This window comes from Pteronotus mesoamericanus, unplaced genomic scaffold, assembly GCF_021234165.1.
Source record: "Pteronotus mesoamericanus isolate MK-2021 breed Mesoamerican mustached bat unplaced genomic scaffold, CSHL_Meso_final scaffold_651, whole genome shotgun sequence".
Lineage (NCBI taxonomy): Eukaryota > Metazoa > Chordata > Mammalia > Chiroptera > Mormoopidae > Pteronotus > Pteronotus mesoamericanus.
The window spans coordinates 1,094,886-1,239,064 of record NW_026555325.1 but is presented as its reverse complement, the minus strand read 5'-3'; the positions used below and the strand labels follow the sequence as shown (position 1 = coordinate 1,239,064).

At 44.4% G+C, this 144,179-nt stretch overlaps 1 non-coding gene and 1 pseudogene across 1 annotated transcript; both read left to right on the top strand.

The window, feature by feature from the left end:
• The first annotated feature begins 25,416 nt into the window (after window positions 1-25,416).
• Window positions 25,417-135,408, top strand: LOC129061762 (methionine-R-sulfoxide reductase B1-like; annotated as a pseudogene).
• On the top strand, window positions 54,369-54,535 carry LOC129061977 (U1 spliceosomal RNA). Its single transcript, XR_008528228.1, has one exon. It is a non-coding gene; the product is annotated as a U1 spliceosomal RNA (small nuclear RNA).
• Window positions 135,409-144,179: the final 8,771 nt, after the last annotated feature.

Here is a 144,179-nt window from a genome sequence, read left to right as displayed (position 1 = left end):
ATATTTAGAATTAAGGTCCTTTCCCCGGATAATTTATATACCAGTTATGATTACAGAAATTTGTTCTGATTACTATCAGCCAACACAGGAGCACTATCCTTCTTGACAGTGATAGCTTATGGTACTCTGGCTTTAGCCAATCGATATAGAGTATTCCCTTTGTTAACTGCTATTGGTTCAAGGTTGAACTAACAGCCTAAATGACCCAATCTGACTGAAGAGAAGTAATAGTTAGTCCATGATATTTCTTTCATTCATTTAACAGAAAAGTCACTTGTCCTGGCTGTTAAGGGCAGCTTTCTTGAAACTCTGAGGGCAGTTCTCTTTAGGACAGAACCTGCACATAGATAAGGATAAACAAGGGGAGCACAAAGACTTCCAGAAAAATGGAGCCATAGTCCCAAGGCTGAGGGTACTTTGCCTCAAGCCTGCCCTAACTCCTGTCCTTTGTTACAAGAAATAGTAAATTTCCTCTTTGTTTAAACTTCTTTAGGTGGGATTTCTGTTCCTTACAGTCAAAAATATTCTATCTTTTCATGGGCCAATATATTCCAAGCATGTTAGAGGGGCTTTTCCAGGTGAAGCTGGTGTCTTAACCCATCCCAATACAGATTTTTTAATCAGTGCAGGTGGAGCAGCTATTTGGAGGTACAAAGAAAGTTCAGCGTTTTTAATGTATCAACACAGTGCATCTACACACATGTGTGATTGGGTAAGGAAGGGAAATGAACAAAGTGGGAAACACATGGCTCTGGAATGAGATAGGCCTGAGTCTGCCTCAGCTCTGCCTCTTATGGACCCTGTGACCACAGAGAAGTGTCATTATCTGTAAATCGTGGTACTTACACTAATATCTTACAGCATTGTTCTGAGAATTCAATGAAGTACAGTGTACGAAGTATCTAGTACACATGATAGAACCTCAAAAAATAAAAGACATTTTTTTCTTTCTCCTTTCCTCATTCCATCTTTTAAGAAGCCTTCCCAGATACCCTCACCCAAAGTTTCTCCAAAGACATCTCAATTGCTCCAGCTTCTGTTGCACACCTTTTCTTTCTCCCCCTTCAACTCCACACTTGTTTAACTGTCTCTCTCTGATATGTTTTTCACAGTTGGTATATGTTTTTCTTCAATTCCATTTACTGGCACTTACTATGTGATAGGTACTGTTGTGGCATTTAATTCTCATGACCAGAATCAGTCAGTGAGAAACACAATATACTGGTTAGAGAGTTGATGAAATGAAGCTCAGAGAAATGATGTAAACTTGCCCATGATTGTTTTTTTTAAAGCACATTTTATTGATTATGCTATTACAGTTGTCCCATTTTTTTCTTCCCTTTATTACCCTCCCCCCTGTACCCCCTCTCCCACCAGCATTCCCCCCTCTTAGTTCATGTCCATGGGTTGTACATAAAAGTTACTTGGCTTCTCCATTTCCTATACTACTCTTAATCTCCCCCTGTCTATTTCGTGCCTCCCAACATGCTTCTTATTCCCTGTACCTTTTCCCCGCTTCTCTACCCTCCCCATTCCTGCTGATAAACCTCCATGTGATCTCCATTTCTGTTATTCTGTTCCTGTTCTAATTGTTTGCTTAGTTTGTTTGTGTTTTTGTTTTTTAGGTTCAATTGTTGATAGTTGTGAATTTGTTGTCATTTTACTGTTCATAATTTGTGATCTTCTTCTTTTTCTTAGATAAGTCTCTTTAACATTTCATATAATAAAGGTGTGGTGGTGATGAACTCCTTTAACTTTACTTTCTCTGGGAAGCACTTTATCTGCCCTTCCATTCGAAATGATACCTTTGCTGGATAGAGTCATCTTGGATGTAGGTCCTTGCCTTTCATGACTTTGAGTACTTCTTTCCAGCCTCTTCTTGACTGTAAGGTTTCTTTTGAGAAATCAGCTGATAGTCTTATGGGAACTCCTTTGTAGGTAACTCTCTCCTCTCTTGCTGCTTTTAAGTTTCTCTCCTTATCTTTAATATTGGGTAACTTAATTATGATGTGCCTTGGTGTGTTTCTTCTTGGATCCAATTTCCTTGGGACTCTCTGAGCTTCTTGGACTTCCTGGAAATCTATTTCCATTGCCAGGTTGGGGAAGTTTTCTTCATCATTTGTTTGTTCCAACAAGTTTTCAATTTCTTGCTCTTTCTCTTCTCCTTCTGACACCCCTATGATTAGGATGTTGGAAAGTTTAACATTGTCCCAGAGGTTCCTACGCCTCTCCTCAGGTTTTTGAATTCTTGTTTCTTCATTCTGTTCTGGTTGGGTGTTTATTTCTTCCTTTTATTTCAAATTATTTTCATTTGAGTCCCATTTTCCTTTGCTTCACTGTTGGTTCCCTGCATATTTTCCATTAATTCAGTTTGTATTGTCTTCACTTCATTTTGTACAGCCTTCATTTCTTCCTTCATTTTGCAGACAAACTCAATCAAGTCCCTGAGCATCTTGATTACCTGTATTTTGAACTCTGCATCTGATAGGTTGTCTATTTCCTCATTGTTTAGTTCTTTTTCTGGAGTTTTGATCTGTTCTTTCATTTGGGCCATATTTCTTTGTCTCAGCACACCTGTTATATTGTAAGGGGAAGAGCCTTAGGTATTCGCCCAGGTGGGGCAACCCTCTTTGCAGCCTTGTGGTGTTGTCTGTGGGGGAGTAGTCAGAGAGGGAACAATGTTGCTTGCCCATCTTTTGCCCCACTTTCAGTCACTTCCCTGGTTTCCCATCATCGGATTGTGCCTTTTCAGGTACTGATTCCCAGGTGGGTAGTATGTTCTAGGACCCCGTGGGCCTCTACAGAGGACTGTCCTATAAGACTGGGAGTTTTTCTTGCCTCCACAACCCGCACAGGTTTTTACAGCTAGAGGTTTTGAGGCTTTAGTTTCCCTCACTGAAACCCTGGGTTTCAAGGTCTGTCTCTCTTCCCAGTTGTTCATCCCAGCTTATCTGAGCATGAATGTGAGACCCCCCTGCCAGCCAGCCCCCACTTCACCCACATGGTCCACCACCTTGTTGTGCATCCTCTCTGCCCTGGCCACCTATCTCCATCCCTCCTACAGTCTGGATGAATATTTCTTTAACTCTTTGGTTGTTGGACTTCTATGCAGTTTGATTTTCTGGCAGTTTTGGTTGGGTTTTTTGTTTGTTTGTTTTTAAAGTGGTTGTTATCTTTCTTTTGGTTGTGCAAGGAAACAAAGCATTTCTACCTACACCTCCATCTTAGCTGGAGCTCTCCCACAATTGTTTTTAAAAGTGGAATTACAGATCAAGGAATTCTAGGCCAGTGTGATTCCAAAGGCTGTGCTCTTTGCTACTCCATTATGCCCAAGGACATGATAGAAAGATGATAGATAGATGATTGATAGATAGATAATTGATAGATAGATAGATAAACAGACAGCTCTTCTAGTAGACTGAAAGTTCTTAAAAAGCAGAACTATTACTTTCTAAGGGAAGATTCATAAGCTTGATAATGCAAGGACTGAACAGCCACCCATTCTAAGCCATTGTTAGACAACACACACTTTTGATTACCCACAGTGCAAGCTTCCTTGAGGTCTGGATACACAATAAGGTATGAGACATTGTTTTTGCCCTCAAGGGGCCCAAAACCAGGTGCAGGAATAGAGTCTCTGCATAGAAAGCAATATATATATATAGCATTTCTTACTTTTCCAGGGAGAAGCACCAAATGCAAGAGCCATAGGAGGTCAAATCAAGGAAACTACCAAGGGCTAAAACTACAGAGCCATGGGTTTAAACAGGACCTTAGAGGGAAGATACCATGTGCATGGAGGGGGTGGGGATGATGGAAGGTGGGGGTGATGGGGGCCAGCACTGGAGGCAACACAGACAGAATACAGGACACCATGTTAAGTGCTAAAGAGAGATTTTAATCAAAAATAAACATTTGCAGTAGGGAAGAGTCCCGCATGAACTAAATTCAACTTTGGTTTGTACAGAGGTAATTGGGCATTTTAAACAGAGGATGTGGGAGTATGGGGAGGTCAGTGGGGGCTCAGTAGAGTCAGTAAAAAATTACAAAAAGTTGTAAGGAGGTTGTTCCATGTGAAACCCATGTGAGGTTTGCTAACTGGTGCTTACTGAGGTTTGGATCCTACCCTCCCGCAGACATAGGTAGACAAGGGTCCTATTTCCAGGCTTTGACAGAAACAAACAGTAAATTTTTTTATCAGTCTTGAGTTTTTTCAGGCAGGCACTTTAAGGAGGGCTAGCATAGTCCTAGGGGTATGTACTTGAATTGTTAAAAGCTATATTAGTGTTTATTCAAGTCCTTATAGGCCAATGTTGAGGCTTAATGGAGAAGGGGGCTCAGAGGAGCTTGGCTAGCCTGGTCAAGGATTGATGAGGACAGCTCTAACCAGCCGACCTGGCACTGACAGAGTTCTCTACATAGAAGAGCTATAGATAGGGTTGGTAATGAGAGGTAAAAACCCAGGTTGGTGATTCGGAACTCTTCCTTAGAGGTAGGGTAAGCAACATTCCTGATTTGCCCAAGGTTGATAGATTTACCAGGATGGAGACATTCAGAGCTAAGAAGGGGGAAATCCACTGATCGTCACCCTACTTGGAGGTGTTGGGCACCAGGGAAAAGTTATTGAGCAGGATGGCAGTATACATTAAGAATTCATGGTTTCAGGTGATTCCTCCAGCTGTAAAATGTCAAAGAGCCCAAACCTCACTGGCCATTTAGCAGGTATCACTGCCCCCTGTGTGGCATGTCACTGAGTCCTGTCATTGTAGGTGTGGACATGTTAGTCTTCCAAAGTTTCTAAGCTGAGATTGATATCCCTCCTTTGCTTTGGGAACTTCAAGCACACAGCACTGTGCATCATGACTTGTAGGAGAAGGTAAGACCACTCGCTGCTAGATCTGCATTTGAAGAACATTAAGGCAATTGACTCCAGAGGCAGAAGAACTGAGTTGGAATCCCCTCGAGACCATTACCTCGCCATATGACCCCATGCATGGTCCTTACTTTCTTAAGCCTCAGTCTCCTCACCTATAAGAGAGACAGTTAAAAAGCACCTAGCTCAAGGGGGAACTAGAAGAATTAATTGAGATTATGCATAAAAGGCCCTTAACAGGGTGCCTGGAATATACCAAACATCCAGTGAGTAGCAGCTATTGTTATAATTGTGGTAGTTGTTTTTGTTGTTAAGCATGGAAAAGAAGCATGATTTTTATCCATAGTGTTTAAAGGTCAACATCCTGAAACATTTCAGCTGGGTTAGATTTTCAGTTGAAATAAGCAAACATGAGCAATCTGTCACACAAATAGGAGTTGACCTTGGGTCCCTTAGACTTATGTAATGGCCACTCAGAGATTTCCGGAAAAACAGAGTAGACTAGTGAAAAATGCTTGTATTGCCCCTGGGTGCCATCCATCAGTGGGAGAAGACTAACCCCAGGTTTTATAGTCTATGTCAGGAGAAAGCCAAAAAAAGGGAACAAACTCCAATGAACAAAAACATAACTGATTTTAGAAATCCATTAACATAGACCATCATTCCAGCTCTCCAAGGAAAACCCTATCATCATCAAGTGTGTTTAAAAACACAGAGAGATCAGTTATTTAATTTTTTTAAAATATGTTCTTACTTTAAGTCCTTAGGAACAAAGCATAATCAAATAACTCTGTAAAATATTGACATTGGATTATTGCTGCAATAATAAGCAAAATCCAAAAGAGGAGCAAAACAAGGCATCTGTCGAGGGCCCCTTGGTCCAAGGAGGCCTCTGAAAGGTGGCAATGTGAGCAACTGACTCAAGACCCCTCAAAACACCAGAGTGTGTCCAGGCCAAGGTAGTCCAGGTACCTCCATCGGGGCCACCTGGTCTCCTGGACACATAGCCCTGAATGAATCCTGGTTTTGTCACTTGCAAATTTTAGTATAAGATTATTTAATAAACACATAGCATATGTGTGCCGATTTCAGATCTAAATCTTTGTGAACATTGATGGGTTAGGTCCTCATAAAAATCAGATAAGTTCATAAATATTATGACTCCTGTTTTACAGATGAGGGAACTGAGGTATAAAAAGATTCAACAACTTGCTAAGTTGGCAGCTTTGTCAACTGCTATGTGAACTCATTCAGGCTTGGTCCTCAGACCATGTTCTTAACCACTAGATCCCCGTGTTTTAGACTTATACATCCCACAACCTACCATGTAGAAGGCCCTTAACAAAGACCTGTTAGCAATAAGATGATTTAATCAATCAGTATTACTCAGCACATGAGGAGACTGGCCGGGGGGCGGCGGCGGGGGGGGCGAGCAGTGAGGTAACATAGCTTGTCCCAGGTCAGAAAGATAAATGGGAAGCAGATTATGGCCTCTGAGAAGTGTCAGATCCTTGATGGCTTGCTCTTGCCATCCCGATGGCCTTTTGAGGAAAGAGCCTTCTATTGATGGAAGGAGGAGAGGGGAAGGCATGCAAACAAGTCTTGTCCATTACCCTACACCTAGCCAGGTAAAGGCTGCGCTTCTCTCACCCTTTGACCCATTCCACCATGCCCCAAATAGGGTTTTCACACTTTGGGTCATCAGTAACTACTTACTGACTTTTATTTCTTTTTAGGACTGCTAAGGATTGGTCATGTCGAGGAAAGCAGTCTAGGCAGGGGAAGCAGACACCCACCAGTGCAGTGCCCCATAGGCTGCTGCATGGGGCCAGCCTTCACTACTTCAAGTACGGGAGGTATTCCAAAACAAATCCTGTTCCCGAGTGCTGCAGAATTTCCTTTCAGGCATCATTTCTATATTTTTTCACAATTCAGTACATTAGTTTGTAAAACCTCAAGAGAATAAATCCATAATTTTAACCCTTTGCAGCCTACCAATTTGTTACTTGGGCTACTAAGAACGCTCACCGCTGTGTGGACCTGGGCACAGCCTTAGGACCAGGGGCCCAGGTCCAAATTTCAGCTCCTGAACTTGGTAGCTGTGGGGCACTGGGTTTTGTATCTCAGTGTCCTCATATTTAAAAGGGTAACAATCACAATAACCACCTCATAGGCTTGTTGTGAGGATTAAATAAGTTTATGTGTCTGCATAAATATGTATATGATATATATACATATATACACATCAATATATACAGAAATACACATATATACATTATTTGTGGATATACTACCAATATATACATACATATAACTATGCATGTATATAATTATGGACTGAATTATGTTCCCCCCAAATTTATGTCTTAGTCCTAATCCCCAGTACCTCAGAATGTAGAGCAGTTAAGATATGTCCTAATCCAATATGACTGGTACCCTTACAAGAAGAGAGAATTTAGACGTGGACAAGTACACAGGGAAGTCAATGTGAAGACACAGGGAAAAGACAGCCATCTACAAGCCAAGGAGAGGAGCCTGAAACAGATTGTCCATCACAGCTCTCAGAAGGTACCAACCCCACCAAAAACGTGGTCTCAGACTTCTAGCCTCCAGAACTGAGAGACAATGAATTTCTGTTGCTTAAGGTACCCAATTTGTGGTACTTTGTTATAGCAGCCCTAGAAAATTAATGTGGGTGGGTGGGTGTTTGTGCGTGTGTGTGTGTGTGTGTGTGTGTGTGGAGAAATAAAGAGCCAAAGAGCTAGAGAGAAGCACCACCACTGAAAAAGGTACCCAGCATCTGTAAGTAGTAGTACTTAACACTTAGCTAATAATAATAGTAGTAAATATGTTATTGATCAGAAAGTGTGTAGTTTTGCACTGCACTTTAAAAATTCAGACCTGTGGATACAAAACCGCAGAAGAGGAAAATAGGACAACTGCTGTCCAACCAGGCTCATCTCTTCCGGTGTAGATGCCAGTATAAGAGTCTCTCTACAGCTTGTTCTAAGTCCTTAGTGCTTTTCTTCAACTTATAAGTCAAACATGAGTGATATCATCACTAATTTAACATTGAAACAAACATTTCCTACTGCTCCTCCTTCCAGCTTCCAAATGAGTTTAATAGAAATGTATTCTGTTATATCAAGGTAAGCTACCAAAAAAAAAAAAAGCTGCATTTTATAGCTACTTATCTGTGAATTCATCTCAGTATTGTGCCATCAAATCATAATGTAAAAGTTTGGGACCTGAGGCTGATGTAAAACTGCAGCTGCCATCCATAACCCCTTCTTGCATATTTTTGTGTTCACCAAAGCAGTCCCATTTCCCTCATTGACTATTTATTGTAAGTAAATTATAAGCTTGAACTCTTCATGTAATATAGATTTATACTAGCACAAAATCCTGATTCTTACCTGTGTAGTGAATTGGAATATTACATAATAATATTTGGTTAAACATTATTCTGGGTGTGTCCATGAGGGTGCTCTTGGGTGAGATTAACATTTGAATCAGTAGACTGAGTAAAGCAGATCAAACTCCCTGGATGGAAGAGCCACATCCAATCCTTTGGAGGCCTGAAAACAACAAAAATGCTGAGTAAGGAAGCATTCTCTCTCTCTCTCTCTCTCTCTCTCTCTCTCTCTCTCTCTCTCTCTCCTCCTGGTTTCCAGGCCTTCAATCTCAAACTAAAACTACACATTCAGATTTCCCAAGTCTCCAGATGGCTGATTGCAGATCTCGGGTCTTGTCAGCCTCAATGAGTCAATTCCTTATAACATATTTTGAGATAGAGATAGAGAAAGATAGAGGTGACAGAGAGAGAGATAGAAAGAGATAGAGATGATAGATATAGAGAGGGGGCTGGAGATAAAGCCTCCTATTGGTTCTGTTTCTCTGCAGAACTCTGGCTAATAAAGGGGTTGTTCTGCTTCCAGTTAATGTTGTCTATATCACACTCTTTGGGAGAAACTGCTTTTTTAATTTTATTCACATAAACTCTGCTTCTGCTAAGCATCATTGCTCTGTTTCTTCCATTTGAAGAACAAGAATGATGATCACAAAGTTCAGACACAAGTTTTTGCTCAACCGTAGCACAGTGTTGACCCTTAAAGCTGGCATCTTTGCTTTCCCTTCACCTCGCAGCTGCATGATAGCTTACTAAACTGGTTTACTTATCTCATTATACACATCAAATTCTATTTGGGAAAGTGGAAAACATAGTAAATAATTGCGGTTAACCTATCAGCCCAAATTTCATCTGCATTTACCTTCATATAATAATGGTTGGGGATTTTCCATAAAAGAAACAAGTATACAATTTTTGGCTTTTTGCCCTCACTCGTTTTTCTATTCTACCTACAAGCATTTCCCCCAGACAAGAACTGAATAATGTAAAAAAGTATGATTTGAAAAAGTCACATCACCTGATAGTTCCTGAAGCATCATCATGTTCCCTGTAATTATTTTTAACTGTAGGCTCAACAGGCAGATATACTGGCTTATCTTCTCCTGCCCAGTTTCCTGAAAGACAAAACATAGCAATTACTGTTAAAAGAAAGAATTACAAAAATCATGCATCTTTAATGAAAGACAGGAATAGATATATTATTATCTAGCTCAGCTGATTCCCAGTTTGAGCTTCTTGTGAGTCTGTCCTGCCAGCAGTTCTTCAGGGAGAGGAGATAAATTCAGACTGGGGAGTCAGGATCCCAGGGTTCAGGGTCCTGGGGTACCAGCCCTGGCTGCACATTTAGTCAGCTAAATGACCTTGGCAAAGTCAATTATTCTTTGTGGACTTCAGTCATCTGTAAAACTGGGGGTCAGGAATCCATCATAATTAAGGAAGTTTACCAAAATGATTAGGGTGTGGGTCTTGGGCCAGCCAAGGTAACCTTGGATAAGTTACTTAATTCCTTGCTTCTCTTTCTGTAATTATGAAATGAAAATCATAACAGATTTCCTTCAAAGACTCCTTGTGAGATTTAACTAAACTAACCCCTGTAAAGTGTTCTTCAGAATAATACCTAGCCCAGAGTAAAGCCTTCTTTAAATGCCAGCTATTATAATTTTCTCCAAAGTGCCTATCATTTTAAAAATTATTCAACTTTAGCCCTGGCTGAGTGGTTCATTTGGCTGGAGCATTGTCCCATACAACGAAAAGGTCACGAGTTCAATCCCCAGTCAGGGCACATACCTAGGCTGCAGGTTTGATCCCCAGTAAGAGCACATACGGGAGACAACTGATTGATGTTTCTCTCTCACATCAATTTCTCTCTCTCTCTCTCTCTCTCTCTTTCTCTCTCTCTCTCCCCTCCCTTCCCTTCCTTTCTCTAAAATCAATTTTAAAAAATCCTCAGATGAGAATTAAAAATAAAATAAAAATAAAATATTGTACAACTCTATAACTCTGATGTCTGCCTTCAAATTTTAAGCATTATGAGATTTCACCATTGGAATATAAAGTGAACACAGAAATAAAATATTGAATTAAAGATTCATATTTTTCTATCAATATATTAATAAAAAATTAAAAGTTGTAGAAACTGCTCAAGTATCAAATACAAATGAAGTAGGCAATTGGTAAAAAAATAAGTAATTTCACATGATAAAAGCCTTAAGAAGGAGAAGAAAATAGGAAAAAAATGTTCTGTCTTTCAAAAAAAGGAAACAACATTCATTGAGCACCCAGTATCTGTTGGGTACTCTACAACCTCATTTCATTAAGCCCCCTGATATCACTTCGACACAGTCATTATTACCTCCATTTTATAGGTAAGGAAATTGAGGCTTAAGGAGGCTTACCAAAGTTTCAAAGCCATATAGCTCTTCAAAGGAAGACTTAGATTCCACCCAGGTCTGACTGCAAACCTGTGCTGCTTCTACACCGGAAGCCTGGTTCCAAAAGACAGCCATTCCTCACTCAAAATGACAATGGTTAGGGAGAAATTGGGATCTTTTTTTGGTTGTTTAATTTATTCAGTTCATTGAGGTGACATTAGTTAATAACATTATATAAGTTTCAAGTGTACAATTGTATATCATCTGTACACTGCTTTGTGTGCTCACCACCAAAATCTAGTTTCATTTTGTCACCTAAGATTTGGCCCCTTTACCCTGCCCAACCTCCCTCCATCCCCCTTCCACTCTGATAACCACCCATCTATTGTCTGTATCTATGAGATTGTTTGTTTTGTTTGTTCATTCATTGCTTTCTTTTTTATATCCTATATATGAGTGAACTCATATGGTTCTCATCCTTTTCCATCTGATTTATTTCATTTAGCATGATACTCCATCCATTCTGTTGAAAACAGCAGTATTTCATCCTTTCTTATGGCCAAGTAGTATTTCACTGTATATATGTACCTCACTTTCTCAAAATCCCAATGGAACTTTTCAAAGAAATAGAACAAAAAAATCATCAAATGTATATGGAGCCACAAAAAGTCCTAAATAGCCAGAGCAATCCTGAAAAGGAAAACAAAAACAAAAACAAAAACAAAAACTAAACAAGGCTGGCCCTTGAGGGTGTGGCTCAGTTGAGGCTGTGGGTTTAATTCCTGGTCAGGGCACACTTAGCTTTCAGGTTTGATCCTTGTTTGGGGTGCATATGGGAGGTAACTAATCGATATTTCTCTCTTTTTCTCTGTCTCTCCCTGCCTCTCTCTCTCTAAAAGCAATAAACAATTTTTAATTTTTAAAAAAATTTAAAAAATAATTAGGCTGGAAGTATAACATTTCCTGGCTTCAAATTATACTACAAAGCTACAATAATCAAAACAGTATGGTATTGGCAGGAGGGTAAAACACACAGACCATTGACCGATGGACCAGAATTGACAAGCCAGAAATAAAGCCATATATGTAGATGGGCAACTAATTTTTGACAAAAGAGCCACAAACAAACAATGGGGGGAAAAAAGCTTCTTTAATAAAGGATGTTGAGAAAACTGGAAAGCCACAATCAAAAGAATAAAACCAGACTATTTGACACAATACATAAAAATGAACTCAAAATGGATGAAAGATCTAAATATAAGACCTGAAACATTAAAATACACAGAAGAAATTATAAGTATTAATTTTATGAACCTTGATCTCAGAGATTTTATGAACTTGACCCCAAAAACAAAGGAAGTAGAAGCAAAAATAAATGAATGCGACTACATCAAACTAAAAAGCAAAAGAAACCATCAACAAAACAAAAAGGCAACCAAACAAATGGGAGAAGATATTTGCAAACAATACCTCTGCTAAGAGGCTAAAGCCCAAAATGTATAAAGAACCCATACAAATCAACAACAAAAAGGAAACAATCCTATTTTTAAAATGGGCAGAGAATATAAACAGTCACTTTTCCTAAGAAAAGATACCAATTGCCAACAGAATGTGAAAGGGTGCTCAACTTCACTAGCTATAAGGGAAATGAAAATCAAAACCACAATGAGAAGCTGGTTTTTATAAAACAAATTATAACAAGTGCATTAGAAGAATTTCGTCTTTAAAAGGACATTTATATGTTTTACTATGAAGCAAAAAGTGAAATAAAATCTTCAGCAAAACACTATATCACTTCCTAGTTTCTTAATGTCAATAACAGGAAAGTAAGAAGAGTTGTTAAATTCAGGACTGAGGGATTGCAGTCCAGTAGAAAACTGGAATACAGTAAAATAGAATTTGAAATCAGATGACCTGGGTTGCAGTCCCATTTTTGACACTTCCAAGCAGAATATAGTCACCATCGCAGATCTGAATAAAGATGCTGCTCAGCATCCCTCATAATCTAGGAGGTTGGGGAGAAAAAAAGAGAAAACCTCTAATTTCTGCAATTCTAGTTCTATTTGGTTTCATCTTAACAAAGAGGATGTTTCCAAGTGTCTTATGAGTTTGAACACTCAAATACAATCTGAAATAGCACCTCTTCTTCAAATTCTTTCCTGACCCTCCCATCATCAGACATGAATGGAAGTTTACTCCCCCCTCCCCCGATTTGGGCTTTGAGGTTCCATAGACCCAGCATCTACAAAACTTGCCTGCAGATACATCTTCTGAAACCAAGACCCAGAAGCAGAGATCAGTTCCTTCCTTTTTTCTTTCTTTTTTTTTTTTTTTTGCATTTCCCACACCTCGTATACTGAGTAGATGTTCAGTAAATGATGCTTAGTGAGTAAATGGATCACTGAATTCCATTTGTCAGTGCCTGGGTACAGAGCCAGATACATAGTTTATGGGGCCTGATGCAAAGAGCAAATTCTGGGCCCTTTGTTCAAAAAGCAGAGAAAACAATGTGATGTTAGAGGTATTAAAATATAAAGCATATTCCTTTGTTCGGTGGTCTTTCCACTTATCATTGTGTCTTTTATTTGCCATTTAATGTCATTCTAATTAAAGAAATATTAATATGTAAATTATTAACAAGACTCTTGTTCATCTTTATATTGGATGATGCTAATTTTAAATGCAACTGTAACAGTGAGACTTCACAGGTCACAAGCCCAGAGAGTCAGTCCAGCCTGACACAGTAAAGAATAAATGAGAAAAGTAAATTATCTCCTGGTATGAATTTACAAAACAACAGCAAACAAAGTCAAAGAAATCTGCATATGAGAGAGGCCCACATGGTGGAGTAGCTTTCTCCAACTTGTCATAACATCAAAAAAATTCTTCCACTTAATTAATTGCAAACCAAATTTATTCTCATGGAGATGAAGTCCTTTGATAGTACCTAAAATGTTCAAGTAAATAAGTTTCTATCTTGTTTGAAAAAAAAGAGAGAGAGAACAGAGAAAATATGCTACTCATATAAAGAATTACGGATGGAGAAAATTGCAAGTTTTATTTACTCATATTCCATTCTACCTTCATGCATGCAAGGAGCTGGTGAGATATTATATCATAATTATGGACTCTCTAGTAGCTTGGGTCGGTATCAATGATTGCTATTGTTCCAAACCTTTTGCAAGCCCATGAGCTCCCAGACTGCATCACACAGAAAAAGAGCAGACACTAATTGCATTACATATTTATACTTCCCCTGTTCCCACCATTACCCACATAATTCCCCTTGGTTCTCATTAGCTCAATCAAGGGTGAGGGAAATAAAATTTTAAGTAATTTCTAATAATATGGGGTTTGCTACCACGACAAAATATAACAAAATACTAACCTTATTCAACTAAGGTTTAGCTCCCATTTCTGAAGAAACTGGATAGTTTTTGTTGTTGTTGTTGTTGTTGCTATTGTACTTTAATCAAGGCAAACAGCTTCTTAAATAATATCAACCTAGGTGGTTTGTACTTTAATGTTTTCCTGGAATTGGAGGGGGAAAATCCATTTTGAATATAATTTTTGTTGGGCTCTTAAGTGCTAGCTATGCAGATAGCATTCAATAACTCGTTTGTGCTCTGTTTCCTGTCCTGTTTTATAACATGCAATGTCCAATGTCCAGAATCCTTACCTTTTAATCCTGTGCAAACTATGATGAATGTTATTTAGGAAAAGGATATTCCTAATGGGTCATATTCTGGGAAAATGAACTTAATTACTCCTAGTGCTCATCAGCAATTTAAAGTTTTGAGAAATAACTTGTTGTTGTTAGTGAAAGCACCTAAAATTTCTCTTAACATAAACAAGAGCACTGTCTAAGTTACTCCTTTTCCCCATCACCTCATTATTAATTCATTTGGGTTCAAAATCTCAGTTCTAATCAGGGAGATGGCTCCTAAAGCTGCACTTACAATCAACTTGATGCCAAACTGGCCGCATGCAATCACATTCCTCAAATCTAAAGATGATTTCTAATGAGGAAAATCATTTTGGAAGGTAACTGGTATCTAAGACCCAGTTTGTAGTGTCTAATGGCTAGAGATTGGGGGCCCACACCAGCTTTCTTCTTCTTAGATATCCAGCCTTGTTCTCAGGGAAGGTTAGGAAAAGCAGAGGAAGGGAGACTTTCAGAGAGATCTGAGGAGACAACCTTGACCAGAGGCCAAGTCTGGCCACCTGAGAACTGAATGAGGTCTACAAAAACATTTTGTTTTTCCCCACCTTCCTCCCCCACCCCAATACATGGTATTTTATTAGAGGCTAACATTTACATTTTGGAAATATTTATATAAAACTTCAGGATGCCAGCTTCTTTTAAAAATTCATGTTTCTGTAAACAGAAGGCCTGAATTCTTACATGTTAAAAATTAGTAAGTGCTGAGTGGAGGCAGTCATCTTTCCACAGGACAAAGGCTCTTTGTTCTGTGTATGCTCCACCCAAAATTCGAGCTCATTTTTAAAAATTTTTTTTTATAGTTTTAAATCATGTTGTCTCAATTTTTCCCCCTTTACCTGTCCACCCATCCTGCCCCAATCCCCCTCCCAGAGTCAATTCCCACTCTGTTGTCCATGTCCATGGGTCACTCATATGTGTTCTATATCTAGGAGATTCCCATTTTTTCCACCATTGTCCTCTTTCCTCATCTCCTCTGGTCACTTTCAGTCTGCTGCATGTTTCCATGCCTGTGGTTTATTTTGTTCGTTAGTTTATTTTGTTAAACAGATTCCACTTATAGGTGAGATCACATGGTACTTGTCTTTCTCCAACTGGCTTATTTCACTTAGCATAATATTCTCCGGTTCCACCCATGTTGTCGCAAAAGGCAGCTCATTCATTCTTTCTTTCTTTCTTTCTTTCTTCCAAATGCAGATTGATTTTATTTTTTAATGTCAAAGTCAATTATAAAATATTAAAACATTTAAAACCATTATAAACTCTCAGAAAGTAAAAAAACATGACACCAGCACAGAAATAATCAAGTAGATCAATGAAATATAATGAGGATCAATCTAAAGACAAACATATATATCTGTCTGATGATATAATATGTGCTTAAGTTGATATTTCAAATCCATGGGGGAAAATAAGGCTTATTCAACAGATAAGGTGCATGGACCACTATTACTTGAAATAAAACAAATATAGAGCCCTGTTTCACACATTATACAAGAAACATTCAGGTGACTTAAAAATCAATATGTGGAATCTAAGGAGTTTTAGAAGAAAATAGAATTAATGTTTTTCATGACCTGAAGTAAAATATTCAAACCCAGAAGCTATAAGATAAATATTGACAGTAAGACTATATTAAACATTTAAGGTTCTATAGTAATATATGTATAAAAAAGTTAAAGGACAAAGAATAGAATAGGAAAGTATTTGCAACACATCTAAAACACGGTTAGTAGCTTTTTTCTTTGTTTTTTAGAGAAAAAAGTTCTACAAACCTTTAATCAATAAATGCATAAAGAATGCCAAAAAGTTATTTAAAGCTTTTTAAAAATAATAGAAATAGGCAAGAAATATAAAAAAACTGGTTTGCTTTCAACAAATAATAAAGGGACAATTAAAATAACACATCATTGTCACACTCAGATTAATAAGTATTAAAAATACTGGTAATATCAAGTATTGGCAACTCTGAAAAAAACTGGGTATTCATAGAAACATTTTCTCTGTCTTAAAGCAGTCCCTTTAGCATATTTTGCAATGCTGGTGTGGTGGAGATGAATTCTTTTCTTAGCCTTCTTTTGTCTGGGAAACTCCTTATTTCACCCTCCATTTTAATTGAGAGCCTTGTTGGATAGAGCAGTCTTGGTTGCAGACCTCTGCTTTTCATTACTTGGAGTATTTCTTGCCATTCCCTTCCGGCTTGCAGTGTTTCTGTTGAGAAGTCAACTTCAAGTCTTATCGGAGCTCCCTTGTATATTGCTTCCTGTTTATCCCTTGCTGCCTTTCGGATTCTCTCTTTGTCTTTGAATTTTGCCATTTCAGCTATGACACATATTGGAGTGGGCCTCTGGGTTCCTCTTGATTGGGACCCTCTGTGCTTCCTGCACTTGTGTGACTTTTTCTCCCCTCAAATGAGGGAAGTTTTCCATCATTATTTTCTCCAACAGGCTTCCTATCCCTTGTTCCCCTTCTTCTCCTTCTGGTATTCCTCTCATACGGAGATTACTATGTTTCATGTTTTCTTGCAGTTCCTTAACCTCTGTTTTATCCCTTTGAGTCTTTTTTTCCTTTTCTTGCTTTTCCTGGGAATTTTCTTCAGCCTTGTCCTCCAGCTGGCTGGCCACATCCCCTGCTTCATTTAGCCTGATTTTGTTTCTTTCACTGTGTTTTTCAATTCAGAAGTTGTGTTCTTCATTTCCTCTTTGTTGATAGTTTCTGTGCTGAAAGAGCAGAGTCAACGAGAGTCTATGCAGACTCTTGTTGATAGCGTCTATGTCTTTTTTCATGCGGATGTAGTTTGCAGTGAGTTCCTTGTAGCTTCCCTCTAGTTTTTTGTAATGCTCACAGAGCTCATTGTGCTTCCTTATGACCATTGTTTTGAACTCATTGTCTGGGAAGCCCCTTTCTGGGGCTTCCTCCTTTCCTTTTGATTGTGGGTTCTTTCTTTGTCCCCCTCATTTTTGGGGAGACTCTTCTTGTTTGCTTCTGCTTCTTAAATTGCTCTATTTTGACTCCCTCCCTGTCTCTGTGGTGTGAACTTCTATGGTAGGAGACCTGTGTGATCCAGTGGCACAGCCTCCTTGATCTCCTGAACTTGATGCTCTTGGGATGCCCTTCATGTATGCCCCTCATGTTGGCTCTCTGGATGTAATTGGGTGGTGATTGTTGGTGGGTCGTTCTTTGGTGAGAGGCAGTGCAGCCACCATGTCTAGTTGCTGCCATGCTGGAGCCACCAGGAGAAAAGCGCAAAGGCCAGGAAACAAACCCACACCGGCAAAAATAAGTCCGACCCACTATGCCACTATCGACAGCAAATGGACCAGTATGAATAAGGGTGTAAAGAGACTACTATAAGAAGGGAGAGCAAATATGGGATGACCTACTGAAAGAAAAATGATTTAGAGAGGGTAGATGGGAGAACACCACTAAGAGTGGGGAATCGGAGCAATGGGAAGAGAGAGAGCAAAATTTACATCATAAAAAACAGGGAATGAAGAAGGCGAAATGGAGTGAGGGAAGGGAAGCCCGTTGTATTAGGTTTCAACAGAAATTTAAAAAATAAAATAAGATCAACTGAGAGAGAGAGAGAGAGAAAAGGGGAAAAAAGTACATAAATAATAACAAAATAGGAACCGAGTTGGAGAGAAAGATCCACCACAGGAATACCAACAAGTGAACTAAAATCAATGAAGGGGGCATGGGAATAAGAGGGAAAAGAGAAAGGAAGAAAAGCTTAAGAGAAGTCTAGAGGAAACAGATGTGATTGTGAGATGATGGAGGGAGAGGGAACACCAAGAGTGAGGAACGAAAACCAGCCCACGACAGGGCAAAGTTAAAATTTGAGATGAAAGAAAAGGAAAAAAAGGGCAGGATGAAAGGCGGGGGGGAAAGCAGTCTATGACAGGGCAAAACTAAAATTTGAGATGTAAAAAGGAGTCAGAGAGGGGAACGGTAAAATTTGAGATTTGAAATACAAAACTTGTGAGGGTCTAGATGTAAAATTGAAAAACTGCAACAACAACTACCCTATCCACAACCATCGAGCAAAGATTGCTAAAGGTGAGGAGAGGACACAATATTTTAAGAGCAGGAAAATGAAAGTGAGATGGCCATTGAGCAGAAAATTGGTTTTGAGAGGCCAGACGGGGCAGAAATAGTAAGAGGGTGGAATGGAAACAAGTCGTAGCAAGAGAGAAGAGAAAATTTAAAATGAAAGTAATAAAAGGAAAGAAGAAGGAAAAAGGGGATAAGGGAAGGGGTAAATTATGTGAATTGAAATGAACTACAGCATAAAATCTAGTGACTCAATATGCACAAACTTGGAGGACCAGAAATGAATGTTAAAAAGCTGCGCAGGAAAGGAAATATCAGAAATCATGGAGAAGACCACAGTGCATTTCGTCTGGGTAGCATCTAGTATTTAACATTGTTTTTATTTGCTGGACCTGCCTCTGGGGATGTCAGACGGTGAGCCCGTGTGACCTGAAGCAGCCAGTTTGAGACTGCGAGGGATCTACTGTCTGTGGCTGACTCCTTCCGTTGTTAATCTAGTCACTCTGCACTCAGCAGTCCGGCTTAAGCACCAGAGTACGGGGCAGGGCCTCTCCTGGGGTTGGGGCAATGGTTCCCCCCATGCTGCTGCCACTCAGGGGAGTGGTCTGCCTGAGCACAATGGCTGCTGAAGTATGGGGGATGACTCAGCCCCGGGATCCCGGCAACTACCCTCTCAGTTCTCTCCCCAGACCCTCCGTCCCCAGTCTCTCCTCAAAGGTCTCTAGTCTTCGCTGCCCATCCCCACCCCCTGCCAGAGCCCAGGGTAAGTGGCTGCAAATGAAAATCTATGCCTTGGCCGTTAAAACGGCTCTTTGAGTCTCCAGCTGATTGTCTCTGGCAGAGAGAATCCCTGACGCTTTTCCCAGCTGGCTGTCATCTGTGTACTTTTTGGCCTCTGGTGCTCTAGGCTGGGGATCCTGGTGTAGGGTTTAGACACCACGCTTCTCAGGGGGATCCAGCTGGCTGCTTACATATCTCTTGGGCACTTCAGCTGCCGACCTGGGCTCCCAGGCAGCCCTCTTGTGTCTCCACCACACTCCTTGCCAGTCATGCCACGCTGAAGCAGATCCTTCTGCCTGTCTGAGGTTATAAGGCTTCTCTCTCACTGTTGCTCAGTTGTTTGTTCTGGGTGAGTTTGTTATTCCTCCACCACTTAGTTGTAATGCCAGATTTTTCCTGGGAGCAGGTTAGTGCCACTTCCGCTCGCTCCTCTCCCATCTTCGATCTCTCCCATTGGGAAGCTCTTAATAACTATTTTTGATGTATAAAATAAATGCCTTTCACACAATAATCATTAATTCCTGCAGCATTTTATTCCGGCTGTACCATTTTTCCCCAAAATACAGAATTCCCCAGTGAAAGCATCTGGGCCTGGAGATTTCTTTTATGTAGGGTTGTTAATTATTGATTCACTCTCTTTGTATATATAACTATCCAGAGTATCTATTTCACCTTGTGTGAGTTTTCGTACGCGGTTTTATTTTATTAAAAAATAAAATAAGATCAAGTGAGAGAGAGAGAGAAAAAGGGAAAAAAGTACATAAGTGCTGAGTGGACTTTAGTGAGGCAGGGGCCTGCGGTGGAGAGTACAGTGTGTTCAGTGGTGCCTCTGGAGGAACTGGCCCATTTCATCTTAATTAATAAAATTCATGGGTATAGACTTTTAAATAGTATGCCTTTGTTTTCCTTTTAATGGCTGTGGGATTAATAGCAACTGTCCCTCTTTCTCTTCTCACAGTAGTAACTTATGTCTTCGCTTCTTGGTTAATCTGGCTAGAGGTTTATCCATTTTCCTGATTTTTTTTTAAAGAACCAGCTTTTGGTTTTGTTGATTTTCTCTATTAATTTCCTGTTATCAATTTCACAGATTTCTGTTCCTTTTTTCTGCCCCCCCCCCCCGATTTCATATCTGCTGTTTGCTTTGGCTATACGCTGTAAACTAACTTATTCAGGTGGAGGCTTAGATTATTAATTTTAGATGTTTCTTCTTTGCTCACATGTGCATTCATTGCAATCACTTTTTTCAAAGCACTGCTTTTGTTGTGTACTACAAATTTTGATAATTTCCTTTTTCATCTAAAATATTGAAAATATTTTCAAAATATTATTTTTTTCTTTTAAGCTATAAGTCATTTTACAATGTGTTGTTTAATCTTCAAATATTTTGGGATTTTGCAGCTACCTTGTTAAGTTTCCAGTTTAATTCCATTGTGGTCTGAGAATATAATTTCTATGATTTCTGTCCTGTTCAACCTGTTAGGATCTCTTTTATGGCCCAGAATGTGGTCTATCTTGGTGAATATTCCGTGTGAGCTTGAGAAGAATGTATATTCTACTGATGTTGGCCGAGGTACTCTATAAATGCCAGTTAGCACCAGTTCATTGACGATACTGTTCATCTTCACAACATCCCCACTGATCTTCTGCCTGCTGAATCGGTCATCTGCTGATGGGAGAGCGTCTCTCCCTCTTCTTATGCCACCAGCCACCCACTTCAGCATGACCTCCTCTGAACTGTTCACATCTGCAGTGACCCTATATCCAAAGGAGGTCACGGTCTGAGGAAGTGGGGTGAAGACCTCAACACAGCCTTCTTTTGGAAAGGGGTTGAAGGTTACAATTGAAACCACCATGGCATCATTCACAAGCCATCCCTACCCGGTGGGTGGTGGGCCATGGAGCCTAGTGTGTGAGAGAGGGCCTAGCTCCAGAGACAGCACGTTCAAGCCCCATCCTTCTTACCAGCCATAAGACACTGGGCTGGTACCCAACGTCTTCCTCTGCCAAAACATAAGTGCCAGCCAGGTTAATACCAAAATGAAAGAACGTGTGAAGTGCCCGGCATGGCGCGTGCGTGGTGCAGGGTCCATCGGTGTTCAGATGAACTGTACTAAGTGGCTCAGTGGGGATGAGTGAGTGATCAGCTGTTGGACACAGACTCCGCCATAAGGTGATGACACAGCCAAAGAGCCAGCATCCGTAGCGACGACCAACCCAATGGCCCCGTAACGAGAAGGGTGACTTTGAAATCTACCATCTCATCACAGGAACTGATTTCTTTGATGCCTTTTTCCCTCCGTGGAGGTAGTTACACTTCAAGGCCGAGTGGACTTTGAAGGCAAGGGCCTGTGGTGGGAAGAGTGCAGTGTGTTCCAGACCAAGGGGCTTAGTGGCAGAGCCCCTCAGAGTCCATGTCAGAGTGGCCAGAGCGTGGAGCAAGGAGGCTGAGGAGCGAGGCTGCTGCAGAAGCAATAGGCAGGCCAAGAGCCTCGCCTGCCCATTGAGGAGTTTGGACCTTGCTGAGTGATTGCGCAGAAGCTCTGAAAGGACTTTGGCAGAGGAACAGAGGAGCAAGACTGGAGGCCGACCCACTAGGAGCTACTGTGGTCACTGCAGGGAACCCCGCAAGAGGGGGCAGTGGCTCTGACCCACGGTGGCGGCAGCGGGGTGCGATTCCGCAAGTGACGTTGGCAGGACTGGCCGAGCCCTGGACGCCCTGAGGGGCCAGCTGCTCTGTCGTGAGAGGGAAACACCAGGCCAGGGATCTGTGGCACGTAACCGGTCCCAGCACGGCCGCCTGCACCCCCAGCAGCCCCCAGCAAAAACGCGGCTCTGTCTGTGCCCCAGGGGACCCACACCCTTCCTGGTAGATGAGGCAGGGTGGGACAATGTCTCATGAGGAAATGTCCCTGACTTTTCTGGCTCGTGGCAGAAGGAAGGAGACTGCAGCAGCACAGTGGCAATTCTGCTTCTCAGGGGGAGGATATGGGGGCATTGCTATCTGTTTGGATTCTGCCTTTGTCACCAGGCAGCCAGAGCCTCTGGTTGAGATGATGTCTCCATTCTAGGCCGAGTGCGATGCGCACTTCAGTCCTTTATAGTTTTAGTTTTAGTTGTTTCTTTTTCTTTTTTTTTTTAAGATTTTATGTATTTATTTTTAGCTAGAGGGAAAGGAGGGAGAAAGTGAGGGAGAGGAACACGGCTCAGTTGCCCCTCATACACCCCCAGCTGGGGACCGGGCCCGCAACCCAGGCACGAGCCCTGGCTGAGAGTTGAACCTGTGACCTTCTGGGTTGCCGGCAAGTGCTCAGTCCACTGAGCCACACCAGCCAGGGCTCACATCTCAGTTGTTAAACTGAGCTGTGATGGGCCCATAGCGTCTTCATTTTCTTGAGGGTTTAATGTTTGCTTTCAGGGCACTTAGCGTAGGTTAACTCTCAGGAGTCTAGTCCCCTTTCCCTAGGATCACAGAAGTATGGTAGGTGGGGCTATGGAGGGAGGGGCCCAGGCCCAGGGCTGGTCCTCAGGGTCATCTTCAGTCAACCCGAGTCAACATGGGACAAAGGTGAGAAACCCCAGGCTGACCAGGCCTGGGCTGGCAGCCCCGTGGGCCGTGCCGACCCAGCCACAGCCCTCTCAGCTTGGACCCTGACCTGCTTCTTCCCCCCTCACAGGCTCAGGGACCTTTCCCTGTCTCCTGAGGCAGAACCCCGCGCCCTGTCCCCCGAGCCCCAGCACTGCCCGAATGAGGTCTCTCATGGTTCCCCAGCGCCGCCAGGTGTGCAAGGGTCAGCCCGGAGCGCCCCCACCAGGCTGGGCCAGTGGGCTCTCTGGGGAGCTCAGCGGAGGGCCCCACCTTGCAGCTGGCCAGGGGGAGGGAGCGGCCATTCTTGCTTTCCTGTCCCCATGTCCTGCACGGGGCTCTGTCACACTCTCCCCGCAACCCTGTCACCATGGGGCTGTGAGAGGCTGGCGCAGCGCCCCTTCCCCAGGACCCGCTGGCATCTTGGGATGTTGGCAAGGGAGCCTCCATAATAAGGGCGCGTGAGGCGGGGAGGGCAGGGCAGTGAAGAGCTGGCGGAGTCACAAATAGGGAAAGGGTGGAATGATCCCGAGAGTGGCTGGGATGGAGCCCTGGGGCACGTGGGGGCGGTGGCATCAGAAGAGACAGACAGGAGGGAGGAGGTGTGACAGGACAGCCGCTCTGGGTGGCTTGATGGGGTTCAGGCTTTCCGGGCCATTTGCTTGGGGACAATGCAGCCCATAGAGACGACAAGGGGTCGCTGGATTGGGGAGGTGAGTCCACTAGGACTCCAGACACCCATGTTCCTTAGACCCAGCTGTCAGGCTCATGGAAGTTCTAGAAAAATCATCAGTTACATGTGGGGGGTGGGGTGTGTGGTTTGGCTCCTTTCCGTGTCAGGTGCCCTGAGTCTGGGGTCCAGTGCTCGGTGATTTCCACCGTTTTCCCGGGAAGTCTCCTGGAGGACCTTCCCGAGGTCCTGAGAGCAAGGGACGTTACTGTGTGAGTGACAAGTGACTGCACCGAGGGTTTTCCTCCCTGACTCTGGTCACCGGTCCCTCTCCTGGACCGCGGGAGGCGACCAGGGAGGACAGGCCCCGCCCTGGAGCCTGTGCCTGGCTCGCTGTGTCCTGGCGCACGGCCCTGAGAGGACTCAGCGCTCCAGGCTCTGGCCTCTTGGGCTGCACTCATTGCTGCCCCTCTTGTCCTGGCCCGTTCGGCCAGGGATGCCCAGGAGCAAACATGTCTGTCCCTGTTCATTCCAGGGGATTCCTGGGCCCAGACCTCTCCCGGGCACCCAAGCTTAGGGACTGGCTGAGCCCCTTCACCCTGCCATGGACGGGCTGCTGGGAGAGGGGGGATGTGCCCAGGAAGGAGGGGACACTCCAGAGCAACAGCCACCCTGGCCCTGGGGCAGCCTGGGCAGGCAGGAAGAGAGCCGGGGTGCAGCCCTGCCCAGGCCACTCAGGCTGCGGAGAGGACATGCTCTGGCCCAGGCGCCACGTTGGGCAGCCTGCATGAGAGACCTCCGTTTTCTTGTCCCTGTAGTGCACAGGGTTGTGCTGCAGGTGGGCCCTCCAGGCCACTCTCTCTAGTGTTCTCTGCATCTGAGGTCACAGAGACAAACCCTAAAGGAACAGAGGCAGACAGCTCAGATTCTAGAACCCCACGTTGGGCCAGACTCTCATCCTCTGCGTTGGCAGCGAGTCTGGTTCTCTGCGTTGGCAGCGATGAAGAAGCGATTCTCTTTGGCTCCCCTCCCCAGACCACCCTTTCCCACCCCTCCTTCCTCTGCCTCTTCCCTCTCAACTGTCTCCCTGTCCCCAAGCCCTCCTCAGACCCCCGCAGCAATGAAGAAGCCAGTCTCTTTGGCTCCCCTCCCCAGACCACACTTTCCCACCCCTCCTTCCTCTGCCTCTTCCCTCTCAACTGTCTTCCTCTCCCCGAGCCCTCCACAGACCCCCGCAGTGATGAAGAAGCCAGTCTCTTTGGCTCCCCTCCCCAGACCACACTTTCCCACCCCTCCTTCCTCTGCCTCTTCCCTCTCAACTGTCTCCCTGTCCCCAAGCCCTCCTCAGACCCCCGCAGTGATGAAGAAGCCAGTCTCTTTGGCTCCCCTCCCCAGACCACACTTTCCCACCCCTCCTTCCTCTGCCTCTTCCCTCTCAACTGTCTCCCTGTCCCCAAGCCCTCCTCAGACCCCCGCAGCGATGAAGAAGCCAGTCTCTTTGGCTCCCCTCCCCAGACCAGCCTTTCCCACCCCTCCTTCCTCTGCCTCTTCCTTCTCACCTGTCTCCTTCTCCCCGAGCCCTCCTCAGACCCCCACAGTGATGAGTGAGAGCCCTCCACAGACCCCTCCACAGACCCCCGCAGTGATAAAGAAGCGAGTCTCTTTCGCTACTGCTACCCTCTGCAGACCACGCTCTCCCACCCCTCCTTCCTCTGCCTCTTCCCTCTCACCTGTCTCCCTGTCCCCGTGCCCTCCACAGACCCCCGCTTCGGGGCATCGGCCTGTCCCTCCCCCTGGCCCCCCACCTCGCCCATCCAGGTTCCCATGTGGCAGCCGCGGGCCTCGTCCTCTCCTGGCCGCCCGCAGGGCCAGCAGCGCCCGCAGGCCCTCTGCCTTCCCCCGCACCCCCTGCCCTGCCCATCCCCCCTTCCCCTCCTCCCCTCAGCATTGACGAAATGGTCCGCACTGCTTGTCAGTGTCCTCTCATCATAAAACCCCCTCCTGGTCTTTCTCTGACCGATGACCCCCTGGGCCCAGGCTTCATCTTCTGTCCCCGACCCCCTGCCGGGGCACCACTTCCCACCATCGCCACAGACAGCCCCAGGGGCCAGGAGCCCCCGCCGCAGGGCACCCCTCAAAGACTCCGGTGTCATACACCTCCTGTGCGCCGGGACCTGATTGTGATGGGAAGCGGCAACAGGTAATCCGGGTGGGTCCCCAGAAATCCAGAAGCCCCCCATCCGGTGCCCTCTCCACAGTGAGTTCTCAGACATTTCGGTGACATGCCAGCCCATGTCAGCAGGCGCATGTCCCTCCTGGGGACTGGTGGACCAGCGATGGTGCCCTGTGCCCGGCCCCTACCCCACGCCCCAAACCAGCCTCCCTGGGAGCCAGGGACCAGGGGCCCCTCTGCAGAGCAAAGGCTGTCTGGGCGGGAGGTGGGGCGGGGGCCCTGTGGCAGTGGGAAGAGAGGGGAAGCCCTGCCGCGCGGCCCCGGGGCCTGGAGGCTGGGGGAGGTCGGGAACCCGCCGGGGCCAAGCGCCGCGGTGGCTGCGGTCCTGGGCGCACACAGGGCAGTAGCTGAGCTCCGCAGCTGAGCGGGCCTGCAGCTGGCCCGCAGTGCCGCGGGGTCAGGGCCCTGTTCCTGCAGCCCCGCTGCGGGCAGCCGTGGGCCTCCGGGGCTGTGGGAGTCCTCGCCTGGAGGAGAGGGAGAGGGCTGTCTGGAGGGGCCTCGTGGAGGCGTTGGGGGACCCCCGCACCATCCTCCCCTCCCTTCCCTGCAGGGCCCAAGACAGCCAGGGCTCCTCCCGTTTCCCGCCCCTGAGAGCAGCAAGAAGAGGCCCGAGGGGCCAGACGACGGGGAACCCGCGACCCAACTCTTCTGTGGGCCCAGCTGGGCCACGCGCCTCCAGATCGGAGCGCCAAAATTCGGCAGCCCCTGGCCCTAGGGGGGTGAGTCTTGGGAGCGCCCACTGAGCCTGAGGGTGGGGAGGAGGGCCCCTGAGGACTCCCAAACCACTCAGGCTGCCTGCCCCTCCAAGGGGGCACGTCCCGGGCTGGCTTTCCGGACCCCGGGCTGCTGAGCTCAGGGTCCAGGATTATGCTTCTTTTGGCCCCTCTAGCGTTTTCAGTTTTGATCATGGCCTCCCGGGGGCGGCCGGAGGGCAGAAGTCTTGTGCTGAAGACAGACCCTGCGAATGATGCCCACCTCACCAGGAAGCACGGCCTTTGCGGGCCAGGGGACCCAGGCCCCGCCTGCCGGTGGCCCCGAGTTGCGAAAAAGTTCAAGGGAACGCAGCCTGCCCGGACCCCAGCCTCGAGCTCTGCTTCCTACTGCCAGGAGCAGATGGGGAGCCAGGCAGAGCTTGCGGACCCCCTGCATGAGGCCCTTCTGGAGCGGTCAGCCCCCTTGCTCACTCTGTGCACATGCTGGGCGGGGTGGGGGGGGAGAAGGGGCAGGTCCCACCCCGAGTGGAGCCTCAGTGTGGCCTGGGCCAGGCACTGGCCAAAATCCGGAGAATGACCTGCCCTGCCCTGCCCGCCTTGCCCAGCTCTTGCGCACAGTCCTTCGCCTGACTTCTGGCCCCCAAATTCCTCATGGCCAACTCTCTCTGAGCACACACATGGCAGGTCTCCAAATCAGATAAGGGTCGTCTGGGTCCCCTTCAGGCCACACACTGCTCTGCACCCGTGGTCCCTGCCTGCCCTTGATGGGGCAAATGGATACACTCGGGCCTGTGTTACTGCAAGACACCCACCTGTTTGGGGGGCGAGAAGCCCTGGCGTTTCCCGCTCAGTGACCTAAGAGACTGCGCGATGAATGCTCACGGAGCCTGCGGTGCCAGGCCCCAACTTCTGCAGCCCCGGGGGCGCCAGGCAGAGAGAAGGATGCAGCTGGTCCTTTGAGGACCACGGAGGTGGATGGCTTCTGCGAACACCTCCCTGGGCCGCACCCACCCTTTTGGGTTTGGAAACTTTTTCTGGGAATCTTCTGGGGCTCCAAAGAGTCCCACTGCTGAGGCCCCTGCCTTGTCTCCCCGAGCAGCCTCTCAGACAGGCCTGACCAAAGACAGAGCCGTGAAACGTCTACACAAGAAACCAATGGCCCAGCTCCTTGGACCCCTGGGCTAGGAGCCTTGTCCCCTAGAGGTCTTCCGCCCCCAGCCTAGGGCAGAGGACAGACTGGGTTCTTGGAGGCTCAGCCCAGGCCCCAGGGCTGCAGGGCAGCGGGGAAACCTGGGCAAGAAGCTTGCGGGCAGGGTTCTTGGTAGGCCAGTCCCCTCGCTCTGTGTCTTGCAGACTTGCCCTCTCAAGAGATGCATCCCACCTGCAAGTGGGGAGGGGGGGAGCCATGTCCTAGCCAACTTTGCTTCCCAAGTGCTACCTGGGGGTGACGTTTTATGAGCTGTCAAGGGAGACCAGGCCCTTCTGCCAACACTGAGAGTTGTTGCTTTGCTGACATCCGGAAGACATGCTGCTAGAGTCCTCGTTCCCGTGAACATGAGAAAGACTTGGTGACTTTATTTCTTCCAACCCAGAAGAACATGCTGCCATTTCCTGATGGGAGTGAAAAAGAGACAAGGTCGTGAGATGCCAAGGGGAGCTCCAGGCTGCCTCAGGGCCAGGAGGGAGGGTGACTGTGTGAGGGCTGCTGGGGGACCCAGAGAGGTCCCCTTTTCCCAGAACGGGTAGACTGAAGCCTCAAGAGTGAGGGCAATCTTTCGTGACTCTCCTCCTCACTCCGGGCTCCCAGCACGGGCACCAGTCGCCCACCCCACCCCTCACCTTTCCTCCTAGTAGAGAACATAGCTGTTAAAACCGACTCAGAGAAACGCGTGCGGAAGGCCAGGGTATGCCGGCCTGGCTCAATCATTTTTTTCGTAAGCTGCTTAGAGTAAGATAATTTTGATTGTTGTTCTGTGTTTTATAATGAATAAACTCTATTAAGTGTTCTTTTGTAGAGAACATTGATTCCGCCAGAAGCCCATCCTGACAGCTTCACCTCCTCAAGTGGCAGCTCAGGGGGCCCCCGGCCTGAGCTTTGACAGGACCCGCCCAACCGTCACTATGAGAGTCACTCCCCGAGCTTCCGAGCATTCAAACACCTTGCTCTGCTTGGTGCGTCTTCTCGCTTCTGTGTGGAGGTCCAACAGCATCTGTGCTGCACAGCGTAGATTTCGAGACACTCGCACTCACGTTCCCCTAGATGGGTCCTTTGCCACGTGATTGTTTTCTTCTGAATGAGCCAGGGCAATACTTTGTTCTCTCCTCCAATTAGGGATGTTTTCTGTCATGACTTTTTCAAACAGGTTCTCTATTTCTTCCTCATCCTCCTCTTCTTCTTGAGGCTGCTTTTGATTCCTTCTACTGTGTTCTTCAATTCAGAAATTCCATTCTTCATTTCCTCTTGTCTCTTATTGATAGTTTCTATGTCCTTTTTCATGCTGATATAGTTTCATTAAGTTCCTTGTAATTTCTCTGTAGTTTTTTGTAATTCTCTCTGAGCTCACTGAGCTCCTTGTGCTTCCTTATAGCCATTGTTTGGAACTCAATATCTGATAGTTTGCTTGCCTCTATTTCCTTTATTTCTCTTTGTGGGCATTCCTCCTTTCCCTTTGAGTGGGGTGTATTTCTTTGTCTTCCCATATTTGTGAGACTCCTCTTTTTTGCTTCTGCTTCTTAATTTGATCTGCCTTGATTTCCTGACTTTGTGGTGTGAACTTCTATGGTAGGAAACCGCTGTTTTTACTTTCTGGATCTTCCTCTGATGATGTCAGGTGTTGTCCCTGTCTGCCCTTAGGCAGTCTGTTCAAGACTTCCAGGAATGTACAGTCTGTGGCTGTCTCCTTCAGCTGTTACTCTAGTCACTCTGCACTCAGCAGGCCAGCTTAGACAGCTCAGGGCAGGGCGGAGTGCCTCCGGGGTTGGGGTTATTGTTTCTTCTCATCTTGGTGCCGCTCAGGGGTGTGGTCTCTGCCTGAGCAAGATGGCTACTGCTGCATAGGGGATGAGTCAGCACTGGGATCCCGCGGGCTACTCTTTCAGTTCTTTCCCCAAAGCGTACTTCCCCAGTCTCTTCTCAGGCATCTCTAGCCAACTCTGGCCCTGCCTTTGCTGGAAACCAGAGTAAGTGGCTGCAAATAAAAATTTATCCATTGGCCCTTTAAACGGCTCTTTGCTTCTCCGGCCACCTGTCTCTGACAGAGAGCAACCCTGATGCTTTTCACAGCTGGCTGTTTTCTGTGTACTTTTTGGGCTCAGTGCTGTAGGCTGGAGATCCCCACTTTTGGTTTAGACCCCATTCTTCTCAGGGGGATCCAACTGGCTGTTTCAATATCCTTCTAGTGCTACCACCGGTGAGCACCCCGCCTGCCTTCTTGAGTCTCTACTGCATTCCTTACCAGTTAGATTGTGCTAAAACTTATTCCTCTGTCTCTGAAGTTATAAGGCTCCTCTCTCGCTATTGTTCAGTTGTTTGTTCTAGGTGATTTCTCCACAATTTAGTTGTAATTCCAGGTTGGTCCTGGGAGGAGGTCAGTGTGACTTCCACTCACTCCTCCACCATCTTGATTCTCTGTGGCTCATTCTTTTACCTGCCTAGCTCGTACAGACATTTGAGTTTGTTCCCCTGAATCCCAAACCCAGGGTTCTCCAAATGGACCTTTTCTCCAAATTTCTCCCAGTGGTGGTTAGCCTGGTTCAAAATTCCAGAAGGTAATTAGCTCATAAAGTTAAAAAAAAAAAAAAAGCAAAATCTTTACTTAAAAAGTTATTTTTCAGAGCTTATGTGGACTCAGGATTAGGCATCATCATTCCCTCATGCAGTACTTAATTACTGAGCACCCGCCATGTGCCTGATACAGTTTGAGCAGCTAGAATTGCAACGGTAAGAATAGATCCCTGACCTCAGCAAGCTTCCCTATTCTTGCAAGACAGGCAATAACTTACAAAATAAATATGGTAAACGTAAGTGCTAAGAGACTAACTATACAAACAAATGATGTCCAAACTATAGATAAAAATACAATTCTGGCTCACAAGCTGCAACAACCTGCCCAGGAAACCAACCCAGGAAGCCAGCCTGCTTTAAGGCAGACTCATAGGAAGTCAGACACTCACTATCTCTAGGGATAGTTCACTAAGTCAAAAAATAATCCCATAACAATTAGTCCCAAATGGCCAGGACTTGATTAATAATTGGCAGTTTCCCTAACTTGCTTCTGCTTCTAACTTAGACCCAACCAGACAAATCCAAATATGCACCCTTAACTAATCATATAATAGGATACCCCACGTCTAGTTAGCCTGCCTACAGCATCCCTAGGACGCTAACCTCCAGTCAGGGCACATCTGAAGCCCTCCTTGTTCCCCACTACACAGCTTTCCGACGCCCCTGCCTGCCTTTGGGTCTCTTCCAAATGCAAGTGATGATGGCTGACCCCCCTCCTATAGTAAATTCTGAGAAGAAGACTTTGCTTGTTCTCATTTGAGTGGTCTTTATTTCCATAGGACTTTGAAGTAAAATAGAGTAGAGCCAAGGGGTAGAGTGATGGGTAGATGAGGAGGCTAGAAAGGAAGTGATATTGGAGCCAAGTCCTGAGAAGAGGGAGGGAAGAAGGGAGGGAGCCATATGACTCTGGTGGAGAAGCATCCTCAGCAGAAGGAACAGCAGCACGAAGACAAGTGGGGAAAATAAGCTGGTGTGTTCCAGAGTCGCTGAGCAGAAAAAAAGAGGGAAATACAGTGTAGAGCAAGAGCAGAGTAGACATTTTGGATAACTTTTGACAATTCAATATGGAGTCACTGTCAGCCATTACAGTCATGTCAAGTAGCATGAAGCTAAAGAGGAGAAAGTAACAGGAAGTTGGAACAGAGAAAGATGTAGCCACAAGCCAAGGAGTGTGAACAGCCACCAGAAACTAGAGGACACAAAGAACAGATTCTCTCCTAGAGCTTCCAAAAGGAATATAGTCTTGCTGACACCTTTTCAGACTTCTGGTCTCCAGAAGTATAAGGGGATAAAGTTATGTGTTTCCAGTCACCAAGTGTGTGGCAATTTGTTATAACAGGCACAGGAACTAATACACAGTAGAACTGTTCTTTCAAATGAAATCTTATGCACCCCTCCCCAATATGTAAAATTGATAAAAGGAGAACTATTGTGGTTGAATGGAAGTGGGGAGCAATAACCTCCCATCAGCAGTCATCTCTCCCCTCCTATTCTGTCATTGACCTGGGACCCTGGGACCCTGGGACCTGGAACACACTCCCACTGGCTTGGAGCACCGAAGTACCTTGATGCAATAGTTTGAAAACCACTCTTCTAAAACATTCATCATAGTATTCTAATGCTCTAATTCCCTAGACATGCATCCCAATCCATATGTCTGCTTTTCTCTCCTTGCTTTTTTATTTAACCAATCCTTGCTTTACACAAGTGTCTTTTGGAAAAGGTGACAAAAATAGGCATGTGGGTTGAGCAGCTGGCTCTCAATCTCTGAGCCACAGTGTTTAGAACATTCTCCTGTTGATGACAGTTTAGTCTGGTTCCTCTCTCCTGTTTCAAATGTGTTATTTGGTGTCTTCCTCTCTCCCTTAGCCTCCAGTTTTGATTCCACTTTAATCTCCAGGGTTTGCCTTTGGCCTGTTCTGGAATCTTCCTTTTGGTTTTATTTTGCTCACCCTCCGAAGCTCTCCGCTCCACCCTGAGTCATCTGTCCAGGCCACACATTACTCCCCCACAAAGTAAGCAAGGGTTCCTGCCATCCCTCCTAGGCATTCTGAAGCCAAGAGAATTATTCTTAAGAGCACCATCCACAGTTGATTCTCTATGTTACAACGCCATTCACAAACCATGATAAATACTCAAGATGTAAAGGCAAAACACGTGCCTTATAAAAACTCTGTGGGTAGGACATAGACTAGCCTAAGAACCAAAATGCCTTTAACTCACACTTTTTAAAAATGACTCCTGCCATCAATGATCCCCTTCTCAAGAAGCCTATAAGGATTCAAGTAAAACCTGGGGATAGGTGGGAATGGAAAGAAGGGGTTAAGAGAAGGATGAGGAGGAGAATTAGAACTTCACATCAAATAACCAAATTTGTAATGCAAGTAGGGTACACCTTAAGTCACAGTTTGAAGACTGCCAACACATGCTTCTCAGCATTTTTATCACTGAGTTTTAGATGGCCATGACCCAGTCGTTACCTAAGCAGCCTCTCCCAGCTTCTGACAAAATATAGAGGAGCCTCAACTTTTACGTCTGACTTCCAAACAGCCTGTACATTCACACATTATATATTATCACTCCAAACCTCTTCTCATATGCCAAATTCTGACTTTCATTCAACAGCTGAAGAACAATCAATTCAAGTGTTGGTGTCACCTGATAGTGAATTGTTCTGTTTCAGTAAAAAAATGTTTGTGCAATTATTTGGATGTTTGTTATATTTTTGTCTCATTATTTTATAAAAGTGAGTGAAAACAGAAAAATGAAAGTGCTGATACAAATGATAAGAAATGTAGGTTAGATAAACTTAATACAATTGAGACAAGGATGAAAATCATTAAGCAGCCTGAAGACAGAGAATCTTTCACTTTAATCAGATTCTCATTGGACTTAAGCAGGTCAATTGTGTGCTCAATTAATTGTGAAGGAAAAGTACACAATTTAAAAACACGTACCTAATGTTAGCAATAAATCATACATGACTGTATAATTAGGGATCTTATCACTTTTTTAGCTCTCTGGGAATGAACCCCCACCTCCTTTATCTCAAACAAGTCTATTGTTTGGCTTTCCCACATTCAATTCTGATACAAATTTTCAAGACTATGTTATGCCTGAAAGAAAAGAACTGCCTGTACTTATGACACAGGAAGAGAGGGAAAGAGAGAGACAGAGACAGAGAGAGAAATACTGAACTCTAGACTGAAAGCAAACTAATACCAGTATCTTAAAGGAATTTACTTGCACTATAAAGCACAAAAAAAAAAAAAAAAAAAAAAGCGCTGCATTGAGTAAACATAACCCTGGGATTCTTCCCAGGACAGGGACCACCTGAATAAAAATGCAATGACAAAGATCCAGAAGACAAACCTCCACAAATTTGAAACAACCTATGCACAAGGTTATTTATGGTCGAGGCATTTGTAATAGCAAAAGACTAGAAACCCACATGCTTCTAAGTAGGGGACTTGGTTGAATAGTCCTAAATGTACAATGGAGAACCATGTAAACTTATAGCAAAGTCTACATCTCTATGAATTTATATATTATCTATGACTTCTAGGAAATACTGATAAATTAAAAAATGAAAGTACAAAATATATAGTTTGACATCTTTTATGTAAGAAAGATGGAGAAATGAGTATATACACAGATAATTTGCTTATTTTTCAAAAAAACAAAAATTAGCTAATGGTTGTCTACAGAAGGTGATGATAACAGGGTGGAGAAAAATAGGGCTAGAAACTATTCTAACTATACTTTTGTGTATAATTTTGATTTTTGAAGTATATAAATATTCTATATACTTAAAAATTGAATTAAATAAAAAATAAGCCTTAAAATTATACACAATTAGAAATAAATGAATCTAAATGCATTTAAAATTGGTAATCATACAGAGAAAATCAGTCTTCAAAATTTCTTTTAATACAAATTTCTAACAGTGCCTCCTTAGGGTATATATCTAAAGGTAAAGAATAGCAAAGAAATATTAAACTTATTTAGTGAGTTTACTTGTTAGAAGTCTAATTTTTAAACTATGTTATGATCATTATTTTGAGGGGGGAGATTTTAACCAAGAACTTTATACCCAACCAAGTTCTCTATCACATATAAAGATGAAATATGCTAGCACATATTCTTCTGTGGAATAGAAGCCACTTAACACTATTCCAGAAACCAAAAGAAGAATCACGTTTAAGAAGTCAAAACTGTATCAGTTGTAGTATAAAATGATTTACCGGTCTTTCCTTACTCAGTTTGGTCCTCAAACAAGAATATCAGTTGGATTTTATTTTCCCAGACAGAGTCCACATCTCAGAATACAGGTTGGCCCTGCTATGCTACACTCAGCTGCTCTCTCTATCTTCCCAGCACAAGAAAGCATATTTCTTGTCTTGTTCTTTATCCCAGAATTCCGATAAAAGCTTTTGCCATGTTTGAGTACCACTTAGAATAACCTATATTATTCTGTTCCAGTATGTGCTCTAATAATAAAAAATTTACATGGTTAAGATGCTGCACTGGTTGAAATCACTAATCTAAAATATTTTTTCTTTCTTCTTCCATAAACGTATAGTTGTATAGAGCAACATAATAACTATTTTCATTGCCAAAAAACTCAAGCAATGATTCTCTGCAACTTTAAAATTCATATTGAATAACCTAAATCTCAGAGCTTTGTTTTGACTTTTAAATTGGTAAAGCTAGATTTTTTTAAAAATCTGGTCTATAGCAGGTATCTTCTTTAATCCCTCTTTTTATCATCTTCCACCTAATGGTTACAAATGTCCCTATGTTTGCTATATTTTAAACTTTGAAACAAATACATTTTAAAATGCATACAATAGAATGGAGCAGTGGCATTTATTTCTGGATGGTGAAATTCTGTGTATTTTTTTATTTATACTTTTGTAATTTTCAAGTTTTTTGCAAAGCACATATATCACTTTCACATCCACAAAAAATACTTGTTTAAATCAGTGCGTATGGTTTTGCACCTCCAACATGATCATAATTATGTTTTTTAATATGCACACACACAAAAATAACAAAGAAAATGAACATGGTTACCTTTTCTGATAAAACTACGACTGTTTTCTCCTTCCCTATGCTTTTCTGTATTTTCCAAGTTTTCTATAATGAATGCATGTTACTTTTATAATGTTTAGGGGATTTTTTTCTGTGCTTGTTTTCCAGGTAAGGGAAAGAAGTCAAAAATCTCTAATCAGTTGGAAACCACCAAGCTAATTGTTACTAATTTAAAAGGAGGATAGGGAATATGCCAGAAAGAGACAGGCACACCTAGGCTCAGCCCACTGAGCTCCGCGGTCCACTCCAAACACACTCACTGAGCAGCAGATCCCTATCACACTGACCTCGCCCACGCTCCAGAATCCAGTCCGCACCTTGTGTGTCACAGCAGGAGGGAGGTGGCCTTTACTACCACCTTTCTCTCCCTAAATTTCTGTTGTGCTATGAAGCCAGTGCTGCCCAACCACCACATCAAGGCTCTTCCCTCCAGGCACGAGAATTGCAGAGCTCTGAGTTTATCTGCAAAGAAAGACACAGTTGCCTTGTAAAGCCCAGAATTAAGTGCTCTAAACAGATTTTGGTTTACAGGACTCTTTTAAACTACATTACTTTTCCCATAATAAAGTTTTCCTCTTTGCTGCCACAGTGGAGAGAAACATTTTATGGCTCACCTTTAAAAATGATATGGCAGGAGGCTGATAGCACAATAAGAAATTTGATTCTCTTGCTGGAAAAACCAGCAACTAATAGCTTATAAATACAGATAGCTTTGTTTTTTAAGAAACATCCCAAGGTAAATGCCTGCGTGCATTTTGGAACAAATTGACAAGTTTTCTTTTGCTGTTGTGGTAGCCTGGGTGATCTAACAGGAAGAGAAGTGGCTGATCTACCACAAGCTTCAGAACTATTTTTAATAATCCGTGTTGCCCCTGCACTACACTGTGACAAGGAACACACCAGGGTGAGTGCTATTACAAGTCCTCACCCCTTGAGTGTTTATACCAGATTTGCTCATAATCATTCCTCTTCAAGCTTCGCTATGGGCAGAATGATATTTTCTTTTTTGTTTTATTTTTCTTAATACCCTTCTGTATGGTATCCAATATTTCTTTGGATCCTCTGGGGCACTTTGGACCAATGTTTTTCAGGAAATGTATCTATGTCACTTTATTAATTCCATTCTTGAGCTGTCATTTTATCTATCTGTGCCTCTACTCCATACTCCAAATGAAAGGGACAGCATTTCCCACTGTGGGGAAAAAAAATCCGGGCTTTGAAGCCAGACACACCTTGGTTCTAATCCTCATTCAGCCACTTACTGGGTTGACGAGTTACAGTGGGCAATTCATTCTCTCTAAGATTCAACTCGATCACTTAAAAGATGGATAAATAGCACTTACATCACAAAGTTGCTGCAACAAAAAAGAGATACCCTCAGAGAGAGTAAGTCCCTTGTCCAAGGTCACAAAGCCAGGAAGCGGCAAAGTTGAAAGTAAAACAAGTTTTCTGATTTTTAAGTTAATAAGTTATTCAGTGCCCTAAACTGACTGGTCACTGGTCCCTACTGTCCCCTGCTTTTGTTTTTATTTTTGCCCAAAACTGAGGGGTCATCTCTGATTCCTGCCTCTATTTACTTGATATTTATTTTGTCATCAAATGTTAATGGCACTGCTCCAAAACCCATCCTGAACCTGGCCCATTTCTCTCCTCCACTGTTCAAATTCTGATCCAAGCCACCACCACATCTGGCCTCGACCCCAGTGTGGCCTTCCAGCTGGTCTGTCTACTTCAATTCTTGCCTCCAAGTCCTATTTGTCCATGTGGAAACCAGAGAGATCTTCATAAAGCATGAGCTAGATCTTATTATTCTTCCTAGTAAACCTTCCGACGCATCCCACTGACTTTAGAATAAACTTCTAAGTTTGGCCACAGCACACAAGGCCTGTGCTAAGCAGACCTCTGTCTTTTACCTCATCTCCTCTTTCCCTCCTTCCTCCCCTCCTGTCCTTGTGCTCTCATCCACTGTCCACTGTACTCCTACCCACCTAACCACTGTCTCCCACCCCTTCCAAACATGCTGCTGCTACTTATCTGCCTAGAATATTCTTTGTTCAGGCCTTCTTTGCAGCATGAGGTTATCTCAGAGAAATATGTCCCATCCTTTCTAGCTAAAGTGCCAGCCCATACCCCCTGCCACCCTACCTAGTCACTCTCTATCCATGTTTTATTTTTTCCATCATACCTTTATCTAAACTGGTCATATCAGTTATCGGTAAGCTTCATGATGGCAGATACTGTATCTCCAGTGATTGAAACAGTACATAACCAGATGACCAGTGATTACTGGTTAAATTAATGTGAATGGCTCTCTCTGTATAACCTTCCCTCCCATCTCTACCTGACTCCTACTTGTCCCTCAAAACCAGTTCAGACATTACCTCTTCTGAAATGCCTTCCCAGCAGCCTCAGCAAATTGTCCTCCTCCCTGCATCATCTCTCTTTCATCAGAATATTTATCATACTCTACTGTAATTATCCATCTCCCACAATGCCTTATGACCTTCTCTGTCTTTTACTTCTGTACCCATCCCTACTCTCTAACACAACCTGGCTGCAAACAGGAGCTCAATATGCTTGATGAAACAATAAGTGAACAAATCATTTTTTAAATTTTTTTGGCAAAGGGAACTAATGTTCATGGGTGGGGGGGGTCTTTTTGGAGTGCCTTTAGAAGAAACTACACTTTAAAAAAACAAAAAAAATTTTTAAATCTGTGCTGAGTATGTTAAAGCGTACATTGAGAATAGCAGTCAAGATGAAGTGAAGGATGCTATGACCCTGGGTAATGATGCACGGGAAATGATCAGTAAATCCTGGTTGCATGACTGACAAGATGAGATAAATGAGGCTTCGCAGACACCTCAGGTGGCCGGGCACCACAGGAGTGCACTGTTTCCTTGCAGCACCCACCAGGCCATGGTGTGCCCCACAAAGCTTTTCCCACAACAAAGCAGGGGGCTTTTCCAAGGAGGCCAAATAGATAATGGCCCCTAGACACTCTGTCTTTATCCCCTGTACAGCAGGAGTAGACCAACCATATACTGAATCCTTGGATTCCCCTTAATTTAAACCTAGGACAACAGCTCCTTCTTGTAAGAGGAGCCTTTCTTTGGCCATGTTAATCCTTCCTTCCAGCTAACACCATGCCCAGCTCTTTGGGTTTGAGGCCTGTTTCGTAAGGTGCCTCTGCAGACCTCTCATCTCACCAATGTGTGGCTGATTTTCCTAGCTTATGTCATGGAGCTCCGGGGGACACCTCTCTGTTCACCCCTTGTCATCTACATGACAACACTCTGGAATTTTTATTTTGTCATTTATTAAATCCCAGTGTTCTCCAGCAAAGAAGGATTATTTCCCCTTGCGGTCTAATCTTTACCCTTTCCTGCATCTCAGAGTTGTTGATAGAATTTTTTTCCCCTTGATCAATTGTGATTTCACTGTGTGAACAATGGCATACAGTGAATAATTCTTGTCTCTAGAATTGTACTGGCTCTCCTCCTAAATTGCGTTCTCAGAAGAAACTGCCTCATTTCTCTGAGTTGAGTCTATTTAGTCAATATGAGGTCAAAAAGGCTGGGACACTGGGATTTATGGAAGTTCCTATCTACAATTCAGTAGGAAATTCCCCCAACACACTGCAAAGTTGGAGTTTGCTGGTTCTTCTTACTTCAGATGTTGACAAAACAAGTTATTTCCTGGCGGACACTGACCTCCATTACATCTCATATTTGCGTATTCAAAACATGGATTGCTGGGCGTTTTCTGGTTTTGGTTTATTTTCTTGTTCAATTGTTTTGGCTCAACTTTGCAGGTTTAATATTTGCTTTATGTTGAAAGAAAACAGTTTAAAAAAATCACCTTCTTATTGTTGGCTCTTTACAGTCTTATCCCCTTTGCTGAAAAAAACAGATCCTACCCTCAGCCTATCTCAATCCAGTCACTTGGAAATCACTCCTCATAATTTTGTCACCAACATGAGCTCATCCTCATCCTTGCAAAAACCTCTTTCTATTTTGCAAGGAAACCAACTAGAAAAAAGGTACTCAAGCAATCTTGACTCTCTCTCAGCATCAAGACTTGAGAATCTCACCACATAACTGGTAACAAGGGGACAGATCAGAAGATGAGCTTCTTCTGGACAGAACTTGATCTTCTGGGGTTTCTTTACTAAAAAGCCATAACGAGGACTGTGCCAACTTCATGGTCCTGAGGCTCTGCAATGTAATCTGAGGATAAGATAAATCCATATATTTGGTAGTTCTTCTGGAGGGTCTGAGAAAAAAATGATATCATCAATCTGAATAATATCTGGAACATTTTAAGTAGCATTTTCAACTAATGAAGAAGTAGTCTAGCCCCCCACCCACTAAAGGTTCCTTGTGTCATTTGATTCAAACTCAAGGCTTTAGCTTTGTTTGTATAGCATAGCAATAAACCTCCTTAACATCAGGCAAAAAGGAAGAATACTGAGATCACATTCTATGTAAGGGCCAGGGCTCAATTTAACTCAACAAACATTCATTGTGTGCCCACCATGATCAGGTTTGTGCAGGACGGCATAGACGTAGAGATGCATAAGACAGTCCTTGATCTTATGGAGTTCACAATCTATGAGGATAAAGAGATGCATACATAATTAAATAACATTTGGATATGAAGTAATAGAAGTACACAGACAATGATATGGAAACATGTGGAAGGGCATTCAGCTCCAGGAAAATGTCTTAGAACAGTGAAAATAAGAATCATTATTCAAATTCCCTTCCTGGGCAGTTTATAATTCTTAATCCAAAAGATCACAGAAGTATATGCCTAGTCAAAATATTAATAAAAATGATATTTGGAAGCCAGAAGGATAAAGATGTTGACAAAAATGTATAGCCTTTGAATCATTAAATCATGCATACTATGTGGTATGCATGTGTATCTGCATACACATACTTGGTAAATGTAGCTTAGATAATAGGTACTCTTAAAAAATAAGTTGAGAGGATTCATTAAATGAAAATTACAATCCATACATGTGTAATACATTAGTTTCTTCATAGATTAAGATATAATCAGTGACCTGCCCACATAGGTCAGAATCCATAGTAAAATCTACACACAAGAAAAGATAGCATACCCTAGTCACATTGAAAGTGAATGTTTGATTTGAGGTTTAGCTTCTCATTGTTTAATCTCAATTTTTAAGGGAAAGAAAAATAACACTAGTTAAGCATCTACTATGTGCAAAACATAGGCCTTTTGCCTGTATGGCACTTAATTAATCTTTACAGCAGTTTTTCACATTTAGGTATTGTTATTCCCCATCCCCTATACACATTTTATAGGTGAGAAAATGAAGATTTGGGGAAATTAGCCACATGCCAACAGTCCTAGAACTAGGTTTCATTTCGTCTAAACATATATATCCTATTCTCCCAGGGACATAAAAGATTCTCCAATACAAGGAGAATGCCTTCTTTTTCACCTGTACCTCCCTACAATGCATCACAGGAAAAAAAAAAAAATCTTAAGTCAATAATAGCTATGTTGGGTTTCCTCAAACCTAGCAGGTAGAGGCTGAATACAGGTTTACAGGTGTTTTCTTTAGGCAAGAGAACACCCTGAAAACTTTCCATATTTCATAGCCCTACACTCAAGATTTTTTTATGATATATTTCATACCCCTGTACCCTGGATTTGTCCAGGAATTATTTCAATGTCAAATATTATAGTATTGCTACCCTAAATCACCAAAATTATAACAAGAAATTGAGCTTCTAGCCCTGGCTGGTGTGGTTCAGTGGACTGAGTGCTGCCCTGAGAACCAAAGGGTTGCCGGTTTGATTCCTAATCTGGGCACATGCCTGTATTGTGGGCCAGGTCTCCAGTAGGGGGCACATGAGAGGTAACCACACACTGATGTCTCTTTCCCTCTCTTTCTCCGTCCTTTCCCCCTCTCTAAAAGTAAATAAAACCTTTTAAAAAATTGAGCTTCTAGTGAAAATGACATCTCTTGTATTTTCATGGAAACAACAGTGAAGACACATTTCAAGAAAAGATTCTCAACAGTGAAATCAAAACGAAGAATCAAAATATCAACACAAAAATGAAAAACCCATATTTTTTAAAATAGCTTACTTATATCAAATAAAGGAGTTGAGAAAGTTGGAAGGTCTCTTTCTCTCCCTCAGTTGCTCCCTGGTTTACCAGCACTCCATCTTTGGGAATCAGATCTTCGAGACATGGGTATCACTTTCTGAGGATGCACAGCACTTTCTCTGTAATCTAAATTAGTGACCCCTTTTTAAAATTGTGGTAAAATATACATTAAAAATGTTAAATGTTTAGTCTGGTGGCATTAAGTATATTCACAGTGTTGTACAACCACCACCACCATCCATTTCCAAGACTTTTTAACCTTCCCAAACAAATTCTATAGCTATTATAAATAATTCCCATTTCCCCCAATCCCAATCCCCTGGAAACCACCATTCTACTTTCTGTCTATGAATTTGACTACTCTAAGTGGCTCATGTAAGTGGAATCCTACAATATTTTTCCTTTAGTTACTGGGTTGTTTCACTTAGCACAATGTCTCTAAGGCTCAACCATGTTGTAGCATGTGTCAGAATTTCCTTTCTTTTTAAGGCTGAATGATACTTCATTGACTAGATATACCACATTTTGTTTAACCACTCATCCACTTTTCGGCTATTACAAGAATAATGCTTCTCTGAATGTAGGTGTACAAATTAAATGGTCATTTTATACACACAATTGAAGGCTATAACTCCTAAATAACACCTAGGGAGAAGATAGAGGAATTTGAAGTCGGGGAGATAGCATTAGTAATTTCTGAGAGATAAAAGTACCTCAAGTGAAACATCAAGGACATGATAGAGAAAAGAAGAAAACCCAATGGGAATGCACCCAGGTGCCTAGTGGGTCAGTCAGAGAAGGAAACAGAGAATTCAAACTCAGTCCAGAAGAAGTGCCATAGAAGAAACGCTGAACACCAGATCTGAGAGCAGGAACAGATCACATACAAGCACCCCTGAGAAAATGTAATCAACACTAAACTGGAATGTGGAGCTGAGGGTAAAAAAAAAAAGAGAAAACACTATGGAACAAGGGTAATTTATGCTAAAAACTTGGGGAGGAAATAGATACCTCTGAAAATTATTTACTACTAAAACCAGATAAAAATTATTAAAAATTGGCATCCTTGTTAGAATATCTAGATACATAGATCTGTGGAACAGGATAGAAGAAGAAAGACAGTGATGTAAGAACAATGAAGCAAAATGAAAATAAAAAGATTTCTATCTTTGAGGAAAAATGACAAGGAAACTAGAATGCAGTAGGAAATTTATACCCACAATGGGGGTAGCAAAATAGAAATGCATTTATCAAATCAAATCAGTGGCAAAAGGAATAAGCCAATAATTGTAACAGATATTGAGGGAAAAAAACAGAATAACTGAAAAATAAGGAATTAAAAAAATAATAAAAGAAAATATTCCTAAACTGAATAGAAAGTAAGACTTCAAATAGGAATGGCTTCTTCCTTAATTTACTTGCTATTAGTGAGTTTCCAATATGTTTCAAACTTATAGAGATGAACAAATTGCATTCCAGGAAAATAATTTAAAAAGAGATCCATACCTAATCTCAATGTGCTGAAATTTTTAAACAAGTAAGTGAGGTTAAAAATCTCACATGTATTATAGCAGAAACATGGTGGAGGGGTGTTACCTGAAAGGAAAAACATTTAGGCTGGCCTCAAACTCCCTCCTGAAATAAGATATGGAGCAAAGCATTTTGAATTTTGAGTCAAAAGTTTTATACCCAGCTAAGAACTGTTGTTTATGTAGAATCAATTAGAAGACATTCTAGGTACATAAGATTTTATCTAATATAACCTCCACATGCTGTAGAAAAATTTAAAGCAATACTCCACCAACTATGAAATTAAATGAATAAATCTTTTCTAGTTCAAAATGACAGGCTGAATGTTTCTCCTCCCGGTCTTAAAAGAGACTGTAGTGAGAATAAGAAAAGGAATATGCTCCTCGAAGTACTGAGAACTGTAGGGAAAAAAAATACTAGTAGACCAAAGTTCCTAATATATTTCCAAAAGATAAAAGAAGGCAAATAGGATGAACTACAACAGAAATGCACTGCTTACAGCATGTGCCAAAGGAAGGCTGCAGTGGAGATGGAAGCCTTTCTTCATGGAAGAACTCTTTGCAGTCAGCAGGAACACAGAATAGGGGTGATATGGGGGACAGAAATTGAGGCCATTAGTTGAAGAACTGTGCAGCGATGGCATTTACCCCAAGACTGAAGCCACAGATAGTCTATGAAAAAATGAGTCATCTAATGGAGACAGACAAGAGCTCTCTGAGGCACTGACACCCAAAAGGTAAGATGATCCCAGGTTAGGAGAGCTGCCTGCTTTCTGGTCCCTACCTGCACAACCTAAATTAAAAGTTTCTAGTAGACAAACCCTGCCTACATAAACAGGGCACAATCTCAGCCTTCATTCAGCTCTGTACTGACAGAGGAAACCTACCTAACTTCCCTTTAATCAACACAGTCATTCCATTGCAAATATAAATGGTCAACAAGGGATTACCAAGAACTTGAAAAAACCATGAGAAAGACAAATTAACAGAAAACTACCCGAAAGAACTATATAATTCAAGAAAAGTTTTAATAGCATTAAAAATGGCTTTGGACAGTGTGGCTCAGTTGGTTGGAGCATCAACTTAAACACCAAAAGGTTGGGGGTCTGATTCCTGGTCAGGGCATATGCCTGGGTTGCAGGTTTAATCCCCAGTTGGGGAGCTAATGGGAAGTAACCAATCGATGTTTCTCACTCACATTGATGTTTCTCTCTACTCTCTCCCTTCCTCTCTCTACAATAAGTAAACATATTTTTTAAAGCATTAAAAATGTATAATTAATGTCTTTAGAGAAGTACTGTTTCAGATGACAGGATTATAATTCTGAAAGAGGAATAAAGAACAGAATTAATGGAATTAAGAAATAGTATTGCAAAAATAAAATATTCAATAGAATCACTTCATGAAAACCCTTAAAAAATACCAGATTAAAAAGTGAAAAGTCAAAGCATAGATAAAGACAGGGAAGAGTGACATCAGCAAGATGACAGAATAAGAGGTCTGTCACTCATATCCCCTTCAGCAACAATAATTTGGCAGACATCCATGGACAAAAGTACATTAGTGGGAGCTTTGGGATCCAGTAGGAGGCTATAAAACCTGATGAGTCCAAGACCAAAGAGAGCCAATTTAAGAAAGCAGGCCTATGCCCAGGTGGCTGACTCCAATTGTCATCCCAGCCACAGACCTAAAACAGCTCCATACTCCTAAAGATTTGGCTACAGCCCTATTTTACTTAGACCTGCCATTAGCCTCATAAACCAGGAAGGAGTCATAACTACCTAAGGCTTAGGTAATGGGTCTGCAGACCTCAATCCCAGATGTGGATCCAGAAGTAATCTATGACCCAGCTCCAGCCTCTATGAGCCATAGTCTAGGTGCCCCTAAAGGCAAGTCTATCAAACTTAGTTCAAGTGCAGATTTTTGAAAAGGCCCTATATAAACTCCAGTACCTCCCCACCACAGTCCATGAGCAGTCTTGCCAACATAGGCACCCCCTGGGAAACAAGCGCCTACCAATGCCTCTAGGAGTAGACCAAATAACCTCAGTCTGACAGCAGATCCTGAAACACACCTGTTACTTGGCTCTAAACCCTCCCAGCCAAGGCCCACAAGCAGCCCACAGCAACTCCCACCCCTCAGAGACCTACCAGGAAACATTCCTGTTCGTGTCTCTGGAGTTCAGTCTATTGAGTAAGTTCCTGGAGGCTGGCATATCCACCCAGGGACCAGACAGGATCTACATCCATGTCTCCAAACTTACCCTCTTACTGCTATCTTAAAGCTCTAAAATAAAAGATTAGGAAACACATTTAATGAAAGAGCTGACATCTTTCTTAAATATCATCTGATACCATGTTACAGGGTTGGGCAAGAAAATAAAATCCAACCACTTTTCAATTCCATCCATACCTTTCAAAAAGATTTGCCAGCTTCTCCACCTATCAGTCTGTGGCTCTAGGCAACTTTCCTAACTTTTCTGTGCCTCCATTTCTCCATCTGTATGATGTGGATAACAGTGATATCTTTCCTTCATAGGTGTACTTATGAGGGTTAAATAAATTTAATGGACCTAAAATAAACCAGGCAGCCAGTAAGCCCTTCATAAATGTTATATGTTATTGCCATTTCATTTTAGCAACATAAAATATTCTCTGGATTTGATAACAGCCATACCAGCACCCACCACACTCCCCTTGATACAGGGAGATCTAGCCAGATGGCTGGGGATAAGGGAGGGACCCTGAGGGGCTTGGGAGAGCCCAGGCTCTGAAGAAGGGAGGGGTTGAGAAATGCCAGATGGTGGGAGTGAGGCTGCAGAGCAGCATGTGACAGATTTTCCAAGTCTCCAGGTGGCAGGGGAGAGGCTGCTTCCATGGGTAAAAGGTAAACAAACCAGCATGCCAGCATGCCAGCATCACATTGCCTTGGCAACGGAGCTAGTGTGGCATGTGATGCAGCAGGAGGAAGCTTGCACAGTGTTTGAGCAGGCTGGAGAGGTTGCAGAGGCCCATGTACCATGGAGGTTAACATGTCTGAAGGAGGAGGCCCCTGCACAAAGCATGCACCAGGTCAGTGAAATGTTTAGACAGAGGGAAAAAGTCCTCCAACACACTTCCAGAGCACATGGAATTTTGGGGCTGGATATATAAACAGAGGGTTGGCAGAGCGTTATCCCTTCTGCTTCCCCTCACTCACACAGTCTGGGACTGGCTTGTGCCAAGGCTGAGTCCCACTTACTGGGCCACACCTCCAAAGATGTATGCCCCAAAGTCGGCCCACAGGACGCCACTGGTGTCTTGTGTGCTGCATGAGGGTCCCAGATTGCGCCTTCACTTTCTCTGAGATCAGCGCACAGTCAGGCAGGCAGGAACACTCGTTGGATGCTGGGCCCCATGGCTGGATCCCCTTACACGATGGGCAGCAGTGATTGGCAGCAGCCCAGCTCTCTGACATGGGAAGCTGCAATGAGGCAATGGAGGCGCCGGCCCCACAAGTACACACTCCGGGGAGGGAGCCTAAACCCAGAGAGCAATCCACCTAGCAGCCTCGTGCTCCAGAAGGACAGATAAGAATGAAATGGGATCTCTGGGCATGGAGTTGGATTTCAATCTTTTGGGGCACAAGGGGATTTCTGTCTTTTGCAGAAGAGATTGGCCTGGAACCAGGGAATTCCCCACTTCCCCAAATTATGCAACATTTTAATAAAGACCTTTTCCCTTCCCCACCAATCCTTGTTTTATGCCTATATACAGCAGTGAGCAGCCAGATCCCACTTTGTTTCTGTAACACCCTTTACTACTTGATACACAAAGGTAGAAGGCTTCTGGGTAGAAATTAAACAAATTTGTGTAGAAATCAAGGAGTTTCCTGGGAGAGAAGATACCAAGATGCTGACCCGTGTTTCTCTTGAAGTTCAGTGTTTTTACACCATCTTTTGCGGTCCTTCTTGTTCCAACTCAGATCAGAGAGGCAGCAAACTGGGCTCCAAATTCTTAGAAGTTTAGGCTCCAAAAATAGACTCTGAGGTTTGAATCCTGGTTCCATCATTTACTGTATTACTTTTAGCAAGTTACTTAACCTCTAGAAACCTCAGTTTCCTTCTTTGCAAAATGGGAGAGATAGTAATAGTTATGTACCTCATAAAGTTCTTGGAAAGATAAAGGAGACAACTTACATCAAGCAGTTTTCACAAGTTTGACATATAATAATCACTCAGTAAAATTTCTGGGTGCAAGGTGTGGCCATGTGACTAGCTCTAGACAATAACATGATGCATGTCACTTCTGTAGAGACATAAAAATACTTTTCCTCTGCCCTCTTATGTTCAGTGACTGAGACTTGTGAATTAAACTGACCAAAGACAGATTAATAGAAGTAAAGGTTTATTTCGCATGCACCCACCCCCGCCCTCACCAAGAGCTTCACAGAAATGAAGTGAAAACCCAAAGAAGTAGTTAGGCTTGAGGGCTCATTTATCATTTTAACAAAGGGTGATAAATTGTGGAGAAGTGACAAAACAAAAGAAAAGGGGTTTGAGTTTCTAGAGGTGGTGAGTTGTAGGAAAGTAAATATATGCAGGAAATTAATGGTGGATAATAGTTTTTTTGATGAGGCTGTTTTACAAACTCAAGCCAAGCCATCTCTAATGACGCCGGCTCTAGTGATAACAGTTGTCCTTCTGGTGCGGGAAAGTGGAGGGAGCAGGAATGCCTCCCCAGAGAAAAATGTACACCATGCTTCTAGGCAGAAAGGAAGAGGGCAGACCGTTCCTTATCTTTCTGCTATTTCTCAATTACCTGCAGCTTCAAAATAATCCTTATGCCAAAGTAACGTATTTTGGGGTGACATATTCTGGTTCCTTTCACTTCTGTGAGTGAAAAATGGAGCTCTGTGGAAAGGAACCTCACAGAATGATCTGATCATTAATTCCAAACTCACCAAGTCATGGAGGGCAGACAGTAAATTCTTTACTTAAAGACTTACCTTTGCCTTAAGCAAGCCCTCTACATTGATTCTGTGCTTTTAGGTTAACACACCTTTGAAATGCCCCCTTTTAGGCCCCTCTTCTACTACCTAACCACTCTTTCAGACCTCTCCTTCTAAAGCACGAGAACACATGGTTTTAACTCTTCTATAATTAGATCCCATATTGCTTTCTCCTACCTTCATGTAATCTTCCTTAGGTTCTCTCCTTAATCCCAAATGCTTAAAGGAAACTGCAAACTGTTATTCTGAGAAGAATTTATCTCATTCTTTTGAGATCTTGACTCCAGGTATATCCTCTGTTTCACTCCAATAAATTTTTATAAAAATCCTCTACAGGTTTGGACATTTTATGTCAATGCTTCTCAGCTGAAACATTTAATTACCACTGCAAGACCCTATAGAACTCTTTCCCTCTGATATGGTGACAGAGACTTTCTAGATGGTGGCTGCTCAGTCACCTTGGGGCCCTGGTTACTTATAATATAAGCAGAACCATCTCTGTGATCTATGAAGAGCACGCAGCATGAACAAGTACAGAAATGAACCTTTGTCATTTGATGCCACTGAAATTTGAGTTGTTACCACAGCATAACCTACTCTATCCTAACTTATCAAGCACAACTACTACCTACTCCACTACCAAGGGGAGTCCACTTGAAGGAGAAGGGAACTTGGAATGTTGACTTGGGCAAGGACTAGGGGTAGGGGGTTTCTGTGTCTGAGCATACTGTGTGGCTGAGACTGAAAGCCCTCATTTTACTCAGCATCACAAGCATATATTCATGATATAGTCTTTCTTATAAGTCAGCTGGGCAACTGCTCGACGAGCTGACTGCTGAGCAGCCCTGCACCAAGGAATAGGCAAGAGTCACACACAGTAACTATGCTATTCACACAGCTTTTATTGAATTCAGGTTCACTCAAAGTAGAACATCAACATATATTAATATCCTACTCACATTCTAACAATATAAAAGAAATATAACACACACACAGAGCAATCAATGGGGGATAACGAATCCAAGTCCCAGAGTCTCAGTCTGCAGATCTGGGAGACAGCACAGTGAGCAAGGGTGTTGTCAGCATCTTGCAAGGAGGAATCTCTTGGAACAAGGTGGGCAGCAGGGCAGGCGAATCCCTTAGTCCAGCAAGGCAGACTTTCCAGTGGCCAATGCCAAGAGAGATCAGCTTGGCATGAAGCAGCACCCTGGTATACGGAGCTCAACTGTCTTAGCAGTGGTCTGCAGCCTGCCTCAGTTATGCCTTGAAAGTGCTGTACTCCACCCTTCTGGGCCTTCTAAATAAATGTCTTCACACCCCTGCTGGCAAGTGTGGAATTTGCCCAGGAGCCTGTCTATGGGTGGTCCCACTCTGCAGATATGGCTGTTCTGATCACATCTGCAGATATCTTGAGTGTGTCTTCTTGCTAGATGTGTCTAGCATGACATAGGTAGTTTCCTTCTTGCACCAAAGTGCCATGGCTGACTTGTAGCCATCTTGGTTGACATGATTGATTCCATTTTGCTCTATATACCTTATCCTATATTGATTGTGGCCAACACCATTTTATTGGTCTTGCTCTCCGTACTCAGTAGGCATTAGTTATCTATTGCTGCATAATAATCCCATGTGCAAAGACCACCACACCATACTATAAGTACTCAAAGCTGAATCTCCCACCTACTCCAGCTCCTGGGTCCTTCCTCTCTCTCCCCCATTAAATTTATACTCTCCAGCATGTGGGGATTACGCAAAATGTCAGATATAAGTCAAGTTGCTATGAAAGTAAAGAAAAAAATTTTACTGTCTCAATTCTTTGAAAAACACATGGATAAAAGACCACCTTGGAACACAGGTACCTGTAAAGGTGTGGGCAGAGAACATGAGGCAAGAGCAGGTTATGTCTGGATCCTTGGTTGGTGGGGGGAACTAGCACATAAAAGTGGTGTCCCCTGTAGGCAACCTTTTATGCTCATCTGACCATCTGTTCACTAATGTTCCAATTGCTTATTTTACTCTGCTTCCCAAAGGTGTTTTCAACGTTGTCTTAACAACCATCTTAAAAACAGTGATAAGGAAAAGAGGATGTTTTGCCTACTCCCTCCATCATCCCTCTTAGCTACCTCTGGGCCACCAACCACTGTCCCAGAAAATCCTAGCATGTAAATGGACAAGTCTAATAAGGGCCCTGATTTACTGTCCCAGAATTCAGGGAGTAGAAAGAGTTGCTGAAAACCAGAAAAGATCTTGCAAGAAGCTAGAGCAAGTGACTTAATATTAACAAGGCTGACAACCCTCCTTCCCAAGGAAAAAGATGGCTATTTCATAGGGTTCCTCCTCTCCCCAATTCCATGCACAATTAATTGCTTCAGGAAAAACAGAGCAGACATATTCTACTCCCAGATAGCCTGCCATCCCCCCTAGGCAGTGTTTCCAATCACAGTGTGAGAGAATGGAGATGACAGAGTTCTTCCCCGGAGACAAAGAGCTATCATTTGCAGAGAAATTGAATAGGGTGAGAAAGGGATGCTAAGAATCAGCTGACTATTCCCCAGCAGGGTTAACAAAATAAGTTAAAGCCGGGATTTCAAGGTTAAGGCAGGAGACAGACACAATGCTATAAATAGTGCCCCTTTAGGTACCAATGCTTTGATCATAAGAAGCCAAGACCTAAGTACGAGGCATAGTGGATGCCCATCAATGTCAGGCCTGGTGGATTGACAAGCAGACAAATATGAAATGCAAGCCTCGCAACCAGGCCCTGCCCTGGGTGAGATCTCATTAAAATGCACAGCAAAGATCATATGTCAGGGGCAAAAATTGAAAAACAGAGCAACAGCCAGCCTGGGGGTAAGAAAAGAGGAGAGGAGGGAAGTTAGCATTAGCCAGGAACTGTTGCCTGCTGTCCACTGCCTGCCAGGTCTTCAATAAGTTGGCAGGCTCCTCTCAAGGGCTATGGGATCTCAAAACCATCCTGCTTCACAACCCTGGGAGGAGCCATGACATAATATTATAGTACAACAAAAGCCACCTCACAATGTGCCAGGCACTGTGCTCTGTGCTCTGTATATTCTCGTATTTCACTCTCCTGAAGGTTGGAAATGGCAGGTTTCACCCATCCCACTTCACAGGCGCAGAAGCCAGAGGTTAGAATTTATTGACTGGTCCAAGGTCACACATGTGGTAAAGTTGGGGTTTGAACCCAGATATTTTCAACTCCAAAGCTTGTGTTTTAACTCAAGTGCTCCTGCCTTGTTTCTTAGTATCACAAGCCACCCGAGCCCTTGCCCTATCACCTCCTTCATGGCAGCTGGGCCAGGAACATGACACACCTTTCCCCACCCATTTGCCACTAGTGATCATGGGTCTTGCTGAGTCAGGACTCAACTACAGAACGCTGCTGAGAGAATGTTGCCAGCAGTTTCTGCCAATCCATCCGAGGGCTATGTGAGCAAATCAAGTGGATACCCTTGGTTAATTCGCTGTATCAAGTAAAGGTAAAGTCAAGAAACACCAGTTTTCTGTAAGTAGGAATAAGAGTCCCCAGTAAGAAGAGGATACTACTCACCCCCTTAGTCACATGTGTCCTCTTTCTCCATTCCCACAGCTAAATGGCCGGGGTCAGGTGCTCCTTATTGCCACTTGGCCACACCGTGGCCATGTTAGTCATGGCATACATCTGGGCATGACTCTGTTTAGCTCAGAGGAGTCCTTCACAGGGTCCCCTCTGCCTTAAACAATCAAGAGAATATTCCACAGCAAGAAACCTTTTCCAAAGGCCTTCATCCACCTTGGCCACCTGGAGAAGGCCTCTCTCAGCTTACAGGATTCAGCTCAAGGACATGGGTGGGCACACACTGAACTATTGACATTGGACTTCTGAAGTTGAGACTAGAAAGGGTAAGGAGGGACATTGCCAACTCTGTATTTATTTAGCTCTGATTGCTTTACTTACCATAAATATTTAACATGGTTTTAAAAGGTATGATAAAATAAAAAAGTAATAAACATGTAAACGTAGGGACAGTGATATCTAATTTCAGATACCTCCGCCCTCCTCTGCTCTTGTGGGTGAGACTCAGCATCCAGAATTCTTCACTGCACTGCTACTAGTCAGGTTAGATTTCAATCTCTCTCTCCTTGAAAACAGAAACTTTCTTTTATGTCAATGAATCTGTAGGGTGGTTGCCGCATATTTATACTATTTGTTGAAAAAATAAATGAATAAACAATAATATGAGTGTGAGTGAATAGAGTTGTCTCAGAAATTTTTTGTTCACCATGTGACCAACATCCTCACCCATGTTGACTGTGAGTCTATGCAAGGAGCTAACCAATTCCATAGAATAATTCTTCAGAAAAAAAAATAGTTAATAATATATATAAGATGTGATCAATGTTACTCAAAATGTGAGCCATAAAATTTTGCAGGACACATGACCCATATCATGAATAAATATATACAGCACTGTTTTTTTTTTAAATGTCTCAGGCTTAAAAAGTATAATAACCAAATACAGTGTGTCAGTCTTTTGTGGATCTTAACAAATCAACTCTAAAGAGGCAGTTTTGAGACAATTAGGGAAATTTGAACAATGATGAAGCACTAGAAGATGTTAAGGGTTATTGTTAATTTTGTTAGGTATGATAATGGTATTCTCTAGTCATATAAAAAAAGTTCATGTTGGATATCAGTGAAATAATGCCTGAAAATTACATTAAAATTGTTCATCCTAAAAATATTATACAGAGAGAGGCAGATAAAACAACATTAGGGGAATGTGTTGCTAATTGTTGGAGCCGATGAACATATATCAAACTCTTTATTCTGCTGTCTCTTCTTGATGTATTTTCAAAGCTATTCGTAATAAAATTTTTTAAATAAATTTAAATGGACTCCTAATAAAAACACATACACATAGTTCATGAATTTTCTGCATTAGATCTGTATCTGCTGTTAGTTAAAATGCAGATTCCCAGGCTCCTCTGACCTGTTGGGAGGAGGTTAGTGCCCTTTAAGTTGCACTTGAACAAGCACCAACCCCACTTACCACACGAGCTCTAAGATACCATGGTTCTGATAAGAAGAGTCCACTGAGAATAACCACACACGTGATTTACTAGGAGCAGACGCATTTAAACCCAGTGTCCTGTGTAACTATTAGCAGGTGTCTCTCCTTCACTCTCAAGTGTCCCAGTTTTAAAAGTGAATATAGTCACTCAAGTTAGAGAGAGCCATGCTCAGCCCTCTCATGCCACCCCTGCCTGCATGTGCTGACCCCACACTTGTCTGCCAAGGTTCAGGCACCTTCCTGGGGCCTTCTCCAACTACTACAGGTAACAGGATTTCTCCACTTTTAAACCATGGCCCCTCAGCCACAGAGAGCACATAATGGCTGGGTGGCTGTGATTTTGTAATGCAGTAAAAGTAATAATATATTTGGTTTCTGTCCCTGGTTCCTGGCACAAAACTCCTTAAACCCTTGGAATTTCCTGAGTGATAAGGGTGAGAGGACTGTCTTTGGTTATTCATAATAGGCCTCTGTCAACTATATCCAAGTTTAGGCTAATGAGTTGACTCTTGGAGAATGGGGGTTGGTTGCCAGAGGAAAACCCATGTCATTAGAGGTTTAGAACTTTCAGCCACACTCCCTGACTGCTGGGGAAGGCAGAGGGGGCTAAGGATTGAGTTAATCACCAGTGGCCAATGATTTGATCAATGGTGTCTATGTAATGGAACCTCAAAAAAAACCCTAACGACGGGGATCAGAGAGCTTCCGTGTTGGTGAACACATTGAGGAGCTGGGAAGGTGGCACCCCCGGAGAGGGCATGGAAGCACCCGTCCACATACCTTGCCCTACACATCTCTTTCATGTGGCTGTTCCTGAGTTGTACCCTCGATTATAAACTGGTAATCATAAGCAGTGTTTTTCCCTGAGTTCTGTGAGCCATTGTAGCAAATTATCAAAGCTGTGGAGGGCGTCGTGGGACCTTCAATTTATAGCAGGTTGGTCAGAGGTCCGTTCTTGCGATTGGAGTCCAAAGTGGGGTCAGTCTTGTGGCACTGAGCTGTTAACCTGTGTCAGAATTGAATTGTGGGAAACCCAGTGGGTGTCTGGAGACTTGGAAATGGGTTGGTGTTGAAAAACCTCCCATACATTTGAGGTCAGAAGTATTGTGAGTTAAAAAAAGTTTTTCTTTTAATGGCAATCCTCTGTTTACATGTCACTAGGCTAGAACCTCTTAAAGGCAAGGACTCTATCTTATTTACTTACTTCTGTCCAATGCTGGCACAGAGTGGATATTTGATAAGAGTTTGTTCAATAAATGAATAAATATACAAACGAAGTAATGAGAGTCACTGTGCTGAGCAGCTCATACACATGTCTGTGCTTACTTAGGGTCTGATGTATCTCACTCACCAGGCAGGGGAGACACCACGATCACAAATATGGTTTTCCCAGGGTGAGGCTTATCCATTGTACAACAGATGTGCTGACCCCTGCAATCTCCCCAAATGTAGAAAACTCAACTGCATAGTTTGTGGTAGTGGAGGACTGGGGTGGGGGGAAGGCCCGCTATGTCATCATCATGAAAAAGGTTAGGCAGACTTAATTTAGGATGACTAGTGTGAAATCTGGGTAAAACATTAAGAAAATGTGATATGATGTGGGGATAAAATAGAATCTCAAGAAGTATATATACACTAATATTAACTATAAAGAACAAATATGTATATTTTTATTTTGTGAGAATAAAAACAAAAGGTAATATGCAAAAAAAAGGTAAAATAGTGGGATTCTAGGTTATTGTATGTGTAATTCTATTTTCCAAATATTCTCTCCTCCCCCGCAAAGGAAGAAGAGGGAAAAACAGAACTTGAAGATTGTCTTAGTCTGGTGGTCACCTGCATAGTAGCAACTGCAGTAGCATGGGGCGCCTTCCAAGGCCCCCACCAACCCCAGCAGGGGAGAAAAAGCCCCCAGGGCTGAGCCTGAAATTGGGGGTAGTGGAGGCAGATGACGACAACTCATTTTTCCATGTAACCCATAGGCTTCCCCTGATCGAGTCCAGCAAGACCTCCAAGCCCTAAGACATTTACATGTTCTGCATGCTACACAGGTCTGTGTATACAGAGGTATTTAAAAGAACAAAGAACTTAAACAGTCACTTTGCTTTGTCTGTACTGAGAACATCCCAGTCCTTCAGAGGCTGCAAAGAGCCTGTTCAAGTGTTAACAGGTATCAATCTCATAAATTGTGCAGCAAGCACCATTATTTTCTTCTCAATCTATTTACCTGCCATGTCTCCCAGGGGCAGACTGGAAAATATGTGGTAATTACATATTGATAGAACGTGGGAGCAGGTTATATACGAACCCATGTACTTGGCTTCCTTATTAACCAGCTAAAATGTGCTCTGTGGGATCTTTCTTTGCTCTTTAAGGAATCTCCAGAGCTGAGCTATTATTTTGCTGTTTACAATTTACTCCTTGCTCACAAAAATTGCCAGAACTCACATATACAAAGCCAAGACAGGGCTTTAACGCGCAACCCCAGTGTCGTCCTCCTCAGCAAGGCTCCCACCTGAAACCTGTGATTTCTTCCACATACAGACACACAACAACTTCCCTGCGCTGGCTTCCTGGTATCCTGCACTGTCTAATTTGGAAGAGTGAATCAGCATGAAAAGTACTAAATAAACTACTTTTCTTTTTTAAGGAACATGGCAAGCTATGTGTTTAACAGTAGGTTTTTCTCACAAATGCTAATAATAACAGCTCCCAGTGAAGAAACCACAGGAAATTGGGAATGGGCACCTCTGGGAACTCTAATGGACTTCACTTGATTTGCCTAGAAGGTTTAAACAAAGGGAGTAGGGGGAGGAGGCCTTGTGTCAAAGACATTTGGGTGAAGGGCAGAGTGGAAAGCAAGTGCTGACCCACAGTGTTTTGGAGCTGCTGCTCGAGTAATCTAAATGGATGATCTAATGGATGATCTCTATGGGTGATCTAAATGGATATTAGGACTTAGAGAAATGTGAGGGGGCCACGTAATCCAGCATATTGAGGGTGTGGCCAGCCCGTCAAGGTGGTCCTTTCACTCAGCATTTCCTACGGGAATGATGGTGCCCATTTCCAGCTGGGACCCAACTCTTTCCCAGCTGCCCTGATGCCGCCTCCCCTCTGGGAATGTGGTGAGCAGCAGGCCACTGAGTGCAAGTCATGAAACCTGGGTTCTCCCACCAGCTCTGCAGCTGGACCAACAGGCTGGGCTTCTGCAGGATTTACCTCTCTGTACCCTTTCCAACCAGAAAATAAAGAGCAGGGAGACAATTGTGACATTTGACCACACACGTGAAAAGAAACCACCCAAACCAGCTGCCTTCCTCTTAACCTAGTCTCTTCTGTCCACATCACTCTTTTGATGAAAGGTATCCCAAGATGGCTAAGCTGAATGACCATACAAGGGAGCTGGCTTCCATCAGGTAGACCTGAAAAGGGCACGGGGAAACAGAACTCGCTCTTGAAGGTGAGACTCTGTTGATTAAAAATGCAAGTCTAGAAATCATCGTCTAACATTAAATACAACCTTCCCCTTACAAAAAGAAAAAAGAAAAAAAAACCCTCCACCAGTGTAACTGCAGCAATAAAGTAATTAAGAAGGCACACTCCTCTAAAATGAAACCACCAATACTGTAACACCCAGTTAAATTTAATTACTGCCTAATTTCCTTCACAATAAGTGACCTAGTTTTTGGACAATATTCTCAGAAAAGAGATTATGTGTGGGTGTAAAACCCTGCCCTATCTTGGAGAGGCAGAGAGACCATTCTCCTAATCCATCCAGATATGAATGTATGAAGGTGAATGGATAAGATACAGCCCCACAGAACATGCTCTGTTCTTACACAAAGGCCAAAGCCGCAAGCAGTCCAATGTTTCTGCCTCTAACAAAAAGCAATTCCATGGAGACCTGCGAGCTATTTGTCAGACCTGCTGACTGACTTCCAGAGGGCAGACTTGCAGACTTGGACATTTATATGAAGAGCCAGCCTGTGCATCTGCCCCATCACCTCCTGTGTATGCAGACCTGACCCACGCCCCCTGACCCCAGGACAAGGATGGGGTACTAGCACAGAGCAGTTTGAGAACAAGTGAGGGGATTTGTGGGTGGGACTTGGTGTGGGAGAGATGAGGAGCCATAGACAAGGCTGCTGGTGAGCCAAGGCGGGTAGGTGCTGACTGGGGTGTTGGCACCCACTCCTGTGGCTCTGGGGTGACACTGAAAAGTTTGAGGCAGGCCACTGACAAGGCCATGTGTGTGTTTTTAGAAATATTGCACTGAAATTATATGCTGTTTTTGGAATTACAAAATATAAAAATGTGCTACTCAAGCAAACTATAAAAACAAAAAGTGGGATTGCAGTTATTGATAATGGTTGAAGGCAGGTGATGGGTATATGGGAGTTCACTCTACTATTCATTCTACTTTCATCTGTAAGTGTGAAATTTTCCATAGTAGAAATATTTTTAATAACATAAATTATTTTTAAAATATCAGGAGCATTTATGTTAAATTCTGTATATAAATTCTTGAGAACTGTTATATATCCTAATTCATTAGCCAAAAATCAATGGGAGTATGTTTGGATACTTCATCTACATTTATAAAATAATCACTGCACTGCAGAGTGGAGAGTAAATTGGAAAGAAGGAGAAAGGAGACAGGAGGCCGTTAGGAGGCTGAGCAGAGCCCCGGGTGAGGGATGGCGGTAGACTGTACTGGCCGAGGATGGAGGGGATGAAGGGGTGGGTTTAAAATGTTCAGGAGGTGAAATGGCCAGGCCCCAGTGACTGACTGCACATAAGTGAATCATGCATTCAATCACTCCCTCCATAAAGATTCGGGGCCACCCTCTCTGCCCACAGGACCGCCAGGGCCCGTGGGAGGGTGAAAAGGCGGGTGCGAGGCCAGGCCTCAGCACCGCCAGCTCCGACAGTAATAAGATGAAATAAGCTAAAAGGGCAACACCAGTTTGGAAAAAGGAAAAAGGAAAAGCCGTAAGTAAACATTAGCTTAACGCATGCTGGAAAGAATACCAGTAAAATTTTAAAAATGCTGGAATATAAATGTGATGAGCGGAACAGTGCACAATTAAAATGTTAGAACTATAAAAGATAAACAGACTATATCATAAAACAGATAATACAATAAAAACTCCAGATAAAAAGGCAAAAGTAAATAATATTAGCTAATGGAACATATTAAAAAGATTAAATAGTAAAATGAAATTATTGAGGCTGCATAAATTTTGTTAAAATCACATCCTAACTAAAGGGTAATAGAGGATACACAGGCTGCCATACAGGCATCAACACACCACTGAGTCTCCCAGGCCCCCTGGCCAACCTCACTTCCTGTCCCCACTGTGAGGCACCCTGTGTCCAGCCATACCAAGCACTTGCCATCCCCCAAACCTGTCATGTTTTCTTTAAATGACTCAATTATTCAACAAGGATGAATTCAACAGCAGAGAATCCCAGCCCCATGGTGGCTTCTTGCGGCTTGCCTCTCATTAGAGGGCCCTGGGGCTCCTGTCTTTCACACGGACATTGTCAGCTCTTTCCAAAAGGCACATAAAGTAACGGCAGAGATTCTCTCCCACAGGGTCCACTGCAATAATACAAGGAAGGAGAAATGACTTCCATGCCAGTGATCAAGGAGGGCTTAACAAAGAAGGGTTCGAGCTTGGAAGATGGCTAGGCTGCATGGATGGAGGGAGAACAAGACAGGTTTCCTGGAAGGGAGTGGAGTAGGAGCTAACATGCAGAGAGGCCATTTCGGCCCTCCACCACAGAGGCAGCCCTTCACCCCAAGTCCCCAGCAGAAAGCAGTTTCTCCGGTGTGGAACACGTTCCCCAAATTCAACAGCGGGAACTTCGCAGGAGCTGCTGAAAAGCCATAAGACAGGGCCATGCACCCTGTAGCAAAATCACATCTTTCTTTACGATGCAGAGACAAACGTCTGTGCTTTCAGCACGCTCTTCAGCATGCTCTCCAGCACTCAGCTATCATGGGCAGTCCCTGCATGTGCATTTTGGACAGCCGTTAAGTGTGAGAAGCCCTCACACCCTATTCTCTGAAAGAACAAAGCAATTCCAGCTGCCTCTTCCATTAGGCACTCCCTGTGAAGTTTAAATAGACAGTGACAGTTTGTAGCATTACACTCCTCAGCAAGGATTTGCCTAACCTCTTATACCAGCCAGTTTCCAGGTCGCAGAGCCATTTGGATTACGTAAATCATTACATATACTTACTACTATCAGGACAATCTCTGGCCTTTTATTGTTTCAATTCCAGAGAGAGCAGGGACCTTCTCTGCCTAACTTCAGAGAAGCCTGGATGGGAGGTTCACTAGTTTGCATTCATCTGGAGGAAGATGCTGGAATGAAATTGCTCCTGTCTGCTCCAGCCGAGATGTTGTCATTAGCACAGATTCCAGATAGCAAAGTGAGTGTAGGACAGCCTTGCTATAAATTGGATGCTTGTGCCCCTCCCCAAATTCTTCAGCTGAAATGCCATCTCAGATGTGATGGTAATCTAAAACACTCCTGCGACCAGCGCCATAGAGGGGCCTCAGCTTCACTGAACTGTAAGAAAAAGCTTTTTATAAATGTTCATGAATCACGAGACACCCCAGTTTTTTCTGTGAGGTAGGACCAATTCAACTGAGGATTCCTATAGCTAAGACAAACACTTGTTTCAAATAATTTGCAAATCCTAAAATAATTTCGAACGACCATTCCTCTTGCCTTTATCCCATGGAGTAATCAGCAGAGGTTTAGGCGTATTTTCTTGTTAGACTTTTTGAAGTCACTTTATCAGGATGCAGTGTTTGGGCCCAGCTTCATCTGGGATGACACAGCATCATCAGTCAGCGCCATCCACTGAAAGAGCCCCAGAAGACCTAGATTGCTTGAAGCTGTTTAGCTCGTCTCTAACCATATTTTCCCCTTCACTATATGTGCATCCACTTAATTACGAGAGCTATGCTCAAGTGTTTCAATTTCACCAACATTTATGCTATATATTCTTTTATGCATCAAACATATATAGAATAATTTTTCTTGTGCAGGAAGACACAATGCTACACTGGGAAAGCTAAAATGAGTAAGATTGTGACATAGTAGCCAATGAGACTGGAAGAACTGCTGTATGGATACAGTGTCTTACATACTTTGAACCTTCAGTAAGTACCTAAACAATGTATTTCCTGCCTTTGAAAAAACTTGCAAATTAGTGCATAGGTATGATGGTTTGATCATAAGCTTTTATCACATTATTCAATTTAGTCTTTAGAAAAATAGATATTGAACACTTTAAATACCCTAAAAATGCATGTAAAAAAGATTATAGCAAGTCTGTGTTCAAGAACCTTTCATTCAGCTGGGGAGACAGTATCTACCATGGTTATAACCAATGTGTAGTGTGATTAAAGCATTAAATAACACAAGAAATAATATATGATTGTATCCAGTTGTCAGGAAATTAAAATGGACTTTAAGTGCAATATGCACAAATTCCTAGGAGAAAAAGATGACAATTGCTCAAAGTCCTTGTGTCCTTCATTCACTGACACAAATATTTTAATTCAAAATGAGGGAAATTACTCGTATTTCTTGAATACTTACTCCTTTCAGGCTTTCTACAGATATGCTTCTTTTACATTTGATCTCATTTCCCCTATGCAACTATAGGAATTCAATCCTATTGTATCCATTTTAAAGATGAGGAAATGGAAGCAAGATTTAGTCATTTACTTGCCCAGAGAGGAGATTGTAAGTGGTGAAGCTGCACTCAAATCCAAGTCTATTTGTCTCAAACCCTGCTCTTACATCAGAGCACAGCCCTCCCTGAAACTTGTGGTGAGCCACAGAAGATGACACTAAGCATATCATTATGAGAATAGTCAATAGGGTAGCAGGTTAGGCATGAACATAGATGCTACCTTATATCAAACTGAGTTGCTCTACTGCACGAGGTGCATCCTATTTCATCTTCTACAGTCCCTGCAGGGTTTTGATGCCATTTTTTTAATGTAAGGGACTCTGAGAACCGGTAGCTGGATGCAAAAATATGCTCATTTGTAGACCTTGTAAAGAGCTCCCTCTATACACCCCAAACCTATTTGCACTGTGCTCATATAAGTGACTGAAAAATGGGTATTTCCATTTGTTTAGATTCATTCTTTAAAATGTGCTTTCCCTTGAAGAGAAAGATGTGTTTTCTTAGCATGTATAGCATAACATGCTTTGCACTGAGTGTTTGCTCAATAAATATTTGATGTTGGCTCAGGAGGTGATGGTGATGATACCGTGAGTTGCTTTCTTTCAAGTCAAGACCATCGGGCTCCTTAGCAATCAAACAGGCATCCTGTCAAAAGCCAGAGAAAACCCTACAGTCATCAAAAAACACTTATTCTGAAATGCCAAACATTTTCTTTATAGTATCTTAGTCCCAGTTTAGGATGCCTTGCCCAGAGTAATTTAGGGATTCAACTGTTTTCTATTATGTTATAATAATGTTCAAGACTATATTGTCAAGGTGATGAATCTGAGAGACAGGAGTTTACAAATCAGTCCCTAGGGACTTTGTATTCCATCTTTCTAGCCCCCGTGAAGTGATAGACATCTCTTAAGATAACAAGTTCAAAAGCCCAGCATGCTGGGCCAGTTCCAGACATCAGGGCGCAGCAGGGGTGAAGCAGGCAGAGGTCCCCATTGTCACGCAGCTGATAGCCAGAATGCTCCATTATATCAGCAGGAATCATCTCTCCTAACCTCTGGCTTTGCTTACTTCACTCTGTGCTGGTGTCATTCTCAGGTGGGCTTTTAAAGTAATGGAGGAAGAGTGCTCCAGGCAGAGGAAACAGCAAAGGTCAAGAAAAGAGCTCAAGTGGAAAAGAACTTGGCATTTTTCAAGGTGGCAAAGCTCAGTGAGAACAGCAGGTGTGGCTGCAAAGGAGGGCAGAGCTCGCGGGCCACAGGGAGGAGTGTGGATTTCTTTCAGAGAACAGTGATCAACCCATGGGAGCGTTTTAAGCAGGGAATTAATATGATCTCATTTATGTTTTAAAACTAGTAAATTGTGGAGAATATTCTTTCTCTGCAAACATTTTTATCTATCGCTACATGTTACAAGATTCACCAGGCAGAGCAAGTTTTCTTATAACCATCGAAGAAAAGTGAGTTGGAAGCTGTATGTGTTTTTCCCACTTTAATCATTACCTCCCCAGTTCTTTGAACACATAAGAAAGCAAATTAAAACATTGTTTTAAAAGGGAAAGACCTACCTGCTTCTATGAAACTTATTCATTGGTTCTTACATTACTGATTAGCCCGTCTTCTTCCCCTTTTCACTGAGGAACCTGCAGCGTTCCTTCGATTCATCTGTCCTCCTTCCCTGTGATCCCCACAGCATATGGCATAGACCCATGTGTGACTCTCATTGCTTTATATTGTCAGTCAGTGGTTCCCCTCCTCTCCTTGTCCTGATCTTCCATTCCTAAATTCTTTCAGGGCTGGGAACTACCTTACTTACCTTTGTGTCTCCAGTCACTATCACAGAGCCAGGTCGAGAGTAGGTGCTCAGTAAATGATGGACAGATGAACAATCCACCTGCTGACTATATAGTGTATTGTCGTCCCAAATCAGGACACATTGGCGTACAAATAGGAATGTGACTAAGAATTCTTCCGGGACAAGAGTGTAAAGGTGAACTGGGATTGAACTGGGATATATGGTCACCTCGCTAATCATTGTAAAGAATTATGAACAGAATTGTGAACTCTGCAGTTCTAAAGATCTTTTGGAATGCACTAACCCTCCATTTGCCTGAGATGGTTTAGCCCAATAGTTCCCAAAGCTTGGGAGACATAATAGCATAGGAAGGGCATCAAGATTAAGTAATATAGGTTCACACTTTCATAATGTAATTCCTTTTTCAATTCTACTTTAGCATTTATAATTATTACAAAGAGAAACTCTAATTTGGTGGTAGGTTATTTTTAAACACCTCCTCAAACTCCTGCTAATCTTCCTTTTTAAACAAAAAGTGAATAAACTTCAGGATCAGAATCTTTGAATAAGAGATGGTATTTGGATAGAACTTAACATTATTATGTTAATTATATTTATTTTATAGTTCCTTTTTCTCATGGCAAATTATGGTTATTTTCCAGGTAGGATTGGAATATAGAATTTTATTTTCGATTAATCTTTTGAAGTAAAAATAAGATTTAAAATATGTATGATAAACATCATACACAGATTTTGGCAAATGAGCATAAAGTTGATGTACAAATGACTGAGGGGGAAACTTCCTTGCCCTCATCTTCCTTGTCTGTTTCTGAACCTACCTTTAAGTTCCACATTTAAATAAATATTTATATAAAATTAATGTAAATTAAATTTATGAAAATAAATATATCATGGGTATATATTATTACTTTTATTTATTTTTACAATCTTTTCCCCATTATAAAGATTATATGTGCCATGCTTCTTGTTGGAATATGACCCTGGAAAATACATAACAGCATAAGATATTTAAAACACAGAATAACACAATTCAGGGGAAAACATTTAATAAGTGAGTTTCTTTTTTAAGGTCTTACTTTTATTTTTAGAGAGAGGGGAACAGAGGGAGAAAGAGAGGGACAGAAACATCAGTTGGTTGCCTCTCACACAAGGGGCCCACAACCCAGGAGTACGCTCTGACCAGCAGTCCTACCAGCGACCTTATGCTGTGCAGGGTGGCATCTGACCTACCGAGCTACGCTAGCCAAGGCTGGGTTGGGTTTTTTTTCCTTATTTTGTATTTTTAGAAATATATGTTTAAATCTCAAAGTATTAATACATATGTAACTCTGAATTTACATAAAGAAATAAGATAGATATGGCTTTCTTAAAAACAACAGAAAGACTTTCAGTATCAAAACTTTCCATGTGTACTTAAAAGTTTAATTCACTCATAATTTATATACATATAATATTTAGTCCCATACTTATCCAGTAATTTTACATTAATCTTCACTGAGTAAAATTTTATGTAATCACAATCAGTTACAATGAGATAAGTGAAGCTTCTTTTTGGAAATTGTGCATTTAAACCCCTGCTTTTCTTAGTTGCCAGTAACATACACTTTCCAAACCTACCTTTTTACTGTGAAAGAATAAAAACATAACAGATTGAACTGTTTTAAGTTTCTGTGAGAGGAAACAGCTTTGGCTCTATTACACTACCAAGCCAATGGGTATAGAGAGATAATTGTCTATTTATAAAAATGGTACAGATGTGAAAAATATTTATTTACATTTTTTTCCAAAGCAGACCATCAGCATGGTATAACATTATTATCACAAACTTGGCAAGATGGTTAAAAAACAACAACTACAACAACAACAGCGACAATAATAACCATTTCACAGCAGGATAATAACCTGCTGTTCCACTGACAGCTTCATGTTCCTCTGTCTCCCACAGGATTTCTCTATTCAGGAGAATGACTAGGTGTACGACATCATTTAATTTTGATGTTACAATGTAAGAAACATTGAGATTATATGATCTTATTAGAGCACTTTGTCCGGAAACATAATGAAGCCCATGATCTTGAACCAATCTCCTGTCCACTTTCACTAGCTCCACTCAACCTGAATACAATAATTTAAAAAAATAGAATCTACACAAACACTAGGATTCCATGAAGTTTGCTGTTTTCTCTGTGCCTTAAACAGTGACTGGTTCTTAAAAGACTCTTTAATATTGTTGAATGAATGAGCCATCATCATAATAGCTACCATTTCTAAATACCCAGGATGTATGTGGTGCTGTGACTTACTATTCCAATTCCGGTAGTTAGTATTGCCTATATTGTCCAACTGAGGAAACAGGCTCAGAAATGTTAAGTAACGTGTCAGTTTCACACAGTGATGGGACTAGGATTCAAAGCCACATATGTCTGAGGCCAATGCTTCAGTATGTTTCTCCTACAGAATGAAGAGTTATACAACTTCAAAAAGTACTTCATATGTGAAAAAGGAAAACTCCAATAGTATAGATTCAGATTCCCTTTTTTAGAATGAATATCTTTCTTTTATTACAGTTTATATTGACTGTTATTTTATATTAGCTTCAGGTGTAACAGCACGGTGGTCAAACAATCACACACTTCACAAAGTGCCTCCTGTACCCACCTGACACCATACTGGTAGCCCCTGCCTTCTTTCTTGTTCGCAGCTGTCTCTGTCCATCTCAGCTTTGCCGGTTTCTGGGTAGGGTGAAACTGAAATGGGTCCTTTGTTCAGTGCCCTGGAAGCCTGAGGAAGCTGGTGGCTCACCCCTCTCTCCCTTTCCTGGCAAGAAGTATTCTGTTACTTGGAGAGTTCCCTCTTGACACAGAGCAGCATCAGACTGGGGGATGGGCAGGCAAAATGAAGCTGTCCTTCCTTCCCAGCTGCAGGGTTTCCAGAGCTTCCCAGAGTTGGTTTTGTTCATGGACAGCTGTCTCATTGTTGATCTTTGTGAAGTGACAGAGTCTGGGGCCTCCTACTCTGCCACCTTGGTGACATCACCTCCCTAACACAGGATTTTTGAAGGAAGGGATCATACATTACCCAAGCCCCTGGTACCTAATAGATGTTCAGTAAATTAACAAACCAGGAATGAGGGAATCAATCAATTAACACAGAAGTTCCTACAATGGTTTTTTTTTAAGCAAAAAAAAAAAAAGAAAAGCAAAGAAATCACAAAGAAAAATTTGTCTTGCCAAATTTGCCTCTACTGTTCATCGAGATCCTTTAGTTTTCAACTGGTTGCTCTGGCAAAACTCTGACACAGTTTGCACCTTCCTCATTGCTTCAACAGCTCAGTGGCTTGCAAAATTCTAGTCCCCTGGTGCCCATAAGAGAAGCCCCCGTGGTCTGACCGCGGCGAATGGATGGTTTCTCCAATTTGACAGTTAGATCAAGGCCACACACCACTGCTTGGACCAGGCATCTGCTGCATCAAAGGCCCCAGAGGACCTTCAGTCCTTCTCCTATGTACCTGACCACCTATTTTCAGCACCTTTACCTTATTTCAAAAGCCAGGCTGAGTCTTCCATAGCACAGAGTTCTAGATTTGGCGGATTTATGCTTAGCATGTCGGTATCTGGAAACGCATTATGACCCAGAAGGTTGTTTGTTCAGTAAAACCCCAAAAGCATAAATGAAAAGAGAAACCAATGAGCCACAGGGCAACAAAGTATATAAAGCAGCAGGAACCATATACACTCCAATCCCATTAGGAAAATAGGAGGTGATTAAAGGAGAAAAAAACAAATAGCTTTAATGTTCTCACATCGTAACAGCTGCAGCATTTCCCTGAATCTTTGTTCAGCAAAATAAATTCACTTATCTCCCGCAAGCTATGCTAAAAATACGTATATTAAAGTCCCGCGCCTCTTTCTCAGTTGTTTAGACTACTGTATTGATTAAGCGCAGGTCAGCAGTTCAGTTCTCATGCAGCCTGGGTAGTCTCGCCAAGGATGCCTCAATGCACGGCCCCAGATCACTCTGCTGCCCAAGGTCAGCCTTCCCTCCAAGCCAGCACTGGCCATAGGTGTCATCGGTGAACAAGTAACCTCTCCTCAGTCTGGAAAAGCAACACAAAACCTTTATTTTCTAAATATGGTGGTGTGCCACACATCAGCATCACTTTTGTATATATGCCCATGTTATGTACTGTCCCAAAATTCATATGTTGAAGCCCTACTACCCAGTACCTTGTAATGCAACTTCATTGGAAGCCAGGGTCTTCAAAGAGCTAAGTTAAAAATGGGGTTACTGGGGTGGGCCCTATTACAATATGGTTGGTGTCCCTTTGAAAAAAGAAAATTTGGACACAGAGAGGAAAGACCATGTGAGGACACAGGGAAAAGGTAGCCATTTATAAGCCAAGGAAAGAGGCCTCAGAAGGAACCAACCCTGCCCATAATGTCAGACTTCTCGGATATAGGACTGAACAATACTTTTCTATTGTCTAAGGCACCCAGTATGCATAAGATTTTGCTTTTGCAGCCCTAGCAAAGTAACACGTGTTGCACCCCTTTTAACTAACATGGCGACTCCAATAGAATGTAAGCCCCAAGAGAGCAGGGATTTTTGTAGGTTTGGATCACTGCTGTATTCCCAGTGTCTAAGATAATGCCTGGTACAAAATGGCATTTACAGAAGAAAAATACTTACAGAAGAAAAGAATAAAGACTTCCATGACATCAGTCTAAAATATTATTTTTTAACTCTTTTCCCCTTCCTCTTATACTCCACTCAAGTCAAATCCTGGTTATACAAGGGTTAGCAAAACTAGGTTCACTGTTGTTCATCTGGAAAACAATATAATAATGAATAAATAATAATACAAGAATAAATCTGTTTCACATACCCACAACTGGAAACTTACTTTTGCCCACCCCTGTATTTTTTTTTAAATGATTCAGAGAAACTAAACCACCAATACCTGCAACACACCGTACCCATGTTTGCCAGCAGATGGGTGCACAGCCCAATCAGATACGTGTGCCTTCATGAGCCTGCTTTCTCTTGCATATGCAACTGCTGGTGATGGGTTCTGGTCTGTCGGACACAGAGATGCCATTCTCCGTGTTCAGTTTTGCTGCAGCAAATCCATAGGATTTCTTCCACTTCCAACCTCAAAGATGAATGACTGCCCCAGAACTGATGGATTCTGTCTGAAACTCACCCAGCATGCCAGCCTGTCCATCACTCAAGGCAGCTTTCACCAATGATTTCCTCCATCGTGTCCTCAAACCTAGAGTAGCCTCCAATGTAATTTAACAAGTATTTATTGAGCACCTACTCAGCAACTAGCACTATACAAAGCAAAAGGAAGTGGAAGAAAAGGATGTAGAAAGCAACAACCCAGCCCTCCAGCTCAATGATATGGTGCAAAAAGAAATCAAGGAAGCACGTGGCCTGGGGACAGACAGGAACCTGGGTTAGAGACAGGAGACCGCTGACTATGGGCAAGTTCACTCCCTTCTGCAGCCCCAAGTCTCTCGTGCAGAAGTGAGAGGGTAAGCAAGGCTCTACCAGTCTGTCAGGTTCTAGTGACTGCTAAGACAGGCTGCCTTGTTCAGTCATGAGAACGAGAGACCCAAGCAAGTTACTTCCAGGGAAGGGGGTGGGTGAAGAAAGTTATTGTCCGATACACAGGGGGTGGACATGAGCCTGGAAACCCCAGGACCTAGCAGATCTGGGATCAGGCCTCTCTGTCTCTCCCCCACCCCTCCAGGGCACATCCCTGTGATCTGCACAGTTCTTTTCTCTCTGCCAACATACGCATATTTTCTCCTCCCTCATAATCTCGTTTGACTATGGCTTTGGCTGTGACTCGGTCCTGACTCTTGGCCTCAGCAGATTACTGGTAAATCACCTCCCATATTTCTGAGAACTAACATCTAATTTCTCTTGCTCATCTTTTTATACCAGACCATAATCATAATCCATGGAGGTCTGGTGATGCCAGTGCCAGGCCCCTCCCCCAGGCTACCCATGAGGGGCTGAGTCACAGGGTGTTCCTGGCACTACTCCCTGCAGCTGAGGCAGCAGACATGATGGCTGGGCAGCTTCCCATAGAAGAAGGCATGGGTGGGTGAGTACTTGGAGGTCAAAGGTCATAATAGATGGTACAATAAACAAAGGGCTAACAATACTATGTTATCCAGATTCAGGTTGGCTTGCCCCTTAAATGATGGCACTTTATCTCCTATGCCTTCCCTTCCTGCAAACATAATTAGACTGTACCAGGAGGTGTGTGGACCTTTACTCTCTGACTTAAACCTTCTGGGCAAACAAAAAGAAATAGTCCCATAGTCATAAATAATCCTAGCACTATTCTACTGATGGGTCATGTTTCTACATACAATGAGGACTGGGATCAGGCAAAAGACCCCTGGATCACAAATGAGAGTCTTGGGTCATTTGTGTGACCTTGAGAAAAATTACTTAGCCTTCTGGACCTTGATTTCTCACTTGTGAAATGAGAATATCTTCCCTACATCCTTTATAGAATTATAATGAGAAACAAAGGGAAAACATTAAAATTGCTCTTAAAAGCAAGAAGTCCTAAGTACACTTAAAGAAATAAATCATTGCTTTAATTAAATCAGAAAATACAGTCAGTCCATAGTTAGGCATAGAAAATAAAAAGACTAGAAGGAAATACACCAAAAAGTTCAAGTACCTCTGGTAGATAATGGCAATTATCTCTAGATGGCAAAATATAAGTGATTTTCATTTCTTCATTCCTTTATCCTATTGTTTTTCAAATTTTCAAGAATGCAAATGTGATAAGCAGAAAAATACACTTTTTTATAATTGTTTATTTATTGATTTGAGAGAGAAAGAAACATTGATTTGTTATTCCACTTATTTATGCATTATTGGTTGATTGTCATATGTGCCCTGACCAGAGCTTGAACTGGCAACTTTGGCCTATCAGGACAATACTCTATCCAGCTGAACTATTCAGCCAGGGCATCAGAAAAATATTCTTTAAAAAACATGTGTGTCAGTGAGATACTATTTTCTTCTGTGGCTATGTTAGTTGGGAACATTTTATTGTTCTGGTGCTAAGTGTTTCACTTAGAGGCTGGGCAGGCGGAGGAAATAAAAGAAGGTCAGCTTCAAACCAGTCGATTTCTGCTGCCTGTTAGCACTCCTTTGAAAGGATTTGATAGGAAGAGAAGGCTGAAGCCTTGTAGCTGAAATGGGGCTTAGACAGCATGTTTGTATTTCAATTATTGGGGCTGCCCTTGCTCTTTGCTACTGAGATTTAACTCTGCCATGCTCTTTCATCTCATTTGGGAAATCCAAATGATGCTCTAATGAAAACTACTTAAAAGAAAAAAAAATGTCCTCAGATCCTCAAATAAAGAGGTATGGTGTAAAAGGTTAGTACATATGCCATTTATAAAGGGGTATTGCATACCTAGACCCAATATATCTTCGATGGTTATGTGGCTATACTGGTGTCAAAACACACACACATTTGATCATTGAAATAAAGATTTTTGCAGTCCCTACCATGTGCCAGGCACTGGGCTAAAGAGAATATAATGGTGACAAAGACAAACCCAGTCCCCCAGTCCCTAAAGCAGTGCCTGGACATACAGGAGATCTCAACCAACAGGTATTGATTGAATATATGAGCATCTTCTGCCTCAAGGGCTGTCCTCTCACATGCAAAGGTGGGCAAGGCTGTTTCTGAAGAGATTCAGAACCCAGGGTCACACTGAGGAAACAGGGTGGGTAACCAGCGGTAAGCCAATGGTATGCTCCTTCCGCCAACTCTAGTACCTCAAAAATAGGTGGAGGGGGGACCTTATTTATCCCTCTGAAATTAAATTAAAGTCAAAAATAAAAGAGAGAAAGAAATGTCCAAAGGCTAAACTGAGCATCAAAGATAGTCAGGATATTAGATGACACTAAGGAATCATAGTTAAATTGGTTTTGGTATAATAATGTTATTGTGCTTACTTTTTTTAAGTTCTTGATGTACACTAGAGTGTTTAAGTATTTAAGTAACATAAGTATGGTATTCACTTTAAAATAATCGGTGGGAGGGGACAATGGAAAATTAGGGATCTAGGACACAAGAGCTATAGGATCAGCAAGATTGGCCCCCTGTTGATAATTGTAGAAGGCAGGTGACAGGCATGACAGGTGGTTCCCAGACTTGTCTGTCCATGGCAACAAGCCAGAGGGCTTCAAAAATACTGATGCTTGGGTTCCAACCCCAGAGGCTGAATTTAAATGGTCTTGGAGGTACCTCACCATTGGGATTTTTAAAATATCCCCAAGTGATTCTAATATGCAGGAACAACTGAGTTATACTGTTTTCTATACTTCTGAGTATGTTTGATGATTTTCAGAACAAAAATGGCTTTTTTTTTTTTAATTTTAGAGAGAAGAGGAGAGAGAAGAGGGAAATAAAATGTGGGAGAGATACGCCAATCAGTTGGTTGCAGTCCACACACCCTTACCAGGGCAATAAAAGGCAGGTAAGCCCACGAGGAGTGGCAGAAGCAGCTTTGCTCATCCTCATCTGAGGATGGAGGACTCACTAGTCAAGTCCCCCTCAGTCCTTTAGTCCCATGTCCCCTCTGCCAGCAGCTGTCTCCTTGTCTCTGAGTTCCTGAAGCAGGATGGGAACCGAACCTGTGTGAGATGGTGCAACCACATCAACCCACTGTCACCTATAAACGGCGCTGCCCTTGAGCCCCTAAAATGAACCTGAGTGTGGCTGTTTAAGTTTCGAAGTCTGGATCTCACAGTGCAGCCTCCTCTCGCTCCGCTCTTCTACTTTGCCATCCCCACAGCATTCTTCCTCACTCCTTCTTTTGTGACATGAATTATCCACTTTTGCCTCCTGCCAGGACAGGGAGGCCAGGGCTCCCTAACAGCTCCATGTTTGAGATTAATCACCCTCAGATAAACAGAGATTTTTACCTACACATTTCCACACATTTACCTACACAGGACCTGCGGAGCCCTCTCTCCTGGCTTCCCAAAGATCCTCCCCTGCCCCACACACAGATAGGCCCATCTTACAGGATAATGCTTTATTTCAACAAGAAGGTCTCAACAGTAAGTTTCATGTTCTCAGCTGTGCTCACAGTGAGGATGTGATTTTCCTTCGTGAAAATGCTATTATTATAGAACCCCAGGCTCATAGTCCTCCCAACAATAGCTCTCTGTTATTTGTGGGGAAATGGTACTTTGGAGAGGCATTTGCATGTGGTTCTCTAAAATAAGCCAAGCGTGACTGACAATTAAAGGCTTGCACATAAACCATAACTTCAGCCAGCCTGCCAGACATTCACCGAGCTGCTGGCTATGACCAGAACTTGAGTCTGAATGTGGGAGGACCCCCCCCACCAAATGAAACAGAAAATACAGCAGACTGAATACTGACTTTATATCTGTGGCTCCATCTAATGGGTGTTCTTTTCCCATCATTCTTCTTTAGTTAAGCCCTTCTCAGATGCCTGCCCCATGAGGGAAGCAGCCATCTCAGCTCTCAAGAAGGAAAAGAAATAGCTGGCATTAAGTGCCCACTGTGTGCGGCTGTTCTAGACACATTATAGCAAAGGTTGCACAGTCCTACGCACATAGGGTCTGGAACAGAAAGGGGACAAGGCAACCAAGCTGAGTTAGGCATGTAATAGGGTGTGGTGGGAACTCTGGTACACTCTCTGTCTATAAAAGGCAGCCACAACTTAGTTTCAGATCCTTGTTTCATATAGAAATATTGGCTTAGTGTAGTCAAGTCTATATTTTTCCAGGAGCTGGAACTTAGAATCCCAAGTGAAATCTCTCAATCTTTAAATGGTGGTAAAGAATTCAAGTTTTTAAAAATAAAAACAATGCCAAATACTGCACATTCCAAACTATAAGTGTGTTTTGTCTTGACCTCTACCCCCACCCCCTGGATTCAAATCTGCTGCCTCCACTTAACCTCCCTTTCCTCCTTCCTTGAACATCCTGAACTAGTCCCCTGGAAACTTCTGTTAGCGTGTTTCTCCCACTGCACTGAAAACATTCATGGACACATCAGTCTCTCCACCTGTCTGTGAGGAACCATGTTTTATTGTCTTGGCACCCTCAGAACCCAGCTTGTCACAGGCATCTTGAATGTATGTTTGCTGAATGAGTGAATGACTCACTCTACATTTCATTTACTCCTCACCACAACCCATGATGCTGGTATTCTTATACCCATTACACAGATGAGGAAACTGAGACAGGATGAGGGACTTGCCCATATCCCCAGTTCCCACCCACATCTGTCTAACCCCAGTCCTGAGCTCTCTGGGCTGTACCATAGTACCTCCTTGTATGTCACTGTACCTACTGAAAGCCTTGGTTCCTGGTTTGCGAAATAAACAAACAACACATTAAAATCATGTCAAAAGTCCTCCACTTTTCATAATATTAGTTTTGTGGTGATGAACTCTTCTAACTTTTTCTTGCCTAGGAAGCTCTTTATCTGTCCTTTGATTCTAAACTATAGCTTTGGTGGCAAAGTAATCATGGATGTAGGTCTCTACTTTTCAACACTTTAAATATTTCTTGCTAATCCCCTTTAGCCTGCCAAGTTTCTGTTGAGAAATCAGCTGACAGCCTTATGGGAGCTCCCTTGTAGAAAACTGACTGCTTTTCTCTTATTGCTTTAAGATTCTCTCTTTGTTTTTAACTTTTGGCATTTTAACTACAATGTGTCTTGGTGTGGCCCTTTTTGGATTATCTTCTTTGGGACTCTGAGCCTCCTGGACTTGTAGGTTCATATTTTTCACCAAGATATGGAAGTTTTCTATCATTTTTTTCAAACAGGTTTTCAATTTCTTGCTTTCTCTCTTTTCCTTCTGGCACCCCCATGATGTGAATGTTCGTACACTTGAAGTGGTCCCAGAGGCTCCTTACAATATCTGCATTTTTTTCTTTTTTTTTTTTCTGTTTTGATTGTGGGGTGTTTTTTGTTTTTTGTTTGGTTTTTTTTTTTTTGTTTTCTCATATTCCATATTACTGATTTGATTCTCAGCTTCATCTACTCTACTGTTGATTCCCTGTAAATCATCCTTCATTTCAGTTAGTGTGTCCTTTATTTCTGACAGTTTCTTTTTTATGGTTTCTCTGTTCTTTTTTATTCTGATAAGGTTCTCACTGAGTTCATTGAGCATCCTTACAACCAGTGTTTTGACCTCTTCATCTGGGAGATTGGATGTGTCTATTTTGTTTAGTTCTTTTTCTGGAGTTTAGTTCTGTTCTTTCATTTGGGACATGTTTCTTTGTCTCTTTATTTTGGCAGCCTTCCTGTGTTTGTTTCTATGTATTAGGTAGAGCTGCTTTGTCTCCTGGGTTTGGTAGAGTGGCCTTATGAAGTAGGAGTCCTGTAGGGCCCAGTGGCATAGCCTCCCTATTCACCCAAGCTGGGCACTCCAGGTGCTCCACACACACCCCGAACATGGGCTGTGTGCACCCTCCTGTTACATGAAATGTAACAGTTAAAAGGTCTTCTTGGAGGAGGAGGAGGAGGAGGAGGAGGAGGAGGAGGAGGAGGAGGAGGAGGGGAGGAGGAGGAGGAGGAGGAGGGGGAGGAGGAGGAGGAGGGGGAGGAGGGAAGATTAAAAATATGAATAACAAAAAGGCAATAAATACATATCTATCAACAAGTGAATCTGAAAAACAAAAGAAGCAGAACAGAAACAGACTCATAGATACACAGAACACTTTGATGGTTGCCAGATGGAAGGAGGCTCTGGGGGGATGGGTGAAAAAAGTGAAGGTATTAAAAAGCCCAAATTGGTTGCTACAGAATAGTCATGGGGATGTAAAGTACAGCAGAGGGAATATAGTCAATAATAGTCTAATAACTATGTATGGTGTCAGATGGGTATGCAATTTATTGAGACGATCACTTAGTAAATTATATAATGTCTAATCGCTGGAGTGTATACCTGAAACTAAAATAATATTGTATGCCAACTGTAATTGAAAAATAAAAAATGATTTAAATTTTTTTAAAAAAACCTCCACTTTTCATCACAATATGTCACCAAACCACTCACTGAGTTATTTACTGTTGTGGACTCTGTGACCATTTGCTGGGTCAAGGCCTGAAGAGGGTCAGCAAATCGATATTTTTAAGATGCCCATTAAATCTCCAACAGCTGGTGCATGGTAACTGAAGTCATCACCCTCCCCCCACCACTTAGGAGTTTTCAGAAACACAGAACATCTATTCTGCCTCGGATCTTTTAATTATTTGAAAAAAATATTACCAACACATTAGCTTTTCCTCTAAATTAAACAGAACGCCCTGTGAAGGTTATTCCTCAACTCACGGGCACATACTCAAAGTCCCGCCTTCCTTGGAGAGTTTCTCTTGAGCTCCCGGGTAAGGTGGCTGGGTCCAAGCCACTCATTGTCGCAGGGAGGGTTAGGTTGCTCACCTTGCCCTGAGAAAAAGTGCACGCCCGCTCTCGGGAAACCAGTTCTAGCCGCGGTATCCACAGGAACCACAGAGCCTCCTCCAGGTACCCCCAAACCATGCAAAGGCGCCAGGTCCCTCGCACCCCATTAGCGAAGTGCTTGGGAACTCCAGCCCCCGCCACCGAACGCGCAAGACCTTCGCTGTCCAAATCTAAGTACCTGGCCTGCCACCTTGTGGACACTACGAGGAAAGCACCCTGTGAGCTGGTTTCAAATGCCCTCTGCCCACACACCAATTCTCTCTGAGAGAGATGGCTGCGAGAGATGGGCATGCAAAGAGAAGCAGATTAATTCCAAAAAATTAAATACAATCTATGAGGAGGATTTGGGGATCATTTTCTTCTCCTTATAATTAAGGGTTTATATCAGGGATAATGCAAGTTTCAAATGCCATAAATTCAAACCACCGATGCATCCTTAAGAAAGGTGTGGCCCAGTGATTCTAAACTCGGTGAGTGTCAGATGTCTCTTGGGGATATTTTTAAGTGTAAATGCCACCACCATTTTTACTCAGAATTTAGGCCCAGCATCTTCATTAATTTTTTATTGTGATTTAAAAAACATACATTTTACCACCTTAACCATTTTTAACAGCACAGTTCAGTAGTATTAAGTCTATTCACCCTGCTATGAAACAGATCTCCAGAACTGTTCATCTTGTAAAACTGAAACTTTACTCTTTAAACATGTCCCTATTCCCCTCCCACCCCCAGCTCCTGGAACTACTATTCTTTCTTTCTTCTTTCTTTCTTTCTTCTTTCTTTCTTTCTTTCTTTCTTTCTTTCTTTCTTTCTTTCTTTCTTTTGAGATTTTATTTATTTATTTTAGATAGAGGGGAAGGGAGAGAGAAAGAGAGGGAGAGAAACATCGTGTAGGGTTGCCTCTTGCGCCACCCTCTACTGGGGACCTGACCTGACCCGCAACCCAGGCATGTGCCCTGACTGGGAATCAAACCAGTGACCTTTTGGTTCACAGGCCAGCACTCAGTCCACTAAGCCACACCAGCCAAAGCTATTCCACTTTCTTTCTCCAGGAATTTGATTACTGTAGATACTCCATATAAGTGGAATCATACAGTATGTGTCCTTTGTGACTGGCTTATTTCACTTAGCATATGTCTTAAGTTTCATCCATACTGTAGCATATGACAGGATTGCCTTCCATTTTCAGCCTGAATCCTAGTTCATTGTATGTCTATACCACATTTTGTTTATCCATTCATCTATCAGTGGACATTAGATAGCTTCTATCTCTTGGCTATTGAAAATAATACAGCTTGAATGGGAAAAATATCTCTTTTGAGACCCTGCTTTCAATTATTTTGGACATATACCCAGAAGTGTATATATCCAGACCATATAGTAATTCTATTTGGCTTCTTCAGATTTTCAGCCCCCTTGAATGATTCAGACATACAACAGAACCACTACTGTTGTCCTACCCTTCACCGTGTAGGGTGGAAAACTAGGGTGAGGGGGCAGCAGGGGAGGGCACAGGAGGGTGACACTGGTGAGGTTCTGCTCCATCCTCTCCTATATAAGGAATAAATGTTTAAGTTCTGTGTGGTTCCAATCACCCAACCTGCATATAGCCTGGGAGAAGTCAACAATAAACAGACAAACAAAGTAATTTCAAACAGTGCTTAGCATTATAAAGAGGAAAAACCAGGTTTTGTGACAGAGTGACTCAGAGTCAGGGCTCCTATAACACCAACACTAACACTTATTTGGCACTGACTCTGCCACCGACACTGTCCCAAGGACTTCACTTACATTAACTGACATAAACTGCGCAACAACCTTATGGTATAAGGATATCATGAGCCTCATTACAGCTCAGCAAAATGAGACACAGAGCAGTTAAGTGCTTGCTGAGTATTACAGAGCCAGCACACAATAGAGCCAAGAATGGAAGCCAGGCAGTGGGGTTCTGGAGTCCCTACTCAGGGAAAGCAGCACCTGAGCTGATATCTGAATGGCAAGGGGTCAGCAAAGCACAATTCTGGGACAGAGAATTCTCAGGCAGCAAATGCAAAGGAGCAAAAACCAGCTTCCAGTACTAAAAGAAGGCCTGAAAGCAATACTAAAAGTGGCTGGAGCAGCAGGTGGAGTCAGAGGGAAAAAAAAAAGAAAGTGCATAAGAAGGCAGGGTGAGATTATAAAAGATCTTAATGGCCATTAAGATGAGGTTAGATTTTATTCTACTGGCTGGAAATTCACTGGAGAGTTTTAAGATAGGTAGAGACTTCAGCATTTGCTTTTTCTTCCTGATATTCTTCCTCAATGATGTATATTAAATATGGTTGCAACAAGAAACCAAAGACTGGTGGGTACCCTGAGGGTCCAAGTCTCTGAATTTCTGTATTCTTGAACATGTTGCACTAATACTCCATTCATGGTTAGAATCTCTGAGTTTAGAGCATCACATCCATTTGTCCACTCACAGGTGTCTTCACACTGAAGCCAGCTCTCTCAGCAGCCATTACTTAGCTGGTCGCCTGTGTCTTAACTGCAGACTCTGTAATTTGCTCTTACATCACTGTACTGCCATCCCATCTCAGGGCCTCGGAAAAAGTATTTGATCGTTTTAGGAGTTCTGATTTCCCACCACAGGGGAACAGGCTTATTTGTCCCCACTTAGGGAGATCTGCAAAGAGTTATAATTGCTGCAGATGGATTAATGAGTGTGAATTAGAAACTGAGGCCCAGATAAGGAAAGAAGAGACAACAAGGAAATAGATCTTAGTATTTTTACCAAGAAATATCACTTACACCTACATAAAATGGAGAAGATTAAAAGAGCTCTTTTACATTAAGTATTTGCCCTCCTCAGAGGCATTGTCATTGTCATAAGCCTTTGCTCCCAAGGAGGGTGGACCTGTCAGGAAATACCCATCTCTGAAGCCTTCACAGCACAACAGTCTTTGCCTGTTATCTTGAGCCGTTCATCTCCTCACACCAGGAAAGTCTGAATCCTTTGTTACACTGAATTTTTTTTTAATTGGGGTGGGCACTCCATGCAGTGCCCATTCTCAAGAGCACTCTGGTTTCCTTCTATGGACTTGCCTCTACCCACCACTAGGTGCAGTCCTTGTGGGACAATAAATCCGGTGCCTGCTCTTTCGTAGTCATCTGGATGGCTCCCAGGAGGCTCCTTCTGCACTGTGCCTCTCTTACCAACTTGGCACGGGGTGGTCATGTGACCTTAAGGTAGAGCAGTCATTTGGCCTTGGCTCAGCCAATTGAATACCTGCTTCCCTGGAGTGTTGAATTTTGACTGAGTGACACAGGCCTGGCAAGAAATTAGAGTGCACTGATGAGATCAGTAAGCAGAGCCTTTTTCCAAGACCTTCTGGGGCAATCTGGCACCCATGTGCTCCACGCCTTGTTCTTCAGCCCACACTTCACTCTTGTGAGTGACCCCATTACCTTTTAAAGGATAATGAGTCTATTTATGCTAAAATTAGACAATGTTTCTGTTACTCAAATTTTAAAAACCCAACCAGATACAATGGACATTCAAAAATCAAAATTAGGTATCAATAAGCACTTAATATCTGTAAGGAGTTACATGTATCTGTCACCCAAATCTACAATGACAAAAAGGAAAAAGAAAAAAAGTTATTTTTCTCTCCTATTGATGGAGTCCAGAAGTAGGCACTCTAGGGCTGGTATGATGGCTTCATGATGTTCACAATGATCCAGGCTCTTGTTATGCTTCTGTTCCACCATCTTTAACTCATTCTTTCAGGTCTGCTATAATCACAGATTGACACTATTGCTCTTGTCATTCAGCCATGTTCCAGGCAGGAAGGAGAGACTGGGAAAAGGTATGAGTCTCCTCCAACCAAGTGATTCCCCTTGACAGAAGTATGCTAGAAGTGTCTCCTACCCATATCTTGTTCATGACCTCAACCTCAACCTCAAGGAAAACTAGCAAGTGAAGTTTGTTTGTTATTTTAACTGGACAAATTGTCATACTCAGATGTATTGGAGCCCTATCCTTTCAAAGGACAGAATGGATGTTGGGTTGGCAACTAGTAATCTCTTTCACATAGCGCCTTCTTGACAATTACTGAGGCTTCAAAATAATATTGTGAGGACCCTTATTCACCGTTCTTCAACTTTTCTTGGTCAATCCCAACTGAAAAGATACCCTAGTGTCTGATTGGGAGGAAAACTACAGGAAACTTTCCCTTTCCGAAGATCTGACTTGAAATCATGGTTCCACCATATCTTTACTAAATGATTTTGAATGAGGCACTTGATTCTTCAGAAATTTAGTTGCCTCAAATTAAAACCCATCTCAATCAAGGAAGACTGGCCTGGACCAATAAAAACTCACAGTCCCGTCCAGTTCAAAGGTGATGTGAAATTCCTATTTCCAATACTTGTAATGTCCAACTGCCCTGCAAAGAGCACCAAGGTAAAAGAGATACATATTGGACATAAAGTCAATAGGACTTCAAAAGTTCTCCTCAGACATTGTTGCCAGGAAGACTTGGAATTGTACCTGAAGCTCAGGTAGAAATTTGTCTGGATTGCCCTAGGAATTAGAGATTTAAATCTACTAGGATCTAAAGCCAGGGTGAACTCAACTGAGGCAGCTGGGAAGAAAGGGAGGAAGTTGCAACCTAAGGGCAAAAGTATGTCTTTGTCCTTGTTGGAAGACAATTCTCTATGTATCTTGTGGGTTTCTGCACATATTGCAAGCAAAGGCAGCACCTGTTTTTGTTTCAGGAGATCTGTAAACAGAACAGTCTTGGAAGACAGAGAGTGTCTCTCTCCAGAGCAAAAGACAAGTTTGTTTACTGCCCATAAAATATAGTGTCTTCCTTTGGAGATAAGGGCAGGCATGCTTACTGCCCATTATAAAAGATTCAGGTTCCCTAAGTTCAGGATACCTCTCCTGTAACACAATGCCCTGCATATGTAGGTGTCACCTGGTCATCTTCATATCACTGTGTAGGAAAAGAGTTCAAAGAATTGGCACAAATACTGATTCTCTGGCTACTGGTATTGTGGGAAGTAATAAAGTTTTTTGTCTCTGAGTCAGGAGTCTGCTGGCATTCAGGAAACTGTGGCTAACTAAGTGGTTGACTTGCTAGTTGCAAGTAGAGTAAAATCCCAGACTCTTCACAGTCTTAACATCTCTTCCCTCTTCATCACTTTCCTCCACTGCTTCCCTAACCTACCTCCTGCATATAAACACTGTGTCCTTAGCTCCCAATCATCTCCCAGAAAATAGAAGTATTTTTAACACTTTCTTATAATTTTTTTTAAATCTCAGAAAAATTCTATACATAGTATTAAGACCTCTCTAGTTGAATAACCAATTCCTCCAGGCACTTAGCCCCCTGCTATGGAGAGACCTTTGGCACAACATGCTTAAATAATATTTGCTTAAGGTGATGGACATATCTCATGGGAATCAACCACATAAACATAAAAAAGAGATGGTGTGTCAAATACAGAAGTCCCCAAAAGGGACCCAAGAGCCATAGAGGATGTGTATTTATCCCCAACATTATCAAGTTAAGCTGCCGATGCCTAATTTTTAAAAAAGAATTGGAAAGTTACAGAAATGGTATTATAAATAACAGGTTAAGCTGATGGTGGGTGAAGCAGTCCATGCTCTTTGACTTTTCAATATTAAAATCTTTGGTCACCCTCAAACACAGGATGAATGATCAGATAAGAAATAACCTACTCTTGTTCATGCCCAGCAATCTGTTGTCATCTGCTGGGACTACAGCAGAAGTCAAACACTGAACCTTAATGAAAAAGATAGCAATCAACTCTGCCAGTTCCATTCATTTTCAACCCATCTGCACCCCAGGTATATGGGAAATTCAGCCCTCAGAGAGCAAGAGTGTACATTTTTAGCTGTCAAACCCAAGCTGAAAATGCACAGAGAAATCATAAAAGTCTATTTCCATAAGCACATCCATATTAGCAAACATTCTCCTGCTTTTCCTAAAAGAAGGATTTTGCTGTAGAATCACCAACCATTAGAGCTGAATGGGACCTTGCTCAAACCTTCAGTTTCATATAAAGAAATGAGGCTCAGAGGATATTAGATCACCTAAAGCATAGAGCAGTGTCTGTGTCCAAGCCATGGCTCTTTCTACAACACCCCTATGCCTCAGAGCCTTTGCACTTGCTGTTCCCTCTGCCTGAAATCTTCCCAAGCGATATTTGCACAGTTTATTCTTTCACCTCCTTCAAGTCTTGATTTAAGTGTTTTAGTAAACCCTTCCCTGCCTATCCTATTTTTAAGTTTCACCCATTCACTTGCTATCCCCTTCTTTGCTGTATTTTCCTCATAGAACCATCATCTTTCAACATATTCTATAATTTATCTGTGGCCATGCACCTCATAACAAGGTTTTGGTAAGTGATAGTCCACCTATACAACTGTGACTCCACAAGACTATAATGGAACTGAAAAATTCCTATCACCTGATAACATAGAGCAATGTATTATATGTTTGTGGTGATACTGGTGTGAACAAACTTACTATGCTGCCAGTCATAAAAGTACAGCACACAATCACCACAGTAGGCTATACCATCTAGTTTTGTGTAAACACACTCGATGATGTTCGTGTAATGACAAAATCACCCAATGACACCTCTCAGCAAATGTCTCTGTTATCAAGTGGCACATGACTGTATTTTTTTTATTGTCTGTCTTCTCCCGCTAGAATGTAAGCTCCTTGTGAGTTTGGCTAGCCATCATTGATATTCAATGTTTATTGGAAAAATTAATAAAATGCCTCAATAAATCTTCATCTAGAGGTCACAAATTCAAACTGCTACAGAGAACAGGTAGGAATTGTCAATGGTGGGGTAGGGACTGCAGCCAACCAGAGAGCTCATGGCACCATCTAAAGAGGACAGCGCTATTTAGCATCAGCTGGTCATTGCCATATGACACTGTTGTTTTAACTTCTATTTTTAAGAGAAACTTGACATTGAAATTTGGGGGTGAGAAGCTGAAATCTATTAGGTATTATATATGAGAAAAACTTTTTAATTGGATAATGAGCAAACTGCTCAAATGGCAATGGTTTGTGACTTCCCTTTGACCAAGACTGGAAAATGGCTTCAGAGGAGAAGATGGAGTGAAGGGGGATATCAGAAGGGCTCCCTTTTCTTCTTCTGTGTGTCCCTGCAGAGCTGAGAGAGAGGAAGAGATTGTTTGGGTTTTGCATAGCCTAAAAAGCTAAGAGATTCATTGAAGAGCTGGTTTGGGACAAGTCAGGATAGATTATTGCACAGCAGAAGTTCTCCAAATAAAATAGAAAGTCTCGCTCTCAAAAGGAAGAAACTCAGGAGGTTCCTAGATATGCATTTTGTGAAAACCGCTCAGTCCCCAGACAGCTTCGGATGAGTCTTGATTAAATGTTAATGGTTTGCTTTGACAATATCCTGAGAAAATCCAGAATTTCCTGCTTAAGTGGACAAAGGGCACTCTTGGTCACCAAGAGGGAATCAAACAGATCATCCTGGAGCTCCCCACACTCCTCCAGGCCATGTGGAAGCTTATCAAATGGAGGATGGACCCAAGGGTTTCCCTGGGGCAGTCAGATCTGAGTCAGGAAGCCATATCCAGGTGCACCTAGGACCAGCATGGACTTCGTTGGTACCTCATCGATTCCCCAATTCCCCATGTCATCCCCAACCCAGACTGCAGCAAAGTGAGTTTGCTGACCCAGCAAACTTCAGGCAGGTACGTGCACCCTGAGGAGGGCTAGAAACTTCCCCACAGGATCTGCAGCAGTGCATAGTTTAAGGAAATCAAGTTCGAGATTTCCCACTCCTGCCCCTCTTTCTAAAATTGATCTCTACGTGGCTACTTTTATACTACAGATTTCCTGCCAGTTTGTCGGTCCTCCTCGGCCATTCCCTGCTTATGGTCATCGATGGCTAAAAACACCAGCTCCCTCACCCAGCCCGACTCTCTCCATGGGAATGAGCCCACGTGTTCATCACCAGGGCCCTAAACAAGAGGAGAGAGTGGATGCCGATGTTCCACAGGGCACGTGATAGGGCTGCTGTCTTTTCTGGTGTTACACTTGTTCTGTGAAAGGTCTACTGGGGCATTAAAGACAAAATATGTTGGCCATGCTAAGCGAACTTCTACTAAATGCCCTCTCCTCTTCTATTCCTGACTTGCATCAAAGAAAGCAATGCTCCTAAGGACGAGAGCAAAGCAAGGAATGTGGCACAGGCCTCATTCACCAGGCAGCAAACTCCTGGTCCCACTTACCTCTTTCTTAGAATTAGAACCATTTTCATTAGAAAATGAAGTCAGATATTTTCTGACAGGAAGCAAGTACATTTGGCTGATGGGCTTGATCATGGTGGACATTTTTCATAAATTAAAATCTGTAACTACAAAGTTTTGTATAAATATATTTAAAGTATTTGCATTTGATAAAAAAAATATTTCATTGGCAAGGTGTATTGAATCAACCAATATTTTTATTTTTTCAGTCATTTACAAGGAAAGATGATGCCTTTGGGTAAAAAATATATATATACTTAATAATAATTTAGTAATGATTAGTAAATACTTTTCAATATAACTCTAAGAAATCAAGAGGGTGAATAAGTCTGACAACTGGATAGCAAACTTTTTACAATTCAAGCTATTTCTAATTCTTTACTTCTAATAATATTGAAAGAGAAACCAACTGTATTGTCAAATGATGTATTATTATTAAAATTATTAAAATAAATTTTGTGGTATTTCACTACGTGATTATTGTCATATAATCATGAAGGAATTCAAATTAATATTATAAATCTTTTTCCATAGCTATTTATTTATAGGTGAATTTTTTATTTTCCTCTATTAAAAAAATAGAAATATAATTGATCCTAAATATAATCGATTCTAAATATAATCTAAATTGAATCAATTCTAAATAGAGAAATAGAAAAATCCTGCTTCTTCCTAGTAATAAGTACTATTCACCCAAATACCCAAACTATTTGTTACAGCTTCAATAATATCATTTACAAAGTATATTTTCTAAACATTTTTTTCATTTTATGATTATTACTAAAATTGTGATGTTATTATTATGCTATGGTCAATAGCATACTAATAGTGTATTTGTGTACTGATAATAATTATAACACCTCAATCAAGAATTTTTTAATACATAGAGTTTTACGATTATAGGATATGAAGGAAGAATTCAATCAGTGCATTTTTGTTTTAGAAGAACATGCTAGGATGATCAATAAAAAACATTCAAGCATAAACAATTATACATTCAAATAAAATTTTGTGGAGTAAGCAGAATAGGTATATAAATTCAAGGAAGGAAAAGAAAGAAGTAAAATATTCAAATGCTAAAAAAGAGTTTGTTTATGTATTAAAAATAGGTATACATGAGTATCAAGTCCTATAATATTTAGATTCCATTGGATAAACTTAAGAGTAATATAAGAGATTTATTTTTAAATGTGAATATTTAGAATATATCAGAAGTTACATACCTTGCATTATGCTAATTTTCGTAAATGTAATAATGGTATTTATTGTCTTGTAATAGGAGAATGTCCTTATTCTTAGGAGACGTGCCAGCTATCATGATTTTCCTCAACGTTCATATATCAACGGGCTATCATTAATTTAATGTTTTTTATTTAATAGACTCCTTTTCTTTTAATTTTGAAAAAATGCATTATTAGCACAAATAGAAAATTTGCATTACTTGTCATAAACAGAAGATAAATATCAATCAATAAAATAAACAAGAAGGTGTTTTAAATTTCTGGCTAGATTCTGTCACTTACACAATGAATCTAAGCCTGAAACCTCCTCTCTTATTTAAAAAAGGGCAGGTTAGCCATGGCTGGTGTGGCTCAGTGAATTGAGTGCGGGCCTGTGAACCAAAGGGTCACCAGTTCCATTCCCAGTCAGGGCACATGCCTGGGTTACAGGCCAGGTCCCTAGTAGGGAGCACGTGAGAGGCAACCACACATTGATGTTTCTCTCCCTCTCTTTCTCCTTCCCTTCCCCTGTGTCTGAAAATAAATAAATAAAATCTTTAAAAAAATAAAAATATAAAAGAGCAGCATAGTGCTGGAGAAAGCAGTCTAGAGAGTGGTAGAAGCATTAAACTAACTTTAAACCCAAACAGACCTTGATTTTCTCTTAGATATAGGTGATAAAAAAGACAGTTAAAATAGAATGTTTTACATGCTAAGTGGATAAGGTACAGGGTGTTAGGAGAACACACAGAAGGATGAAGATCTCAAAAAGGCAAAAAAGACGGATGGAGGGGAACATCAAAACAAAGGTAAACAAATGAAAGAAAACAATGCACATCTGAGTAAGGTTCAGTATGACTTGGGTTGACTATATGCCCTAGTTTTTCGGGGGAAGATACCTAGTTTTCTCTTATTGTCCCTGAGAAATTATTAAAAGCACCCTCTTTCATTCTCAAATACATTCTGGTCTGAACAATCAACTATGGGAGTCCCTAAGTATGATCAAAACATGTAGAATAAGATAAGAAGAGGCAGGAAGTGAGGCTGAAGAGGGGGGTAGGGCCAGGTGGTTCCCAAGGCAGCAGGGAACCCTAAAGCACTCTTGCAGGGGGCACCATGGTGAGACTGCGTTTGAGGAGGCCAAGAGCATTAGTGGACTAGAGAGTAGAAATTGGATGAAAACGAGAAGTATAGCATCAATGAGAAAGAAGAGAAATGATATGAGGCAAATGGTTTTTTAGGAGGTAGATTCACAAGGGCTTGGTAATTGATGTGGATGTCATGTTAAGGAAGAGTCAAGGGCGATAACCAGCTTTTGGCTTGAGCAACTGGTTGAACAATGGCACTACTCACTGAGATTACAGATGAAAAAAAAGGAGCAAGTTTATGGGAGGGCTAAGTGTTACCTGGATCAGATTGAGTGCAAGGTACCTAGTGGACATCCAAGTGGATATGTGTAGTAGCACCTGCATGTGCAAGTGATAGACTGAGATCTGTCAGAATTAAATAAGGGCTCCTCAGCACATGCACACACACCCACACACAACTGAGGAGCCTCCACCCATAGAAGCTCCACTGTGACAGTTAATGTCAGTGACATATGGTATATTCAGAACCCCTGTAATTGCACATGTAGTCTGAAGAAGCCTCTCTCCTGGCAAGCAATTTTGACAGCCTTCCCTCTGTTTGAGAATCAGTGATGCCAAATGGAATGGTGGTCAAGCTCACAGGTAGAATTGTCTGGGAGAAGTCTCAGCGTGTAAATATAACGCTGACGAACATCACCCAGCAAAGGAGAGTAAGAAGAAGCATGAGAAGAGGAAATCTAAGAGAATGTGGTGTTCCGTAATTAAGACAGAAAGCCTGCTTCAAAAAGAAGAGGTCAAATGGTCCCAAACAGTGACAGTGGTGCTGAGAAGTCATGACTAACAATCAAGAAGTATCCATCAGTCCTGACAACAAGGAAGTCATTAAGGCCCTTGGCTGGGCATTTTCCAGGGAGCTGAAGGGTAAAAGCCAGATTACAGTGGATTGAGGAGTAGGAATAGGTAAGAAAGAGGCTTCTCTCTATCAAGACACTTGCCTGAGACAAGAGAAAAGAAATAATTTGACTTCCAATCGGCCATGTGGATTTTTCTTAATTTTTAAAATTTTTCAATTACAATTCACATTCATATTATTTTGTATAGTTTCAGGTGTGCAGCATAGTGGTTAGGCAATCATATACTTCACAAAGTGTTCCCTCTGATGTTTCCAGTACCCACTTGTCACCACACAATACTATGGACTCTATTTCCCATGTGTATTTTATATCCCCATGATTATTCTGTAACTACCAATTTGTACTTCTCAATCCCTTCACCTTTTCATCCATCCCCCCAAACCCCCTCCTATCTGGCAACTATCAGTCTGTTCTCCATATCTATGAGTCTGTTTCTGTTTTGCTTGTTCGTTTATATTGTTCTTTAGATTCCACCTATAAGTGAAATTATATAGTATTTGTCTTTCTAGAAACTTATTTCACTTAGCATAATACCAAAAATGTGACCTGAGATCATGGAAAGGCAGTGAGACTTGCAGGTCTCAGCCCAGCAAATACCGGCCCACATAAGCCACCACTGGGCTCCTTCGGCTGGGTGCCACACACAGCACCACACCAAATCTGTGCCAGATGCCCAGCCAAGCAAACCGTATTCACATATGGACATAGGTCTTATCCCTCAGTCCCCAGGGGTACCTCCATACAGGAGACAGAATTATATCTCCTGTACCATCATAGTCTCAACAGTAATCAACTATTACTATTACAACTAAACTTTAAGGAACAGGTAGCTTACACTTTGACAATGTTATATAATTTATTCTTTAAAAACAATCCTATGCCATAAGCACAATTATTTGCATCTAATTGAGGATAAAAGAAGTTAAGGCACTCAATTGCCCCAGGCCCTACAACTACTGGGTGGCAGAGTCAGAATTCAAGCCCACATTGCCTGACCCTGCTGTAACACCCCTGCTCCCCACAAGGCTTGTTAAACAAGAGCATCTTACTCAAAATTGCCCAAGGCCTCATGATGCTACAATAGGGCAAAGTGTGCATCTCACTACATCTTTAAGGGAGAGAGAGTTGTGTAAAGTCTTGAACTCAGCCTATAGTCAGAAGATTCAAGTTCAAGTTTTGACCATGGTAACCTAATCACATAACCACTCTAGACTTTCATCCTCATGCATAAAATAGGGGTGAGTGTTGGCTAGATCAGGGGTATCCAAGCTTAATCATGTACCCCATTAAGTTAAAAATATGAGAACATATTGCCAATAATATGCATTTATGTACCCTTTCATGTATGTATAAGGTACAAATACGTGTTTTAAAGAAGAAATGGTGCATATATTATTAAAAGGCATAAAATAAAGTATTTAAAGGGTAATATAAAGAGGAAATAAAGAATAATAAATATGTGAGGGAAGTGTAAAATGGTGGAGGAGTGAATGAAAGTCACACTGACCTCCTCCAAGGACCAATCTGGAATTACAACTAAATTGTGGAGAAATCACCTGGAACCAACAACTGAACAATAGCGAGACAGGAGCTTAATAACCTCGGTCAAACAGAGAATCAGCTTTAGCACAACCTGACTGGTAAGGAGTGCGGCAGAGACTCGAGAAGGTGGGTGAGGTATCCATGGGTTCCAGGACCAGACAGATATATAACTAGCCAGTAGGATGCCCCTAAGAAAAGTGCAATCTAAACCATAAGCAGGGATCTCCAGCCTACAGCACAAGAGCCCAAAAAGTACACAGATAACAGCCAGCTGCAAAAAGTAGCATGGTTGCTCTCTGCCAGAGATGGGTGACTGGAGATGCAAAGAGCCATTTAAAGGGGCAAGGCATTAATTTTTGCTTACAGCCACTTACCCTGATCACTGGCAAAGGCAAGGGCAGACTAGGCAACAGATGCCTGAAGAGAGACTGGGGAAGGAGGCTTTGGGGAGAGAACTGAGGTAACAGCTGACAGGATCCCAGTGCTCACTCATCCCCCATGTGGCAGAAGCCATCTTGCTCAGGCAGACCACTTCTCTGAGTGGCAGCAGCGAGAGAGGACACAACAGCAACACCCCCCAGGAGGGTCTCTACTCTGGCCCGTGATGCTTAAGCTTCACTGCTGAGTACAGAGTATGAGTCACAGATAGTTGATCCCTGGCTAAAAGGGATGCAGAGTGGTTTAGAGAAACTTGAGGAGAAACTGAAGATGGAGGCTTTTGTGAGAAAACAGAGAGAGTAGCCAGAGGGATCCTGGTGTTGACTCCTCCCCCATGTTGCAGCATCCATCTTGCTCAGGCAGACCACTCCCCATAAAGATGACAGCATGAGAGGACCCAATAACCCCAGCCCCAGGATGCACTCTGCCTTGCACTGAGCTGCCTAAGCCAGCCTGCAGAGTACAGAGTGAATAGATTAACAGCTGAAGGAGACGGCCACAGACAGTAGATTCCGGGAAGTCTAGAACAGACTGCCTAAGGGCAGACAGAGACAACATCTGACATCATCAAAGGACAGATCCAGAAAGAAAAACAGTGGTCTCCTACCATAGCAGATCACACCACAAAGTCGGAAAATGAAGACAGATCAATTTAAGAGGCAGAAGCAAAAAGAAGAGTCTCACAAATAATGGGAAGACAAAGAAATACCAGCCAGTCAAAGGGGAAGGAGGAATCCTCACAAAGAGAACTATATGAAATAGAGGCAAGCAAACTATCAGATATTGAGTACAAAACAACAGTTGTAACAAAGCTCAATGAGCTCAGTGAGCTCAGAGAGAATTACAAAAAACTATAGGGAACCTATGAGGAACTTACTACAAACTATATCAGCATGAAAAAGGACATAGAAACTATCAATAAGAGACAAAAGGAAATGAAGAATGGAATTTCTGAATTGAAGAACACAGTAGAAGGAATCAAAAGCAGCCTCGATGAAGCAGAGGACCAAATCAACAAGCTGGAGGACAAGGTAGAAAAAAGCTCCCAGAAAGAGCAAGAAAATGAAAAAAGACTCAGAAAGAATGAAGAGGCATTGAGGGAAATGCAGGACAACCTGAGAGGTAATAATATCCATATAATAGGGATACGAGAAGAAGAGGAGGATGAGGGAGGGATAGAGAACCTGTTTGAAAAAGTCATGACAGAAAACTTCCCTAATTGGAGGAGAGAAAAAGTCATACAAGTCTAGGGAGCACAGAGGGTTCCATTCAAGAGGAACCCAATGAGGCCCACTCCATGACACACATCATCATTATAACAGCAAATATCAAAGACAACAGAGAAACCTAAAGGAAGCAAGGGACAAGGAGGTAGTAACATACAAGGGAGCCCCGATAGGGCTAGCAGCTGACTTCTCAACAGAAACACTGCAAGCCAGAAGGGAATGACAAGAAATATTCCAAGTCATGAAAAGCAAAGGCCTGCAACCAAGACTGCGCTATCCAGCAAGGCTCTCAATTAAAATGGAAGGTGAAATAAGGAGTTTCCCAGACAAAACAAGGCTAAGAAAAGAATACATCACCACCAAACTGGCACTGCAAAGTATGCTAAAGGGACTGCTTTAAGACAGAGAAAACGTTTCTATGAATACCCAGTTCCTTTCAGAGTTGCCAATACTTGATATTACCAGTATTTTTAATACTTATTAATCTGAGTGTGACAATGATGTGTTATTTTAATTGTCCCTTTATTACTTGTTGAAAGCAAACCAGTTTTTGTATATTTCTTGCCTATTTCTATTATTTTTAAAAAGCTTTAAATGACTTTTTGGCATTTTTTTATGCATTTATTGATTAAAGGTTTGTAGAACTTTTTTCTCTAAAAAACAAAGAAAAAACCTACTAACCGTGTTTTAGATGTGTTGCAAATACTTTCCTATTCATTCTTTGTCCTTTAACTTTTTTATACATATATTACTACAGAACATTAAATGTTTAATATAGTCCTACTGTCAATATTTATCTCATAGCTTCTGGGTTTGAATATTTTACTTCAGGTCATGAAAAATATTAATTCTATTTTCTAAAATAGGGATACAAGAAGAAGAGGAGGATGAGGAAGAGATAGAGAACCTGTTTGAAAAAGTCATGACAGAAAACATCCCTAATTGGAGGAGAGAACAAAGTATTGCCCTGGCTCATTCAGAAGAAAACAATCAGGTGGCAAAGGCCCCATCTAGGGGAACGTGAGTGCGAGTGTCTCGAAATCTACGCTGTGCAGCACAGATGCTGTTGGACCTCCACACAGAAGCGAGAAGACGCACCAAGCAGAGCAAGGTGTTTGAATGCTCAAAAGCTTGGGTAGTCACTCTCATACTGACGGTTGGGCGGATCCTGTCAAAGCTCAGGCCGGGGCCCCCTGAGCTGCCACTTGAGGAGGTGAAGCTGTCAGGATGGGCTTCTGGCGGAATCAATGTTCTCTACAAAAGAACACTTAATAGAGTTTATTCATTATAAAACACAGAACAACAATCAAAATTATCTTACTCTACGCAGCTTATGAAAAAAATGATTGAGCCAGGCCGGCGTACCCTGGCCTTCCGCACGCGTTTCTCTGAGTCGGTTTTAACAGCTATGTTCTCTACTAGGAGGAAAGGTGAGGGGTGGGGTGGGCGACTGGTGCCCGTGCTGGGAGCCCGGGCTGAGGAGGAGAGTCACAAAAGATTGTCTGCACTCTTGAGGCTTCAGTCTACCTGTTCTGGGAAAAGGGGACCTCTCTGGGTCCCCCAGCAGCCCTCACACAGTCACCCTCCCTCCTGGCCCTGAGGCAGCCTGGAGCTCCCCTTGGCGTCTCACGACCTTGTCTCTTTTGCACTCCCATCAGGAAATGGCAGCATGTTCTTCTGGGTGGGAAGAAATAAAGTCACCAAGTCTTTCTCATGTTCACGGGAACGAGGACTCTAGCAGCATGTCTTCCGGATGTCAGCAAAGCAACAACTCTCAGTGTTGGCAGAAGGGCCTGGTCTCCCTTGACAGCTCATAAAACGTCACCCCCAGGTAGCACTTGGGAAGCAAAGTTGGCTAGGACATGGCTCCCCCCTCCCCACTTGCAGGTGGGATGCATCTCTTGAGAGGGCAAGTCTGCAAGACACAGAGCGAGGGGACTGGCCTACCAAGAACCCTGCCCGCAAGCTTCTTGCCCAGGTTTCCCCGCTGCCCTGCAGCCCTGGGGCCTGGGCTGAGCCTCCAAGAACCCAGTCTGTCCTCTGCCCTAGGCTGGGGGCGGAGGACCTCTAGGGGACAAGGCTCCTAGCCCAGGGGTCCAAGGAGCTGGGCCATTGGTTTCTTGTGTAGACGTTTCACGGCTCTGTCTTTGGTCAGGCCTGTCTGAGAGGCTGCTCGGGGAGACAAGGCAGGGGTCTCAGCAGTGGGACTCTTTGGAGCCCCAGAAGATTCCCAGAAAAAGTTTCCAAACCCAAAAGGGTGGGTGCGGCCCAGGGAGGTGTTCGCAGAAGCCATCCACCTCCGTGGTCCTCAAAGGACCAGCTGCATCCTTCTCTCTGCCTGGCGCCCCCGGGGCTGCAGAAGTTGGGGCCTGGCACCGCAGGCTCCGTGAGCATTCATCGCGCAGTCTCTTAGGTCACTGAGCGGGAAACGCCAGGGCTTCTCGCCCCCCAAACAGGTGGGTGTCTGGCAGTAACACAGGCCCGAGTGTGTCCATTTGCCCCATCAAGGGCGGGCAGGGACCACGGGTGCAGAGCAGTGTGTGGCCTGAAGGGGATCCAGACGACCCTTATCTGATTTGGAGACCTGCCATGTGTGTGCTCAGAGAGAGTTGGCCATGAGGAATTTGGGGGCCAGAAGTCAGGCGAAGGACTGTGCGCAAGAGCTGGGCAAGGCGGGCAGGGCAGGGCAGGTCATTCTCCGGATTTTGGCCAGTGCCTGGCCCAGGCCACACTGAGGCTCCACTCGGGGTGGGACCTGCCCCTTCTCCCCCCCCCACCCCGCCCAGCATGTGCACAGAGTGAGCAAGGGGGCTGACCGCTCCAGAAGGGCCTCCTGCAGAGGGTCCTCAAGCTCTGCCTGGCTCCCCATCTGCTCCTGGCAGTAGGAAGCAGAGCTCGAGGCTGGGGTCCGGGCAGGCTGCGTTCCCTTGAACTTTTTCGCAACTCGGGGCCACCGGCAGGCGGGGCCTGGCTTCCCTGGCCCGCAAAGGCCGTGCTTCCTGGTGAGGTGGGCATCATTCGCAGGGTCTGTCTTCAGCACAAGACTTCTGCCCGCCGGCCGCCGCCGGGAGGCCATGATCAAAACTGAAAACGCTAGAGGGGCCAAAAGAAGCATAATCCTGGACCCTGAGCGCAGCAGCCCGGGGTCCGGAAAGCCAGCCCGGGACGTGCCCCCTTGGAGGGGCAGGCAGCCTGAGTGGTTTGGGAGTCCTCAGGGGCCCTCCTCCCCACGCTCAGGCTCAGTGGGCGCTCCCAAGACTCACCCCCCTAGGGCCACGGGCTGCCGAATTTTGGCGCTCCGATCTGGAGGCGCGTGGCCCAGCTGGGCCCACAGAAGAGTTGGGTCGCGGGGTCCCCGTCGTCTGGCCCCTCGGGCCTCTTCTTGCTGCTCCCAGGCATGGGAAACGGGAGGAGTCCTGGCTGTCCTGGGCCCTGCTGATAAGGGAGGGGAGGATGGTGTGGGGGTCCCCCGACGCCTCCAGGAGGCCCCTCCAGACAGCCCTCTCCCTCTCCTCCAGGCGCAACAGCCTCCCACAGCCCCGGAGGCCCACGGCTGCCCGCAGCGGGGCTGCAGGAACAGGGCCCTGACCCCGCCACGCTGGGGGCCCGCTCAGCTGCGGAGCTCAGCTGCCGCCCTGTGTGCGCCCAGGACCGCAGCCACCGCGGCGCTTGGCCCCAGCCGGCGCCCCGACCTCCCCCAGCCTCCAGGCCCCGGGGCCGCGCGGCAGGGCTTCCCCTCTCTTCCCACTGCCACAGGGCCCCCGCCCCACTTCCCGCCCAGACAGCCTTTGCTCTGCAGAGGGGCCCCTGGTCCCTCGCTCCCAGGGAGGCTGGTTTGGGGCGTGGGGTAGGGGCCGGGCACAGGGCACCATCGCTCCTCCGCCGCTCCCCAGGAGGGTCATGCTCCAGGTGACATGGGCTAGAATGTCACCGAAATGTCTGTGAACTCACTGTGGAGAGGGCACCGGATGGGGGGCTTCTGGATTTCTGGGGGCCCACGCGGATTACCTGTAGCGGCTTCCCACCACAATCAGGTCCCGTCGCACAGGAGGTGTATGACACCGGAGTCTTTGAGGGGTGCCCTGCGGCGGGGGCTCCTGGCCCCTGGGGCTGTCTGTGGCGATGGTGGGAAGTGGTGCCCCGGCAGGAGGTCGGGGACAGAAGATGAAGCCTGAGCCCAGGGGGTCATCGGTCAGAGAAAGACCAGGAGGGGGTTTTATGATGAGAGGACACTGACAAGCAGTGCGGACCATTTCGTCAATGCTGAGGGGAGGAGGGGAAGGGGGATGGGCAGGGCAGGGGGTGCGGGGGACGGCAGAGGGCCTGCGGGCGCTGCTGGCCCTGCGGGCGGCCAGGAGAGGACGAGGCCCGCGGCTGCCACATGGGAACCTGGATGGGCGAGGTGGGGGGCCAGGGGGAGGGACAGGCCGATGCCCAGAAGCGGGGGTCTGTGGAGGGCACGGGGACAGGGAGACAGGTGAGAGGGAAGAGGCAGAGGAAGGAGGGGTGGGAGAGCGTGGTCTGCAGAGGGTAGCAGTAGCGAAAGAGACTCGCTTCTTTATCACTGCGGGGGGTCTGTGGAGGGGTCTGTGGAGGGCTCTCACTCATCACTGTGGGGGTCTGAGGAGGGCTCGGGGAGAAGGAGACAGGTGAGAAGGAAGAGGCAGAGGAAGGAGGGGTGGGAAAGGCTGGTCTGGGGAGGGGAGCCAAAGAGACTGGCTTCTTCATCGCTTCGGGGGTCTGAGGAGGGTTCCGGGATAGGGAGACAGTTGAGAGGGAAGAGGCAGAGGAAGGAGGGGTGGGAAAGTGTGGTCTGGGGAGGGGAGCCAAAGAGACTGGCTTCTTCATCACTGCGGGGGTCTGTGGAGGGCTTGGGGACAGGGAGACAGTTGAGAGGGAAGAGGCAGAGGAAGGAGGGGTGGGAAAGTGTGGTCTGGGGAGGGGAGCCAAAGAGACTGGCTTCTTCATCGCTGCGGGGGTCTGAGGAGGGTTCGGGGATAGGGAGACAGTTGAGAGGGAAGAGGCAGAGGAAGGAGGGGTGGGAAAGTGTGGTCTGGGGAGGGGAGCCAAAGAGAATCGCTTCTTCATCGCTGCGGGGGTCTGTGGAGGGCTCGGGGACAGGGAGACAGTTGAGAGGGAAGAGGCAGAGGAAGGAGGGGTGGGAGAAGGGGGTCTGGGGAGGGGAGCCAAAGAGAATCGCTTCTTCATCTCTGCCAACGCAGAGAACCAGACTCGCTGCCAACGCAGAGGATGAGAGTCTGGCCCAACGTGGGGTTCTAGAATCTGAGCTGTCTGCCTCTGTTCCTTTAGGGTTTGTCTCTGTGACCTCAGATGCAGAGAACACTACAGAGAGTGACCTGGAGGGCCCGCCTGCAGCACAACCCTGTGCACTACAGGGACAAGAAAACGGAGGTCTCTCATGCAGGCTGCCCAACGTGGCGCCTGGGCCAGAGCATGTCCTCTCCGCAGCCTGAGTGGCCTGGGCAGGGCTGCACCCCAGCTCTCTTCCTGCCTGCCCAGGCTGCCCCAGGGCCGGGGTGGCTGTTGCTCTGGAGTGTCCCCTCATTCCTGGGCACAATCCCCCTCTCCCAACAGCCCGTCCATGGCAGGGTCAAGGGGCTCAGCCAGTCCCTAAGCTTGGGTGCCCGGGAGAGGTCTGGGCCCAGGAATCCCCTGGAATGAACAGGGACAGACATGTTTGCTCCTGGGCATCCCTGGCCGAGCGGGGCCAGGGCAACAGGGGCAGCAATGAGTGCAGCCCAAGAGGCCAGAGCCTGGAGCGCTGAGTCCCCTCAGGGCCGTGCGCCAGGACACAGTGAGCCAGGCACAGGCTCCAGGCCAGGGCCTATCCTCCCTGGTCGCCTCCCGCGGTCCAGGAGAGGGACCGGTGACCAGAGTCAGGGAGGAAAACCCTCAGTGCAGTCACTTGTCACTCCCGCAGTAACGTCCCTTGCTCTCAGGACCTCGGGAAGGTCCTCGAGGAGACTTCCCGGGACAACAGTGGAAATCACCGAGCACTAGACCCCAGACTCAGGGCACCTGACACGGAAAGGAGCCAAACCACACACCCCACCCCCCACATGTAACTGATGATTTTTCTAGAACTTCCATGAGCCTGACAGCTGGGCCTAAAGAACATAGGGGTCTAGAGTCCCAGTGGACTCACCTCCCCAATCCAGCAACCCCTTGTCTTCGCTACGTGCTGCACTGTCCCCAAGCAAATGGCCCGGAAAGCCTGAACCCCATCAAGCCACCCAGAGCAGCTGTCCTGTCACACCTCCTCCCTCCTGTCCGTTCCATCTGATGCCACCGCCCCCACGTGCCCCAGGGCTCCATCCCAGCCACTCTCGGGATCATTCCATCGTCTGCCATCCGTGATTCCGCCAGCTCTTCACTGCCCTGCCCTCCCCGCCTCACGCGCCCTTATTATGGAGGCTCCCTTGCCAACATCCCAAGATGCCAGCGGGTCCTGGAGGAGGGGCGCTGCGCCGGCCTCTCACAGCCCCACGGCGACAGGGTTGCGGGGAGAGTGTGACAGAGCCTCGCGCAGGACATGGGGACGGGAAAGCGAGAAGGGCCGCTCCCTCCCCCTGGCCAGCTGCAGGGTGGGGCCGTGCGCTGAGCTCCCCAGAGAGCCCACTGGCCCAGCCTGGCGGGGGCGCTCCGGGCTGACCCCTGCACACCTGGCGGCGCTGGGGAACCATGAGAGACCTCATCCGGGCAGTGCTGGGGCTCGGGGGACGGGCCGCGGGGTTCTGCCTCAGGAGACAGGGAAAGGTCCCTGAGCCTGTGAGGGGGGAGGAAGCAGGTCAGGGTCCAAGCAGAGAGGGCTGTGGCTGGGTCGGCACGGGCCACGGGGCTGCCAGCCCAGGCCTGGTCAGCCTGGGGTTTCTCACCTTTGTCCCATGTTGACTCGGGTTGACTGAAGATGACCCTGAGGACCAGCCCTGGGCCTGGGCCCCTCTCTCCATAGCCCCACCTACCATACTTCTGTGATCCTAGGGAAAGGGGACAAGACTCCTGAGAGTTAACCTGCACTAAGTGCCCTGAAAGCAAACATTAAACCCTCAAGAAAATGAAGACGCTATGGGCCCATCACAGCTCAGTTTAACAACTGAGATATGAGCCCTGGCTGGTGTGGCTCAGTGGACTGAGCACCTGCCGGCAACCCAGAAGGTCACAGGTTCAACTCTCAGCCAGGGCTCGTGCCTGGGTTGCGGGCCCGGTCCCCAGCTGGGGGTGTATGAGGGGCAACTGAGCCGTGTTCCTCTCCCTCACTTTCTCCCTCCTTTCCCTCTCGCTAAAAATAAATACATAAAATCTTTAAAAAAAAAGAAAAAGAAAAAGAAACAACTAAAACTAAAACTATAAAGGACTGAAGTGCGCATCGCACTCGGCCTAGAATGGAGACATCATCTCAACCAGAGGCTCTGGCTGCCTGGTGACAAAGGCAGAATCCAAACAGATAGCAATGCCCCCATATCCTCCCCCTGAGAAGCAGAATTGCCACTGTGCTGCTGCAGTCTCCTTCCTTCTGCCACGAACCAGAAAAGTCAGGGACATTTCCTCATGAGACATTGTCCCACCCTGCCTCATCTACTAGGAAGGATGTGGGTCCCCTGGGGCACAGACAGAGCGTTTTTGCTGGGGGGCTGCTGGGGGTGCAGGTGGCCGTGCTGGGACTGGTTACGTGCCACAGATCCCTGGCCTGGTGTTTCCCTCTCACGGCAGAGCAGCTGGCCCCTCAGGGCGTCCAGGGCTCGGCCAGTCCTGCCAACGTCACTTGCGGAATCGCACCCCGCTGCCGCCACCGTGGGTCAGAGCCACTGCCCCCTCTTGCGGGGTTCCCTGCAGTGACCACAGTAGCTCCTAGTGGGTCGGCCTCCAGTCTTGCTCCTCTGTTCCTCTGCCAAAGTCTTTCAGAGCTTCTGCACAATCACTCAGCAAGGTCCAAACTCCTCAATAGGCAGGCGAGGCTCTTGGCCTGCCTATTGCTTCTGCAGCAGCCTCGCTCCTCAGCCTCCTTGCTCCAGGCTCTGGCCACTCTGACATGGACTCTGAGGGGCTCTGCCACTAAGCCCCTTGGTCTGGAACACACTGCACTCTTCCCACCACAGGCCCTTGCCTTCAAAGTCCACTCGACCTTGAAGTGTAACTACCTCCACGGAGGGAAAAAGGCATCAAAGAAATCAGTTCCTGTGATGAGATGGTAGATTTCAAAGTCACCCTTCTCGTTACGGGGCCATTGGGTTGGTCGTCCCTACGAATGCTGGCTCTTTGGCTGTGTCATCACCTTATGGCGGAGTCTGTGTCCAACAGCTGATCACTCACTCATCCCCACTGAGCCACTTAGTACAGTTCATCTGAACACCGATGGACCCTGCACCATGCACGCGCCATGCCAGGCACTTCACACGTTCTTTCATTTTGGTATTAACCTGGCTGGCACTTATGTTTTGGCAGAGGAAGACGTTGGGTACCAGCCCAGTGTCTTATGGCTGGTAAGAAGGATGGGGCTTGAACGTGCTGTCTCTGGAGCTAGGCCCTCTCTCACACACTAGGCTCCATGGCCCACCACCCACCGGGTAGGGATGGCTTGTGAATGATGCCATGGTGGTTTCAATTGTAACCTTCAACCCCTTTCCAAAAGAAGGCTGTGTTGAGGTCTTCACCCCACTTCCTCAGAACGTGACCTCCTTTGGATATAGGGTCACTGCAGATGTGAACAGTTCAGAGGAGGTCATGCTGAAGTGGGTGGCTGGTGGCATAAGAAGAGGGAGAGACGCTCTCCCATCAGCAGATGACCGATTCAGCAGGCAGAAGATCAGTGGGGATGTTGTGAAGATGAACAGTATCGTCAATGAACTGGTGCTAACTGGCAGTCATAGAGTCCCTCGGCCAACAACAGCAGAATATACATTCTTCTCGAGCTCACACGGAATATTCACCAAGGTAGACCACATTCTGGGCCATAAAGGAGATCCGAACAGGTTGAAAAGGACAGAAATCATAGAAATTATCTTCTCAGACCACAATGGCATTACACTAGAAATTTAACAAGGTGGCTGCAAAATCCCAAAATATTTGAAGATTAAACAACACATTGTAAAATGACTTACAGCTTAAAAGAAAAAAATAATATTTTGAAAATATTTTCAATACTTTAGATGAAAAAGGAAATTATCAAAATTTGTAGTACACAACAAAAGCAGTGCTTTGAAAAGCAATGAATGCACATGTGAGCAAAGAAGAAACATCTAAAATTAATAATCTAAGCCTCCACCTGAATAAGTTAGTTTACAGCGTATAGCCAAAGCAAACAGCAGATATGAAATGGGGGGGGAGAAAAAAGGAAGAGAAATCTGCGAAATTGATAACAGGAAATTAATAGAGAAAATCAACAAAACCAAAACCTGGTTCTTTAAAAAAAAAATCAGGAAAATGGATAAACCTCTAGCCAGATTAACCAAGAAGCGAAGACATAAGTTACTACTGTGAGAAGAGAAAGAGGGACAGTTGCTATTAATCCCACAGCCATTAAAAGGAAAACAAAGGCATACTATTTAAAAGTCTATACCCATGAATTTTATTAATTAAGATGAAATGGTCCAATTCCTCCAGAGGCACCACTGAACACACTGTACTCTCCACCGCAGGCCCTCACCTCACTAATGTCCACTCAGCACTTATGTACTTTTTTCCCTTTCTCTCTCTCTCTCTCTCTCACTTGATCTTATTTTATTTTTTAATAAAATAAAACCGCGTACGAAAACTCACACAAGGTGAAATAGATACTCTGGATAGTTATATATACAAAGAGAGTGAATCAATAATTAACAACCCTACATAAAAGAAATCTCCAGGTCCAGATGCTTTCACTGGGGAATTCTGTATTTTGGGGAAAAATGGTACAGCCGGAATAAAATGCTGCAGGAATTAATGATTATTGTGTGAAAGGCATTTATTTTATACATCAAAAATAGTTATTAAGAGCTTCCCAATGGGAGAGATCGAAGATGGGAGAGGAGCGAGCGGAAGTGGCACTAACCTGCTCCCAGGAAAAATCTGGCATTACAACTAAGTGGTGGAGGAATAACAAACTCACCCAGAACAAACAACTGAGCAACAGTGAGAGAGAAGCCTTATAACCTCAGACAGGCAGAAGGATCTGCTTCAGCGTGGCATGACTGGCAAGGAGTGTGGTGGAGACACAAGAGGGCTGCCTGGGAGCCCAGGTCGGCAGCTGAAGTGCCCAAGAGATATGTAAGCAGCCAGCTGGATCCCCCTGAGAAGCGTGGTGTCTAAACCCTACACCAGGATCCCCAGCCTAGAGCACCAGAGGCCAAAAAGTACACAGATGACAGCCAGCTGGGAAAAGCGTCAGGGATTCTCTCTGCCAGAGACAATCAGCTGGAGACTCAAAGAGCCGTTTTAACGGCCAAGGCATAGATTTTCATTTGCAGCCACTTACCCTGGGCTCTGGCAGGGGGTGGGGATGGGCAGAGAAGACTAGAGACCTTTGAGGAGAGACTGGGGACGGAGGGTCTGGGGAGAGAACTGAGAGGGTAGTTGCCGGGATCCCGGGGCTGAGTCATCCCCCGTACTTCAGCAGCCATTGTGCTCAAGCAGACCACTCCCCTGAGTGGCAGCAGCATGGGGGGAACCATTGCCCCAACCCCAGGAGAGGCCCTGCCCCGTACTCTGGTGCTTAAGCCGGACTGCTGAGTGCAGAGTGACTAGATTAACAACGGAAGGAGTCAGCCACAGACAGTAGATCCCTCGCAGTCTCAAACTGGCTGCTTCAGGTCACACGGGCTCACCGTCTGACATCCCCAGAGGCAGGTCCAGCAAATAAAAACAATGTTAAATACTAGATGCTACCCAGACGAAATGCACTGTGGTCTTCTCCATGATTTCTGATATTTCCTTTCCTGCGCAGCTTTTTAACATTCATTTCTGGTCCTCCAAGTTTGTGCATATTAAGTCACTAGGTTTTATGCTGTAGTTCATTTCAATTCACATAATTTATTCCTTCCCTTATCCCCTTTTTCCTTCTTCTTTCCTTTTATTACTTTCGTTTTAAATTTTCTCTTCTCTCTTGCTACGACTTGTTTCCATTCCACCCTCTTACTATTTCTGCCCCGTCTGGCCTCTCAAAACCAATTTTCTGCTCAATGGCCATCTCACTTTCATTTTCCTGCTCTTAAAATATTGTGTCCTCTCCTCACCTTTAGCAATCTTTGCTCGATGGTTGTGGATAGGGTAGTTGTTGTTGCAGTTTTTCAATTTTACATCTAGACCCTCACAAGTTTTGTATTTCAAATCTCAAATTTTACCGTTCCCCTCTCTGACTCCTTTTTACATCTCAAATTTTAGTTTTGCCCTGTCATAGACTGCTTCCCCCGCCCCCCTTTCATCCTGCCCTTTTTTTCCTTTTCTTTCATCTCAAATTTTAACTTTGCCCTGTCGTGGGCTGGTTTTCGTTCCTCACTCTTGGTGTTCCCTCTCCCTCCATCATCTCACAATCACATCTGTTTCCTCTAGACTTCTCTTAAGCTTTTCTTCCTTTCTCTTTTCCCTCTTATTCCCATGCCCCCTTCATTGATTTTAGTTCACTTGTTGGTATTCCTGTGGTGGATCTTTCTCTCCAACTCGGTTCCTATTTTGTTATTATTTATGCACTTTTTTCCCCTTTTCTCTCTCTCTCTCTCAGTTGATCTTATTTTATTTTTTAAATTTCTGTTGAAACCTAATACGACGGGCTTCCCTTCCCTCACTCCATTTCGCCTTCTTCATTCCCTGTTTTTTATGATGTAAATTTTGCTCTCTCTCTTCCTATTGCTCCGATTCCCCACTCTTAGTGGTGTTCCCCCATCTACCCTCTCTAAATCATTTTTCTTTCAGTAGGTCATCCCATATTTGCTCTCCCTTCTTATAGTAGTCTCTTTACACCCTTACTCATACTGGTCCATTTGCTGTCGATAGTGGCATAGCGGGTCGGACTTATTTTTGCCAGTGTGGGTTTGTTTCCTGGCCTTTGTGCTTTTCTCCTGGTGGCTCCAGCATGGCAGCAACTAGACATGGTGGCTGCACTGCCTCTCACCAAAGAACGACCCACCAACAATCACCACCCAATTACATCCAGAGAGCCAACATGAGGGGCATACATGAAGGGCATCCCAAGAGCATCAAGTTCAGGAGATCAAGGAGGCTGTGCCACTGGATCACACAGGTCTCCTACCGTAGAAGTTCACACCACAGAGACAGGGAGGGAGTCAAAATAGAACAATTTAAGAAGCAGAAACAAACAAGAAGAGTCTCCCCAAAAATGAGGGGGACAAAGAAAGAACCCACAATCAAAAGGAAAGGAGGAAGCCCCAGAAAGGGGCTTCCCAGACAATGAGTTCAAAACAATGGTCATAAGGAAGCACAATGAGCTCTGTGAGCATTACAAAAAACTAGAGGGAAGCTACAAGGAACTCACTGCAAACTACATCCGCATGAAAAAAGACATAGACGCTATCAACAAGAGTCTGCATAGACTCTCGTTGATTCTGCTCTTTCAGCACAGAAACTATCAACAAAGAGGAAATGAAGAACACAACTTCTGAATTGAAAAACACAGTGAAAGAAACAAAATCAGGCTAAATGAAGCAGGGGATGTGGCCAGCCAGCTGGAGGACAAGGCTGAAGAAAATTCCCAGGAAAAGCAAGAAAAGGAAAAAAAGACTCAAAGGGATAAAACAGGGGTTAAGGAACTGCAAGAAAACATGAAACATAGTAATCTCCATATGAGAGGAATATCAGAAGGAGAAGGGGAACAAGGGATAGGAAGCCTGTTGGAGAAAATAATGATGGAAAACTTCCCTCATTTGAGGGGAGAAAAAGTCACACAAGTGCAGGAAGCACAGAGGGTCCCAATCAAGAGGAACCCAGAGGCCCACTCCAATATGTGTCATAGCTGAAATGGCAAAATTCAAAGACAAAGAGAGAATCTGAAAGGCAGCAAGGGATAAACAGGAAGCAACATACAAGGGAGCTCCGATAAGGCTTGTAGCTGACTTCTCAACAGAAACACTGCAAGCCGGAAGGGAATGGCAAGAAATACTCCAAGTAATGAAAAGCAAAGGTCTGCAACCAAGACTGCTCTACACAAGGCTCTCAATTAAAATAGAAGGTGAAATAAGGACTATCTCAGACAAAGGAAGGTTGGGTGAATACACCACCACCAAACCAGCATGGCAAGATATGCTAGAGTGACTGCTTTCAGAAGAGGAAGGAAAAGAGTGAGGGAGTGAGGAACATGGGTATGAAGGAGGTCAAATTGCAATGAATAAGTACCTATCAGCAATAACCTTTAATGTAAATGGGTTAAATGCTCCACTCTACAGGCATACGGTAGCTCAATGGATAAGAAAATGTGACATCACATATGTGACCCACACATATGCTGCCTATAAGAGACCCACCTCAGAACAAGAGACCTACACAGACTGAAAGTAAAGGGCTAGATAAAAATATTCCAAGCAAATGGACATGAAAAGAAAGCCAGGGTAGCAATACTTATATGAGACAAAAGAGAAGTCAAAACAAAGGCCATAAGGAGACACAGAGGGACACTTCATAACACTCAAGGAAGAACCCATCAAGGAGATATACATATTGTAAACATATATCCACCCCACTTAGGAGCACCCAAAATAGAAGGAAAATCATGGAGGACGTCAAGAAAGAAATAGATAGCAACATGCTTATGGTAGGGGTTTTTAACACCCCATTGTCAACAATGGAAAGGTCTTCCAAGAAAAACAACAACAAGGATATTATGGAACTGAATGGCACATTAGACCACGTGGACTCAACCGATACATATAGAACCTTTCATCCCAAAGTAGCAAAATACACATTCTTTTCAAATGCACATGGAACATTTCTGAAGATAGACCACAGGATAGGGCAAAAAACAGGCCTCAGAAAAATTCAAGAAAGTGGAAATCATATCAAGCATTTTCACAGACAGCACGGGTTAGAAACCAACCTCAAGGGAAAAACTCAAAAATATTCAACTTCATGGAGACTGAATCACATGCTGTTACACAATGAATGGGTTAATAATGAGATAAACAAAGAACTTTAATAGTTTCTGGAAACAAATGAAACTGAGCATGCAACGGCCCAAAGCCTTTGTATGAGAGAGCAAAGGCAGTCCTGAGAGGGAAGTTCATAGCCACACAGGCCTACCTAAAAAAGATAGAAGCATTTCAAATAAACACCCTCACCCTACCCTCCATCTACAAGAGCTGGAAGAACAACAATTAAGTAAGCCCAGAGCGAGCAGAAGAAAGGAAATAATCAGGACCGGAGCAGAATTAAAAGACATGAAGACTGAAACACAAGTGCATAATCTATAAAATATACTTTTAAAAAGATAAAGAAAGAAAACTACAGGCCAATATTGCTCATGAACACAGAAACTAAAATCCTTGGCAAAATACTGGCAAATCCCATCCAGCAATACGTTAAAAAGATTGTACACCACGATGAAGTGGGATTCATCCCAGGGATACAAACATGTTACAATTGTCACAAATCAACAAACATAGTATATCACATATACAAAAGGAAAAACAAAAATCACATGACCATGTCAATAGGTGCAGAAAAAGATACAGCAGCCATTTATGACAAAACACACACAGGAAAGTGGGAGTAGAGGCAGTACACCTCAACTCAATAAGTCCATGTACAGGAAACCTAGAGCCAACATCATGCTCATTGGGAAAGAAATAAAAGCTTTCCCACTAAGTTCAAGAACAAGACAAGGGTGTCCGCTTTCACCACTTCTATTCAACATAGCATTGAAAGCTCTAGTCACAGCGATCAGACAAGAAAAAGAAATAAAAGGCATCCAAATTCGAAAGGAGGAAGGAAAACTGTCACTGTTTGCAGATGACATGATAGTGTATGTCAAAAACCCTATAGACTCCACCAAAAAACTACGCGACCTAACAATGAATTTGGAAAATCACCAGGATACAAGTTCAACACTCAGAAATTGAAGGCATTTTTGGACACCAACAGCCAACTATCAGACACAGAAACCAGGAAAAAAAAATCCCGTTTCCAATCACAAGAGGAAAAATAAAGTGCTTAAGAATAAACATAACCAAGGAGGTAGAAGACCTGTACTCAGAAAGCTACACAACACTGAAGAAAGAAATTAAGGAAGACACAAATGAATGGAAGCACATACCATGTTCATGGATTCGAAGAATTAACATCGTCAAAATGTCCATACTGCCCAAAGCAATTTATAGAGTCAATGCAATCCGTATTAAAATAACAATGACATATCTCACAGGTATAGAACAAACATTTCAAAAATTTATATGGAACCATACATGACCCTGAATAGCCTCAGCAATTTTGGGAAAGAAGAACAAAGTAAGAGGGATCACAGTACCTGATATCAAACTATATTACAAGGACACTGTAGTCAAAACAGTCTGGTATGGGAACAAAGACAGACACATAGCCCTAGCTGGTGTGGCTCAGTGGGCTGAGTGCCGGCTGGCGAACCAAAGGGTTGCTGGTTCCATTCCCTGTGTAGGACACATGCCTGGGAGAGGCCAGGTCCCCAGCAGGGGGGCACACAAAGGGAGGGCCTCTCTCCTTCTCCCTCTCTTCCTCTCTCTAAAAATAAATAAATAAAATCTTTAAAAAAAAAAAAAAGAAGAACAGACATGTAGATCAAAGGAAAAGAATAGAGAGGCCAAAAATAAAACCACATCTCTATGGTCAATTAATATTCGACAAGGGGACAGAAGCATAAAATGGAGTAAGAACACCTCTTCAACAAACGGTGTTGGGAGATCTGGACAGCTACATGCGAAAAACTGAAACTCAACTAACAGCTTACACCATACACAAAAATAAACTCAAGATGGACAAAGGACTTAATATAAGTCGTGACACCATAAGACTTCTAGAGGAGAACATAGGCAGGAAAATCTCAGATATTCCACACAGCAATATTTTCATTGATATGGCCCCTAGAGCAAGAGACAGAAAGGAAAAAATAAAGAAATTGGAGGAAGAATCAAGATGGTGGAGGAGTGGGTGGAAGTCACACTGACCTCCTCCCAGGACCAACCTGGAATTACAACTAAATTGTGGAGAAATCACCTGGAACAAGCAACTGAACAGTAGTGAGAGAGGATCTTTGTTACCTCAGAGTAAGAAAAATTGGCTTTAGCACAATCTAAATGGTAAGGAGTGTGGCACAGACTCGAAAAGGCAGGCGGGGAGCCCACAGGTGGCAGCACCAGAAGGATATGGAAACAGCCAGTTGGATCCCCCTGAGAAGACCGGGGTGTAAACCAAAAGTGGGGGTCTCTAGACTACAGCACCAGAGCCCAAACAGTACACAGAAAACTGCCAGTTGCGAAAAGTGGCAGGGTTGCACTCTGCCAGAGACAGGCGGCTGGAGACGCAAAGAACCTTTTAAAGGGCCAATGCACAAATTTTTATTTGCAGCCACTTACCTTGGTCTCCAGCAAAGGCAGGGGTAGAGTGGGCTAGAGACACCTGAGGAAAGACTGAGGAAGGAGGCTTTGGGGAGAGAACTGAGAGTAGCTGGCGCGATCTCGGTGCTGACTCATCCCCCATGCAGCAGCAGCCATCTTGCTCAGGCAGAGACCACTCCCCCTGAGCAGCAGCAGTGTCAGAGGACCCAACAGTCCCACCCCCCAGGTTGGATTCCAACCCGCCCTATGCTGTCTAAGCCGCCTGCTGAGTGGAGAGTGGCAGCCACAGACAGCAGGTCCCTGGCTAAAGGGGAGCAGAGAGGTCTGGAGACACTTGAGGAGACACTAGGGATGGAGGCTTAGGGAAGAGAACAGAGAGGAGCTGGCGGGATCCCAGTGCGGACTCCTTCCTCAAATGGCAGCAGCGTGAGAGGAGCCAATAACCCTGCCCCCAGGAGGGACTCCGCCCTGCCCTGAACTGTCTAATGCAGCCTGCTGAGGACAGAGTGAATAGAGTAACAGCTGAAGGAGACGGCCACAGACAGTAGATTCCGGGAAGTCTAGAACAGACTGCCTAAGGGCAGACAGAGACAACATCTGACATCATCAAAGGACAGATCCAGAAAGAAAAACAGTGGTCTCCTACCATAGCAGATCACACCACAAAGTCGGAAAATGAAGACAGATCAATTTAAGAGGCAGAAGCAAAAAGAAGAGTCTCACAAATAATGGGAAGACAAAGAAATACCAGCCAGTCAAAGGGGAAGGAGGAATCCTCACAAAGAGAACTATATGAAATAGAGGCAAGCAAACTATCAGATATTGAGTACAAAACAACAGTTGTAACAAAGCTCAATGAGCTCAGTGAGCTCAGAGAGAATTACAAAAAACTATAGGGAACCTATGAGGAACTTACTACAAACTATATCAGCATGAAAAAGGACATAGAAACTATCAATAAGAGACAAAAGGAAATGAAGAATGGAATTTCTGAATTGAAGAACACAGTAGAAGGAATCAAAAGCAGCCTCGATGCAGCAGAGGACCAAATCAACAAGCTGGAGGACAAGGTAGAAAAAAGCTCCCAGAAAGAGCAAGAAAATGAAAAAAGACTCAGAAAGAATGAAGAGGCATTGAGGGAAATGCAGGACAACCTGAGAGGTAATAATATCCATATAATAGGGATACGAGAAGAAGAGGAGGATGAGGGAGGGATAGAGAACCTGTTTGAAAAAGTCATGACAGAAAACTTCCCTAATTGGAGGAGAGAAAAAGTCATACAAGTCTAGGGAGCACAGAGGGTTCCATTCAAGAGGAACCCAATGAGGCCCACTCCATGACACACATCATCATTATAACAGCAAATATCAAAGACAACAGAGAAACCTAAAGGAAGCAAGGGACAAGGAGGTAGTAACATACAAGGGAGCCCCGATAGGGCTAGCAGCTGACTTCTCAACAGAAACACTGCAAGCCAGAAGGGAATGACAAGAAATATTCCAAGTCATGAAAAGCAAAGGCCTGCAACCAAGACTGCGCTATCCAGCAAGGCTCTCAATTAAAATGGAAGGTGAAATAAGGAGTTTCCCAGACAAAACAAGGCTAAGAAAAGAATACATCACCACCAAACTGGCACTGCAAAGTATGCTAAAGGGACTGCTTTAAGACAGAGAAAACGTTTCTATGAATACCCAGTTCCTTTCAGAGTTGCCAATACTTGATATTACCAGTATTTTTAATACTTATTAATCTGAGTGTGACAATGATGTGTTATTTTAATTGTCCCTTTATTACTTGTTGAAAGCAAACCAGTTTTTGTATATTTCTTGCCTATTTCTATTATTTTTAAAAAGCTTTAAATGACTTTTTGGCATTTTTTATGCATTTATTGATTAAAGGTTTGTAGAACTTTTTTCTCTAAAAAACAAAGAAAAAACCTACTAACCGTGTTTTAGATGTGTTGCAAATACTTTCCTATTCATTCTTTGTCCTTTAACTTTTTTATACATATATTACTACAGAACATTAAATGTTTAATATAGTCCTACTGTCAATATTTATCTCATAGCTTCTGGGTTTGAATATTTTACTTCAGGTCATGAAAAATATTAATTCTATTTTCTTCTAAAACTCCTTAGATTCCACATATTGATTTTTAACTCACCTGAATATTTCTTGTATAATGTGTGAAACAGGACGCTATATTTGTTTTATTTCAAGTAATAGTGGTCCATGCACCTTATCTGTTAAATAAGCCCTATTTTCCCCAAGGATTTGAAATATCAACTTAAGCATATATTATATCATCAGACAGATATATACGTTTGTCTCTAGAATGCTCCTCATTATATTTCATTGATCTACTTGATTATTTCTTCGCTGGTGTCATGTTGGTTTAATTGCTGAGACTTTATAATGGTGTTAAATTTTTTAATATTTTATAATTAACTTTGACATTTAAAAAAATAAAATCAATCTACATTTAAGGAAGAAAGGAAGGAAGGGAGAAGGGGGAAAGGAGGGAAGGAGGGAAGGGGGGAAGGAAGGAAATAAGAAAGAGAGAGAGAGATGGAACACCTACCTTTTACGACGGTATGGATGAAACTGGAGAATATTAAACTAAGTGAAATAAGCCACTTAATGAAAGACTAATACCATATGATTTCATCTATAACTGGACTCTATTCAACAAAATAAACTAACGAACAAAATAAACCAAAGGCATGGAAACATGGAGCAGACTGAAAGTGACCAAAAGGGATGGAGAAAGAGGACAATTGTGGAAAGAAGGGGAGGGGACTAGACAAACAACATGTATGAATGACCCATGGACATGGACAACGGAGTGGGAATTGACTGTGGGAGTGGGAGGTGTGGGTGGGATGGGTGGAGGGGGGTAAAAAAAAAGGGGGAAAAAGGGAGACAGCTATAATAGAATAAACATGATTTATAAATTTTAAAAAAATTAAGAAATTGGACTATATCAATTTAAAAAGCCTCTGCACGGCTAAAGAGAACATGAGCAAAATGAAAAGGGAACCAACCCTATGGGAAAATATATTCACCAATGACACCTCAGACAGGGGTTTGATCCCCAAAATATAGAAAGAACTCACACAACTCCATGCCAGGAATACAAACAATTGAATCAAAAAATGGGCAAAGAAGCTGAACAGACACTTCTCCAAGTAGGACATACAGATGGCTCAGAGGCACATTGAAGGATGCTCAGAATCGTTACCATCAGAGAGATGCAAATTAAAACCACAGGGAGATACCACTTCTCACTGGTCAGGATGGACATCATAAACAATCCAACAAACAACAACTGCTGGTGAGGTTGTGGGGATAAGGCAACCCGAGTACACTCTTGGGGCAAACGCAGACTGGTGCAGCCACTGTGGAAAACAGCCTGGAATTTCCTCAAAAGACTACGAATGGAGCTGCCTTTCAACCCAACAATTTCACTGCTGGGATTGTACCCTAAGAATCCTGAAACGCCAGAAGAACCTATGAGGCCCAATGTTAGTAGCAGCGTTATTTACAATAGCCAAGTGCTGGAAACAGCCCAAGTGCTCACCAGCAAATGAGTGGATCAGCAAACTGTGGTACATTTACACAACGGAATACTACACAGCAGAAATAAAAGAGGAACTCCTGCCCTTTGTGACAGCATGGAGGGAACTGGAGAGCATTATGCTAAGTGAAATGAGCCAGGTGGTGAAAGAGAAATACAGTATGATCTCGCCTGTAAGTAGAACCTAATCAACAAAACAAACAAGAGAGCCAAATAGAACCAGACACATGCAGAGAAAGAACAAACTGACAGTGACCAGGGGGGAGGGAGAGGGGAATAATGGAGGAAAGAAGGAGAAGGGTCAAGTCAAGAAACCTGTATAAAGGACCCATGGACACAAACAAAGCGGGGGAAGGGGGAGAGGGGAGGATTGAAAGTGGGTGGTAGGAGGTGGGTAGGGCACGAGAGAGTAATGGGGGAAAAATGAGGACAACTATAATTGAACAACAATTTTAAAAATAAAAAAATAAAAGCAATAAAATAAAGAGCTTCGTATTCAATAAATTGGGAAGTGAACTGGTAGTTAAGAGAGAATGTTTTAGCTAGAAAACTTTAATGATAATAATATACTTTTTTATAGTGCAACACATAATGTAAAGATTTAAATGAGACTATTGAGCAGAAAAATAGAGGTTCTATGTTATTATAAGTATAACCTTTGCAAAATTGCTTGGCGTACTTGAGTTTGTAACATTAGACGAGATAAACTTTAAGACGGTGTCTAATTTTTAGTTATACAATTCAATTATCATTTAGACTGAGTCATTTATGTAAAGGCCAATTAGGGGACCCTATATATCTCACAATTTTACATGGAAAGGAAGTTCTGAAATCATGTAAAACCAAATCCATGACATATTTGATGAGGGATTAATACCCAGAACACACGGAGAACTCCTAAACCTGAAAAATAAAAACAAAATAAATAAACAACCTAATTAAAAAACGAGCAAAGGAATTCAATAGACATTTCCCCAAAGAGACATAATGGACAATCAGCACATGAAAAGGCGTTCAACATCATAATCACTAGGGAGATGCTATCAAAACCACAGTGAAATTCCACTTCACACCCAGTAAGATGACTATTATTATTTGTTTTTTAAAGCAAGTTTGGCGAGGATGTGGACAGATTGGAATGCTTATGCACTTCTGATGGGAATGTGAAATGGATTAGCCAGAAACAGAGACAGTATGGAAGGGCCTCAAAGAATTGAACATAGAAGTACCACAAGATCCGGCAATTCAGCTCCTGGAACTGAAAAGAATGGAAAGGAGAGACACAACACACGTTCACAATGGCCCAAAGGTGGGCACAACTACAGAGCGTCCATCTACAGATGCAGAGATAAAAAACATGAATTTCTACATATGCACAATAAAATACCATCCAGCCAAAAAGGGAGGAAGCTGACGCGTGCTATGATATGGATGACCCTTTGAAACATCGTGCTAAATGGAATAAACCAGTAAGAATAAAGATGGACGCTGTAAGATCAACTACCATCACATGAGATGCCTAGAGCAGTCACAGACAGAAAGCCGAATGCTGGTTGCCAGGAGCTGGCGGCGGGGTGGGGCGCTGATGCTTAACGGGCACAGAGTTTCCATGTTGCAAGAGCAAGAGCGTCCTGGGGATGGATGGTAGTGACAGGGGAACAGCAGTGAGGACATATTTAATGTCATCAAACCATACACCTGGTCAAAACGGTAAGTTCACAACGATTTTGAAAATAAATAACAATCCACAATAGAGAGAGTGACGGTTATAAGGCACTGTCCAAACTGGGACACTCCGGGGGCGGGGGACAAATGTGATGGCCCCAGGTAACCCGGGTACCCCCCCCAAATATTCTGCTCCTACCTCAGAGAAAATGATCCTCCTGCCTCACTAGAAAACTTCGTCTGGCAAACAGTTGGCACAGCAACTATGGAAGAAATCACACAGATAGCAGTGCTGATAAAGAAGGATTTCTATCCCAAAGCCTCAGACTTTCAAAATGTGGCCAGTAGACTTTTGGAATAAAATTTGGAATACATTTCAGAGGTACAGCTTTATCCCAGGCATCCATTCTACTCTGAGCCACTCACCTTTGGCTCGGGGCTCAGCCGCCCATACGTGCACGAGGGACACACCTTTATCATCTCCCTCTCCCGGCCTCTTCCATCCCAACGCCATCCCTCCTGAAAGGTAGGTCTCCCCACGACGGCCCCTCATCTGCTCTGCCTTCCCTGGCCCACCGGGTGGAGGCCGTCCACTTCCAGCCTCTCGTGGTCCTTTACCTGGCGAGAGGCCAACATGAGAGGAAACCTCGATCACTGAAGGAATGCTACTGATGTGTGCCTGGCTGCCAACCCTGAAAAACCACCGCAGCTAAAATCGTGCACCAGCCGTAAGGAAAAGTACCTGGAACCTCCCCACGTGAACTCTGTGGTCGGTGCCTTGGTTTTTCCAGGATTCTGTTGGGGGCTCGGAGCCGAGGGACGGAGCGAGAACCTCACTGGCTTCCTGGCCATCGTGCGAACTGGCGCCACTCTGAGTGCCTTTCCCGTACCCGCAGTGGTCAGTCCTGCCCCGGCCCGGTCTCGGGCTCTGGCACTGGGGCCCCCCCAGCCCCAAGGTCTGCCCTCTGTGGCGCGAAGACCCGAGACAACGGGTGCCTGGCTGAAAATTTCCCCTGCTGGGGCTGCTCCGCGCAGGGTAATTTCCCCCGCGGATGGGGTTTCCTCAGGGGGCCTCGGTGCCCAGGCCTGGGCCAGGTCACCCTCACCGCACACATAGTGCAGCTTTCAGAGGTCCTCAAGGTCACCTGAATTGAATATTTCACACCCCTCCCCCAAGTTAATATCACCTCTGTTTTTCTGTACCCCCACAGTACATTGTGAGTGGGCTCTATGCTCAAAAAGTCAGTATTTTGGTCTTTTCTTGTTTGCTTGCTCATTTGTACATTTTGCAAATATTCAGCCCACCTCCTGCTGAGTGTACAGCAGGAGTCCTCTCCTGCAGGTGTGAATCGCAGGATCACCAGCTTAGCTGTAAAAGCAACACAGGCAGCACAAGCGCATCTGACTGACAGGAGAGTGGAGGCTTCAGGTGGCCTCATGAGACCAAAGGGCACCATCAGGGCAGGTGACGGCACATCTCGGGTTTTGGCCCAAAGGGGTGTACTTTGCCCGCTTCTAACACACCAGGATGGTTCAAATCAGAAGCTCAGGGAATAAGTGTTGGCGAGTATCATGGGCTGACTGGTGGCCTGGCAGGGGGATACGTGACGAGTCGTCACGATTTAGGATACCATGTAGAGGATTGGAGGTGGCGACTCCTGAGTCCAAACCGAGCTGGATCTCCTTGGCCAAAAACATGTTGCCCTGGTCTTCCTTTTGTGTCCCTGGTCTCCTGAGTTTATCTATACATTTTAAAACATGTGTGAACAAATTAAACACAAATTTAACAAAGTTTTAAACTGGTTTCCTTGAATAAGATGGCCCTGATTTCCATTTGGGCCTCATGACTTAACGTTAGATAAAAATATAGCACATAACAATTAGCAAAGCCCAGTTTGGGGGATTCTGGGCCAAAATGGAAGCCATTGAAAAAAGTCTTGCCTTGGCTCATTCAGAAGAAACAATCACGTGGCAAAGGCCTACTCTAGGGGAACGTAAATGCTAATTCCTCAAAATCTACACTGTGCAGCGCAGGTGCTGTTGGATCTCCTCACAGAAAAGAGAAGACGCACCAAGCAGAGCAAGGTGTTTGAATGCTCGAAAGCTCGGGACGTCACTCTCATACTGATGGTCGGTTGGGTCCTGTCAAAGCTCAGGCCGGGGCCTCTGAGCTGCCACTTGAGGAGATGAAGCTGTCAGGATGGGCTTCTGGCGGAATCAATGTTCTCTACAAAAGAACACTTAATAACATTTATTCATTATAAAACACACTAGGAACAATCGAAATTATCTTTCTCTAACCAGGTTACGAAAAAATGATTGAGTCAGGCCGGCATGCCTTGGCCTTCTGCCCGCATTTCTGTCCAAAGGTTTTAACAGATATTTTCTCTTGCTTGGAGATAGGCGAGCGGGGGGCAGACTGGTGCCGGTGCCTGGAGCCCGGGGTGAGGAGGAGAGTCAGGGAAGATTGCCCACACTCTTGAGGCCGCAGTCTAGCAGCTCTGGGAACAGCGAACCTCTCTGGGACCCACAGCAGCAGGGCTCCGAGGGGGCTCTGGGCTCTGGGCCCTCACACAGTTGCCCTTCCTCCTGGCGCTGGGGCAGCCTGGAGCTCCACGTGGTGTCTCACGACCTTGTCTCCTTTTCATTTCCTTCAGGAAATGGCAGCATGTCCTTCTGGGAGGGAAGAAATAAAGCCACCATCCAATCTTGTGTTCATGGGAACAGGGACTCCAGTGGCATGTCTTCCCGGTCTAGGTAAAGCAATAACTATCGTCTCGGTAAAGCAACAATTCTCGTTGACAGAGGGCCTGGTCTCCCTTGAGAGCTCCTGAAACGTCACCCCCAGGTAGCTCTTGGGAAGCAAAGTTGGCTAGGACATGGCTCCCTGCCTCCCCACTTGCAGGCCGGATGCCTCTCTTGAGAGGGCAAGTGTGCAAGACACAGAACGAGGGGACCGGCCTAGCAGGAACCCTCCCCGCAAGCTTCTTGCCCAGGTTTCCCCGCTGCCCTGCAAGCCCTGGGGCCTGGGCTGAGCCTCTGAGAACCCAGGCTTTCCTTTGCCCTAGGCTGGGGGCAGAGGACTTCTAGGGGACACGGCTCCTGGCCCACGGCCCCAAGGAGCTGGGCCACTGGTTTCTTGTGTAGATTTTTCACCACTCTGTCCTTGGTCAGTCCCGAGGTACTGGTCTAGGAGAGAAGGCAGATGCCTCAGGAGCGGGGCTCTTTGGTGCCTCAGGGTTGGGGCTCTTTGGAGCCCCAGATGCTGCCCAGAAAAAGCTTCCAAACCCAAAAGAGTGGGTGTGGCCCAGGGAAGTGTTCACAGAAGCCATCCATGTATGTGGTTCTCAAAGGTCCCGCCTAATCCTTCTCGCTGCCTGGCGCCCCCAAGCTGCAGAAGTCGGGACCTGGCACTGCCGGCTCCGTGGGCATTCATCGTGCTGTCTCCTAGGTCACTGAGGAGACCCAAGGGCTTCTCGCCCCCAAAGCAGGTGGGTCTCTGGCAGTAACACAGGCCCGAGTGTGTCCATTTGCCCTATCAAGGGCGGGCAGGGACCACGGGTGCAGAGCCGTGTGTGGTCTGAAGGGGACCCAGGCGACCCGTATCTGATTTGGAGACCTGCCATGTGTGTGCTGAGAGAGATCGGACTGGAAGAATTTGGGGGCCAGAAGTCAGGCGAAGGACTGTGCGCGACAGCTGGGCAAGGCGGGCAGGGCAGGTCATTCTGCGGGTTTTGGCCGGTGCCTGGCCCAGGGCCCCGCAGAGGCTCCACTGGGAGTGGGACCTGCCCCTCCCTCTCGCGCCCCCCACCCCCCCCCACCCCGCCTAGCATGTGCACACAGAGAGCAAGGGGACTAACAGTTCAGGAAGGGCCTCGTGCAGGGGGTCCTCAAGCTCTGCCTGGCTGCCCATCTGCTCCTGGCAGTAGGAAGCAGAGCTCGAGGCTGGGGTCCGGCAGGCTGCGTTCGCTTGATCGTTTTCGCAACTCGGGGCCACCGGCAGGAGGGGCCTGGCTTCCCTGGCCCGCAAAAGCCGGGCTTCCTGGCGAGGGGGCGCCGGTGGCAGGATGTGTCTTCAGCGCAGGACTTCTGCCGGCCGGCCGCCGCCGGGAGGCGGTTATCAGAACTGAGGAGGCTACAGGGGCCAAAAAGAAGCATAATCCTGGACCCTGAGCGCAGCAGCCCGGGGTCCGGAAAGCCAGCCCGGGACGTGCCCCCTTGGAGGGGCAGACAGCCTGAGTGGTTTGGGAGTCCTCAGGGGCCCTCCTCCCCACGCTCAGGCTCAGTGGGCGCTCCCAAGACTCACCCCCCTAGGGCCACGGGCTGCCGAATTTTGGCGCACCGTTCTGGAGCCGCTTGGCCCAGCTGGGCTCACAGAGGAGGTGGGTCGCGGATACCCCACCGTCTGGCCCCTCGGGCCTCTTCTTGCTGCTCCCAGGGATGGGAAACGGGAGGAGTCCTGGCTGTCCTGGGCCCTGCTGATAAGGGCGGGGAGGATGGTGTGGGGGTCCCCCGACGCCTCCAGGAGGCCCCTCCAGACAGCCCTCTCCCTCTCCTCCAGGCGCAACTGCCTCCCACAGCCCCGGAGGCCCACGGCTGCCCGCAGGGGGGCTGCAGGAACAGGGCCCTGACCCCGCGACACTGCGGGCCAGCTGCAGGCCCGCTCAGCTGCGGAGCTCAGCTGCCGCCCTGTGTGCGCCCAGGACCGCAGTCACCGGGGCGCTTGGCCCCGGCGGGTTCCCGACCTCCCCCAGCCTCCAGGCCCCGGGGCCGCGCGGCAGGGCTTCCCCTCTCTTCCCACTGCCACAGGGCCCCCGCCCCACCTCCCGCCCAGACAGCCTTTGCTCTGCAGAGGGGCCCCTGGTCCCTCGCTCCCAGGGAGGCTGGTTTGGGGCGTGGGGTAGGGGCCGGGCACAGGGTACCATCGCTCCTCCATCAGTCCCCAGGAGGGTCACGCGCCCGCTGACTTGGGCTGGAATGTCACCCGAATGTCTATGAACTCACTGTGGAAATGGCACAGGGTGGGAAAGGTTTCTGGATTTCTGGGGGCCCACCCGGATTACCTGTAGCCGCTTCCCACCACAATCAGCTCTTGGCGCCCAGCAGGAATCTGACACTCGAATCTTCGAGGGGTGCCCTGTGGTGGGGGCTCCTGGGTCCGGGGCCCGTCTGCAGGACGGCCCGAGGGAGGGGCGACGGTGGGAAGTGGTGACCCAGCAGGAGGTCGGGGACGGAAGATGAATCCTGGGCCCTGGGGGTTTTTGGTCCAAATAGGACGAGGTGGAGGTCTTGGATGGAGAGTACACTGGTGAACACTGTTGCAGACCATTTCTGCAATGCTGAGGGGAGGGGGGGAAGGGGGATCGGCAGGGTAGGGGGTCCGGAGGAAGCCAGGGGACCTGCGGACGCTGCTGGCCCTGCGGGCCGCCAGGAGAGGACGAGGCCCGCTGCTGCCAGATGGGAATTTAGATGGGCGAGGTGGGGGGCCAGGGGGAGGGACAGGCCAATATCCAGAAGGAGGGGACTGTGGAGGGCGAGGGGAGAAGGACATAGGTGAGAAGGTAGAGGCAGAGGAAGGAGGGGTGGGAGAACGTGGTCTGGGGAGGGGGGCAAAGGAGACTCGCTTCTTCATCGCTGCCAACGCAGAGAACCAGACTCACTGCCAACGCAGAGGATGAGAGTCTGACCCAAGTGAGGGCCCTGTTCTAGAATCTGAGTTGTCTGCCTCTGTTCCTTCAGAGTTTGTCTTTGTGACCTCAGAAGCAGGGAATTCTAGAGCTCTAGGCTTCCCAGGACAATGGTGGCAGTCACTGTGCACTGGACCCCACACTCAGGGCACCTGACACGGAAAGGAGCCAATCCACACCCCCGACCCCCGACATGTGACTGAATGATTTTTCTAGAACTTCCATGAGCGTGACAACTGGGGCTAAGGAACCTGGGGGTCTGGAGTCCTAGTGGACTCGCCTCCCCAATCCAGCGACCCCTTGTCTTCTCCAGGTGCTGCTTTGTCCCCAAGCAAATGCCCCAGAAAGCCTGAACCCCATCGAGCCACCCAGAGCGGCTGTCCAGTCCTGTCACACCTCCTCCCTCCTGTCCGTTCCATCTGATGCCACCGCCCCCCACGTGCCCCAGGGCTCCATCCCAGCCACTCTCGGGATCATTCCATCGTCTGCCATCCGTGACTCCGCCAGCTCTTCACTGCCCTGCCCTCCCCGCCTCACGCGCCCTTATTATGGAGGCTCCCTTGCCAACATCCCAAGATGCCAGCGGGTCCTGGGGAAGGGGCGCTGTGCCGGCCAATCACAGCCCCGTGGCGCCAGGGCCGTGGGGAGAGCGTGACAGAGCCCCGCGCAGGACATGGGGACGGGAAAGCGAGAAGGGCCGCTCCCTCCCCCTGGCCAGCTGCAGGGTGGGGCCGTGCGCTGAGCTCCCCAGAGAGCCCACTGGCCCAGCCTGGCGGGGGCGCTCCGGGCTGACCCCTGCACACCTGGCGGCGCTGGGGAACCATGAGAGACCTCATCCGGGCAGTGCTGGGTCTCGGGGGATGGGGCGCGGGGTTCTGCCTCAGGAGACAGGGAAAGGTCCCTGAGCCTGTGAGGGGGGAGGAAGCAGGTCAGGGTCCAAGCAGAGAGGGCTGTGGCTGGGTCGGCACGGCCCGCGGGGCTGCCGGCCCAGGCCTGGTCAGGCTAGGCTCTCTCACGTGTGTTGCATGTTGATTCTAGCGGGCCAAAGAGGACCGGCCCTGGCCCTGTGCCCCTCGCTTCGTAGCCCCACCTGCCACACTTGTGTGATCCTGGGGAAAGGAGACAAGACTCCTGAGAGTTAAGTGACACTACGTGCCCTCAAAGCAACATTAAACCCTCAAGAAAATGAAGACGCTATGGGCCCATCACAGCTGAGTTTAACAACTGAGAAGTGGGCCCTCAATGGTGTGGCTCAGTGGTTGAACACCTGCCGGGAAACTAGAAGGTCACAGGTTCGACTCCCAGCCAGGGCACATGACTGGGTTGTGGGCCAGGTTCCCAGCTGGGGGTGTATGAGAGGCAACTGATCCATCTTTCCCTCTCTTTCTCCCTCCTTTCCCTCTCTCTAAAAATAAATAAAATAAAATGGACTGAGGTATGTATCACACTCGGCCTAGAATGGAGACATCATCTCAACCAGAGGTGCTGGCTGCCTGGTGACAAAGGCAGACGTCCAAACAGAAAACGAAGCCCCCATATCCTCCCCCGAGAACCAGAATTGCCACCGTGCTGCTGCAGTCTCCTCCTTCTGCCACAAGCCAGAAAACTCAGGGACATTTCCTCATGAAACATTGTCCCACTCTGCGTCACCTACCAGGAAGGGTGTGGGTTCCCCTGGGGCACAGACAGAGCCATATTCTGCTGAGGGGCTGCTAGGGGGTGCAGGTGGCCCTGCCGGGGCTGATTACATGCCACAGATCCCGGGCCTGGTGCTTCCCTCTCACGACAGAGCAGCTGGCCCCTCAGGGCGTCCAGGGCTCGGCCAGTCCTGCCAATGTCACTTGCTGAATCTCACCCCGCTGCCGCCACCATGGGTCAGAGCCACGGCCCGCTCTTGCGGGATTCCCCGCACTGACCACCGGAGCTCCCAGTGGGTCGGCCCCCAGTCTTGCTCCTCTGTTCCTGTACCGAAGTCCTTTCAGAGCCTCTGTGCATTCACTCAGCACGGGCCAAAGTCCTCAACGGGCAGGTGAGGCTCTTGGCCTGGCTGTCACTTCTGCAGCAGCCTCGCTCCTCAGTCTCCTCACTCCACGCTCTGGCCACACTGACGGGGACTCTGAGGGGCTCTGTGGCTAAGCCCACTGATTTGGAACGTACTGCACTCTTCCCACCCCAGGCCTTCGCCTCACTAAATTCCACTCAGCCTTGAAGTATAACTTCCTCCACTGTGGGAAAAAGGCATCAAAAGGAAACAGTTCCTTTGATGAGATGGTTGATTTCAAAGTCACCCTTCTCGTTACAGGGCCACTGGGTTGGTTGTCACAATGAATGCTGGCTCGGTGGATGTGTCCTCACCTTACGGTGCAGTCTGTGTCCAACAGCTGATCTTCGCTCCCTGCTCGTCCCTGCTGAGCCGCTTATTACAGTTCATCTGAACATCTATGGACCCTGCACCACACACGCGCCATGCCGGGCACTTCACACACTCTTTCATTTTTGTAATAACCTGGTTGGCACAGAGTAGGAGGGATCACAGTACCTGATATCAAACTATATTACAAGGCCACTGTAATCAAAACAGTCTGGACTGGCATAAGGACAGAAACATGGATCAAGGGATCTGAATAGAGAGGGCAGAAATAAACCCATGTCCCTATAGTCAATTAATAGTCAACAAAGGGGGAAAAAGCATAAAATGGAGTGAAAATAGCCTCTTCAACAAATGGTGTTGGGAGAGCTGGAGAGATACATGCAAAATATTGAAATTCAATCACCAACTTACATCATACACAAAAATAAACTCAAGATGGACAAAAGACTTAAATATAAGTCACAATACCATAAAAGTCCTAGAGGAGTACATAGGCAGGAAACTCTCAGATATTCCTCACAGCAATATTTTCACCGATATGTCTCCTAAAGCAAGGAACATAAAGGAAAGAATAAATATGTGGGACCTCATCAAAATAAGAAGCTTCTGCACTGCTAAAGAAAACATCAGCAAAATGAAAAGGGAACCAACCGTATGGGAAAATATATTTGCCAATGATACCTTACCAAGGGTTTGATCTCCAAAATATATAAAGAACTCACACAACTCCACTCCAGGAAGATAAACCACTCAATTAAAAAATGGGCAAAGGACCTGAACAGACACTTCTCCAAGGAGGATATACACAGCGCTCAGAGACATATGAAAGGATGCTCACCATCACTAGCCATCAGAGAGATGTAAATTAAAACCACAATGAGATACCACTTCACGCAGGTCAGAATGGCCACCATAAACAAATCAACAAACAACAAGCGCTGGTGAGGCTGTGGAGAATAGGGAACCCTAGCACACTGTTGGTGGGAATGCAGACTAGAACAGCCACTGTGGAAAACAGTTTGGAATTTCCTCAAAAAGCTAAAAATGGAACTGTCTTTTGACTCAGCTATTTCATGGCTGGGATTATACCCTAAGATTCCCAAAACACCAGTTCAAAAGAACCTGTGCACCCCAATGTTCATAGAGGAAGATTTACAATAGGCAAGTGCTGGAAACAATTAAGTGCCCATCAATAAATGAGTGGCTCAAAAAACTATGGTACCTTTACACAATGGAATACTACACAGCAGAAAGAGTGAGCTACGACCCTTTGCGACAGCATGGATGGAACTAGGGAGCATTATGCTAAGTGAAATAAGCCAAGGGGTGAAAGACAAATACCATATGATCTCACTTATAAGCGGAACCTAATCAACAAAACAAACAAGCAAGAAATATATAACCAGCAACATTGAAAGAAAAAAACCAACCAACAATAAGGAGAGGGAAGAAGAGAGAGGGGTAATTGGGAAAAGAAGGGGAAGGGACAAACCAAGGAACATGTATAAAGGACCCGTGGAGAAAGCCTATGTAGGGAAGGATGGAGTGTGGAAGGTGGGGTGGGTGGGGCAGGGGAAAGCAGTGGTGGGAAAATGGAAACAAACGTATTTGAACAATAAAAAGATATAAATATCCTATTGATTGTGATGGCTTGATCGTCAGCTATTTCTTCAAGGCACAATATGATCTGGGGTAAGATTAGCTTATTATAATAATAGTAGACAACATTTGTAGGTCAAACGTCTTGCTAATTTGATACAAAAACATCTTTTGGCTGACTTTTTAATCAGGTTTGATTGAACTGTCTTCATGTTTTCTTCATGGTGGTGACTGATGGTGGGGTTGGGGGGTGGGAGGTAGCGCTGCCACGTCCATGGGGTCCACTGCGCTTGCACAATCTTCAACTGGTGGTGTCTTCGCAGAACGTCCATTAAGACAGGGAAACTAATCACAAATCTATCTAAGTAGGCACATGTGTTGTATTCATTTCTTCTGGCTGCCCTAACAAAGTACCACAAACTAGATGGCTTAAAGCAACAGAAATTACTTCTCTCACAGTTCTGGAGGCTGAAAGTCTGAGATCAAGGTGTCAGAGGGCCATGCTCCCTCTGCTACCTGTAGGAGAGAACCCTTCCTTACTTCTAGCTGCTAGTGTTCACTGGCAGTCCATAGCATTACCTGGCTTGTTGATGCTTCATTCCAATATGTGCCTCATCACCATACAGCTGTCTTTTTTCTGTGTGTCTCTGTCTCTGTGTGTCTTCTCTTTCTTTATAAGGATACCAGCCATATTACGTGTCTCATCCTAATTTGGTATGACACAACATAACTTAACTGATTGCATCTACAATGATCCTATTTCCAAATAGGTCACATTCTGAGGTACTGGGAGTTAGGCCTTTAACATACCTTTTCATGAAACATAATTTAACCCATAACAACATGCATAAATATGCTGAAAAATATAACAGGAAAGGCAGATTCGTCCATGCTATAGAAGCTTCACCCTCGTCTTAGACATGGGACCTGCTATACGTGACATATGATCTTCTGATGCATAGAGCAAGTAAGGAGGTCATATCAGTCCATATATTAATTTTTTAATGCAGGAAATAGAAACCCTGTAAAAGAATCTGAGAAGGAGCAGCCAAAGAAAGAAAGAAAAGAAAAGGGACAGGAGTGTGACCTCACTTAGTTAAGGGAGATAAATCTTTCAAGAAAAAAAATTCCAAAATGACTTAGAAATCAGATGACATGAAATGGTATTAAATTGAACTGCATGAGAATTTTGAGAGGGTAAAAAGGGAGACATAAAAAGAACACTTGTATCAATTATCATATATATTTCTATCTTAAGGGCATATTTACAAGGAAAGCCTGTAGAAAGATATTATGTTGAAAGAAATTGAGAGCCTTATTACTACTCATCATTATTATTAGTACTATTTTTCATTTACCATATGGAAGACAGCATAGTGTACTGGTTTAAGTATGGAGCCAGGGTCCCTAGTTCAAATCCCACCTCTGCCACTTACTGCATGTATAACTTTGGATTACATAATCTTTTGTGCCTCAGATTACTCATCTGTAAAATCTGTTATAGTAGCACTACTTCATAGAGCTATTTTGCAAATAAATATATGTTAAGTGTTTAAAACCATGCCTGGTCCATAATAAAAGCTGTGTAAGGAAGGATTAGTAGCTATTGCAACGATAACAACAATGTCCATTTATTGAACTTCTCTAATGAACTGACACTCCATTAGGCATTTTATTCACTTTCTCTTTTCCTCAATGCAAAATGGCACAGTAAGAGAATGGATTGATAAATCAGCGTGTCCTCAAATTCAAGCCTTGTCACCTCCCAGCAAGTCACTGTGGACAAGTCAACTTAAAACTTCCAAGCTTCCATTTTCTTATAGGCCTATCAATTATCCATGTAATCCATCTAGATAGCACCTGGTGAAGTCAATATTCAATTAATGCAAGCTCTTATGATTCACGACTTAAGGGAGGAAGGATAATAACATCCATACTGGTCCAGGCTCTCACAGCTGATGTGGACTTGCACCTGGCCAAAAAGTCAGTTATATGGACACCTTGGGCTATGGTAGGCACAGTTTAAATCTATTTGTCATTCAAAGGTTCATACTTCATGATGTTGCACCAATCATTGATTGACAGGGGCTTCTCAAAGCAGAAGAATGTATAAATGTAAGCACCCAGCCTTTCACCAAGACAGCAGTAGTCACACTGTCTTTCTTAAACTGAAGTGCTGGCCTGCCTTGGAAGTGGGAAAACAAAAATTTAAATTACCAGAGTAGAGAGAACTTTCAATTTTGACCCAGTCTTGAAACCAACTAAGGTATGACCTTGGTCAAAGGGTCATCATGGCCCCTTTGAGTTCAGAAATTCTACAGTTTTATGAATTTGTGATCCAGGTGGGCATATAAGACCAAGATACATAAGGTAACTAGCAAACAGTTTGAGGCCATTCATGACTCAAAGATAAAGGCTTTATGGAGGTTAATTAAGGAGGCTTTTAATTGATGATTTAGACTGTAATTTCTAAAATGTCCACTCATAGAATCCTGGGGCTCCTTTTTAAAAGTACAGATTTCTAGGCCCCATCCTAGATCAGCTGAATCACAATATCCAGAGAATGTACTTTTTACAAACATATTTGATTCTTAATCAATGGGATCAACCCCTGGACATTTAGATTTAAATCAGGTGTTGGCTCAGTGGGTGGCACTTTTTAAAAGCTATACAGGTTGTTCTGATGTAACCAGAAAAATCACTAAGTTAGATCATTGAATTTTGAGGAAAAATTTTAAAGTAAAGGATCATAACAGCAGCATTATTCACAATAGCCAAAATATGGAAGTAGCCCAAATGTCGACTGACAGATGACAAAATGTAGTATATACATACAACAGAATAGTATTAAGCCTTAAGAAGAAAGGAATTCTGACATATGCTGCATGGATGAACCTTGAAGACATTATGTTAAGAAAAATAAACCAGGCACAAAAAGACAGATACTGTATAATTCCATTTACCTCAAGTAGTCAAGCTCATAGAAACAGAAAGTAAAATGATGATTACCAGGGGCCCGTAGGTAAAGAGTAAGGAGTTGCTGTTTGATGGGTATAGAGTTTCAGTTTTGCAAGATGAAAAAGTTCTTAACATGGACTGCACAACATGTGAATATACTTAATACTATTGAACTGCGCACTCAAACGTTGTTAAGATGGTAAATTTTATGTTACGTCTATTTTACCACAATTTTAAAAACATTTTAAAGGGTGGTATGGTAGATACACACCTTACTTGGCACTGCCCTCACCCCCACCTTGGCAGACATTGTTAATTGAGTATCACATGCTCCCACACAGCCCCCAATACAGGTGAGAACCGTGTTGAGAAGAGATAGGGAGAAAGGAAAATGATTAAGGTTATGCCTCTGTGTGTTTGGAGTGAGAGTGGGAGAGAAATGAAGGATATTATCCACCAGGGATGGGAGGGAGTACTAGGAAGAAAAAAAAGACACAATAGATAAAATCCCCTCAAACACACTGTGCTATACCCTTTAAAGTACTGCCCACTGAGCAGAAGGCCACATACTCCTTTTCCGTTGCCATAGCGCTATGTAGCCTTACTGGGGGCTGATGGACCACAGAGGCCTATTGGCAAGCACCCTAGTGATGACGGCCAAGGACTATCTTCCCTGTACCACTTGGAGGAGCACCCCTTGGCCCTCGAATCCCTCTCCAGGCCACAACTTTACAAGACTCCCATGGCTCAGATGGCACACTGTCCCTGAGGGGTCCAATGCACCAGCAGGGCTGAGAGCTATTGGAGGCAGACCCACTTCACAAACAGAAAGGTGTTAGTAGAGACTTTTTTGCCACATTCCATGTGACACTTGTCTAGACTAGGTTACCACCTTCGAGGGGTCGACTTTTTGAAAAAAAGACCAGCCAACACCTTTAAATGATTCACATCCTTTGGAGGCATTCTCTCTCCTTTCCTGCTCACAATCCCTTTATTTCTCAAACCCATCGGAGACAAATGTGGTATTATTCCCTTCAATAGCTGGGTTCCCATCTTGGCCTAGCAAAGCGAAAAATCTATGAGGAAAGAAGCATGCACTTCAAACTCAGGGCGTGGGAAGTGTACCTGCTTGGAGGGGGGCAGGTTGTTTCCACAATAATCAGCACTACAAAGGCAAATCAATGCTTGATGATTTGCTCCCTGCTTTTGCACTAATTAGTGCACAGAAGGGAGGAAAAGGGGGATGAGATGAAGTGGCAGCCACCAGCTGTGAAGATTTGTTATTTAATTAACAACACGATGAGACGGGGAAAACAATGGTCCAGTCTGATCTGTCTCCGGGTGGGTGCCCGGGCAGGTCCCCGACTGCCCAGGGAGTTGGGAGGATGCTGGAGAGGACACTGAGTGCCTCCCCTGGGGCTAGCGCTCCAGCCCAACACCAAGGTGTCAGCCCTGGAGCCCTAAACTCAACTTCATCTGGTCACCAAGAAGCAGCTCCCACCCTAACCCAGAAACCTACCTGAGGCACCTTGGATCAAAAATAGCCTGGGAGGATTTCTCTGTCATGGCCACAATCACTTTGCTACCTTGAGCCACTGCCAAAAAGCTTTCCTATGGCATCCTGACTGTATTTTATGTCAGCTTTAAGTGTAGGTTTATGAGAGTGGATAAAGGGGTTAGTGAGCAGGAGAACACAGGGGAAATACGGAGCGGAGTTCAGAATCTAGTGATAAAGAATAATGGAGCTGGATCATTAGTGAAATAACTCTACTTTTAAAAAGGGGTTTGCAAGTCTGGGCAGCTGTTAAGTGCACACAAAAATAACTTTATGTGCTTGCTTTAAACCTCCTCATTTTTCCAGCACCCAATGAAGCCATTTTGCCCATATACCTGTTTCTGGAGATGGTGAAGGCACTTGATCTACTTGCTGTCTTCACAGTGCCTGGGAACGGCTGGAGCCATCTGGGCAAAGGCTTTGATGCCAAGTCCCCAAGCAGAGCCAGAGGCTAGAGGCCCTACTGTGGCCTCCTGTGCTCCCTGGAAATTGCCCTTTCAAATGCAGGCAGCTCCCCTAGGCACTGGGGGAAGGATGCAACTTTGGGATTACTGGGGTTCTGTAGCTGGAAGGCAACCAAGACAGCATATGACCCAGGAGCCTTGCTTTGGAGACGATTAAACAGCTGGAAGGTACAAGGACAGCAGAGATGACAAATAGTCAGAAGCAGAGCCAGACAAGAACCCAGGGCTGCGAAGCCCAGCCTGCACTTACTCTGTTGTCCCTTGCAGTAAGGCAGTCTGATTCTGCTCCAGTCACTACTGGTCACTGGGGAATGTCCCCATGTGCCAGCAACCGTGGAGGGGAGGATAAAGAGCTAGAAATCATTTATTACTGAGGCCCTGCTCTGTGCCAGAGATGGAGCTTAGTTGTGGGCCACAGCAGAATGGTGACCCAAAAGTGCGCCTGTGATTGTTATGCCATGAGAAGTGGACACTGGAGCCCACAAAAAGGAGAAGCAGCTGCCGTGATGAACTAGAAAGGCCTCTCTGCACAAGCGAGGTTTGAGTCAAGCCACATGTCCCTCCCCAGAGCAACACCCATTCCCTTGATCTTCCCTGTCCCTCTTGTTCCTGCTCCTAGGAATTCAGCACCTTTATATTTCTCCTTATACTTGCTCAGCACCCAAAGGTCTTCCCTCCTCAGGAATGCTTTCTGGTCCCTCCTCACCATCCTTCTAAGCTAGCTTCCCATCTTATTGGGAGGAGGAAAATGTTCTAAAAATGGATGGCAATAGTTGTACAACTCAACAAATTTACTAAAAAATCATTGAATTGTACACTTAAAATGGGTGAAGTGTATAATATATAAATTGCACCTCAATAAAGTTGTTTTTTTAATTCCCAACATTCTTTATGTTATAGCATACAGAAAAAAATGATAGCATTTGTCTCACACTCTGAAGTAAACTGAAGGAAATTTAGAGTTTAGTGGGAAAAAAAATTATTATACTTTATCTACAGGGGATACATTGAAAGCCCCCCAGGGGATGCCTGAATCCAAAGATAGTTCCTAGCGAGTGGGTAACATATACAGACCTGTGAGGAACGCTGGGCAGATGCATGGTTCATGCAGCTAGCAGGACAGAGCAGGAGAGCGAAAGGTTTCATCATGCTACTCAGAACAGCACACGATTTAAAACTTATGAATTGTTTATTTCTGGAATTTTCCATTTAATATTTTCAGACCATGGTTGACTGTGTTTAACTGAAATCATGGAAAGCAAAACCATAGATAAGAAGAAATTACCATATAAGAAAAAATAAAATATAAAACTTTTAGGAAGGTATTCAATAGTGAATTTATATACACTTTCCAAATAAAACGCCTCTAAATATTTAAGTGAGACACTCAAACTTGTGTCTGTTGACATACTTTTGTAACCTCTCCCCATTCTCTTGGGGAAACACAGTTTGGAAACAGCTGCATACAACAGTGTCCAGAACAGCACTTGTTAGTGACACTCTCTTCAAACTCCTGATGACCTCCATCAACAAGCAACTTTGTTCTCACAAGACTATGTAAATGTTTAGGTCAATTTTACAACATTCAAAAAATCTACATTTATATTATATTGGAATAATCAAAGAACTGTTTCCTTCATTGGCAAATAAATAATACTGACATTTTTGTGGCAATATAAATAGATTTCAAAATCAATCAAATTTTTCATGCCAAGTATTTCAAAACGATGATGATATATTTATTTGCAAAATGTGACAGAATTGTTAGAACAATCAGCTTACAGCAGGCTTGGATGCCACTAAAAGTGTATAGAAGCTGCGAACATATTTGTCCAGCATATGGGAAGACACTTGGAGTTCGGTCCACCAGGACACCCTGACTGGTCAACACCTTGCATGGCACACCCTGCCCCCTGAGACATTAACTTCTCCAGCTGCAAACTGGGCCCCTGGGCACCTGGAACACCAGCTGCTCCGGCTGCTTCCGTGGCCCCTGTCCTCAGTGGGCAGTAGTGGTCTCTGCACCTGGCTGCCCAAGTGCATGTCCAGGGGACGAGGCAAGTGGCAGCAGAGCTTATACCAGGATGTGGGCCACATCAGCACACTCTCCCCAATTCATTCAGGCACCCTCTAAGTGACATCTGAGGCTCAGCCAACCAACCTAAGGGATGAGGGATCCTGATCTGAGGCCACAAGCTGTGGGCATTTTCAAAGAGGCTTTGGCAATTTTGCAGCCTTGGGGGTCACTCCTTCGAGAGAAAGTGTGCTCAGGGTAAGAGAAGCATAAGGTTAAAAACACAAACTTGGGAGGAGGAAATCTATATTTAAGAAGTAGGTGGACAAGATTAGAGAGGGCAGAAAAACCAAATACTGAGAAATCACAGAAGTTAAAGGAAGGGAGTAACTAACCAAGACAGAATAAAGTCTGAGTGCTACTAGGAGGAAGGGAAGTGAGGGCTGTGGGAAGTGGTGGAGAAGCGACCACGGGCGCCTGAGAAGACAGGTGTACAAGGTCGGGGGCTGTGGGTTGTCACTGAAAAAAAATAATTCATGTCCGCTGTAAAAGGTAGAAAGAAAGACTATTTAAGAGGATCCATGGCAATAAGGGCACTGTAAGGAAGAGAGATTGGGCTTTATGCCCAATACAACAAGAGTAAGGGGGGATTTATAGTCAAGGAGCAGGGCTGGGGTCAGTGGATGGAAGATTACCAAGAGGAGGCATCAGGGATGAGGGGGATTCTGGCTAAACTGATCTAACAGGATTCTTGCTGAAGACAGCCCAGAGTGATAAGAGTGGGGGATAAGGAATTTGATCAGATTCCAAGGAGGGAGAAATTTTGTTAAGCTGATTCAGCAGGATTCTTGCTATAAAACTGGATTAAGCAGGTTGAGAACTGAGACCAAGGTGACAGTTTAGTGCAGAGGAGGGTGCAGAGGAGCCTGACTCAGGTTTGGTCAAGGAGGTCTGTGTCACAGCAGGCTGGTCGCTTCAGGAAGTCACATGACCATTGGAGGCATTGAGTTTTGATTTACTGGCCCATGGGAAGGAGATGATAAGGGGCACCCCTGGAGGTGCTGGGGAGAGTGGGGCTCTTTGACAGAGCCAGGACCAAGGAGGACATGAGGTCAGGAACCCTGAAAGAAAGGCCTTCCTGAGAAGGAAGGAGTTCCTGTGCTTCTGATTTGGGAGCAAAGGTTTTCTTATTGGGATGACAAGGAGGAGATTCAAGGAGCCAAAAGCCAACTAGTCAGTTGGTGCAACAGATGGGGACAGCTGGCCCTTGGCAATGTTCCTTCATTATTCATGAGCCAGCATTTTCTGGACAGCTGCTGTGTGTGAGGTCTTGGACAACTGAGACATGGGCCTTTCCGGTTAGGAACTCAGCATCCAGGAGGGACAAGTGAGTTATCAGACCATCACAGAGTGAGCAGAAATGACCAGGAGATGGCAGGCCACTGTGGGAAGCCACTGAAGGAGCCCCTAACTTCCCTTAGAGGGTTGAGAGAGGCTGCCTTAAAAAGAGTGCATCTCAGCCAAGACTCAAAGAAGAGGATGAGTTAGACTAGAAGCGGAAAACTATTCCAGGAAACTGCCCAGTCTCCTTCTAGTCTATCTCTTCTTCTTCTTCCCAGTTTGGATGGAAACACAGCATAGAAAGGTGGAAGGTGATGACTAGAGAAACAAGGCAGGTGCCAGATTACGAAAGACACTGTACTCTGAGTTAAGGGTTCTGCAGTCTACCTAACATTTTCCCAGGCTTTGGAATAAAAGATTGATCTAAAAGAGAGAGCCTTTCCCTGTTCTCCTAGGCTCCTAGGGCACAGAGAGCCCCTGATCCACAGAGAAAAATAAGGAGTATTGGGCCATTCAGATAATCTGGCGTTTAGATCAGATGGACAAAGTAAAGTGCCCCGAAGATCAAAGCCTTTACAAACAACTTTAATTGGGTTTAGTCATCTCATTTCTTTCCTTTCTTTGCAGAGATTATAAAGAATGCATATAAGCCATGACTAACTTTTCCTTACACACCATTTTTGTGTCTTATTTCTCCACTCCAAAATCTGAGGCTCCTCGCTCCTTCCCATCAAGACTGAGTTTCCCTATTTGGGTTTTAAGATCTCCCATTAATTAACCAACTCACCATTTTTTTTTTCCTTCTAACTAAAATGGATCTCCCTATCAGCTTTCTCAACATTAACATTTAATTGCCTTAGAAACCAGAGACGCTGCAGTGAGAGTTCACATGTTGTTTGAGAGAATTTCATAGGCTAAGAAATCAAAATGCGAGGAGAGCGGGGCTGCTCAGGATTTCAGGTCAGGGAGAGAGCTGTAAGGAGCCCTTCCTTGCTGGGCACCTTTGGAAACAGCTGTACCGCTGGTGGCTGATAAAGGAAATGATGTCAAAGGAATAAGGAAGAATTCTTGATTGTGAATGTGAAAATGGAGCAACACATACTAGCCTAGAAGCCTTTAGCAGTTTGGATAACCCACCTGAGCCTCAGTTTCCAATGTGTACAAACTGATGACCACAGGAACATTGTAGGGCAATTATAAGTTAATTGTAAGTTAATTGAGGCAGTATACATAAAGTACTCAAGGAACACAACACATGCCTAGCAATTAGCTCTCAATAAACTGTAGTTATTAGTGCTCATTATAATAATATTCTGAAAAACAATATGGATAGAGTGGCAATGAGGTATCTGTCTCAGGACTCCTGTTGCTCTTCCACCCACCAGCTATGTGACCGCAAAGTACTTCAACCTCTCTGTTCCTCATTTTCTTTACCCATAAAATGAGAATAATAGTACCTACCGCAGATGTCACGGTGAAGAATGTTATTATTAGTGTCAGCATTAGATCTGAAAGGAGGAGGGGAACTGAGGCCTGGGACAAGGCAAGGAAGGGGAGAGCTGTGCACCCTTCCCTAGGCTTGAAGAGCAGCTGCCTGTCCTCAACTCTCAGTGATGTGGGCGCATAGACAGACAGTGGAACAGAATACAAGGACCAGAAATATGATACCCTCTCAAATCAGTGGAAAAAAGTGGACCGTTCAGTAAATGGAGCTGAGCCCACTGAGCAGCCATCTGGAGAAGCTGGCTCGACCCTCCATCCTCTTTAGTGAGAAGTGAAGAATTGGACAGATGGGGAACAGAGAGGGATCAGACTCCTACACTCCACACTTCTGTAATTTTTGAAGTTAGAAGTACTCAAACATTACCCACTTTAAAAAAGTTAAAGAGAAAAAGAGAGAGAAATTAATAGTTCTCCTGAAGTGATGAAAGATGGATTATCCAGGAACAGAGCCTGAAATACCACAGGCGAGAGACATGCGTACTCCATCCTTCCAGTAGACTACAGAGCACAGGACACTCAGGGCCGGCCTGGGAAAGGGCTCTAGTCATGGCTTATATGCACTCTGCATAATCTATGCAAAGAAAAGAAAGAAACAGGACAACTACACCTAATTAACCTGCCTGTCTTTGAACACTGGGCCAGGACTTCAATGAAATTAAGATCTCTCTGGGAAGGGACTACAGTGTATGTGCCTGTGTTCCCAGAACCACTATTAAGATTGCCAGATTGGAAAAGATCAGAGCTACAGAAGGCCTAGGACTCTGGACATGTAAGTTTGACAGGAGGCACAATCACAGGGACTGGGGGTGCAGCTGTAGCTCGCAAACCCAAAGGAAGCTGGAAGAGTAACAGAGCAGAGGGAGCACAGCGGGATCTGAAAGGCAGAAGCTCTGAGCATTCCCTGAGAGAGGGCAGGAAAGCAGTGGATGCTGGAGGCATTTTCCCCAGTGCACCCTCTGCTGGGCCTGGTCTTTGAGGAGTCAGGACTACCCAAGAATCTGGAGGTTGCACATAGTGACCTCAGGAAACTGTCTCAGGCTCCATCGTCCCCGGTGGCAATTTTGGTTCAATTGACCAACCGGTAAAAGTTTCCATTACCCAGATTTGAAAGACACACAAGATGCTTTATCCCCACTGAACTAACCCAGAGGAACTGTGGGTTCCAAAGCCTTCCTCCACCCATGAGTACACTCTCAATTCCAAAGGTTGAACATAAGATCCAGGTCCAAACCAGTCAGTTTATCAAATTCCCACTCTAGCTGTAGGGACTGGACCAAGGGTGAATATATGACCCAATCAGATTTGGTGAGCTTCACTGAAACTTTAGGATAAGAGATTTTCATGCTTTCCAATAAGAGATGAAGCTGAGAAGATACAAAATCTGGGACAGTTGTAACCATCTCTTGCTACCACAAGGAATAACCTAAAAATGAATCATCATGAAAGAGAAACACCAAGCAATGGTGAGTGAGAAAGTCCATATGAGTCTCTTAACCAAGCCATGTCCAAACCAGAACCCATCAGAGCTTTTCAGCCACATAAGAATTCTCTTTGGGTTGTGTTTTCAGTTGTGAAACTAAAAAGACCCTTAACCAGCACAGGGTATCTAGCAGATGTTGATAATACCCAAAGGAAGGGGAACCAGTTCAGAAGGCAAAACAGTTGGATCAGAGCCAGGGTGAGTTCCTGAGATGGGACCTAGAAGATATAGGAGCTGGGCAGGCACACCTGGAGGGACCTCATGTCCTAGAGCCATCCCTTCACAGACAGGAGGGGCAAGCTGAGCAAAAGAGAGAGTTGAGATCTGTCACACATAAAGTAAACCAATCAGAGAGCCTGGGTTTCAAGACCTGGAATCTGGGCAGAAAGACAGGAGTTAGGTCCCAGAGCAAGGCAGAGGGAAGGTGCCCAATGTGTGACGCTGGTTAGGATTCGGGCAAGGAGAGGCAAACAAGAGCTTGGGGCTGCTGCACCCTTGGAACGGGGCCAGAAGAAGTGTGTCAGTGACTTAATTTGACAGAGATGTTATTGCTATGGAGGTTCTGCATTCCATAGGTCATTCTCTCTGAAGTCCAAGATTTTAAGGGAGGACTGGACCTCCTATGGTAGGAATTATATATCCCTATCTGTGAAGTTTGGGCATGTAGGGTAGGTGGGCAGATAAATAAGTGAAGGAACATTGTCACTGGACTTAGGGGTGTCCCCTAAGACAAGATTGAGGGCTCCTTGAGGACAAGAACTGCCTTATTCAACATCTTAGACATTAGGGCAATGTAAATCAAAACTACCATGAGATACTAACAACAACTAGGATGACTAGGATAAAAAGACAGATAATTACAAGGCGTGATAAGGATGTGGAAGATTTGGAACCCTGGCGCATTGCTGATGAGAATGTAAAATACTGCAGCCACTTTAGAAAACAGTCTGGCAGTTTGTCAAAAGCTTAAGCAGAGTTACCATATGACCCAGCAATCACTCCTAGGTATATACCCAAGAGAAATGAAAGCATGTCTACACAAAAACTTGCACCTGAATGTTTATAGCAGTTTTATTCACAATAGCCAAATAGTGAAAAGAACCCAAATGTTTATCTCCTAATGAATGAATAAACAAAATGTAATATATCTATACAATGGACCACTATAGAAGGAAATGAAGTACTAAATACATACTACAGCATGGATGAACCTTGAAAACATTCACTAAGTGAAAGAAGCCAATTACAAAAACCTCATACTATATGAAGTTATTTACATGAACTGTCCAGAACAGGCAAATCTATGGAGATGGAAAGTAGATTAGTGATTGCCTAAGGCTGGTGGCAGAAAAAGAGCAATGGGAAGTAATTGCTAGTGGATATGGGTTGGGGGGAGGGGTGAAAATGTTCTAAATTTAGATTGTGGTAATAGTTGCATAACTGTGAATATACTAAATACAATTGTTTAGATAGGTCACTTGTATGGTATGTGAATTTTACCTCAATAAAGACATTTTTTTTAAAAAAACCTGTTTTGTGCCTTTTGGAAGAAATATTATTAGTGATGCTTGGCAGAAAGTAAGATCCTACCACATTTTTGCATTTCACTCACCTCCTAAGCCCTAAGAAATATGATACAGGGCAATTCTGATTGAGCTATACATATACAGTTCAGAAGCCTGACCTGAGACCTCTTCTTCCACTTTTGGCCCCTCCCTTTCGGTCATGATTATTCTCAAACCTTCCACACTTTCTCTGTCATACAGAAACTTTTTAATGTCATAAAAAAGTATATTGCATGCTGACTTTCAAAAAGACACTGTCAAAATTGACTACACATTGAAATCACCCTACCTTCCTGTAGGCTTTGTTTCCAGAAATGTATTCTCTGTGCAGGCTTGAGCCGCTGTCCCTGGCAAGGTCCCTACCCATGGTCACATTCACCCAAATACCTAGGCTGAGCTAGGTATTCTCCTTAAGAAAGTGTGCAACAATTCTCCTTTATAATGGCATATCCCACCACCCTAACCTCACCCTCAACAACATTCTCTCTAAAGGCACATCTGAGAAACTCCTAGACCAATGCTTCTCAACCTATAATGTGCGTACAAATCTCCAGCTATCTTCTTAAGAAACAGGTTCTGATTCAGTAGATCTGGGGTGGAGCCTGATATTTTGCATTTCTAACCAACATCCAGCTGATGCTGATGCAGCTGGTCTGGTTCCTTCAAGTAGCATGGTCCTAGATGGTTCTGATGAAGATGGTTTGTGAACCACATTGAGAAACACAATTCTAATGTTTGTCTCACTGCTATAGATTTCTGTTGTATTCAGTACATCCGGGGCTTTTGTCGTGGCTTATTAATATCCCAAGGAAGAAGATGGTTGAGCCACTGCTATACTCATTCAGATAGTACTCGGGGGCCTCAGGATGTGGGAGCCTCAGGACGGGGGAGCCAGGCACAGGCAGGGAGACCACCAGTCAGTGGACTTAGGTCTGCCAGGAGCATAGCAGTGCAGTGGTCCTGTCAGCACCCTGTCATCCTGCAGCTTCTTTGGGGGCGAGATTTTCCAGAACCATTTCGATCCTGGTGCCCCCATTTGTGCCCAGTGTGGCTGCAGCCTCCTCTCCAGCCGCCCAAAGTATACACCCTCATCCCCATGGCCAGCCTTCCCAGAGTCTATCCATGCTGTCAGTGTGGCCAAGTGTCCAGGGCACCATCAGCTGGAAGCCTTAAAGTTTTCTTGAGGCAGTTTGGGCCATGAGTTCCTGAATCATAGCCTTAAGTGGGGACGGTCATGCTTCTTAATATTCAGCAGCTTGCTGAAGTTTTTCCCCAAAGGCAAAGAAACTTCTGCCCCTCAGGGGAAGTAGGTGGGCAGCCCCTCGACCAATCCAGATGGGCACTGCATGGTGGTCACACTCTAGCCACCCTAACTTGGAATTGGAACCTCAGACATTAAGGCAGGGAAGGGGGAGCAACTAAAACATCAGGAAGGCTCCCAAGGCCTTGGCTCTGCACTGGTTCTCCTTGGAAAAAGTACTGATTTTCGACCTATGGCCCGTATCCCGCTGCCAGGATGAGCCAGGAGGGGTCAACGCTCAGCTCATCTTGGCCCCAGGAAGGCAGGCTCTAGGCCTGGCTCATCAGTGAATGATGGTGTGCCCCACCTTTACTTCTCCTCAGCCCACAGCCCCCTCCCTGGCTGTCAGGACTCACCCCTGCAGGGCCCCATTCTGAGATGAACTCTGGCCTCACCAAAGCTGGTACCCATCTCCCTCAAACTATGCTAGGAGATAGAATGCAAATGGAGGCAGCCCCAGCCTGCTGCTTGCTGCAGGCTCCATCACTGCTTGATTCACTCTGGTCAGAAACCCTTCCAGGCAGCCAGGGTGTTGACAATCTGTGACCTGTGGTAGAGGAAGACAGAAGAGACAGACCTCTGGTCTCTCATTTGGGAGAGGAGAAATCCTGAACCCTAAGCTTCCAGTCAAGATGGAGGCATGGGTAGACATGCCTCACCTCATTGCACAACCATAAGAAGAAACACTAACTTCAAAATGAAAAACACCCAGAACTGCCAGGAAATCACCCAGAAAAAACACACAGAACTGTAGGGAAGTCTGACAACCAAGGATTTAAAGAAGCTATATTCACCCAAATGGGTAGGAGGGGCAGAGACAGGAAGTCGGAGCAGAGAGGATTCTGTGTGAGCTAGGGATGGAGAATTGGCAAGATAATGGTGGCCAGTGGAACAGGCAGCTCCACATTCACGGGTGGTGGATAAAAATCAGGGAGATACTTTGTGAGTGAGCAAGCCCAGCCCCAGGCCAGACTGCAGAACCCAGGGCTCCAGCACAGGGAAAAGGAAGCTTTGTAACTTTCCTCTGTAAACCCACTCGGGGTTAGGGTGGCAGAAAACACTGCCAGAGAGCCTAGAACATACGCAGAGATCCACCCTGGGAACCACACCAGGACAGCAGCTGAAGGGGCACCAGTTGTACACTAGGTAGTGGGTGAAGTGACTGGAAACAGGGCGAGGATCCAAGCAATTCCTCAGAAGTCAGCCAGCAGTGGCATTGTCCCCTCTTCAACCCTTCCCCCACACACAGTGCCACGGTTGCCCCACCTTGGCAAATACCCAAGACCCTGCCCCATACAATTTAACAGGTGTGCTAAAACGGAATCAAAACAGCTCTACCTAGTACAAAGACACAGAGAGGCTGCCAAAATCAGGAGACAAAGAAATATGACACACACAAAGGAACAGAACAGAACCCCAGAGAAAGAACTAAGCAATGCAGACACAGCCAACCTATCAGACACAGAGATCAAAACACTGGTGGTGAGAATGCTCAAAGAGCTCATTGAATACAGCAAAAGCATAAGGGAAGAAATGAAGGCTCTGTGAAGGGAAATAAAGAGAAATCCACAGGAAACCAACCGTGAAGGGATGGAAACCAGGATTAAAATCAATGATTTGGAATATAAGGAAGAAATAAACATTCAACCAGAACAAAATGAAGAAACAAAAATTCAAAAAACATGATGGGAGTTTAAGAAGATTCTGGTACATCTCCAGAAGGGCCAACATCTGAATTATAGGGATGCCAGAAGGAGAAGAGGACGAGCAAGAAATTGAAAACTTATTTGAAAAAATAATGAAAGAAAACTTCCTTAATTCAGCAAAGGAAATAGACATTCATGTCCAGGAAGCACAGAGAGTCCCAAACAAGTTGGACCCAAAGAAGCCCACACCAAGACACACCATAATGAAAATGTCAAAGATTAAAGATAAAGAGAGAATCTTAAAAGCAGCAAAAGAAGGACAGAGAGTTACCTACAAAGGAGTTCCCATAAGACTGTCAGCTGATTTCTCAAAAGAAATTTTGCAAGCAAGAAGTATTCAAAGTGATGAAAAGGAAGAACCTACAACCAAGATTACTCTATCCAGGAAAGCTATCATTGAGAATGGAAGGGCAGATAAAGTGCTTCCCAGACAAGGTAAAGCTAAAGGAGTTCATCATCCTCATCAAGCCTTTTACTATATGAAATGTTAAAGGAACTTATTTAGGAAAAAGAGGAAGATCAAAACTATGAATATTAAAATGACAACAAACTCACAACTATCAACAACTGAATCTTAAAATCAAAAGCAAAGTAAACTAACAGCTAGAACAGGAATAGAATCATAGACAGGGAGATCATTTGGAGGATTATCAGATGAGAGGGGTAGGGGGAGAGGAGGGAACATATAGGGATTTAGAAGCATAACTGGTAGGTATAGAATAGACAGAGGGATCTTAAAAACAGCATAGGAAATGGAGAAGCCAAAGAATTTATGCATAACCCATAGACACGAACTAAGGCAGCAGGGCAGATTGCTGGAGAAAAGAGGGGAAGCAGGTAGAGGAGGCAAAGGGGGAAAAATGGGACAACTGTAATAGCATAATCAATAAAATATACTTTAAAAAATTAAAATTAAAATTAAAAAAAAAAAAAGAAATCCTGAACCCACAATCTGTGGGTTCTGCTGCTTGCCTCACTCGGGCTTAGGAAGACATCTACTTCTGTATTACCTTGACTGCACAAAATCGAGGGCCATGAAGCTCACAGCCCACAGTCCACACTTTCCAAGGGCACAGTGACCACACTTTACTGCACATGCGCTGAAGCTCTTGCCACCTAGGAGGGTGAGTGACACTAAAGCCCTCTTTCCCATCTTAAAAAATTCTCCCTGAAGAAATTAGGAGGAGATAAATAAACAAATAAAACCCAGGGGGACAGGGGGAAGATTGTACTCCCTTCAAGCTACTCTGCTTAGCACAATGGCATAAAAAACAGAATCAGCATCACCTGGAAATTTGTCAGAAAAGCAAATTCTTGGGCTCCACCCAGACCTACTCAGAAACAATGAGGTTGTGTTTGAACAAGCCCTATGGGTGATTTTAGCACTTGCCAGAGTTTAAGACCCTGTAATAGGGTAACAGATGGTGTCTGATCTTAGCGCCCCAGATCTGCGCCATTCAGCTGCTGCCCGCACCTCCCCTGGCCTTCTTTCTGCTCCTGCAATGTGTCTTGAAGCTTTCCTAACTGCTCTTCTTTTTTTGCCTGGTGATGCAAACAGAACTTGTTTTAGTTAGAAAATCTGCCTCCAATTTCTGAGCGGCACAGCACAAAACCCCGAGTTATGGGCTAGAATGAGAGGGATCCTCTTCATTCCATTGCCCTGAAAGGAACTTTTGTGGAACTGGCTGCAACTTCCTCTCTGCGGTCCTAGAACCCAACACCGCCCCTGGCTGGAGAGCAGGGTCAAGTTACCTCAGGAAGGAGAGGGCTAATCTCTACCATCTTCCTCTTCTTCTTCAACAATGTTTTTAGAAGTTTTATGTTCTGCATTGAGTTGAGGTCAGTCAGCAGGAAAGAGAACCAGGTAAAGGGAAACTGATGCCCTGTGCAGCAGGAGCCTGAATGGGTAACCCAGCCTTGACGCACACACACCAGGCCTAAATATTTACAGGAAAAGATGACTATGACCTAAGCCAGTTACATGGGCACAGAGACTGTGCTTTTGGACTGAGGGCTGAGCACGCCCATGTGCTGCATTGGCACCTTGACAAGTGAGTCTCCTTAATGGCTATGTTCCCAGAACCTAGTATAGTACCGCGCAAGGAAGGAACACAATGACTATGGTTGTGGCCTGGCTGCGGCAAACTCACCCAGAACCACTGAGCCAGCCTCTTCATTTAACTGACAAGAAAACCGACTTTCAGAACAGCTGAGTGACTTCCCCTTGTCACAGAGCCCACCAGGGGCAGAGTCACCCTAGAGCCTGGACTCTCAGATACCCAGGGCTTTTGCCCCCATACATCACACCCAACTAAACTCCCCAAGGCCAGCATTCCTTCCCCTCCACCCCATCAACATCAAGATATACCTGAGGAAATAGTTCAGGGCTTGATATTTTTTAATTAATATTAAATGTTGGTGTGGAAGAAGAGGGCCTCTGAAACAACTTAACCATGCTAATCCAAAGTTATTTTGAACCCCCTTGCTTTTTTAGAATTTCTAGCTCACGGCACTATAAATATTGCTAATAGAAATTGCACTGACATTGGGATGAAGATAGCAGGCTTAATCTATAATCCAGTTTTCTGAACTATATTCAAATGTGAAGAGCTAGCAAAAATGAAACATGGGATCAGACCTTGTTTTCTGTAAGCACTCACTTCCTAATTATTGAGAAGGGGCATGGTGACAATCTTCATCACTGGGTTTTGTTTGGGAGGTTATACACTAGAGGGACTTGTTATTTGATACAAGGTCAAAAATTCATACAAAGAAAAGTAGAAAACATCTCTTAATAAAAAAAAAAAAAAGGAAACCCCTTGAACAACTATAAATATTGATTAGACTCTATACAAGTGCTTGGAAATAAAATGATTTTCTAAAATTACCTGAATGCATTATTTATTGTACATGACACTAAGCTATGAGAACAGCATATTAGGAAAACAAGAAGGTTATGGGATTTTTTTAAAAACAGAAAGAATAAGACTTGCAAGTAGTTCAATTGCAATATTGGTGAGCAAAGGCTCCAGGATCCTCTCTAAGGATTACGGGGACAGCCCCTGGTCTATGCACACCATTTCCAGCTGCAACGATAATATGCAGAAGGACCCAGAGATCATGCTGCTCAGGAATCTACTCTGAAAAGGAAGAGCATAGCTTCCAGGAATAATAAAAGTATTATGGCAATAATGTCAATTGCAACTTTGTTCTATTAAAAATAATCTTCCCAATCACTTTTAAACTTTAAGAAGTTTTATATTCATCATCAATTTGCCCCCACAACAAACCTCTGAGGTATACAGACCAGATGATGAGCTTATTTTATTTGTTTATTTATTGAGCACCTACCATGTACCAGGCAACAGGGAGCAAGTAGAACAAAACCGAAGTGTTCCCTGCCCGAATGGAGCCAGCAGTGTTGTGGGAAGCAGGTATTAAATAGAAATCCCACATGAAGAAAACTTTTATTCTTTCTATCCATCATTGGAAAACTCTCTATTAAAAGGCTGTTTCTTGCCGGGCACTATGACACAATGACGGCCAAGACACAGCCTCTGCCTGTGGGAACTTCCTGTCTAGTCACAGAGAGACTTCAGACAAAAAACAGTCTGTTGGAAGACAGATGGTTTTATTTCAGCTGAAGGTGAAAAAAAAAGGAGGAATTTTGTTTTTCTGAGAAAAGAAGGCTTCTGGGCAGAAGAGAAAAAGAGTATACTGTAGTCAGGTGTAAGAGAGACGAGGCGGCGGGGTGGGTGTGCGGTGGTGGCGGGAGGAAGAGAGGGCCAGCTTGTGCAGGGGTTAGAATTCCCGTGTGGCAGAGCTGAAATATCATCTGGGCAAGAAGGTACATTATAGGGTCTCAGCAAAGCACTCATAGAATCAACTTTTCATTTAGAAAAATGAATTCTGTTTCCAAATAGAGTACGGATTTCAGAAATAGGGCACAAGGATGAGGTAATTTAGTAGTTACAATCTATAACAGGATGCCATTTATACTGTCCATTTAATCCTCACAACAGGTGTACTAGGTATTCCCATTTTATAACCTGAGGCACAGAGAACTTAGGTAGTTTCCCCATGGTCACATGTCTAATTAGAAGTTGCAGTCACTCAAAGTCACACTCCCAACACTATGTGTTGCCCAGAGTGGATCGTCAGTAAAAGTTTGTCCTGCCTAAGTGAGCATGTGTTGGTCGGCCAATGGGGAATGACTGCAGTGAATGTGGGGGCAATTCAGAGGAGAGAGCCACTGGAGTGACTCTCCCCCACCTGGTGGGAGTCCTCACCCTGCAATCTCTGGAGGTGTCATCCAGCCTCCCTGTCCTCTGAGGAAAAAACAGTAGGAAACAAACAAACAGCAGTCTCATGGAAGATCCACTAGAAACTCATTTAGTGAACAAAGGATGATAAAATGGCAAGAAACAGGCCACAGGGAATGGAACTGTGAGCTTCTCTCTCCACCCACTCTGCCTGCTCAGCAGGCCCATACATCACTTTTCCCTCAGACTGTTAATTAGAGAGACACCAGCCACCCCAACACAAAATGTTAATTATGAAAACAGAGCACTGTGTACAACATAACATGGAAATGAAGTGACATGCCTCCAATTAATTAAACTTTTACAGCTCCAATCAGTTTTAATTAGAGAAGCTATTCTTTTCACTCTCCTCTTGATCAATAAATGAACTTTGCAATACATACATTTTTTTAATCAATTCGCAAACAGGAAGAAAAGTATGAGCCTATTTCTGAAGGGCACCATGAACTCTTCCATAAGCCACACACACCTATGTGCACTGTTCATTTTAATTCTTGGATGAATTTACAAGTAACATGATTGAACCCCTGCAATTTATTTCCAAGTTAAATAAAAAATGAGAAAGCTGAGAAACGACATCCCCACTGTTTACACTCAACTTCTTATACTTCTTGTTTATATACCTAGAAAATACATTAAGGACACCAGAAATTAAGAGAGGCTCATAGAAAAATGTTGGCAGAGGAGCTCAAAAGCTGTTTCTTCAGGTTATCAGGATAGGGCCTGTGTACCCTTGACCACAAGACAGCTCTTTCTCTCAAGGGATGTCCTCTTTGACTGACCTTACAGCTTCTGGAGGACTGCTCACAGATCAGCGAGGGCCGGAAAAAGGGGATGGTAGTCTAGCCCTTCAAATCAGCCAGTATGCCCTTGAATGGGGCAGCATATGCACCAGCCAGATCAGCCTCACACATGATCTTGTCAGCACCACCCATCTGGTGCTTCCAATAGGCTGTAGTGTGCTGGGTTCCTGCCTATGTCCTCGGTTTTTTAAACCCCTACACTGGGGAAGAGAGATGGTCATAAGAACAGAATAAGCAAAAGAAGGGCACGGGCTGATGAAACTTCATACATCCATCCAACAGACATAGCTGATCTATCAGAGCTCCCTTTCACAAGGATTCCAGAAATGACTTCAGAAAACATATCAGTCACTTTGACTTCAGAAGCCTTGGTTCAAATTGGCTTTCACAGTACGGAAATGTAGTCTCTCACATGGCAGACATCTAGACAGCCAGAGTGGGAGTAGATTTGAGGGTAGCTCAAATCAGTGGCTCAGTCAAGTCATCAAGGACCCAGTTTCTCTCCATCTGTCTCCTTGGCCATCCTCATGGTTGGCTTCATATTCTTCCTTGCATTGGTTGCAGACGGCTGCAGCAGAAATCACATCCAGGATGACAGGTCCAGAGGATACAAAAACATCTTCTTTCCCTACTCGTAGGACAAAAGTTACCTTTCCAAGAAATTCCCAGCAGCCTTCTTCTCATGGCTCTGTGTTCAGAGGTGTTCGCATACCCTTTCTAAATCATGTACTGGTCCATCTCTTTGGGCTACAGTGGATGCTGGGGAATCAACCATCATATCTCTCAAGGAAATCCAATTCTTTACAGCATCATGGAAACCACCACTGATCAAATAGTCACCAGAGATAGAAATCTCTTGGCTTTCCTAGAAATTGGAGGAAAGTCAACTCCTGGAGGACAAGCAAGCATGGCTTAGTGAGGGTGAGGGAATGGAAGAGGCAGCAGGAAAACCATTTGGGAGAGTGTGAGAGTTTGAGTTCTTGGAGTTAAGAGGTCTGGACTCCCCATCCCCAAACACCAGGCAAAACCTATCTAAATGTATGAAGAAAAGTTTATCAGTGGAAGTGATACACATCAGGGGAAACTGTGGTTCTATATTATTAGCAAGAAATAAGTCAATGTGTACACCCCCGGGAAGGAGTCTAAATCATAAATCAGCTTAAACAACAGGGTGAAGTGAAAACTATAGACCTCGAATTTGGACCTCAGTGAGTGACCACAAACAACATTCACTAAAAGAACACTCAGAGAAATTTGGCACCCAAGGGAGAAAAGATTTGCCTCTATTTCTGGCAGAGACTCCACTTTTTCTGAGTTGTGACCTTAAAGACTCTCTTTTTTAGTATGAGGTGAGAAGGAAGCATATAATAAAATCTTGACAATAATAATTATCAAATCTTGAGGGGCAGGAGGAAGAAGAGAAGTGAAAATAAGTGAGCATGGTATAAGTGAATGATCTAAATCCTCATTTTCCATAGTGGGAGTCAAAAAATATTATCTAATGTTCATAAATCAAGAAACAAAGTTGTAACATATTAGAAGGAGGTAACCATTAGAAGAATTAAATCCTAAATGCAATAGATCCAAGCAGGGGCTAGGGAGGGTGAATGACCAAGTGAAAGACTGCCACTGGCCATCACAAGCTCCCCTACATCATTACTTTGGTAAATATTTAAAACAAAATATCTGAGAAAATAAATTTAAATAATTGTTTACACTCATATCCCCACTGCCTGATATGTAGTAAGTGTTCAATAATTATTTGTTGAGTTAATCAATGAAGTGTCCTAAATAAGAGCAATTGTTTGGTGAGCACCAGCTACATGTATTACAAATCTGTACTTTACCCTCAGAGCTCAAACCCTGGGCTTTCTTAAATGAGATGGTACAAGAGTGCCAATATGTCCATCCCTGGACTCTCAGTCTGGGCCTCACCTATGACAAACCCAG